Source organism: Salvelinus alpinus, chromosome 14 (assembly GCF_045679555.1).
Source record: "Salvelinus alpinus chromosome 14, SLU_Salpinus.1, whole genome shotgun sequence".
NCBI classification, from domain to species: Eukaryota; Metazoa; Chordata; class Actinopteri; order Salmoniformes; family Salmonidae; genus Salvelinus; species Salvelinus alpinus.
In genome coordinates this window covers 20,449,523-20,593,701 of record NC_092099.1, presented here as the reverse complement: position 1 = coordinate 20,593,701, position 144,179 = coordinate 20,449,523, and the positions used below count along the sequence as shown (strand labels likewise).

Below are 144,179 nucleotides of genomic sequence, written 5' to 3'. Positions count from 1 at the left end.
GACGAGAGTGGGTATGCTTGTTTTGTATTGTCTAGGGTTTTTTGTATGTCTAGGGGTTTTGGTAAATCTAGGTATATGTAAGTCTATGTTGACCTGAATTGGTTCCCAATCAGAGGCAGCTGTTTATCGTTGTCTCTGATTGGGGATCATATTTAAGTTGCCATTTTCCCTTTTGGTTTTGTGGGTTCTTATTCTATGTTTAGTTGCCTGTCTGCACTAGCCATATTAGCTTCATGGTACGTTTTGTTATTTTGTTTGTTTTGTTCAGTGTTCATTCTTTAAATAAAGAAGAATGTACGCTTATCACGCTGCGCCTCGGTCTGCTCCCTACGACGGCCGTGACAACATCGGCAAATACTGGGGAGTTTTTCAGGAAAAAATATTTTAAAAAAAGAAGAAGGTTGAGCTAAGCACAGGCAAAATTCTAGAGGAAAACCTGTTTCAGTCTGCTTTACACCAGAGACTGGGAGAGAAATTAACCTTTAAGCAGGACAATAACCTACAACACATTCCAATTCTACACTGGAGTTGCTTACCAAGAAGACAGTGAATGTTTCTGAGTGGCCAAGTTACAGTTTTGACTTAAATCTGCTTGAAAATCTATGGCAAGACTGGTAAATTGCTGTCTAAGCATCTAACATCTTGACACAGCTTGAAGAATTTTGAAAGGAATAATGGGAAAATATTGCACAATCCAGGTGTGCAAAGCTCTCATAGACTTATCTAAGAAGACTCATAGCTGTAATCAATACCAAAGGTGTTTCTAACATGTATTGACTCAGAGAGCTGAATATTTATGCAACAAACAATATTTTAGTTATTACATATTTATTAATATTTGTTTTATTTTTATGAATTATTCTTCCACTTTGACATTACAGAGTATTTTGTGTAGATTTTTGACAAAAAATTACAATTAACAACATTTTAATCCCACTTTGTAACACAATAAAATGTGAAGAAATCCAAGGGGTCTGAATAGGATTGCAAGGCACTGTAGTGTTACACAGATATCTAGTAAAGATACACCTGTCTGTTTGTCTTCCTAAAGTCTTATCAGTCTATCACTTTCTAATCAGGGAGTAATGGTGGACTCTATATGTCCAAATTGCATGAACCTTCTGTCCTCTGACACATACAGTGGCTTGCGAAAGCATTCACCCCCCTTGGCATTTTTCCTATTTTTTTGCCTTACAACCTGGAATTAAAATGGATCTTTTGGGGTTTTGTATCATTTGATTTACACAACATGTCTAACACTTTGGAGATGCAAAATATGTTTTATTATGAAACAAACAAGAAATAAGACAAAAAACCTGAAAACTTGAGCGTGCATAACTATTCACCCCTCAAAGTCAATACTTTGTAGAGCCACCTTTTGCAGCAATTACAGCTGCAAGTCTCTTGGGGTATGTCTCTAAAAACTGATCCAGCGCCTTCAAGTTGGATGGCTTCTGCTGATGTACAGCAATCTTTAAGTCATACCACAGATTCTCAATTGGATTGAGGTCTGGGCTTTGACTAGGCCATTCCAAGACATTTAAATGTTTCCCCTTAAACCACTCAAGTGTTGCTTTAGCAGTATGCGTAGGGTTATTGTCCTGCTGGAAGGTGAACCTCCGTCCCAGTCTCAAATGGAAGACTGAAACAGGTTTCCCTCAAGAATTTCCCTGTATTTAGCGCCATCCATCATTCCTTCAATTCTGTCCAGTTTCCCAGTCCCTGCCGATGGAAAAACATCCCCACGGCATGATGCTGCCACCACCATGCTTCACTGTGGGGATGGTGTTCTCGGGGTGATGAGAGGTGCTGTGTTTGCGCCAGACATAGCGTTTTCCTTGATGGCCAAAAAGCTCAGTTTTAGTCTCATCTGACCAGAGTTCCTTCTTCCATATGTTTGGTGAGTCTCCCACATGCCTTTTGGTTAACACCAAACGTGTTTGCTTATTTTTTTCTGGCCACTCTTCCGTAAAGCCCAGCTCTGTGGAGTGTACGGCTTAAAGTGGTCTTATGGACAGATACTCCATTCTCTGCTGTGGAGCTTTGCAGCTCCTTCAGGGTTCTCTTTGGTCTCTTTGTTGCCTCTCTGATTAATGCCCTCCTTGCCTGGTCCGTGAGTTTTGGTGAACGGCCCTCTCTTGGCAGGTTTGTTGTGGTGCCATATTCTTTCCATTTTTTAATAACGGATTTAATGGTGCTCCGTGGGATGTTGAAAGTTTCTGATATTTTTTAATAACCATCCCTGATCTGTACTTCTCCACAACTTTGTCCCTGTCCTGTTTGGAGAGCTACTTGGTCTTCATGGTGCTGCTTGCTTGGTGGCACCCCTTGCTTAGTGGTGTTGTAGACTCTGGGGCCTTTCAGAACAGGTGTATATATACTGAGATCATGTGACACTTAGATTGCACACAGGTTGACTTTCTTTAACTAATTCTGTAACTTCTGAAGGTAATTGGTTGCGCCAGATCTTATTTAGGGCCTTCATAGCAAAGGGGGTGAATACATATGCACGCACCATTTTCAATTAAAAAAAATAAAATAAAAAATTCCCGTCACCAATTTGGACTATTTTGTGTATATCCATTACATGAAATCCAAATAAAAATCCATTTAAATTACAGGTTGTAATGCAACAAAATAGGAAAAACACCAAGTGGGTGAATACTTTTGCAAGGCACTGTACATTTTACCAAGTCTTCTTAATGCTTCTTAATGTACAACAGCCTCTGTTATTGATAAGGCTATATGGAACGACATTCACATAAAGGGGTCACTGGGCAAAAGCTTGAGTCTTTGTTGTCCTTTGACATGTCACATCATATCAACACATTATGAAACTTCAAAATGACTCATCTCTGACGCACTGCCTGTCTCCCTACGCTTCACATGCGCTTGGACTGATAATAGAATAGTCCCCTCCGCCCACTGCAACCCACAGCCCTGTGTCTACATACACACACACACACAAGCCACCATGGCGTGACTCGGGGACACACCGTCGAGACTAGCAGGACTGAAAAAAAGCAGGCACGTTGTCATGCTCATTTAGAAGGCGTTAAACTGACATTCGAGAAAGTATGGGCGGTGGTATATTATCCTGTCCTCTTTAGAGGACTTTTTTTTAACCTAATCTGTTACAGATAAACCTGAGCAGTGCAGTTGATGATTGCTCACTATAAACCTCCACAACCTTTTAATCTTACGAATGTGCAGGCAGGCATCTGCAATGTAGTCAGCCTGAAACACAGCCATTGTGTTTGCCATGTGTTATTTTCCACAAGAGAGCTATTTTTGGTCAAATTTTTTATTATTTTAGTGCATAATTTCCCCTCTCTTTTCTCACAATAGGCTATGTTGGCAGCTGTGTTTTAATTTCTGTAGGGCTGTGGTAGCGAGAATGGAGTCAGAATGAAGCTTGTCTGTGCACATTCAAAAGCTCTTTCATTATGGTTGTTGAAATTGATATGAATGCATTTCAAGTGTCAGAGTTTACAATTTCACAAGCAATGTTATAACTTGGTGTAATAGCCATCTAGTGGAAAGACTGCTGTCGTTACACTAATGGATGCACCCTATATGATGTTGTTTTCCCCCCAAATGCTTCCATAAATGTTATTTTCTCTGAAAGAATCTGAGCTCCAGTCTTACGGTCTTGTTCACAATTATGGTGATAACTTGAATTACTATTGAGGACCAATCAGATACAACCCCGGAAACTATTTTCTTTATTCTTTTAGAAAGTTTCATATTAGGTGATCTAATTCCGACATGTACACATTATTGAGATGTTTTTATTATTTAAAAAGGTATACAAATGTACTGTAGTAATGTCCCCATTGTCCTGGATTATTATCACTTTGTTTTGTGCTGTCATTCAAATGTGTAGTTATCATCAATCATCAATACCGCGTCTATAATTTGCTGTTGTAGGAAAAGATGAATAGCAAGGTTAAAGTAATGGGTTTGGATGTAATTCAATATATTTGATACTTGAATATTAATCCCCTTGTCCTAAAACGGACATATGTTTTCAAACTCTCTTCTGTACATCACATGTATTTGTTCATGAGTCACAGCAGAGGTTCAGCATCATTACAATGAATGACTAAGCTGACTGACAAAAAATATAGAACATAATTAGCAGTATGGAATCAACCACCAGATGGCAGTATAGACTTGTGGACCAAAAATACATTTTGCCCTCTGAAATGGCTAATAACTTTTGTCCAGTTAAAAACAGTTTTTTCATGACCTTTTTTTCCCAGTTAGAATATTGTAATGCCTAACGCTTCTCTTAACTCTTTGCAGAAAGGAAAGACATTGTCGAAAATAGAAAAGCCTAAAACATATTTAACATATTCCCACATGAATTAAGTTCGGGACCAAGGATTTAGGCAGCTTTGACAATGTTATTCCAGTTCAAAATAAAACTACTGTATGTACACAGGAGAAGTATTCCCACATTGTATCACATAGCATCATAGCATAGCTCACTCATAAAGGATATTGGGGTGAATCCTCAGTTGAAATACATATCCAGTTTAGGATTTCTCACACATTGACTAAGAGAAATAACCTGAATGCCACAGTCCTGGAAATTTGCTTGGGGCGAAACTTTAGTCTAAAAGAAATGTGGTGAACAACAGCTGCCATCTGCGGTATCAACATCTGATACATGTGTTTGTGACATACTTGAGGTGGGCCATGATGACTAATGTGTGAGACTCTAGTCAGCATGTGGCATGTGGAACCTCTTATCTCTGGACAAAGGAAGGGATTGATTAGTTCTGATTATGAGGAACTGTGTAGGAAAGATCATCAGTCTGTAAGTCTGGGGTCTGTCACGTCTCAGATGATAAATGACAGACTCCAGGTCTGTTACCGTGTGGATCACCAGGTTAGAATGCAATAAAATGCTGGTTAGATTACAAATGATTTACCTTTAAGGGAGATTGGGGTAAATTGAGCAAAAGGGGTAAGTTGAGCCACCCTTGTTTCTAGGAAATCATACACTAAATTCATAATTTGACCAAATATTTAGGAAGAGGTCATCATTTCATGTAGTCTGTGAAGGAAGAAACCACATGGAAAAAGTGGTAAGAAAGTTACGTCCAAAAAACTGATTTTCACCAAATCAATATGAATTTATTGTGTTAGAGGCTTCATATTGCTTTAATCTAAACCAAAGTATATATTTGTAAGATTATTCTATACATCAGTCGGGGTCTTTATAAGCTTCAATATGAGGTCCTAAACTTTGCATGAAAGTGCATTCTTGTAGCTGTGTGGGTTAATATAGTCCCAATGTTTGCCTTGGTGTAAGTTGAGCCAATGGCCGTAGGGTAATTTGAGCAAATGGTTGAGCCAATGGAAAGTTAAGCAAATTGAAGTGTTTTTTCCCAGGCATAATGCAAGGCAGGTAACAACAGGGCCTGGCCCTGGCCTATGTTAAAAGTGTAAAAAAAAAAGAGCAAAGTATTTGTAAGGTGTTAAGCATGGGTCAAAAGATGCTTAAAACTATTAAAATACAAAAAATCTAGTGTGATTGTGTTTGTTAGGTATTAAGCATGGGTTAAAATATGCTTAAAACTATTAAAAGACCACAAATCTAGTGCGATTGTGTTTGTTGGGTATTAAGCATGGGTTAAAATATGCTTAAAACTATTAAAAGACCACAAATCTAGTGTGATTGTGTTTGTTAGGTATTAAGCATGGGTTAAAATATGCTTAAAACTATTAAAAGACCACAAATCTAGTGTGATTGTGTTTGTTAGGTATTAAGCATGGGTTAAAATATGCTTAAAACTATTAAAAGACCACAAATCTAGTATGATTGTGTTTGTTAGGTATTAAGCATGGGTTAAAATATGCTTAAAACTATTAAAAGACCACAAATCTAGTGTGATTGTGTTTGTTAGGTATTAAGCATGGGTTAAAAGATGCTTAAAACTATTACAAGACCACAAATCTAGTGTGATTGTGTTTGTTAGGTATTAAGCATGGGTTAAAATATGCTTAAAACTATTAAAAGACAACAAATCTAGTGTGATGGTGTTGAATTGTGTTTGGAAAATAAAGTTAGACGTGGTTTTAAAAAGGTAGTGGTAATATTTCATTCAGTACAGGCTTCTTAACTGATTCCCCTTCTCACCCACACAACACCCCAAAACGACAAAGTGAAAACAAGTTTCTAGTATTTTTTTGAAAATGTAGTGAAAATTAAATACCAAAAGATCAACTTACTTTGCCCCATACTATGTGCCAAGAGCACTTTTTTGGGACAAGCTATGTTATCAAAACTGTAATGTTAACATGAATTCTGAATATTTCCAGAGATACACCACATCCTGAAATATACTGTATGTGGATATCTTTGTTAGAGAGAATACAATATTTCCCTTGAAGGATTGATGCTGAATGTAAAGAATGGCTCAACATACCCCACTCTCCCCTACAGTAGTTATTGCACGACTTTACAATGTCATAGACTTGTTGCTGTAATGGCAGTTTGCATTGTGTTATTTAGATCAAGTGATTTTAGACAGGAGTTGTGCAACCCTTTAACTTTATCATCTTGAGTGTTTTCAGTTTTTCTAGCAGGTTGCCATACATAGGCCTTAATCAAAATAATACAGACATAACACAGATGGATGCAGTGATATTTTTGTGAAAATTGATTATTCGTTTAAAAATGCGCATTTTCCTTGATCTGGGTTCTTAGACTAGGCTGTAGATACACTGCAACCAACAAGCTCCCACAGACTCCAAAACATTCACTACTCAATGTTCACACTATTTAATTGTGCAGTTGCTAACAGATAACTAGTGTAGCTGCCTGCCCCGGTGAAACACTGTCACATAACATATCATTGATCTGTTAGAAAGGACTACTTTGTCAGGTTGCCTCTGCCCATGGCCATCTTTGCCAAGTTAAAGGGTACAACAGTAATGTATTCAGTGTGTGTTTGTTTAAAAACTAGGCCAATCTTTGGGCTTGCCCGAGCAAGCTACCCTCACTACCCTTGATTGTCTTTCTGCTTCTGATCCATACTCATTTGGCCTGCATATTTTCTTCCAGGGAATGTCTAAGTTGTGTATCAGTACCTCGGCATACCTCCTATGTCAGAGTTGATTGATTGATTTTATTTGGGGTAAAACAATTTGTACAGTTTAAAAACAGTTTTACAATAAATCCAGAGGATGACACATGAACGCGTAAAACCACTTATTTCCAATGTGATCCTCTGTGTAGGACAAAAACAGGACATCACACACAGCCTGGTGAGGACATCCAACCAGAAGGACAGACGTCCTCTATGAGGACTCTACTACACTAGATAAATGCCTCCTTTATTCTGCGTCTCCTCCAATGTCAGCTAGTGAGGTTGGGAGAGTTGCAGTGACCCAATTATCTTTGGAAGCAGAGTCACAAGGGTCCGCTTAGATGCTCTTTGTTTTCCACTTCTCAGAACAAGGCTGTCTGATTCCGTAGAATCTGGCCGCGCCGAGGCTCTTTCCCCCTAGAACTCTGCCACAAATCAGGGGCAGCAGATGCGACAGGACTTACCGCTCGGCTCTTCTCTATTTGAATATGTCTGTCTTTCTCTTTAAATTTGTCAAAATGTACAGATAGCAACCAATAACTGTAAAGAACAGATACATTGTATTTGTTGTTGGCCTCTATAGGTCTAACAGATACCCAAGCAGCCAAAGAAACAATGATTTCCATCATATTCTCACAGTTTGCAAGCCTACTTTTTCTCTTCACAGCATATTGCTCCTTTTCATCCATGGGGTTCATAACAAAGGTATTCTTTGCTTCCCCCCTCTGTTCCATGTGCCCTCGAAGAGATAGTTGTAGATATGACTTCCACCTCCCTTCCCTAGCCTCCAACAGTTGAGCTGTTTTCTGAGTGCCCTCTCCCTGGGGCCATAGGGGTGATAAATTACATGAGCTCAGTTCAACACACTCCCCCTCACAAACTGTCTGTTTTGATGTTAATGGAAAGTCCGTCTGTTGCATAGCGATCCGCAATGTAGTGTCCCTCTGTACCCTGTTAAATAAATTACAGAAAACATTCAAATATTCATGGTATTTTATTTTTCTTCTCACATCCCTGACTTTTACATCTGTATGGCAACTTTGCATAGTGAATCTTTTTTCCTCCGTGTTACAGTGCGTGATGTGTAGTGTCTCGTGATTGAGATGAATCACTCTAGTCATTTGTAAGAACATGAAAATGAACATCAGAGGAATCCTTGTTTGGCTGAGGTTAACTACCCTTGGCTGCCTCTCCTGGTTCCTAAACTGGAACTGTGATCGCATTACCCCAGTGAACCAATGTGGTCTGCTGTTCTATGTGTTCCTGTGGTCTGGTGGACCTCTCCTGGGTGTCTGATTGTCCTCTGGTTGATCCTCAACCAATCTCCATGTAAGCTACATGGTCCCTACGAAGGTCCAGTGAGGTCCAGTACAGACCATAATCATGTATCTTACACTCTTGTTCCACGCAAAGCAGACAGAGACAGTTGACAGACGGATTCTAAAGCTTGAGGTTCAATGAAGCATAAAGACATTTAAATGGAATTTTTTAAAACTATTTTGTCATGTAAGTACTGTAGGATTAACTGATGCTTGAGTACAGCAGAGAACAGCTAGTCAAATTCCACAATGCCTGAAGTAGACACACAGCCATGCAGGCAACAGATGTTTTCCTTTGTTTTCATGTCTCATCCTAGTGCAAAATGTAGTTGTGCAGGCAATCTTTAAAGGGATAACCAACATGGCAAACTCTTTTGATAGGCGTCTTGTGGTCCGTGGCAAACAGTATGGTTCCTATATATCTGGTTTCAGATGGGAATGAAACCTCCAATTCTATAATGTTAAAACAGACGTCAGTGTTCCATGACTATACCTCATGTTGTTGACTTCAAAATCTAGGTCAAAGGTTTTTGCAGTGACATTTCTGTTGGAATGCAAAATGAACCAACTAATAGTTGTATCTCTATATTTCACCATAATTATTCCAACCCTTCTTCATTTTCTATTCAATTATTATTTTTATCCAGATAAGCATTCATTGCCCTTATTGAATTTCAGATTACAATTAATTTCATTTTTCATAAAATATTGGATTGAAGTGATGTAGCATACATTGGAATGAGCTACCCAGCTTCAATTTGCTGAGGTGATTTAACCCCAAATTGAAACTTGTTCCAGAGAGAAAAATCTGGCTGCAATAGAATGCTGTACATGTACTGAGACGATAACATGGTGTACAACCATTCTAGAGAAGAATGGAAATCATTCCGGTGAAGGTCACCTAAGTCACATGTTGGGATTTCTGCCGGATTCACGACATGACAGTCCAGTTTAGTACTAGTTTTCTCTTTGTTCTCACTTGGTCAGCCAGCCTTCTTTCCAGATGATCCAACTCAGGGAAAAACAGCGAGAGAAGAAATGTGCATATAGAATTAGCAGCTGAATATGTCAGACTTTGAAGCAATTTTGTACTTACTTCATGATAAACCCTGACTCATTGCAGCACTAAGGGTGTGCAAATGAGAACTAATTGGATCTCTCATATGGTTCATGTTGCAACATCAGCGCCTGTTGGCACAGCCAAGAAATTCACAACAAGATCGGAAACATTTAAAAAGAATGAAATTGAAATCCATTGCATTTGAGTCATAGATTAGCACACATATTTTCAGCCTTTGATAATGGGAAGGGAGGACATCTGTTGTCTCTTTGGGGCTGTAATGAAACTAAATCCTGTTCCTTGACCAAGATGTTTGCGTTTACAGTTTTTCTGTAGTGTCATGTTATTATCATACCCTTGTCAGAGTCCATAAGCAAATTCATTTTCTTTTTCTTCAATCACTTTTTCACATTTGATGTCCAAACTATCAAGTTATGCACTGTCAAGTCTGACTCCAAGGCAAGTAAAATGTGCATCATTAACCCCACCCGTAATACTTTAATTAGTTTGTTTTATAGGAATAATACGGGACGATACAGTGAAAAGGGTTGAAAATGTTTCATTAACCAGGTTTTCATACAACCTTTTTATGTGAGTAAAGTGACGTTGGGATAAAAAAAAATGTCATGACAGGTCCGATAGAAACAGAACATTTCGACAAAACACTAGATACTAGATGTTCTGTTATAATCTCCACCCGGCACAGCCAGAGGAGGACTGGCCAACCCTCATAGCCTGGTTCCTCTCTAGGTTTCTTCCTAGGTTCTGGCCTTTCTAAGGAGTTTTTCCTAGCCAACGTGCTTCTACACCTTCATTGCTTGCTGTTTGGGGTTTTAGGCTGGGTTTCTATACAACACTTTGAGATATCAGCTGATGTAAAAAGGGCTTTATAAATATATTTGATTTGATTTGAAGGTGGGATGTCTTTGTGTTGGTAAAATGTAATTAATGATAACTTGTATTCATTATATGGTACATGGGAATTTAACCGCAAAAGGTATTTTTATGTGCACTACGTCATCACGCACAGCTTTTTATATTCAACAAGTCAATTTGATGGAAACACATCTCTGTTGGGACAATGCACATATTGTTTTTATGTGGATTTTTGAATATTCGCATGAAAATCTGTCGCCAATTGGATGAAAAACGTGCTATTGACAGACATTGGTAGCAGCATTATGTTTCATAGTTCCTCATAGGAAGGGAGTTAGGATGGTTATGAGTCTCTATTGACGTCTCAACAAATTGTATTATTATTTTGGTCTACTTGTGAATATAAATGGATGTCATTTTTTAAATGATATCTACTGTAGCAACAAAGAGACTTCTGTACAGATGATTTGCATGGATCAGCAACTTGGTGAATGAGAAAAGTGTTTAAATGGCAACTTGGTCCTTGGCCCCTTCCTTTCAGAAGGTGTGCTGGCCGGCATACTAAGTAGCCTGGATTTATTTATTGTTCATGGAGACGTTTGACAAATGTCTTATTGATGTTGTCCAGGAGCCGTCTCTCTATTTTTGAATGGGAAATCAATTAGAGGTGGCAGAGTCTGTGTCCTGAAAACCTCTAGATAACTTGGAGCTTTCAGACCTACCATCTCTCCTTTATATCACCCAAATCCAGAGATTTAGACCTTACACTGTAAACCCCAAGGCATTGTTTTGTGCGGGCGATTGGTACTTTTGGAGGCCGGTTCAGTTTTCGATATCGGTTTTTCGAATATTTTTAATTTTATTACTTTATTATTTCATTCCAAGTCATCATCTCATCTCCATTGAGCTGCTGCCTACGCTGTCTGACAATATCACTGTTTTAATAGTTCTTCAAGGTAAATAAGGCATACTTTTATGACTGCTGAACACCAACTATCAATCACTTAGATCAGGTATTTTCACGTAGAGAGGTAGTACCTCGCGAAGAAACAGCTTTCTAGAATTCAAGTAATTGAACCTATGTCCATCAATTAGTTGTTTAATTTCGGTTAATCATTTTAGTAAGTTGAAGTCAAAGTAATTGAAAAGTAATTATTACTTAAAATGTTTATGTGGTACTGACTACAAAACGAAATGAGAAGTAGCTACATTTTTGGGATTTATGTTAACAAATAAAAAATTTACCCAGCATGCTCTAATGCGGGTTCGTTTTTTGGAATTGTTTTTAATATCTGTGTTTTTGTATGTACATTTCTTTGTTTATGTAACATGGTAAGTCAGTTAAGAACAAATTCTTATTTACAATGACTGCCTTGTTCAGGGGCAGAACTACACATTTTTTACCTTGTCAGCTCGGGGATTCGATCCAGCAACCTTTTGGTTGTTTTGTTAATCTGTCGGCCCCAGCCTCGAACTCAGGCCCTGTGTGTAGTTAACCGACCCTCTCTGCCATTCATCGCCATTTTATCTGTTGTTGTTGTCTTAGCTGATTAGCTGTTGTTGTCTTACCCGTTGTTGTCTTAGCTAGCTCTCCCAATCAACACCTGTGATTGCATTATGCCTATGTCTCTCTCTAATGTCAATATGCCTTGTATACTGTTGTTTAGGATAGTTATCATTGTTTTAGTTTACTGCGGAGCCCCTAGTCCCACTCTACATGCCTCAGATACCTTTTTGTCCCACCTCCCACACATGCGGTGACCTCACCCAGCATAACTAGTGCATCCAGAGATGCAACCTCTCTTATCGTCACTCAATGCCTAGGTTTACCTCCACTGTACCCACACCCTACCATACCCCTGTCTGTACATTATGCCCTGAAACTATCCTACCACGCCCAGAAATCTGTTCCTTTTATTCTCTGTCCCCAACGCACGACACAACCAGTTTTGATAGCCTTTAGCTGTACCCTCATCCTACCCTCCTCTGTTCCTCGGGTGATGTAGAGGTTAACCCAGGCCCTGTGCGTCCCAAGACGCTCTCATTTGTTGACTTCTGTAACCGTAAAAGCCTTGGTTTCATGCATGTTAACATCAGAAGCCTCCTCCCTAAGTTTGTTTTACTCACTGCTTTAGCACACTCCGCCAACCCTGATGTTCTTGCCATGTCTGAATCCTGGATTAGGAAGTCCACCAAAAATTCTGAGATTTCCATCCCCAACTACAACATTTTCCATCAAGATAGAACTGCCAAAGGGGGAGGAGTTGCAATCTACTGCAAAGATAGCCTGCAAAGTTTTGTCATACTTTCCAGGTCTATGCCCAAACAGTTCGAGCTCCTAATTAAAAAAATGTATCTCTCCAGAAATAAGTCTCTCACTGTTGCCGCCTGTTATAGAACCCCTTCAGCTCCCAGCTGTGACCTGGACACCATATGTGAATTGATTGCCCCCAATCTATCTTCAGAGTTCATTCTGTTAGGTGACCTAAACTGGGATATGCTTAACAACCCAGCAGTCCTACAATCTAAGCTAGATGCCCTCAATCTCACACAAATAATCAAGGAACCCACCAGGTACAACCCTAAATCCGTAAACATGGGCACCCTCATAGATATTATCCTGACCAACTTGCCCTCCAAATACACCTCTGCTGTTTTCAATCAGGATCACAGCGATCACTGCCTCATTGCCTGCTGTAAGAAGAGGGGCGGGGGGGTATGCCTTATGATTAACGAGAAGTGGTGTGATCATCATAACAACACACAGGAACTCAAGTCATTCTGTTCACCTGATCTAGAACTCCTCACAATCAAGTGTCGACCGCATTATCTACCAAGGGAATTCTCTTCAATCATAATCACAGCCGTATATATTCCCCCCCAAGCAGACACATCGATGGCCCTGAACGAACTTTATCTGACTCTTTGTAAACTGGAAACCACACACCCTGAGGCTGCATTCATCGTAGCTGGGGATTTTAACAAGGCTAATCTAAAAACAAAACTCCCTAAATTCTATCAGCATATCGATTGTGCTACCAGGGCTGGAAAAACCCTAGATCATTGTTATACTAATTTCCGCGACGCATATAAGGCCCTCCCCCGCCCCCCTTTCGGAAAAGCTGACCACGACTCCATTTTGTTGATTCCAGCCTACAAACAGAAACTCAAACAACAAGCTCCCGCGCTCAGGTCTGTTCAACGCTGGTCCGACCAATCTGAATCCACGCTTCAAGACTGCTTCGATCACGCGGATTGGAATATGTTCCGCATCGCGTCCAACAACAATATTGACGAATATGCTGATTCGGTGAGCGAGTTCATTAGGAAGTGCATTGACGATGTCGTACCCACAGCAACGATAAAAACATTCCCAAACCAGAAACCGTGGATTGACGGCAGCATTCGCGTGAAACTGAAAGCGCGAACCACTGCTTTTAACCAGGGCAAGGTGACCGGAAGCATGACCGAATACAAACAGTGTAGCTATTCTCTCCGCAAGGCAATCAAACAGGCTAAGTCCCAGTACAGAGACAAAATCGAGTCGCAATTCAACAGCTCAGACACAAGAGGTATGTGGCAGGGTCTACAGTCAATCACGGATTACAAAAAGAAAACCAGCCCCGTCGCGGACCAGGATGTCTTGCTCCCAGACAGGCTAAACAACTTTTTCGCCCGCTTTGAGGACAATACAGTGCCACTGACACGGCCCCCTACCAAAACCTGCGGGCTCTCCTTCACTGCAGCCGAGGTGAGTAAAACATTTAAACGTGTTAACCCTCGCAAGGCTGCAGGCCCAGACGGCATTCCCAGCCGCGTCCTCAGAGCATGCGCAGACCAGCTGGCTGGTGTGTTTACGGACATATTCAATCAATCCTTATCCCAGTCTGCTGTTCCCACATGCTTCAAGAGGGCCACCATTGTTCCTGTTCCCAAGAAAGCTAAGGTAACTGAGCTAAACGACTACCGCCCCGTAGCACTCACTTCCGTCATCATGAAGTGCTTTGAGAGACTAGTCAAGGACCATATCACCTCCACCCTACCGGACACCCTAGACCCACTCCAATTTGCTTACCGACCCAATAGGTCCACAGACGACGCAATCGCAACCACACTGCACACTGCCCTAACCCATCTGGACAAGAGGAATACCCATGTGAGAATGCTGTTCATCGATTACAGCTCAGCATTTAACACCATAGTACCCTCCAAACTCGTCATCAAGCTCGAGACCCTGGGTCTCGACCCCGCCCTGTGCAACTGGGTCCTGGACTTCCTGACGGGCCGCCCCCAGGTGGTGAGGGTAGGTAACAACATCTCCACCCCGCTGATCCTCAACACTGGGGCCCCACAAGGGTGCGTTCTGAGCCCTCTCCTGTACTCCCTGTTCACCCACGACTGCGTGGCCATGCACGCCTCCAACTCAATCATCAAGTTTGCGGATGACACTACAGTGGTAGGCTTGATTACCAACAACGACGAGACGGCCTACAGGGAGGAGGTGAGGGCCCTCGGAGTGTGGTGTCAGGAAAATAACCTCACACTCAACGTCAACAAAACAAAGGAGATGATTGTGGACTTCAGGAAACAGCAGAGGGAGCACCCCCCTATCCACATCGACGGGTCAGTAGTGGAGAAGGTGGAAAGTTTTAAGTTCCTCGGTGTACACATCACGGACAAACTGAATTGGTCCACCCACACAGACAGCGTTGTGAAGAAGGCGCAGCAGCGCCTCTTCAACCTCAGGAGGCTGAAGAAATTCGGCTTGTCACCAAAAGCACTCACAAACTTCTACAGATGCACAATCGAGAGCATCCTGTCGGGCTGTATCACCGCCTGGTACGGCAACTGCTCCGCCCACAACCGTAAGGCTCTCCAGAGGGTAGTGAGGTCTGCAGAACGCATCACCAGGGGCAAACTACCTGCCCTCCAGGACACCTACACCACCCGATGTCACAGGAAGGCCATAAAGATCATCAAGGACAACAACCACCCAAGCCACTGCCTGTTCATTTTACATTTACATTTAAGTCATTTAGCAGACGCTCTTATCCAGAGCGACTTACAAATTGGTGCATTCACCTTATGACATCCAGTGGAACGGCCACTTTACAATAGTGCATCTAAATCTTTTAAGGGGGGGGGGAGTGAGAAGGATTACTTTATCCTATCCTAGGTATTCCTTAAAGAGGTGGGGTTTCAGGTGTCTCCGGAAGGTGGTGATTGACTCCGCTGTCCTGGCGTCGTGAGGGAGTTTGTTCCACCATTGGGGGGCCAGAGCAGCGAACAGTTTTGACTGGGCTGAGCGGGAACTGTACTTCCTCAGTGGTAGGGAGGCGAGCAGGCCAGAGGTGGATGAACGCAGTGCCCTTGTTTGGGTGTAGGGCCTGATCAGAGCCTGGAGGTACTGAGGTGCCGTTCCCCTCACAGCTCCGTAGGCAAGCACCATGGTCTTGTAGCGGATGCGAGCTTCAACTGGAAGCCAGTGGAGAGAGCGGAGGAGCGGGGTGACGTGAGAGAACTTGGGAAGGTTGAACACCAGACGGGCTGCGGCGTTCTGGATGAGTTGTAGGGGTTTAATGGCACAGGCAGGGAGCCCAGCCAACAGCGAGTTGCAGTAATCCAGACGGGAGATGACAAGTGCCTGGATTAGGACCTGCGCCGCTTCCTGTGTGAGGCAGGGTCGTACTCTGCGGATGTTGTAGAGCATGAACCTACAGGAACGGGCCACCGCCTTGATGTTGGTTGAGAACGACAGGGTGTTGTCCAGGATCACGCCAAGGTTCTTAGCGCTCTGGGAGGAGGACACAATGGAGTTGTCAACCGTGATGGCGAGATCATGGAACGGGCAGTCCTTCCCCGGGAGGAAGAGCAGCTCCGTCTTGCCGAGGTTCAGCTTGAGGTGGTGATCCGTCATCCACACTGATATGTCTGCCAGACATGCAGAGATGCGATTCGCCACCTGGTCATCAGAAGGGGGAAAGGAGAAGATTAGTTGTGTGTCGTCTGCATAGCAATGATAGGAGAGACCATGTGAGGTTATGACAGAGCCAAGTGACTTGGTGTATAGCGAGAATAGGAGAGGGCCTAGAACAGAGCCCTGGGGGACACCAGTGGTGAGAGCACGTGGTGAGGAGACAGATTCTCGCCACGCCACCTGGTAGGAGCGACCTGTCAGGTAGGACGCAATCCAAGCGTGGGCCGCGCCGGAGATGCCCAACTCGGAGAGGGTGGAGAGGAGGATCTGATGGTTCACAGTATCGAAGGCAGCCGATAGGTCTAGAAGGATGAGAGCAGAGGAGAGAGAGTTAGCTTTAGCAGTGCGGAGCGCCTCCGTGATACAGAGAAGAGCAGTCTCAGTTGAATGACTAGTCTTGAAACCTGACTGATTTGGATCAAGAAGGTCATTCTGAGAGAGATAGCGGGAGAGCTGGCCAAGGACGGCACGTTCAAGAGTTTTGGAGAGAAAAGAAAGAAGGGATACTGGTCTGTAGTTGTTGACATCGGAGGGATCGAGTGTAGGTTTTTCAGAAGGGGTGCAACTCTCGCTCTCTTGAAGACGGAAGGGACGTAGCCAGCGGTCAGGGATGAGTTGATGAGCGAGGTGAGGTAAGGGAGAAGGTCTCCGGAAATGGTCTGGAGAAGAGAGGAGGGGATAGGGTCAAGCGGGCAGGTTGTTGGGCGGCCGGCCGTCACAAGACGCGAGATTTCATCTGGAGAGAGAGGGGAGAAAGAGGTCAGAGCACAGGGTGGGGCAGTGTGAGCAGAACCAGCGGTGTCGTTTGACTTAGCAAACGAGGATCGGATGTCGTCGACCTTCTTTTCAAAATGGTTGACGAAGTCATCTGCAGAGAGGGAGGAGGGGGGGGAGGGGGAGGAGGATTCAGGAGGGAGGAGAAGGTGGCAAAGAGCTTCCTGGGGTTAGAGGCAGATGCTTGGAATTTAGAGTGGTAGAAAGTGGCTTTAGCAGCAGAGACAGAAGAGGAAAATGTAGAGAGGAGGGAGTGAAAGGATGCCAGGTCCGCAGGGAGGCGAGTTTTCCTCCATTTCCGCTCGGCTGCCCGGAGCCCTGTTCTGTGAGCTCGCAATGAGTCGTCGAGCCACGGAGCGGGAGGGGAGGACCGAGCCGGCCTGGAGGATAGGGGACATAGAGAGTCAAAGGATGCAGAAAGGGAGGAGAGGAGGGTTGAGGAGGCAGAATCAGGAGATAGGTTGGAGAAGGTTTGAGCAGAGGGAAGAGATGATAGGATGGAAGAGGAGAGGGTAGCGGGGGAGAGAGAGCGAAGGTTGGGACGGCGCGATACCATCCGAGTAGGGGCAGTGTGGGAAGTGTTGGATGAGAGCGAGAGGGAAAAGGATACAAGGTAGTGGTCGGAGACTTGGAGGGGAGTTGCAATGAGGTTAGTGGAAGAACAGCATCTAGTAAAGATGAGGTCGAGCGTATTGCCTGCCTTGTGAGTAGGGGGGGAAGGTGAGAGGGTGAGGTCAAAAGAGGAGAGGAGTGGAAAGAAGGAGGCAGAGAGGAATGAGTCAAAGGTAGACGTGGGGAGGTTAAAGTCGCCCAGAACTGTGAGAGGTGAGCCGTCCTCAGGAAAGGAGCTAATCAAGGCATCGAGCTCATTGATGAACTCTCCGAGGGAACCTGGAGGGCGATAAATGATAAGGATGTTAAGCTTGAAAGGGCTGGTAACTGTGACAGCATGGAATTCAAAGGAGGCGATAGACAGATGGGTAAGGGGAGAAAGAGAGAATGACCACTTGGGAGAGATGAGGATCCCGGTGCCACCACCCCGCTGACCAGAAGCTCTCGGGGTGTGCGAGAACACGTGGGCGGACGAAGAGAGAGCAGTAGGAGTAGCAGTGTTATCTGTGGTGATCCATGTTTCCGTCAGTGCCAGGAAGTCGAGGGACTGGAGGGAGGCATAGGCTGAGATGAACTCTGCCTTGTTGGCCGCAGATCGGCAGTTCCAGAGGCTACCGGAGACCTGGAACTCCACGTGGGTCGTGCGCGCTGGGACCACCAGATTAGGGTGGCCGATGCCACGCGGTGTGGAGCGTTTGTATGGTCTGTGCAGAGAGGAGAGAACAGGGATAGACAGACACATAGTTGACAGGCTACAGAAGAGACTACGCTAATGCAAAGGAGATTGGAGTGGCAAGTGGACTACGCGTCTCGAATGTTCAGAAAGTTAAGCTTACGTAGCAAGAATCTTATTGACTAAAATGATTAAGATGATACAGTACTGCTGAAGTAGGCTAGCTGGCAGTGGCTGCGTTGTTGACTTTGTAGGCTAGCTGGCAGTTGTTGACTTTGTAGGCTAGCTGGCAGTGGCTGCGTTGTTGACACTACACTAATCAAGTCGTTCCGTTGAGTGTAATAGTATCTACAGTGCTGCTATTGGGGGGCTAGCTGGCTAGCTAGCAGTGTTGATTACGTTACGTTGCGTTAAAAGAACGACAATAGCTGGCTAGCTAACCTAGAAAATCGCTCTAGACTACACAATTATCTTTGATACAAAGACGGCTATGTAGCTAGCTATGTAGCTAGCTACGATCAAACAAATCAAACCGTTGTACTGTAATGAAATGAAATGAAAATGTGATACTACCTGTGGAGCGAAGCGGAATGCGACCGGGTTGTTCACCCCGCTATCATCCAGAAGGCGAGGTCAGTACAGGTGCATCAAAGCAGGGACCGAGAGACTGAAAAACAGCTTCTATCTCAAGGCCATCAGACTGTTAAACAGCCACCACTAACATTTAGCGGCCGCTGCCAACATACTGACTCAACTCCAGCCACTTTAAAAATGGGAATTGATGGAAATTATGTAAAAATGTACCACTAGCCACTTTAAACAATGCCACTTAATATAATGTTTACATACCCTACATTACCCATCTCATATGTATATACTGTACTCTATATCATCTACTGCATCTTGCCATCTTTATGTAATACATGTACCACTAGCCACTTTAAACTATGCCACTTTATGTTTACATACCCTACAGTACTCATCTCATATGTATATACCGTACTCTATACCATCTACTGCATCTGCCATGCCGTTCTGTACCACCACTCATTCATATATCTTTATGTACATATTCTTTATCCCTTTACACTTGTGTGTGTGTGTAAGGTAGTAGTTGTGGAATTGTTAGGTTAGATTACTTGTTGGTTATTACTGCATTGTCGGAACTAGAAGCACAAGCATTTCGCTACACTCGCATTAACATCTGCTAACCATGTGTATGTGACTAATAAAATTTGATTTGATTTGATTTGCATCCGCTATGGGTCCACGGTCAAACGACCACCCCTCATCACTGTCAAACACTCCCTTAAACACTTCTGCACACAGGCCTTTCTAATCGACCTGGCCTGGATATCCTGGAAGGATATTGACCTCATCCCGTCAGTCGAGGATGCCTGGTCATTCTTTGAAAGTAATTTCTTCGCCATCTTAAATAAGCATGGCCCTTTCAAAAAATGTAGAACTAAGAACAGATATAGCCCTTGGTTCACTCCAGACCTGACTGCCCTTGACCAGCACAAAAACATCCTGTGGCGGACTGCACTAGCATCGAATAACCAATACACGCAGTCAGTTAGGAAAGCAAAGGCAGGCTTTTTCAAACAGATATTTGCATCCTGTAGCTCGAACGCCAAAATGTTTTGGGACACTATAAAGTCCATGGAGAATAAGAGCACCTCCTCCCAGCTGCCCACTGCACTGAGGCTAGGAAACACTGGCACCACCGATAAATCCACGATAATTGAGAATTTCAATAAGCATTTCTCTACAGCTGGCCATGATTTCCTCCAGCCTACTCCAACCACACCCAACAGCTCCGCACCCCCTGCATCTACTTGCCCAAGCCTCCCCAGCTTCTCCTTCACCCATATCCAGATAGCAGATGTTCTGAAAAAGCTGCAAAACCTGGACCCGTACAAATCAGCTGGGCTAGACAATCTGGACCCTCTCTTTCTAAAATTATCCGCCGCCATTGTTGCAACCCCTATTACCAGTCTGTTCAACTTATCTTTCGTATCGTCCGAGATTCCTAAAGATTGGAAGGCTGCCGCGGTTATCCCCATCTTCAAAGGGGGTGACACTCTAGACCCAAACTGTTACAGACCTACTGTATATCCATCCTGCCCTGCCTTTCTAAAGTCTTCGAAAGCCAAGTTAACAAGTAGATACTTCTCAGATAGAGTTCAGTGTGTCAAATCGGAGGGCCTGTTGTCCGGACCTCTGGCAGTCTCTATGGGGGTATCACAGGGTTCAATTCTCGGGCCGACTCTTTTCTCTGTATATATCAACGATTTCGTTCTTGCCTTGATCCCACTCTACGCAGACGACATAATTCTGTATACATATGGCCCTAATTTGGACACTGTGTTAACAAACCTCCAAATGAGCTTCACGCTAGTAAAACTAAATGCATGCTCTTCAACCGATCGCTGCCCGCACCTGCCCGCCCGACTAGCATCACTACTCTGGACGGTTCTGACTTAGAATATGTGGACAACTACAAATACCTAGGTGTCTGGCTAGACTGTAAACACTCCTTCCAGACTCATATTAAACATCTCCAATCCAAAATGAAATCTAGAATCGGCTTCCTAATTCGCAATAAAGCCTCCTTCACTCACGCTGCCAAACATACCCTCGTAAAACTGACTATCCTACCGGTCCTCGACTTTGGCGATGTCATTTACAAAATAGCCTCCAAAACTCTACTCAGCAAACTGGATGCAGTCTATCACAGTGCCATCCGTTTTGTCACCAAAGCCCCATATACCACCCACCACTGCGACCTGTGGCCCTCGCTACATATTCGTCGCCAGACCCACTGGCTCCAGGTCATCTATAAGTCTTTGCTAGGTAAAGCTCCGCCTTATCTCAGCTCACTGGTCACCATAACAACACCCACCCGTAGCACGCGCTCCAGCAGGTATATCTCACTGGTCATCCCCAAAGCCAACACCTCATTTGGCTGCCTTTCCTTCCAGTTCTCTGCTGCCAATGACTGGAACAAATTGCAAAAATCACTGAAGTTGGAGACTTATATCTCCCTCACTAACTTTAAGCATCAGCTAGATGAGCAGCTTACCGTTCGCTGCAGATGTACACAGCCCATCTGTAAATAGCCCATCCAACTACCTACCTCATCCCCATATTGTTTTTATTTACTTTTTTTGCTCTTTTGCACACCACTATTTATACTTGCACATCATCTGCACATCTATCACTCCAGTGTTAATTTGCTAAATTGTAATTACTTCGCTACTATGGCCTATTTATTGCCATACCCTTACGCCATTTGCACACACTGTATATAGACTTTTCTATTGTGTTATTGACTGTATGTTTGTTTATTCCCCGTGTTTAACTCTGTGTTGATGTTTGTGTCGCACTCGCAGTTGTAAATGAGAACTTGTTCTCAACTGGCCTACCTGGTTAAATAAAGGTGACTGGCCCCTCTGAACACTAGGCTACCTGCCACATTGAGTGATTTATTGATTAATCTTACGCAACAAAAATATAAATAACATACATTTTTCTAAACTAGATTTTTTTTAACCTCTTACTGAATTTCCAGTTTAAATGGTTTAAATGGGTTAGGTAGTCTCCTCACACTATTCCAAACCCTGGCAGTTATTATGAATGCAGGTTGTGGGTAAATGAAAAGTCTAACTGTTGGATATCCTAATTCCAATAGGAATTACACATTGCTTTGCAAGCCAGCATAATGTGACTTGCAGGTAGGGTTGTAAAATTCTGGTAAATTTCCCAGGTTTTCCAGAACTCCTGGCTGGAAGATCCCTGGAACCTCCTAACAGGATTTTTTTTACTGGAAAGTTATAGAATTGTGCCACCCTATTTGTAGGCCTGATGTGGCCTGTAAACCATGTGTTTCAGGGTAAAGGGTAAGGGTAAAACGTGGCCTCAAAATAAGGACTAAAAGATAAGTAGTGTTGTATAGAGTTTAAATATAATGATAATATTCACCTAGGAACTCACTTGGTGAAGATCCCAGTCCTGAACAAATTCAACAACCATGTCTCTGTCACTAACTAATACAATCATGGGTAGTAACTGCAGTTCACTTGAAAAGGCATAGCACACTGGGAAATTATATTTGAGGCGTAGCTTTGTGGCGGCGTTAGTCAAAAATGTCAAGCTGATACAACTTAAAACTGGACTCCATACAGGGTCACAGTGACTCTATCGGTTTGAGTAGTGATTACAAAATCACTTTAAGTAACTGTACTCAGATATATTAAGTGCAACAGGTTTTCTCAAAAGTTTTCAATAATGACAGCACATTGAGGTTTACAGTGATCAAGTGCTCATTTGGCAAATGCCTAGATTCTTGAGATCTGTGCAGTTGTGAAAGGAATGTTTGGCAGAGTTGACTCCTTCCTCGTTACTCCAGGTTAGGGGAACCACGGCCAACAACAATAGTTCCATTGGGTAAATCTACGATTATGTTGGGAGAAATTTGGAGCATGGTGTTGAACTATTATTTATGAATGTTCTATGATCTAAATATAGATTTTTGATATTAATAGATTTTTACCAAAGTGTATTTTTTCCATGGTAACATATGCATTTAAAATGGAACATCAGATTTGTAACATACCTTAACAGAAGACCTTCAGCTAAGGGAAGCTAATTGAAAAAGACTCTTCTCATCCCCATAGTGACATTGAAGAGCTAGTCAACTATCCTGCCATGCAAACTGGCTCCCTTAGCTCCCTCGCTCTCTCCTTATTCTCAACAAGCGGCTGATTGTAGTCTTACAAGTCACACAGATTCCCCAATAACACCACAGTCAACAAATGGGTTTTAACAAACAATTCCACAGGAAGTGAAGGTCTAAGCTGCCACTGTTGAGCAAAGGAAATAATTCTGAACAATTAAATGTGTCTGTACCTGTGAAATGGGGCACCCTGCTACCTCTACTCAGTGGTGAACCTCTTATGCTGGCCAAAAATGGACATCTGTAAAAGGAAATATTACCTCAAAGGTCTGGGATTGATTTAACATAAGTGTTGCCTAGCTGTCTATAGACATCACCAGATGAATTTGATGTGTGTGTGTGTCCACTGCTTTAAAAGCTGTCTATCTGTCTGCTGTCTGTCAGCTGCTGTTCTACTGTACCAGCAGGCACAGTGCTGGAATGCTCTCCTTATTGACTTAGACACATGTAGTAATGTATACAGACATACAGAATCAGGGTGTTACTCACATACTAGTGTGTTCTAGAAGGTTGGCTCACGATTCATGAACTCTGTAGATATTCTTGTTGATATTGATGGCAAATATATGACTGAGGCTGATGACAATCCTTTACTCAACTACTCCAAAACACAATATCAATTCCTGTTTTCATTAAATAAAGTAAACAGTAGATATCCCCTCGCTCTCAGTGATACCAAGAAATTCCCTTTTCTATTGGTTGTCCTTGACCTGTTGGGCGGAAGCCCTGCTTGACCATTAAGCGGTGCATTGAGAGTTGGCCATTTGGCCGACTGTTACGATTGTCGTCCTCCTCTTCCTCGGAAGAGGTGAGGAGAGAAGGATCGGTGGACCAATATGCAGCGAGGTAATTAGACATAAATGATATTTATTGAAACACGAAGACGAAATACGAAAACACTTGGAAATACAAAATAACAAACACGACGTAGACAGACCTAAACTACGAACTTACATGAAACGAAGAACACATGAACAGGAACGACCGAGACGAGACAGGTCAGGAACGTGACAGAACCCCCCCCTCAAGGTGCGAACGCCGGGCGCACCAGCACAAAGTCCAGGGGAGGGTCTGGGTGGGCATCTGACCACGGTGGTGGCTCAGGCTCCGGACGCTGTCCCCACACCACCATAGTCACTCCCCGCTTCTGTATCCCCCTCCCAATGACCACCCTCCAACTAAAACCACCTAAATGAAGGGGCAGCACCGGGATAAGGGCCAGCACCGGGATAAGGGGCAGCACCGGGATAAGGGGCAGCGCTGAGGGACGGCAGCTCCGGGCTGAGGGACTCTGGCAGGTCCTGGCTGAGGGACTCTGGCAGGTCCTGGCTGAGGGACTCTGGCAGGTCCTGGCTGAGGGACTCTGGCAGGTCCTGGCTGAGGGACTCTGGCAGGTCCTGGCTGAGGGACTCTGGCAGGTCCTGGCTGAGGGACTCTGGCAGGTCCTGGCTGAGGGACTCTGGCAGGTCCTGGCTGAGGGACTCTGGCAGGTCCTGGCTGAGGGACTCTGGCAGGTCCTGGCTGAGGGACTCTGGCAGGTCCTGGCTGGACGGCTCTGGCAGGTCCTGGCTGGACGGCTCTGGCAGGTCCTGGCTGGACGGCTCTGGCTGATCCGGTCTGGCGGAAGGTTCTGGCTGATCCGGTCTGGCGGAAGGCTCTGGCTGATCCGGTCTGGCGGAAGGCTCTGGCTGATCCGGTCTGGCGGAAGGCTCTGGCTGATCCGGTCTGGCGGAAGGCTCTGGCTGATCCGGTCTGGCGGAAGGCTCTGGCTGATCCGGTCTGGCGGAAGGCTCTGGCTGATCCGGTCTGGCGGAAGGCTCTGTAGGCTCTTGGCAGACGGGCGGCTTTGCAGGCTCATGGCAGACGGGCAGTTCAGGCGCCGTTGGGCAGACGGGCAGTTCAGGCGCCGCTGGGCAGACGGGCAGTTCAGGTGCCGCTGGGCAGACGGGCAGTTCAGGCGCCGCTGGGCAGACGGGCAGTTCAGGCGCCGCTGGGCAGACGGGCAGTTCTGTAGGGAGGAGACGGAGAGACAGCCTGGTGCGTGGTATAGGCACTGGCTGCGCTGGAGAGGAGGAAAGCTCTGACAGCGCTGGACAGGTGGGAGCAGCTGGAGAGAGAACCCGGAGAGACAGCCTGGTGCGGGGGGCTGCCACCGGTGGACTGGTACTTGGAGGTGGCACCGGGTATACCGGACCGTGAAGGAGGACACGTGCTCTTGAGCACCAAGCCTCCCCAACCTTACCAGGTTGAATGGTCCCCGTAGCCCTGCCAGTGCGGCGAGGTGGAATAACCCGCACTGGGCTATGCAGGCGAACCGGGGACACCACCTGTAAGGCTGGTGCCATGTACGCCGGCCCGAGGAGACGTACTGGAGGCCAGATACGTTGGGCCGGCTTCATGACATCCGGCTCGATGCCCAACCTAGCCCTCCCAGTGCGGCAAGGTGGAATAGCCCGCACTGGGCTAAGCACGCGTACTGGGGACACCGTGCGCTCCACCGCATAACACGGTGTCTGACCAGTACGACGCCCTCTCACTCCACGGTAAGCACGGGGAGTTGGCTCAGGTATCCTACCCGGCTTTGCCACTCCCCTCGTGTGCCTCCCCCCAAGAAATTTTTGGGTCTGACTCTCGGGCTCCCAACCGCGTCGCCGCGCTGCCTCCTCATACCAGCGCCTCTCTGCCTTCGCTGCCTCCAGCTCCGCCTTGGGACGGCGATATTCCCCTGGCTGAGTCCAGGGTCCTTTGCCGTCCAGGATCTCCTCCCAAGTCCAGGGATTTCTGCTGCAGCTGTCGCTGTGCTCCTCCCCGCTGCTTGATCCTTTGTTGGTGGGTGATTCTGTTACGATTGTCGTCCTCCTCTTCCTCGGAAGAGGAGAGGAGAGAAGGATCGGTGGACCAATATGCAGCGAGGTAATTAGACATAAATGATATTTATTGAAACACGAAGACGAAATACGAAAACACTTGGAAATACAAAATAACAAACACGACGTAGACAGACCTAAACTACGAACTTACATGAAACGAAGAACACATGAACAGGAACGACCGAGACGAGACAGTACCGTGTGGTGCAACAAACACAGACACAGCGACAATCACCCACAAACAACCAGTGAGAACAACCTACCTTAATATGACTCTCAATTAGAGGAAAACGCAAAACACCTGCCTCTAATTAAGAGCCATACCAGGCAACCCAAAACCAACATAGAAACAGCAAACATAGACTGCCCACCCAAAACTCACGCCCTGACCATCACACACATACAAAACAACAGAAAACAGGTCAGGAACGTGACACCGACAATGAATAGACTGGGCCTGGAGAGCACTGTGGCCTCCTTGGATACCAGATAGCAATGCACTGGATCGATGGTGAATGGCATTGTGTGTTTCCCCACAGCGGCCCCTCTTTATTTTTTATATTTTTTTATTTCACCTTTATTTAACCAGGTAAACTAGTTGAGAACAAGTTCTCATTTACAACTGCGACCTGGCCAAGATAAAGCAAAGCAGTGCGACACAAACAACAACACAGAGTTACACATAGAATAAACAAGCATACAGTCAATAACACAATATAATTTTTTTGTCTATATACAGTGTGTGCAAATGGCGTGAGGGGGTAGGCAATAAATAGGCCATAGTAGCGAAGTAAATACAATTTAGCAGATTAACACTGGAGTGATAAATGAGCAGATGATGATGTGCAAGTAGAGATACTGGTGTGCAAAAGAGCAGAAAAGCAAATAAAAACAATATGGGGATGAGGTAGGTAGATTGGGTGGGCTATTTTCAGATGGACTATGTACAGCTGCAGCAATTGGTTAGCTGCTCAGATAGCTGAGGTTTAAAGTTTGTGAGGGAAATATGTCTCCAGCTTCAGCGATTTTTGCAATTTGTTCCAGTCACTGGCAGCAAAGAACTGGAAGGAAAGGCGGCCAAAGGGGGTGTTGGCTTTGGTGATGACCAGTAAGATATACCTGCTGGAGCGCATGCTATGGGTGGGTGTTGTTATTGTCACCAATGAGCTGAGATAAGGCGGAGCTTTACCTAGCATACACTTATAGATGACCTGGAGCCAGTGGGTCTGGCGACGAATATGTAGCGAGGGCCAACCGACTAGAGCATACAGGTCGCAGTGGTGGGTGGTATATGGGGCTTTGGTAACAAAATGGATGGCACTGTGATAGACTGCATCCAGTTTGCTGAATAGAGTATTGGAAGCTATTTTGTAGATGACATCGCCATAGGATAGTCACTTTTACGAGGGTAAGTTTGGCGGCGTGAGTGAAGGAGGATTTGTTGCGAAATAGGAAGCCGATTCTAGATTTGATTTTGGATTGGAGATGTTTAATATGAGTCTGGAAGGCGAGCTTACAGTCTAGCCAGACACCTAGGTATTTGTAGTTGTCCACATATTCTAGGTCAGAACCGTCCAGGGTAGTGATGCTCGTCGGGCGGGCGGATGCGGGCAGCGAACGGTTGAAAAACATGCATTTGGTTTTACTAGCGTTTAAGAGCAGTTGGAGGGAGTGTTGCACGGAAGGAGTGTTGTATGGCATTGAAGCTCGTATGGAGGTTAGTTAACACAGTGTCCAAAGAAGGGCCAGATGTATACAGAATGGTGTCGTCTGCGTAGAGGTGGATCAGGGAATCACCCGCAGCAAGAACGACATCATTGATATATACAGAAAAAAGAGACTGCCAGAGGTCCGTACAACAGGCCCTCTGATTTGACACACTGAACTCTGTCTGCGAAGTAGTTGGTGAACCAGGCGAGGCAGTCATTTGAGAAACCAAGGCTATTGAGTCTGCTGATAAGAATGAGGTGATTGACAGAGTCGAAAGCCTTGGCCAGGTCGATGAAGACGGCTGCACAGTACTGTATTTTATCGATGGTGGTTATGATATCATTTAGTACCTTGAGTGTGGCTGAGGTGCACCCGTGACCAGCTCGGAAACCGGATTGCACAGCGGAGAAGGTATGGTGGGATTCTAAATGGTCAGTGATCTGTTTGTTAACTTGGCTTTCGAAGACTTTAGAGAGGCAGGGCCGGATGGATATACAGTGGGGAGAACAAGTATTTGATACACTGCCGATTTTGCAGGTTTTCCTACTTACAAAGCATGTAGAGGTCTGTAATTTTTATCATAGGTACACTTTAACTGTGAGAGACGGAATCTAAAACAAAAATCCAGAAAATCACATTGTATGATTTTTAAGTAATTAATTTGCATTTTATTGCATGACATAAGTATTTGATCACCTACCAACCAGTAAGAATTCCGGCTCTCACAGACCTGTTAGTTTTTCTTTAAGAAGCCCTCCTGTTCTCCACTCATTACCTGTATTAACTGCAACTGTTTGAACTCGTTACCTGTATAAAAGACACCTGTCCACACACTCAATCAAACAGACTCCAACCTCTCCACAATGGCCAAGACCAGAGAGCTGTGTAAGGACATAAGGGATAAAATTGTAGACCTACACAAGGCTGGGATGGGCTACAGGACAATAGGCAAGCAGCTTGGTGAGAAGGCAACAACTGTTGGTGCAATTATTAGAAAATGGAAGAAGTTCAAGATGACGGTCAATCACCCTCGGTCTGGGGCTCCATGCAAGATCTCACCTCGTGGGGCATCAATGATCATGAGGAAGGTGAGGGATCAGCCCAGAACTACACGGCAGGACCTGGTCAATGACCGGAAGAGAGCTGGGACCACAGTCTCAAAGAAAACCATTAGTAACACACTACGCCGTCATGGATTAAAATCCTGCAGCGCACGCAAGGTCCCCCTGCTCAAGCCAGCGCATGTCCAGGCCCGTCTGAAGTTTGCCAATGACCATCTGGATGATCCAGAGGAGGAATGGGAGAAGGTCATGTGGTCTGATGAGACAAAAATAGAGCTTTTTGGTCTAAACTCCACTCGCCGTGTTTGGAGGAAGAAGAAGGATGAGTACAACCCCAAGAACACCATCCCAACCGTGAAGCATGGAGGTGGAAACATCATTCTTTGGGGATGCTTTTCTGCAAAGGGGACAGGACGACTCTACCGTATTGAGGGGAGGATGGATGGGGCCATGTATCGCGAGATCTTGGCCAACAACCTCCTTCCCTCAGTAAGAGCATTGAAGATGGGTCGTGGCTGGGTCTTCCAGCATGACAACGACTCGAAACAGACAGCCAGGGCAACTAAGGAGTGCCTCCGTAAGAAGCATCTCAAGGTCCTGGAGTGGCCTAGCCAGTCTCCAGACCTGAACCCAATAGAAAATCTTTGGAGGGAGCTGAAAGACCGTATTGCCCAGCGACAGCCCCGAAACCTGAAGGATCTGGAGAAGGTCTGTATGGAGGAGTGGGCCAAAATCCCTGCTGCAGTGTGTGCAAACCTGGTCAAGAACTACAGGAAACGTATGATCTCTGTAATTGCAAACAAAGGTTTCTGTACCAAATATTAAGTTCTGCTTTTCTGATGTATCAAATACTTATGTCATGCAATAAAATGCAAATTAATTACTTAAAAATCATACAATGTGATTTTCTGGATTTTTGTTTTAGATTCCGACTCTCACAGTAGAAGTGTACCTATGATAAAAATGACAGACCTCTACGTGCTTTGTAAGTAGGAAAACCTGCAAAATCGGCAGTGTATCAAATACTTGTTCTCCCCACTGTATGTCTGTAACAGTTTGGGTCTAGAATGTCACCCCCTTTGAAGAGGGGGATGACCGCGGCAGCGTTCCAATCTTTAGGAATCTCGGACGATATGATAGAGAGGTTGAACAGACTGGTAATAGGGGTTGCAACAATGGCGGCGCATCATTTTAGAAAGAGAGGGTCCAGATTGTCTAGCCCAGCTGATTTGTACGGGTCCAGGTTTTGCAGCTCTTTCAGAACATCTGCTATTTCGGTGAAGGAGATGCTGGGGAGGCTTGGGCAAGTAGCTGCAGGGGGGGGGGGGGGGGGCAGAGCTGTTGGCCGGGGTTGGGGTAGCAAGGAAGAAAGCATGGCCAGACGTAAAGAAATGCTTATTGAAATTTTCGATTACCATGGATTTATCGGTGGTGACCGTGTCACCTAGCCTCAGTGCAGTGGGCAGCTGGGAGGAGGTGCTCTTGTTCTCTATGGACTTTACAGTGTCCCAAATTTTGGGGGAGTTAGAGCTCCAGGATGCAAATTTCTGTTTGAAAAAGCTAGCCTTTGCTTTCCTGACTGACTGTGTATTGGTTCCTGAATTCCCTGAACAGTTGCATATCGCGGGGACTATTCGATGCTAGTGCAGTCCACCACAGGATGTTTTTGTGCTGGTCAAGGGCAGTCAGGTCTGGAGTGAACCAAGGGCTATATCTGTTCTTAGTTCTACATTTTTTGAAAGGACCATGCTTATTTAAGATGGCGAGGAAATTACTTTCAAAGAACGACCAGGCATCCTCGACTGACGAGATGAGGTCAATATCCTTCCAGGATACCCAGGCCAGATCAATTAGAAAGGCCTGTGTGCAGAAGTGTTTTAGGGAGTGTTTGACAGTGATGAGGGGTGGTCGTTTGACCGTGGACCCATAGCGGATGCAGGCAATGAGGCAGTGATCGCTGTGATCCTGATTGAAAACAGCAGAGGTGTATTTGGAGGGCAAGTTGGTCAGGATAATATCTATGAGGGTGCCCATGTTTACGGATTTAGGGTTGTACCTGGTGGGTTCCTTGATTATTTGTGTGAAATTGAGGGCATCTAGCTTAGATTGTAGGACTGCTGGGGTTGTTAAGCATATCCCAGTTTAGGTCACCTAACAGAACGAACTCTGAAGATAGATTGGGGGCAATCAATTCACATATGGTGTCCAGGGCACAGCTGGGAGCTGAGGGGGGTCTATAACAGGCGGCAACAGTGAGAGACTTATTTCTGGAGAGATTCATTTTTTAAATTAGAAGCTCGAAATGTTTGGGCATAGACCTGGAAAGTATGACAGAACTCTGCAAGCTATCTCTGCAGTAGATTGCAACTCCTCCCCCTTTGGCAGTTCTATCTTGATGGAAAATGTTGTAGTTGGGGATGGAAATCTCAGAACTTTTGGTGGCCTACCTAAGCCAGGATTCAGACACGGCAAGGACATCAGGGTTGGCGGAGTGTGCTAAAGCAGTGAATAAAACAAACTTAGGGAGGAGGCTTCTAATGTTAACATGCATGAAACCAAGGCTTTTATGATTACAGAAGTCAACAAATGAGACTGCCTGGGGACACGCAGTGCCTGGGTTAATCTCCACATCACCAGAGGAACAGAGGAGGAGTAGGATGAGGGTACGGCTAAATGCTATCAAAACTGGTCGTGTAGTGCGTTGGGGCAGAGAATAAAAGGAGCAGATTTCTGGGCATGGTAGAATAGATTCAGGGCATAATGTGCAGACAGGGGTATGGTGGAGTGCGGGTACAGTGGAGGTAAACCCAGGCGCTGAGTGATGATAAGAGAGGTTGCATCTCTGGACGTGCTGGTTATACTGGGGGAGGTCACCGCATGTGTGGGGGGTGGGACAAAGGAGGAATCTGAGGCATGTAGAGTGGGACTAGGGGCTCCACTGTAAACTTAAACATTGATAACTATCTTAAACAACAGTATACAAGGCATATTGACATTTGAGAGAGACATAAAGCGAGGCATAAACCAATCACAGGTGTTGATTGGGAGAGCTAGCTAAGACAACAATGGGTAAGACAACAACAGCTAATCAGCTAAGACAACAACAACAGGCAAAATGGTGATGAATGGGCAGAGAGGGTCGGTTAACTACACACAGGGCCTGAGTTTGAGGCTAGGGCCGACAGATTAACAAAAAAAATAAACAAAATGGAGAACCGTGATAAATGAACAGTCCAGCAGGCATCAGCTATGTAGCCAAGTGATCATAGGGTCCAGTGAACAGCAATAGATGGAACAGGGAGGCCGCGGGGTAGTCATTACTGCGCTAGCACGCGGGAGACACGGCGTTTAAAGTTAGCAGGCCGGGATAAGTAGAAGCGTCTGCTCCGACGTCCGGCAACGGCCGGTTGAGGGCATAGCGGATGGATTTACGCCTGCGGACCAGTTGTGGGCGTACGTGTCGACAAAGGGTCCGGGCCAGATGGCGAAAGAGGTATTGTAGTTGTAGTAATTTCGTTTGCTAGCCGGGAGATGCGCCTGGCTCACGGCTAACTGGTGCTAGCCTCGGGGCAGGGGCGTTAGCCACTATAGCCACTCGGTAGCAGCTAGCTAGCAGCGATGATCCGCTGCAAAGGTCCAGAGCTTACGGCAAGTATCCGGTGGAGTAGTGGATTCTAGCCGTGTCCGGGAGGCATCGGCTGGGTAGCCGGGTGATCACAGAGTAGGCCGGGAGGTGGGGCTGGCTCAGGCCTAGCTTCGGGGCTGGGTCACTCGGTGGCAGCTAGCTAGCTGTGATGATCAGGAGTAATGGTCCAGGGTTTACGGCAGGAATCCGGCGTTGTAGTGGAGAAAAACTGCCTGAGGCTGGTAGGTATTATCCAGGTAAAAAAAAAACGGTTGGTGCTGTGCAGAAGGTAAAGGCCGCTAGCAGTGGCTAACAATAACTAAATAGCTAGTAGCTAATTAGCTGGTTAGCCTCTGATGGTTAGCTTCTGATGGAGGTTCTGGCTATAAGGTCTAAAAAAAAAAATGCGGATCCGTGTCACATTGAGTGAGGCGGGTTACCGGAAGGTATATTTAATTTAAAAATAGAAAAGAGATTGAAAATAAATGGAAATATATACAAAAAAGACGAAAAATACAAAAAGTAAACGAGAGGACGACAAACCACGTCTGCACTGCTACGCCATCTTGGGGGAAAAAAAGATTGAAGTTAGTGAGGGAGATATAAGACTCCAGCTTCAGTGATTTTTGCTATTCATTCCAGTCATTGGCAGCAGAGAACTGGAAGGAAAGGCAGCCATGGGAGGAGTTGGCTTTGGGGATGACCAGTGAAATATACCTGCTGTAGAGCGTGCTACGGGCTCCAGAAACAGAGGGACTGGAATTTATGCCAGTGGACAGCAGGTTGGATTCACTGACACTGCAAGTCTAGGGCTAACCTAATTTAGCAGGCGTAAAAGAAAAGCATGAGCGGAGTTCCCACGGAAAAGGAAGCTAGGTTGAAGATAGCTGTATCACTGAAAACCGGAACGATCCGGTTGGTGGCAATTCCGCTAAGGGTGGTCTGGGTCTAACCTCTGATCTGTCATTGGTTCCTTGTCCTTGTTGTCTTTCTTGGACAGGACAGCCCAGCTGACCTGACAACTTAACACCTTATCCAAAACATTGGATTACTGGGAGCTTCAGGGGTACATCACAGGACACTGCAGCATTGAGAATAAGCCTTGGCTTACCCTGCAATGCTAAACCTGTCTCACCAGACAAATATAATTTGGGGGGTATAACTTGATGTGTCATTTCACTTGAATTACACGTTTATTACATTCCCTCAAAACATCTCAGCTAAGGCATTATGTGGATAATTTAACCCAGGTATCGCCTTTACCCAAGCAATGGCACATTTTCATTGATCTAAATTTAGACCAGTGGTCTTTTATCTGGACCCCCATAAGAATGTTGTGCATGCTGCATAACTGGGCTGAACAAAGATAAAGTATCTGGTGTTGAATGAGCAACAAACTTGTCACAGTTGTCATCTGAAGAGGGGCGCGTTAAGGGGCCTAAGCACTACGCTGTCCTGTCCTACCCAGACCTACACACTAATCCTCCGGTGGTGACGTCACTCAGCCTGTCTCCAAACGGGACGCGGTGCAGCAACAACTTTGTGGACTAGTTAGGCGTTCGTTGTGCATCTCTTGGACGCAACATCACCCGTTAGCTGAACTTTTAACAGACTCCTCAACTTCGGAAACTCTGGGAAACTAAAAATGGGTAGGTTTAAAATTAAATATAAATACATGTTTATGTTTGACTTAACGTTTAAGATTGACCACTTTTTCCGTGATTGTTGATTCTTTTTGTCCTCCAATGAGATCTCTCCGCGCAAACCACATCTAAAGGTGTCATGTTTACAATACTTTCCACCCAATTTATTTTTATCTGACCCGGTTTAGTAGGCTATCAGCATTAGAGTAGTTGACCAACTCGACACAAGACGATTATAGGGAGATAAGTCTGAAAGGATTTCCCTACTACCAGGCGCAACTCGGCATGGGCTGAGAAGTTCCAACTGGAGTTGATAACCCACATCATTATCAGCTGTCTGAGGAAGTACATTCCTCATATTGCTCTTTGGTTTCTCAACCACTAACTCAATGAGTTATTGATCACAAATACATGTTTATAATGCCATCTTGTATGAGTCATTTTCCAGTATAGATTGGTTTTGATTGAAGAGATCATAATGTTTTGACTATATAATTTGGTTGATGGATTGGAAATGCATTCTCCAATAGCTTTTATAGCGATGTTTCAGATTGTTATTGAATAATTGGTGGTGTAATATCCGTGGAGCTTGTGGAGCTTTAGTTGCAGCTACATCTGGGTATGCAACATGCAACATATTGAGCTGTTACTAACGAGTTTGAGAGTTGTGTGGGCGGACAGTGGATGAGTTTTAGTTTATAAACAAAAACCTATATTATGCTATATCATTTGGGTATCAAAACCAACGTAGAGTCCATAGACTATACACCCTCCATCAAGTTTCGCACTGTCTCAGGCAGGCTAGGCAAGTGATGCAGTGCCGTGCCTGTGAGGGGCTGGGAGTTGTACTGGGGTGTAATTCCTGTGTCCTACTTGACTCTCTGACTCAGTCCCAAGTGTTGACCATCTGTGTTTCGACCCAGGGGATGCCTGCCTGGCAATAGGGAGCTAGGCGCCAATGCTATGGATATTCAGCAACTTCTTAAAGGCTCCCAGCGGACTTATGGGCCCATAAGTCCCAGCGGACTTATGGGCTTTTATACTGTCTGTCCCAGATGGGACAGACAGTATAGATTGAGAAAGAGCACTCTCATTTACCCCCAAAGTGTCTATGAGACTGTTAAGCTATAGTCAGTGTCTTTTATGTTCTTAATATCATATCACACGGTCCTTCATTAATAGGAGCAGAATCATTCTCATTAATGCAGAAATAGATTGTTGATGCTCTCCAAGGCAGGCCTAAATGTTGCTTTTTTTATTGGGGGAACTGAGCCTTCCCTCTTACAGGATAGATGGATTCTAAGAAAACAAATAGAATAGCGCTGTCACATAAGCCTGTTGATTTGCAATGGAGCAGCTGAGGCTATGGGAGGACTGGGAGGAGAGAACACTGTCAGTGTGAGAATGTGTATCAGCATTCATTAATTCCCTATGAAGCTCCCACAGTGGCCTCTTTGTGTTCCTAATTTGGCCCTGCTCCTTTGTGTGCAACTTTAGTGGCTGTTGATGCCGAGGGAAGTTCACTGAATTGCAAGTTGCAGAGTAGACGGACTCCCTGTGAAATAACACATTGAGGCCCCTCATCCTGTATCTCTCTCTCTCTCTCTCTCTCTCTCTCTCTCTCTCTCTCTCTCTCTCTCTCTCTCTCTCTCTCTCTCTCTCTCTCTCTCTCTCTCTCTCTCTCTCTCTCTCTCTCTCTCTCTCTCTCTCTCTCTCTCTCTCTCTCTCTCTCTCTCTCTCTCTCTCTCTCTCTCTCTCTCTCTCTCTCTCTCTCTCTCTCTCTCTCTCTCTCTCTCTCTCTCTCTCTCTCTCTCTCTCTCTCTCTCTCTCTCTCTCTCTCTCTCTCTCTCTCTCTCTCTCTCTCTCTCAGAGGATATTGCCTTGCATTGCAATTGACCATTGTCCACTGCCCCAAGGCTCTGTTCACATTCATATGTCTCTCAGTAGGACATTAAGACAATAGGTCCCCTAGGAGGGATAGGAATGAGAAGTTAGTTGTGTATTCACTTCAACCTATCATTGAGTATAGTAGTGCTGGTGAGCTTCTTATAATGAGGTATTGGCTGGCGGTGTTGTTGAATTTTTCCCTAAGATGTTATCCGTAACGCACGAGAAAGACTAATAAGACGTGATCTAACAGCATGTAATGTGTTGATGACTATATTATCACTGTGGAAAAGTGGAAAACAAGCACAAGGATCTTTCCAGTGGTTCTGATGGTTGACCTGTTTTGCATAATGAAATTAATGTCTTACTGCTGTTTAGGGATATGTTTTGTTCTCCATGCTTCATAGGAATACACAGAGAAGACTCTGCTGTAGATTAAATCAGGAATGCAGGCATGGACTGGTGACTACATCCCAAAAAATACAGGATGCCTTGAAGACATGGAGAACAGATGATGCCCTTCAGACATTAGCCTGTAGGTTACTGGCACTGTCTAAATGGATTCCCTGGTGACTTTCTCATGGAGGTGGTGTCACATTTAAAACATTCCCCACTGTTTCTCCGATGCCTCTATGGTGTTAAAGAGGTTTTATAACAGTGGATATATGGACAATGTGGGAGGATGCTTGGCTCTGACTGGGACCTCCGAAGTCCAAGACTTAATTCAGTGAGTAAGCAGCATGGAGTTAGATGTTCCAGATGTTTTGCCAACTTCTACTCAGCTCTATAGTCATGTGACTCTCACCTGTTTACTCAGCATTGGCCTCTGTTGCTATGCATCTCCTCCATGCCAACAGCCCAGAGTAGAGATTGTGGCCTCATGCAACACTATTATGGGATCTAAACTATCACCCCTTGGGATATTACCATGATATAATTGAGGAAGGATAACTGTTTTATAGTGCTTGTGAGGATCATGCTTGTTTATGCAGTACAGCAGCTAAGAACTTACGTTTTTGTTTGCAATACAGGGGCCTAGGAGTGGCTTCTGGCTGTTTCATTAGTCAAAGTACTTTACAGATGGGATCAATATGTCTCTGCCATTTCTTGATCTACTGCCGGTTTATAGATACTCTGAAAGGAGAGAAGGGGCAGATGCGAAAAGGGGAAACTTACAAGCCTGTCATTTTCCATTTTATAGAGACAATTTAATTATATGCTCGTTCACATTTGGGGCTGTCTTGTGACTGCAGGAGTTAAGGCTAATCAAATACAGCGAATTATGGATTTACTTGACTCTGAACAATTCCTCTCTGAGCCAGACCTTGAGAGCCAAAAAAATATAAATAGTTTTTCCTGCATGGAAACTCTCAAACCCCAAAAACTGTTTTGATCTGTACTTAACATAATTGTTCTCTGGAAAGAGTGATTCACCACTGGCGTCATTGTTTATGACTGTAATAGGAGAAAGAGAGAAAAAATCACTTGATTGCTAACCCAAATCAATAATGTAATTTTGAAAGACTCATTTGATTAAACATCTCATGGGTGCTGTTGTCTGTCATACGATTGGCTTATCTCTATTACTCATGGTTTACGGGTAGAGTTTAGTGGTGACATAAGTCTTGTGCCAAATGTTGTTCATCTCCCTCAATCCCAAAGTCAATGTCTCCATTGACTGTAATTTCAGAACGTCATTGTTGACTACATTGACACACCAATTGAGAAAACAGACATATTGTTTATTTCTGCTTCATGGAAATTATCTATCTCAGATGTTGTCCCTCCTTGGGACTTTTTTGAACTGCCTGTCTGCCTGGTGTTTGTGCAACCATCTGGGATGTCCGGAAGGTGTCAGATTATTTTTGTCACACCAAGCAGGGTTACTGTGACAGGGTTATATACACAGTGCGCACACGACTGTGCAGTGACCCTGCATCCTGAGAGGGACGAGAGGAAAGGAGAGGAAATGTTCCACATCTTTGAATGTCATGCCACTGGGCGAGTGTTTTTTTGCTCTCAGAATCAGCGGCTTGTCAACCGATGCCTGAGCAATAACAGAGGGTGAGATTATTTTTCTCATGCTCTGAGATGATTCAAGGTTATCTCTGTGTGTGGGAGCACAGCTGGTCCAGGCCAGGCCCACTCCAGATAATGGATACTGGAACAGAGGACAGCTCATGAATAACTTTTACATCCATATTTTTGTGAAGTCTGCAGAGACCCAGTTTGGCCTGTTTTCTGTTCAAATACCTGGTATTCTCACATGTGACCGCTGTCATTTTACCACCTGTGTAGGAATGATGAAGTTAGAAAGGATGACATTATAACACATTTACTCAGCCACTGATGCAACCATTTGTTTATTATGTTTCATCAACCACAATTTCACCCCCACCTCTTTCCACATACTCTATGTTTTTGTTGTTATTATGTAGACAATTTCATTTTCAGCATTCACGATTTTTCATTACTCTTTATTATGGGTTTGTGGGCATCAAATATGCTTAATATCCATGTTAATGAGGTATTTGTTGTAATAATTTAATGATTTCTGGGCTTCTTTCCATTTGGCAGAGGATCTTACTGAGCATCTTTGGCAATTAAGCAGCAGATGAGGCCCACATATCCTCTCAGACAATCTGAGCTGCTCTGATGTGAAACCACTTAGTCCAACCAAATAAACTCTGCTATTTAATCCCTTTCTCTTTCTCTCCCCTCCTCTTTCTTCTCCTGTTCCACCTTCCCACCTCTCCTGCTGTCTGTCCTCCTTCTCTTCATTTCCTTCTCCCCTCTTCACTTCTCATTCTCTCCACTTGTCCACACCTCTTATCCTCTCTTCTCTGTCTTCACTGTGGATGGTTGATTGCCCGGCACCAACATTGCGGCTCCGTCCAAGCGCTCATGTTAATTTGTTGAGCTTAATAAGTCCTCCTCCTGTCACAAAGAGGGCCATTGTGTATTGTGATATGAAATGATAGGAATAGAAGTTCCTGAGTGGGAATGCTTGCTCAAGCATGGCCCGTCCCCCTCACTTTTATTAAGGGGCTATTCACTGCTCCACAGTGATGTGTGGGGGCGAGGGGGGGGGGGGGGATTCACTGTGCTAACCTCCAGAGTTCACCCTTGTTAGAGAGTTGTCACATTGGTGCTGGAAACAGGATGGAATCTCAATGCCTAAAAATATCCAGGATATGTAAATTAGTACATCCTGCCTCCTCCAGAACACTTGTTCCGTTTGACATGGTTGGTCATAATATAGACATTGACTGTGCGATTGTTTGTTGAGCTTGTTTTAAAAAAAAATGTAACTGTGAGTTTTTGTTATTGAACATTACCTCCAGAGTAACAAAAACTTTTTCTACAATAGCCTTTTTATTAATAATTTTAAAAATGCATCCTGATAGTATAAAGTACCTTATAACATGAACAAACCCATGATAGACAAAGTGTCTTCAGATACTCTATATGCTGGCAGTGGCCCGAGCCTAGCTGAGGGGATATTTGTCATCCCTGTCTGTGGACAAACAGTCTGTATCAGTGTTTTTTGTACAGCACAGAATGTGTGGTCCACACAAACATTTCCAGAAGGCCTGGGTGAAAGCCGACAGTGGACCACAGACCGACACAAAAGCAGACAGTTGCCACAGACTGACACAAAGCAGACAGTGGGCCACAGACCGACACAAAGCAGACAGTAGCCACAGACCGACACAAAGCAGACAGTGGGCCACAGACCGACAAAAAGCAGACAGTAGCCACAGACCGACACAAAAGCAGACAGTAGCCACAGACCGACACAAAAGCAGACAGTGGGCCACAGACCGACAAAAAGCAGACAGTGGGCCACAGACCGACACAAAGCAGACAGTGGGCCACAGACCGACACAAAAGCAGACAGTAGCCACAGAACGACACAAAAGCAGACAGTAGCCACAGACCGACACAAAAGCAGACAGTAGCCACAGACCGACAAAAAGCAGTTAGTCGGCCACAGACCGACACAAAAGCAGACAGTGGACCACAGACCGACACAAAAGCAGACAGTAGCCACAGACCGACACAAAAGCAGACAGTAGCCACAGACCGACAAAAAGCAGTTAGTCGGCCACAGACCGACACAAAAGCAGACAGTGGGCCACAGACCGACACAAAAGCAGACAGTAGCCACAGACCGACACAAAAGCAGACACTAGCCACAGACCGACACAAAAGCAGACAGTGGGCCACAGACCGACACAAAAGCAGACAGTAGCCACAGACCGACACAAAAGCAGACAGTAGCCACAGACCGACAAAAAGCAGTTAGTCGGCCACAGACCGACACAAAAGCAGACAGTGGGCCACAGACCGACACAAAAGCAGACAGTGGGCCACAGACCGACACAAAAGCAGACAGTAGCCACAGACCGACACAAAAGCAGACAGTAGCCACAGACCGACAAAAAGCAGTTAGTCGGCCACAGACCGACACAAAAGCAGACAGTAGCCACAGAATGACACAAAAGCAGACAGTCGGCCACAGACCGACACAAAAGCAGACAGTGGGCCACAGACCGACACAAAAGCAGTTAGTCGGCCACAGACCGACACAAAAGCAGACAGTGGGGCACAGACCGACACAAAAGCAGACAGTAGCCACAGAACGACACAAAAGCAGACAGTCGGCCACAGACCGACACAAAAGCAGACAGTAGCCACAGACCGACATAAAAGCAGACAGTGGCCACAGACCGACACAAAACCAGACAGTAGCCACATACCGACATAAAAGCAGACAGTGGACCACAGACCGACACAAAACAGACAGTCGGCCACAGACCGACACAAAACAGACAGTCGGCCACAGACTGACACAAAAGCAGACAGTGGGCCACAGACTGACACAAAAGCAGATAGTGGGCCACAGACTGACACAAAAGCAGACAGTGGGCCACAGACTGACACAAAAGCAGACAGTGGGCCACAGAACGACACAAAAGCAGATAGTGGGCCACAGACCGACACAGTGCTGATGTGCATTCACACCCTCATTGAACAGGCCACTGTAGTGCATCATGCACTGCTGCATGCTGCCCAAATCAAATTACACAACACTGGAGAGAGAGAGAGAGATGACACCAACACACCATTTACTTTCTGATACACTATCATCTGTCCAGCCTACGCTTGGGGACTGTATTGATGCGACGGAAATCAATAACCATTTCCAACATGACCCAGAACTATTGCCAAGCTTCGGTTAAACAAATAGCCTACACAGATCATAAAGTATATAGGCTAGGGCATAACAGTCACTTTGTTTCAGGGTCAGGAATAGTGGCTTGACATAATTGGTATATAGTGATAGACAGCATAATGCCTAGCTACTGATACCAGGGGGCAGAGGTATCTGTAGGTTGTGACATCATTTCCTATACTAGTAACCCAGAGGCCCCAACCCTTCAGTACTAGATCAGGATCTGGGCCAGTGAATTAGCTAGTAGGTCAGAGGGCGAGATGGGGGTTAATGATAGTGTCGTCAAAGATGGGGCTGATGCAATTAACAAGACAGACTACTTCCTTTGGATTTGTATCTTAATTTTGTGGGAGCAATAGTATTTAATGATACGAGTACGAAATCTTTCTGTATCTCTGCAGAGAAAGCAAAATAATGAAATAAAATCCAATTGGACCGAAGGAGCCCCAATAATCTTTCACCTTCCATTTTATAATGTGCCTGAAATAGACAACTGGCAGACCCTTTTGCGGTGATTTCGCTGTCAACAGTGATAGCTCAAGTGAAATATTGGAGCCATTCAACACACTTCAACATACTGCGGTCAGTATCTCTCATTGTCTTCTGACCTTGTTCAAAGCCACCGCTTGAACTTCTCATGTTGTAGCCTTGATCTGTTTTGTTTTGTATTTTAGTTCAGTTCAGTCTTTGCTTTTTATGGAACCGTAAAAAAAAAAAAAAAAGAACTGTTTGGCTGTGGATGGCAGTTAGGGTAGCAGCAACAGAGTTAGCTTCCAGCTAATGCCCTCCAGGGTCATCTGCAGAGAGCCAGAGAGAAAATACCCCCAGAATACATTACGCTGTGGGAGACTGGGAATGTATTGTGGTGGTGGAGGACTGTTATATACCTTTCATACCTAGACGTTTTTTCGCTTACTTTATCATGCCACCAACTTTTTGACACCTTTTCTCTATGTCTGAAAGGTATTGCAACAAAACCTGTACTATTATTACTGCCAACCAACCAAGCCATGATTGCGGTAATGTATTTAAAAGTCCCGCCAACCCCTCTCCTTTCATCTTACCGTCTTTGGCACACATTGAATTATGAACATTCTATTGTTGTCCGACATCAAACTTGTCCTTGTCGACCACAGAAATGCTTTTAATGCATTTTTTTCTCTCCATTTAAATGTATGTAGTTCTGTCCTTGAGTTGTTCTTGTCTATTGTCACAGAAATGCTTTGTAATTTAGCCTGGGGGAATGCACACTACCATTTCATCTTTTTTTTCTTGACTTTGATGGGTAAATATTTAAAGGCAAGTTTGTGGTCATACGCACATGCTTAAAAACATAGGTGCTGGTCTAATAAAGAATACTAGTACAGAACAAGAAGGCCCACACACTGTTAAAGCTCCCAATTCACCGCTTTTCGATACGAAACGGATCTTCGTCAGGTATTTAAAGTCTTCATCTCCAGCACCACCCCAACATCAACATACTATTGTGAAAATGGCTCGTTGCTATGTTCTGTAGTAAAAAAACACAGAGAAAGATAAATGTTTCCAATGACATCATCAACCAATTAGTAGGCAATGCCTACTCATAATTGGTTAAAATCATACGATGCACACCAATGATATTATTGGAAACACTTATCTTTCTCAAAAACAAAATACTACAAAACATAGAAGCGCACCATTTTCACATTGATGTTGGGGTGGTACTGGACATGATGAATATGAAATCTCCCTTTAAAGGCCCTTATATTTAGCTAATAAATTCTGGATTAAAGTCGCTCCGCCATTTCCTGGTTGCAAAAATTCTAATAAATCTCCTAATTTCAGTTTATGTGACAAAACAAGCAAGTATAGTGTAGAGTCATTGTGCCATCTAAACTGCTGTGAAATATATTTTCCATAACCAAAAATATAGTATTTTCAAGTTTGAGGCTGATGTACAAAACTGGAAGGTAAAGACGCAAAAACTAAACTTAAGAAAAGGAAGCATAGAAATAGCGCACATAGAACAGATCTACCACTTCTTAGACTTGCTTTCACAGAGAAAGACAGATCTATAGCACACATTTCTATGCAAATTTGATTGGGTCGCCCAAAAAGTTACTTATTGCAGCTTAAATACTTAATATGCATAAGTTTCTAATTTAAACTAGAAATCGCTAGTAGGCTATCTGTCATCAGGCAATATAGCTGTTGGGGAGTTTGAAAGGAAAGAAGGTGTGCGATTTTGTGATTACATCCAATGTGGATAAAAAAAGGTGCTTTCTGAAATCATCCTACAGAGTTTCATCCAGGTCAGAGGTTTTTATTCTGTACATGATCGAACAGAGCAGATTCTAATGCCGTTCCAAATATTATTTCCATTTTATTCTGTTATATTCCTTTAAATGAATTCTTACAATAAAATATAGGCCATATGTGTGTTGGTTGTGATCAGGGCAGTGGAATGTAGGCTAAGTGTGTCTCTTGTCTGTTTAAAAAATAACTATTGATTTCATTTGCATGTTGCAGCAGACCAGTAACATAATAAACTCAAATGCTATGCTATTCTGTTCTTTCGAAAATACATTTGATTAGTCTTATAATGTTTTTTAGGACCTGCATGAACAAATTAATAATGGATTTCTTTGTCTAGCCTGCTCATATAATTACCAGAACATAGAATGTTTTGAGTAGCCAACTTTTTATTCACCATAACAGGAAAATGCAAGGTCATTAATTACTAATTATTTACAAGTAGGCTATGACAAGCTGCTAACCTACCATTGTGAATGTGAAGAAATGAAAGCAGTGGAACGTCAGAATTTAAATAGGGGAATAGAAACTACAGCTGTCAGGTTACCGTGACAACGATCACAACAACAGGGTCAAAGTTGAATGTCTCTTGCTCTTTCCCGGCAAAAGCAATGGCTAGATAAAGAGAGAATGCCCACAAGAAAGAGGTAAAAATAGGGCTGTTTAAAAGAAACATTGACCAATTGTTTTTACAAGCAACATGCTGTGAATCCTATGTGAAAGCAAAATTACAGAAGAAGGCTGTAGGACCAGCCTGTTGGCCAAGTGCCCATGGAGAATATTCAACAACTTCACAGATAGCTCTTTGTGCTCGGCTCCTTTAGCACTGCTGCTAAACAACCGTAAGACAAAGGCATCTGGGGTTCCCCCAGTGCAGCGCTAAGAAGTGTTCACCATATGAAGAGGCATGCTGGCCTGCCCCGGGCCATTCACATGCAGCCAAAAGGGTACGCTGTATCGAGCAGACTTTTAAATGCAAACTAAAGTAACCCTCTCATACTTCCTCTGGGCCTCTTCAGGACAACATGAAAAATAATACTTTTGTGAGATCTGGTTTAACAGCCAAGTATCTGGTGGTGTTTACCTGTTGCATAGCTGTGGATGGATACTGCTTCTGGCATTCTGATGGAATTTGCTAATGGCCCAATACAGTGATTCTTTTGACTCGTTTTATGTGAATAAAGAGAACTCCGTTTAATATTTATCAAATCCAATCAAGCAAATTCCAACCCCCAAATACTGTACAAATGCTCAATGTTTACGAAAAGATGTCAAATGAAAAGACACTAATTAGACCAGCGTCCTTATAAGCAAGTCATAATTGATCACTGCTATTGAAAGATACATTTAAGAGATAAATCAGTTGAACTGTTCCAAAGGTCGACATGTACACACATTGCCTAACTCCTTTTAATTGAAGAATATTCTTAGCACATCTTCGATGTTACAGAATGTACACATGATGATCCCCCCCCCCCCCCCCCAGTCAGCTCACTGTGATTCTAATGCATGTGACTATGGAACCAGTGTCTCAGAGCTTTGACCGTGTTAGCCGAATTGTTCCGCTAGGAATGCTTTTCCTGTGGAATGAATGAAGGCTCTGAGTCAAGCTCACATTGTCCACCTGTTATCCTCCTAGGATTATCTTGATAGACATAGAAGACACCTCTGCCCAGCAGATGAAAATATTGGTAATAGCTGAGCATTCTGTCTGGTTAAAGCGACAGCTGCAGGAAACCCATTAGCGTGTGTATCCAGGGATCACATTTGCCGCTAAGACTGTTTGGGGATTGAAAAATTGGAATAAAGAATGTAGTTTACAGTATCTAGACGCATGACTGAGCCTCATATTCTCTCAACACAAATATGAGAGATGTAGAAAGATATCTGGTGTGTTGGCTGGTAAAGAATTATCAATGTTATTGGTAACATTTATATCTTGACCAAACTATACTGGAAGCATTTTTTCTGGTGTCTAGCTAGCATCACTATGGTTCTTTGGTTAATGGGACAGTATTTAAGCTGAGAGGATTTTGTATCCTTCTAGTTCATTTATGAGGAAATGAGAAGTGAAAACATTGAGAACAGTGTGAGAGCTGCAAAGCCCTGGACTAAGAGAATGTCAATGAGAATGAAGCTTCAGGGCCTGGGAGAGGAAATCCCAGATGTTCCTGTCTGAAAAACAACTTGACCCCCGAAACTGTGTTCAGTGAGCAACACAGACCAAGGGAGACCAGGGGAGAGGAGTTAGCGGTGCTGTGTGATATTTAAACTGCTGCTATGTCTCATAATTCATTTCAATGTTGGACATCTGCTCTATAAGAAACTAATGCTGTAACAATAGAGAGGCCACAGCTGAGATGAAAAAATAATGCAGTGAAGGAGAGAGAACATCTGGAACATAGGGAGCGACCAGCTTCCTGGTTTACTGTTACCCAAACAGGGTTGGGACCAATTAAAGAGCTTTGTAGAACCGTATTGGGGATAGTGGACCTTATTAACCAGATGTACATGAGAAGTAGGATTCAGTGTGTGTGTGTGTGTGTGTGTGTGTGTGTGTGTGTGTGTGTGTGTGTGTGTGTGTGTGTGTGTGTGTGTGTGTGTGTGTGTGTGTGTGTGTGTGTGTGTGTGTGTGTGTGTGTGTGTGTGTGTGTGTGTGTGTGTGTGTGTGTGTCATCTATTTGACTTGACCAAGTTCAAAGCTGCTGGTTTCATTTAGGCTTAACGAAAGCTGTTTAAGTCGCCTGGCTGGCTTTTCAGCTATGGTCAGTTTTTTTATGAACATAAAAAATGGGATGATCATTTGCTATGTTTTTAGATCTGATGTTTGGCTATTGGCACTAGAATTGAGGGATGTCTGTGTTTTTCGTCTGTGGTTCACAATTGGATGGGTGAATCTAATGAGGAATAACATGGCTTCAGGACATATTAAAGTATGCGCTGTCAGATGCATGAGCCAAGCAGTTGGAAATTGGAATTCAGCTTGCAGTCTATAGTGTTTATGAAATTATGTCTGTTATTTTTCACATTCAGATATACCAAACAGTTGGTATAACTGTGTTGTGTCCTTCAGGATGGTTTAATGTACACATTCAGCTACAGCTGAGAGCAGGAGACATTTAGAAGTACAGTACAGAGGCTGATGTTGGCATAAATGGGTCATCCACCGTCTGTGTTTTCATTGCTCCCTCTACTCTACCTCTCCTTAGACATACCAATAGACTGGGAAATTATCCAGTGTGAAAACAAAATAAAATGTGGGAATTTTGGGACCCTACTTGCAGTCCTGTATGAACTGGGGTACAATTATGCACTTATAACTAAAGGTACATAGGATGACCTTACAGGGTACCACTACAGGGACAAGTGAATGGATGAATGCAACAACCATGTCTCTGTCACTAACAAATACAGTCATAGGTGTTAACTCTACAATTTACTCGAAAGGCAGGGCACTCCGGGAAATATTTGAATAAGGCTTTACTCTAAGCAGTGTGTTCACTTAACACTGAGTATATGGGTCCACATACTCAACACTTTCAGTGTTGATTTCTTTGAAAAAATAACACTGGAGAATTTTCTGTGTAGAGTAATGGAATGACCCACTTACTAAAATAGATTAGTTTCCATCTTCATCTTACAACACTTGTGACCCTATATTCACTTTAGTCAGAATTGAATAAAGGATAACTGGTCAACACATCTCCTGGTTGGTGCCTGGGGCCAGCAGCGGGGTGGAAATGCCAAGTTCAGGTTGCAGCAGGTCTTTGTCCTTCCAGGATCCAGCTCCAGGATGCAGATCATAGCTCACATAGCCGGGTTGGGAGGGTTAGGAGTGCTGCGTGGCAGAACAAAGGCATTAAAGTGAGCTGCCCCATCCATTCCTCTGTTGTCATAGCGCTGCTGATGAATCCTGACACTCCTTTAGATGCCTGGCCTGTGGAGATAGAGAGAGAGAGCGAGAGAGAGAGGGGGGAGCTCTGGCTGGGCTGAATGGAGAAGGAGGTCCCCGTGTTAAAGATGTCTGGGAGCCTCGAGCCCCGGAGTTAGAGTAGGGTAAACTGTTGGGTCAGGGGTGAGAGGTTGGCAGCGTGATGCTGGAGACAATAGGTATGCCGATACGGAGACCGCTGGAAGAGAAAGAGCTCCCAGCAGCTGTGAGAGAAGGAGGGAGGAGGAGGGAGTAGGGGGTGGTCATGGGAAACCCCAAAGATTAGCCTGGGAGTTTTGTGTCTGTGTTTCATTATGTCTCCATTGTGTGTGTGTGTGTGTGTGTGTGTGTGTGTGTGTGTGTGTGTGTGTGTGTGTGTGTGTGTGTGTGTGTGTGTGTGTGTGTGTGTGTGTGTGTGTGTGTGTGTGTGTGTGTGTGTGTGTGTGTGTGTGTGTGTGTGTGTGTGTGTGTGTGTGTGTGTGTGTGTGTGTGTGTGTGTGTGTGTGTCCCTACCCCCTGTGTGACAAGTAGCAAAATTAAAGACCTGATCAGAGATAATGTTATGCACAATCATAGCAGCTGCAGCATGGGAACTTCTAGAAAGTGATTATAGGCTCATTAGAAACCGTTGGGACACAAGTAAAGCACTTTTCTTTGAGATACTATCTGAACAATAAGCGTATTTTTGCCCTTAATAGAATACAGGCTTATATGAAATTTAGAGCATGAGCAACCTCATGCTTTCATACATGCAAGGAATATTAAATGCATTATAATTCCTTGGCCACAGGCAATGGCCAAACTGTATGATCCATACTAACCTTCTCATAGATAGCGAGGTAGGCCTACTTATCCATTCAATTCCAGCACTTTTATATTGAATTCTATAGGAGCAGCTGTTGTTACTAATGAATATTCATGTACACAGTTGATTTCTCAAGTCTGAGGTTATTCACATGGCTGGCTAACAATGTCAAGTTTGTGTGCCTCTCGTTGCCTGAAGGACATGTTCAGATGTACTGAGACGTGAGAAAGTAGCATAAAGAGGGCAAGAAAACAGTATTCAAGAGTCAAGTAACACAGTATTCTCACGATGGAGATACAGCAGATGGCTGGTAATATTAGTGTTTACTGCTGAGTAATTACAGCAATGAGTTTTTGAATTATTTATGATACAAGTAGCAGTACCATGAACCTTTTGCTGGGTTAAATATAAAAGGCTTATGATGATGAACATTGTATTTAGGAGATTAAGATCACTGAGGTGAGGTTCTGTTTCATGCTGTATACGGTCCAGCTCCAATGAACAGTACACACTTCAGATCTGAGCTTATTGAGTCTTCTCTGTCTTCTCTGTCTTCTCTGAAATTATAGATCAGCAGAACAAGTGGGTGCAATTTCAGTTCCGTTATCGTTTGTCATCACGGAGACTTAGAGCTTTATTAGCAGGGCTGTGATGTGTCAATGTGCCCCTCTCTTCCCCTGAGAGATAGATAGATAGATAGATAATAGATAGATAGATAGATACAGTGAGGAACGGAGGGGACAGATTGACTCAGATTAGAGGGATTTCATCCACCCGTGCGGCTGCCTGACTAATGCCTTTACCAAATGAGTCTTCAGACACACAGAGAGCATACACTTGGAAACAGTTTCTCTGAAAGGGTAGATCAAGCCTGGTGATCAGCCTGTTTGTACTTTAGTCAAAGACAATGATAGAAGACTTGGCTACTGTACAGCAGAATTGTAGCACCAATTTTTTTTCTGTACTGTTCAATGTCAAATACAGTTTGTTATTGTCACTTGGGAACAAAGAGGGTTGTGCCAATTGCTTTTTAAGAGTTCTGTTCATGACCTTTTCTCTGAGAAGAGCCTCCCTCCCTCTCCAGTTTAAATAACTCCCAGACCTTTCTGGAGAAGATGGAATGGTTGCTGAGCAGAGAAAGGAACCCATGGCTCGCCTGTGGAGTGGAAAATGTCATTCCAAATGCTGCTATTTGTGGCTTCTTTTATTCCAGAATAATTATTGAATGAGCTGCATTTACCCCTGTGAGCCACAGTGATGTGTTTTGTTTTGAATTGCAACCCACATTTTTCTAGTGGCCCATATTTTCTGGGGTAACGGGAGAGTCTTACTGGTACAGTACATATAGGCCAACAGGACCTATCTATAAGTAGTATGGTCCGTCCATGTCATCTGGACCTGATCTTGGAGAGCTACATGTATACCTTGCTACTTGCTAATTGACTTGATAAGCGTCGCTTTTACCACAAAGAGCCTTGTCCAGGCCAGAGGCACAAGTCAAGGATCCCTCGTCTTTTCACTTTGAGTAGAGAACAGTCTTCTATACTCCATTGAAGAATGTCAACAGGCCCATTTACTTAGAAAAGGAGCCAAACGAGATGGTTTCATTCTACCTGGAAACAACTACATTACCAAAGCGCTGTAAACCGCATCTCATAAAGTTTTTTAAAATATATATACAGTTGAAGTCGGAAGTTTACATACACTTAGGTTGGAGTCATTACAACTCGTTTTTCAACCACTTCACACATTTCTTGTTAACGAACTATAGTTTGGGCAAGTCGGTTAGGGCATCTACTTTGTGCATGACACAAGTAATTTTTCCAACAATTGTTTACAGACAGATTATTTCACTTATAATTCACTGTATCACAATTTCAGTGGGTCAGAAGTTTACATACTCTAAATTGACTGTGCCTATAAACAGTTTGGAAAATTCCAGAAAATGATGTGATGGCTTTAGAAGATTCTGATAGGCTAATTGACATCATTTGAGTCAATTGGAGGTGTACCTGTGGATCAAGGCCTACCTTCAAACTCAGTGCCTCTTTGCTTGACATCATGGGAAAATCAAAAGAAATCAGCCAAGACCTCAGAAAAAAAATTGTAGACCTCCACAAGTGTGGTTCATCCTTGGGAGCAATTTCCAAATGCCTGAAGGTACCACATTTATCTGTACAAACAATAGTACGCAAGTATAAACACCATGGGACCACGCAGCCGTCATACCACTCAGGAAGGAGACGCGTTCTGTCTCCTAGAGATGAACGTACTTTGGTGCGAAAAGTGCAAATCGATCCCAGAACAACAGCAAAGGACCTTGTGAAGATGCTGGAGGAAACAGGTACAAAAGTATCTATATCCATAGTAAAACAAGTCCTATATCGACATAACCTGAAAGGCCGCTCAGCAAGGAAGAAGCCACTGCTCCAAAACCGCCATAAAAAAGCCAGACTACGGTTTGCAACTGCACATGGGGACAAAGTTTGTACTTTTTGGAGAAATGTCCTCTGGTCTGATGAAACAAAAATAGACCTGTTTGGCCATAATGACCATCGTTATGTTTGGAAGGAAAAGGGGGAGGCATGCAACCCAAAGAACACCATCCCAATCGTGAAGCACGGGGGTGGTAGCATCATGTTCTGGGGGTGCTTTGCTGCATGAGGGACTGGTGCACTTCACAAAATTGATGGCATCATGAGGAGGAAAATTATGTGGATATATTGAAGCAACATCTCAAGACATCAGTCAGGAAGTTAAAGCTTGGTCGCAAATGGGTCTTCAAAATGGACAATAACCCCTGACCTCAATCCTATAGAAAATTGAAAAAGCGTGTGCGAGCAAGGAGGCCTACAAACCTGACTCAGTTACACCAGCTCTGTAAGGAGGAATGGTCCAAAATTCACCCAACTTATTGTGGGAAGCTTGTGGAAGGCTACCCGAAACGTGACCCAAGTTAAACAATTTAAAGGCAATGCTACCAAATACTAATTGAGTGTATGTAAACTTCTGACCCACTGGGAATGTGATGAAAGAAATAAAAGCTGAAATAAATCATTCTCTCACTATTATTATGACATTTCACATTCTTAAAATAAAGTGGTGATCCTCACTGACCTAAGACAGGACATTTCTACATGGATTAAATGGCAGGATTTGTGAAAAACTGAGTTTAAATGTATTTGGCTAAGGTGTATGTAAACTTCCGACTTCAACTGTATATGTACACAGTTATAATAACCCAGCCTTGTCCTGGTGGCAGCGTTAAAATGACGGCAGGGTCCTGAGGCTTTCATCCTCGTCGCTATCTGCATTCTGCCCAGCCAATGGCTCTTCAAGCCTGATGGCAGTTTCCAAGGTGGAACAGACAGGAAGCACGGGTAATAATAAACATCTGGTGCTGCTCACCACAGCCAATCCCAAAGGCCCGCTGGAGGTGCCAGCTCTGGGAGTGTAAAGTCACATGAGAGGCGAAACATGGCTGCCAGGCATCCCTCAGTGTGGCTTCTCCCCTTCTCTTCTTCCTTCTTCCAGACCTAAAACGACAGCAACACAAACATGCAATTTGAGAAGCACTGAGTCAGAGGTCCGGGGGATTATTTAGTCAAACACTAGCTCGCAATTACACCACAGGCAGAGAATGTCTCCTAGACCAGAGAGAACAACACAATGAGTAGTGTGTCAAACATCAAACTAACTTCAGCAGATATGGGTTTCTAAAGAGAAGCATAGTATCTATGAAGAAGATAGCTAAGGTTAGCTAAGGTGATGAACTTTCAAACACAGCCAACATGTTGACATGGTGTAAACAACGCCTGTCAGGCTACTGGAGTTTTAAAGCACAAATGCCTAATGTGTTGGTATGCATGAAGAGACTTGTGATGCACCACACAATGACCCTGTGGTTTGTTTGCAAGAGGTTAACAATATATCAAACTGTGGCCCCTCAAGCAGTTGAAGGAGTTTGGACATATTCCATGTGTTTTTGATCAGCATTCAAAGGCTACCAGCTTGAGGTGTAAACAACATGGTGTTGTGTGAAGGGAATTTATTTCCCCAGTCCTTTAGTTGTGGATTTGTGTAAATTTGAAAATTTAGAGACCCTCGGTTAAATCTTGTCTGCCCATTTAGCATCACTTGATTCTAAATTCACTCTGTGAGGTTTTCTTTGCAAATCCTTGTATGCAATACTTTTAGTTTACGAAGTTGACTTTATCAAATCAGTTGTTATAGCTAGCATGTCAGTTTTACTGTAAGCTCAAATATTTTCACAAGTGAAGATTGTATTTCTATTATGACCATTCAGTAGCGAGTTCTACATTTGTCCTAGCCCGTTGCCTTACTGAGGCTCATTACTGACAGAAAGCCTGTTGTTGTATCCTCCTCCCTACATGAATCTCTCTGTAATGAATGAGGACAGTTATTCTTAAACAGCAGTTTCTCAGCAATAAAAGAGAGGTATTTCCCAGAGGAGGTAGGTTCAAGGGCCTCAGACGGTACATCAGAGCATTAGAACAATGACTGGGCAACATTAGCTACACTCCTGGGGTTAATTGGAAGCATACACGTTGAATAATGCTTTCTTAAAGACCTTAGCAAGGTCTCCTTTACATGGACATGTGGACTGCATTTTGTTATGGGTTTGGTACATACACTGAGTATACCAAACATTAGGAACACCTTCCTGATATTGAGTGATTTGTTTCCCCCTTTTGTCCTCAGAACAGCCTCAATTTGTCGGGGCATAGACTCTGCAAGGAGTCAAAAGCATTCCACAGGGATGCTGGCCCATGTCGACTCCAATATTTCCCACAGTTGTGTCAAGTTGGGTGGATGTCCTTTGGGTGGTGGACCATTCTTGATACACACAGGAAAATGTTGAGCATGAAAAACCCAGCAGTGTTGCAGTTCTTGACACAAACCTATGCGCCTGGCACCTACTACCAATACCTTGTTCAAAGGAACTTACATATTATGTATTGGCCATTCACTCTCTGAATTGCACATATCCACAATCCATGTCTCAATTGTCTCAAGGCTTAAAAATCCATCTTTAACCTGTCTCCCCTTCATCTACGTTGACTGTAGTGGGCGGCAGGTAGCCTAGTGATTAGAGCTTTGGACTAGTAACCGAAAGGTTGCACGATCGACTCCCTGAGCTGACAAGGTAAAAATCTGTTGTTCTACCCCTGAACAAGGCAGTTAACCCACTGTTCCTAGGCTGTCATTGAAAATAAGAATTTGTTCTTAACTGACTTGCCTAGTTAAATTATTGAATTTAACAAGTGACATCAGTAAGGGATCATAGCTTTCACCTGGTCAGTCTATGTCATGGAAAGAGCATGTGTTTTTAATGTTTTGTAGACTCAATGTAGGTGTGCGCTGCACACTAGGCTAACTATAAGTGGTAGGTTGAGACTTGTTCAGCTAGATAAACTACAGGGCTCAATGTTATATGTGTTGCATTTCAACTGCCTTTGTTCTTGTGGAGCCACTTACATTAAATTGGTCAACAAACAACAGAATGGATATGCATAACAAATCAATGACATAATGGATGGTGCAGCATGCCAACCATGATGTCAGAAATATAGATCATGTTGACTTATGAAGTTCTCCCAAAAAGTGGGTCAACACAGTCTACTCTGGCGTGAAGTTATCTGGGGTTATCGCCAATCGAATCCTGCTTCATGGTTTCCTGGCATAAAAGTCTACCAAAATGTTTGAATATTTCCACCCTGGCCTGCTACACCACATAACTCACAACTCATCAAACTTGATTTTTCTCTGTCCTTTCTGTCATAGACAAGGGACAGGATGTTCACAACTCCCTGTGCCCCACCCCACCCTCCTTGACCCAGTCATCAGTCCCAGTAAAAGGAGATAGTATGTTGAGTCTGAGCCTGTTCTGTTGTTAGTGTGTATGAATGAATGGTGTCGGGGCTGAGGCCATAGGCTTAAGGCTTGGGAACTCCTTGGTCCATGAGAACGCCTTCCTCTGTATGGGCCAAGCAGGGCGCAGGTCTTCACGGGTGAGTGAGCACTCAGGGAGCATTCAGGGCCAGTCTCACGCCATAATGACTGAGCCACAATGACTGAGCCATAATGACTGAGCCATAATGACTGAGCCATAATGCAGCTCCCTGCATTCTACTGTGCTTCATCAGCGTTCAGATTGTGCCCTTGACAAGGGGGCTGGTACACACTCTTAACACTGGTACTGAGTACGCAGTGACGCCCTGCTTTGTCAAGTATGGCCGACTGATCTTCTCACAGTCATTTAGGCAGTCAAAGTAGTGTTTGGGGACCTCAATGGCTATCATGTTTCAGGCAGAGATACACATTTGGTAGTGTTGAGATTGTTCTCATGGAAAGCTATCCATGTAGTCTGAAAGGCCCACTGGTGCTTTATGAAGATAAACACACATTAACATTTCAGGCTGATGTTATATTTATATCATATCAACTTGTGCACCGCAATAGTTTGGACCCTAATTACTACAACTGTTCATTTTCTGCCTCTGAAATGTCCTGAAGTCCACAAACATGTTTGCGGTGTTAGAATACAATAAGGATAGAGACATGTGGTTTGAATGTGGAACGTAAAAGGGAGGGAGTTAATGTTTGGAAGCTGGTACTTACAGGAAAGTGCAATATCCTCACAGGCAGGGTTACACAGGCCATTCTTTAGTTTTTTTCTCTTCCAAGATCTGGCCTCTTTTCCCGCTAATGTTTTCTCTGGTGGAAATAGGAATTGATTTGCTGCAGCATACCCTAGGACAATAAACATCAACTTGAGCAAATTATGTTTCCTTGTTCTGATCTTGTCTTGAGTGAAATTGGCAGTTCTTCGAAAAATAGCATTCTGAAATGTCATTTAGACACTTTAGAATGCGATAGTTTTGAACAGTGGCCAGAGATGTAGCGTTTGTGCAATGCAAAAGTAATAAAACAATGACGACCTTTGCGGCATAACATTACATATTTAGGATGATTTATGTTAAAACAACAGTCAACTGCTGATGACCTGATTAAACAAAGCCCTATTTGGCCAGGGGGAGACACACACAGAGAGAGAGAGAGGGAGAGAGAGAGAGACTGCTTTCACATAGGATTTACGGTGGCTGTGTCCGAAAAACCATACTAGTGTACTACATATTAAACTGCATACTATGTACTCATCATCGCATACTATTTAACATGTACCGTTTAGTAAAAGGTATGCTGTATGCCACAGCTGCAACGCGGTATTTGACTTTATTTATTTATTTAACCTTTATTTAACTAGGCAGTTAAGAACAAATTCTTATTTACCATGACGGCCTACACCAGCCAAATCCGGACGACAAGAGAGACAACACAACACTACATAAAGAGAGACCTAAGACAACAACATAGCAAGGCAGCAACACATGAGAACACAGCATGGTAGCAACACAACTTTGTAGCAGCACAAAATATGGTATTGGGCACAGACAACAGCACAAAGGGCAAGAAGGTAGACACAACAATACATCACGCAAAGCAGCCACAACTGTCAGTAAGAGTGTCCATGATTGAGTCTTTGAATGAAGAGATTGAGATAAATTTGTCCAGTTTGAGTGTGTGTTGCAGCTCGTTCCAGTCGCTAGCTGCAGTGAACTGAAAAGAGGAGCGACCCAGGGATGTGTGTGCTTTGCGGAACTTTAACATAATGTGACTGGCAGAATGGGTCTTGTATGTGGAGGATGAGGGCTGCAGTAGATATCTCAGAAATGGGGGAGTGAGGCCTAAGAGGGTTTTATAAATAAGCATCAACCAGTGGGTCTTGTGACGGGTATAAAGAGATTACCAGTTTACAGAGGAGTATAGAGTGCAGTGATGTGTCCTTTAAGGAGCATTGGTGGCAAATCTGATGTCCGAATGGTAAAGAACATCTAGCTCCTCGAGAGCACCCTTACCTGCTGATCTATAAATTATGCCTCCGTAATCTAGCATGGGTAGGATGGTCATCTGAATCAGGGTTAGTTTGGCACCTGGGGTGAAAGAGGAGCGATTGCGATAGAGGAAACCAAGTCTAGATTTAAATTTAGCCTGCAGCTTTGACATGTGCTGAGGAAGGACAGTGTACCGTCTAGCCATTCTCCCAAGTACTTGTATGAAGTGACTACCTCAAGCTCTAAACCCTCAGAGGTAGTAATCACACCTGTGGGTAGAGGGGCATTCTTCTTACCAAACCACATGACCTTTGTTTTGGAGGTGTTCAGAACAAGGCTAAGGGTAGAGAAAGTGCTGTAACATATATCAATTAAATTAAGTATTCTAGTATACACACCAAAACGTTTCAAAAGTTCAAATCAAAAGGCTATTGCACAGTCGGGGGAATCGCAAATTCAGAACCGCTGGATAGCAACATAATAAACTAAAGAACTGATCATTGGGAACGAGATCAGAATGACTGCTAAGGCTTGATCCATAAATTAAATAATTAAAAAGGTAGCTTAGCCTACAAAACTAAAACAATCCATATGTTCAAATAAAATACTATAAAACTATAATTTTTTCGCATTTTCAAATGGCCTACTATTTAGGACGTAAGTAAGTATGGGTATTTAGACACGGCCGGTATGTTGCCTTTATTTCACACAGACCTATTTTTACCTCATTCTTGTGCCGGGAAGGAGCAAGAGGCATTCAACTTGGACCCTGTGGTTGCAACTGTTGTCACGATAACCTGAAAGCTAGCAGCTTGCCATAGTCTACTTGTAAATATTTGTAAATAATGACCTTGTTTTTTCCTGTTGGCTACTCAAAACGTTGTCGGATAGCCTATGTTATGGTAATTATATGAGCTGGTTAGGCAAATAAATCCATGATTAATTTGTTTATACACTATGCAGGTCTTAAGAAACATTATAAGACTAATCAAATGTATTTTCAAAAGAACAGAATAGCATATTTTGAGTTTATTATGTTACTGGTCTGCTGCAACATGCAAATGAAATCAATAGTTATTTTTTAAACAGACAAGAGACACACTTAGCCTACATTCCACTGCCCTGATCACAACCAACACACATATGGCCTATATTTTATTGTAAGAATTAATATAAAGGAATATAACAGAATAAAATGGAAATAATATTTATTGAACACATTCTAACTTGAACGTCAAGAACATGTGGAACCGTGGTCATGTGACAAAAAAGTATCATTTTGAAAGAGAGCCCATGTCCACATGTTTTGGCCCATGTCCTCATTTGTAGGATTATTTCAGAAAGTTGCTTTTTTGATCCACGTTGGATGTGATCACATCGCACACTGTCTCATCTTTGAAACTCCCCAACAGTTATTTTGGCTGAAGACAGCCTACTGAGCGATTTGTAGTTTAAGTTAGAAATGTATGCATATTAACCTATCATGTATCATGTAATATAAGGGTCTTTAGATATTTACCTGTCAAAGTAAAAAAACGAATGCAATGGCAGTGCATTTCCCCAGGCTAAATGCCAGGCTAAATGCCAGGCTAAATGCCAAAGCATTTCTGTGACAATTGACACGAACATCTCAAGGACAGAACTGAACATGCATTTAAATGGTGCGAAAAAAAATGCATTTAAAGCATTTCTGTGAAGCTTTGTGGTTGACAAGGACAAGTAGAATGTTCATAATTCAATGTGTGCCAAAGACGGTAAGATGAAAGGCGACATTTATGCTGAGGGGTTGGCGGGACTTTTAAATACATTACCTCAATCATGACTGTATCGGTTGGCGGAAATAAAAGTACAGGCTTTGTTGCTGGCAATTCCTTTCAGATATAAAGAAAAGGCATCAAAACGTTGGTGGCATGGTAAAGTTGGCGGAAAAAACGTCTTGGTATGAAAGGTATAAGAGAGAGTGAAGGAGAAGAATTCTCATGGGGAGTTCTACTGTATCTCCAAAAGAGAGAACTGAACTCTATCTCTTGGCCAGAGAAAGGAGAGCTGACTGTGGATAGGGAGGGACATGATTGTCATCATCATTCATTTGTTCGCTCGGCAGTTCTCACAATCTATTTAATTGGATAATTACAAGGTTCGCCATAATGCCAAGCCTCAAATGAACCACTTATATCAATTAGCATCAATCACATCCAAATCACAACAGAGCTAAATCTGTGTCATCCTCACATGTAAAATGCAAACCTGCATTTCTATCTTATGAGATTTTGCTCATGAAGAATTAGCTTTAGATGTAGTTAGCCATACTCATGTTCTGACGGTTTTTTTTCTTCTTCAAACGATGATGTAAACTCTTTAGGTTTTATAGGGGAGATAAATGAAAAAGCTTGCAGATCTGTGCAGCCTAGCGTTTGTTGTTGTGAGACCCCTGCTAAGTTCACTTCCCTGACCCCTGAGGCTCCCCTCTCCTTTTCTCTCCCGCTGCTCCCCCTCCTCTCTGTGGTGTGGAATCCATGAGAAGACCCCACTTTACCAGCACTCCAGCAGCAGGGCTCCACACTCAAAGATGACTCTCTCATTAGCATGCCTCAGGACTCTCCCCAGACCCAGACCGATTCAGATAAACAAACACAGCCTCTCTCCAAGACTCCTCTCTCTGTCTCTCTCTGTCTGTGTCTGGATGTCTCTATATGTCCCTACTCTGTCTCTGGTCATCTCTCTTGTTGTCTCCTTGTCTCTCTATCTCTGTCCCTGTCTGTCTCTGGTCATCTCTCTTGTTGTCTCCTTGTCTCTCTATCTATGTCCCTGTCTGTCTCTGGTCATCTCTCTTGTTGTCTCATTGTTTCTCTATCTCTGTCCCTGTCTGTCTCTGGTCATCTCTCTTGTTGTCTCCTTGTCTCTCTATCTCTGTCCCTGTCTGTCTCTGGTCATCTCTCTTGTTGTCTCCTTGTTTCTCTCTCTGTCCCTGTCTGTCTCTGGCCATCTCTCTTGTTGTCTCCTTGTCTCTCTATCTGTGTGTCTGGCTGCTGTCACTCTGTTATCTCTCTGTCTCTCTGTTCCTATCTCTATCTGTCTCTGTTTCTATCTCTATCTGTCTTTCTGTTTCTATATCTCTGTCTCTCTGTTTCTATCTCTATCTGTCTCTCTGTTTCTATCTCTATGTCTTTCTGTTTCTATCTCTATATGTCTCTCTGTTTCTATCTCTATCTGTCTCTCTGTTTCTATCTATCTATCTGTTTCTCTGTTTCTATCGCTGTCTGTCTCTCTGTTTCTATCTCTATCTGTCTATCTCTCTGTCTCTCTGTTTCTATCTCTATCTGTCTCTCTGTTTCTATCTCTATGTCTTTCTGTTTCTATCTCTATCTGTCTCTCTGTTTCTATCTATCTGTTTCTGTTTCTATCTCTATCTGTCTCTCTGTTTCTATCTCTATCTGTCTCTCTGTTTCTATATCTCTGTCTCTCGGTTTCTATCTCTGTTTCTATCTCTATCTGTCTCTTTTTATATCTCTGTCTCTCGGTTTCTATCTCTCTGTCTCACTGTTTCTATATCTATCTGTCTCACTGTTTCTATCTGTCTCTCTGTTTCTATCTCTGTCTCTGTTTCTATCTCTGTCTCTGTTTCTATCTATATCTGTCTCACTGTTTCTATCTCTATCTGTCGCACTGTTTCTATCTCTATCTGTCTCTCTGTTTCGATCTCTATCTGTTTCTCTGTTTCTATCTATCTGTCTCTCTGTTTCTATCTCTATCTGTTTCTCTGTTTCTATATCTCTGTCTCTCTGTTTCTATCTCTGTTTCTATCTCTATCTGTCTCTCTGTTTCTATCTCTATGTCTTTCTGTTTCTATCTCTATCTGTCTCTCTGTTTCTATCTCTATCTGTCTCTCTGTTTCTATCTCTATCTGTCTTTCTGTTTCTATCTCTATCTGTCTCTCTGTTTCTATCTCTGTCTGTCTCTCTGTTTCTATCTCTATCTGTCTATCTCTCTGTCTCTCTGTTTCTATCTCTATCTGTTTCTCTGTTTCTATCTCTGTTTCTATCTCTATCTGTCTCTCTGTTTCTATCTCTATGTCTTTCTGTTTCTATCTCTATCTGTCTCTCTGTTTCTATCTCTATCTGTTTCTATCTCGATCGGTCTCTCTGTTTCTATCTCCATCTGTCTCTGTTTCTATCTCTAGCTGAGTCTTTTCTTTCCCTCTCTCAATCTCCCTATCATAATTCCAGGCATCCTTTCTCAGCCTCTTCTTCACTTCTCTCTCTCTCCTTCTATTTCCTAATGCCTCTACAGTTCTCATGTTTTTTTCTTTCTCTTTCTCCCTTTTTCTCCCTGGCTTTCCTCTTTCACCCGTACAAACATCGGAGATGCTCCTTTTGCTTGTTCGGAGGAGAGGGATCATCCACCTTTTCTTGTGTGCTTTTATATGGGAGTTAAAAGTTACCAGATGGAGAGGAGACAGCGTTCAGAGGTTGTGAATGTACGCCACGGGAGCAGGGGGCATATGGTGCAAATCAGTGGCCTGCCCCTCTCCCCCAAACTCCCACCCTCCCCCTCCCCCTTTAACTGTGGTCGGATGGGAAAGAGAGGCTGTGTGCTGACATGCATTCTCCCCCATTCTCTCCCAGCAGCACACAAATACAGAGTGGGGCTTTCATCCAGTGGAGCCCCCCAGCAGCCAAGGGAGGGGGTCCCTACTCTCCCACACACATCTACTCCTGTGATGTAACCAGTCCATTCTTACCAGGCAGGCAGGGCAAGCAGCCCCCTAATTGTCATTCATGGTGCGCCTCCCTGAGCCCGAGACGCCTCAGAGGAGGGAGTGTCTATGTGGGTTGAGCAGGGGGGGTCGATGTGTGTGAGGGTGTGTGTGAGGGAGGTGTATGGTTGATGCGACAAGTGGTTCCATAGCTACCCAGACTGATTGCCCAAACAGTCAGTGTAAATAAAGCAGACTTCCTGGGAAAGTGGAATCTCACGAGACGTATGGTGGAGCATTAGGTTAGCTGGCAGCGTTGCTTCTGGACCTCTAAGCTACAACCAAATATCATCCGACAAGACCTCTGCATCTTGGAAAGGAACTGTGATATACTAGGAGCGAGGGAACGTGCAAGAGAGAGAGGGAGGGAGGGAGAAAAAAAGAGAGCGAGAGTGAGTGGAGGAGAGCGAGCGAGGGAGGGAGAGATAGGAGGAGAAAATTCTGCTGAAAGGAAGCATTTTTGGTGGATGGGATAAAACCAACCATGGAAACTACATCAGAAGAGAACCAAGAGCAGAGCCAGGAGAAAAAAGGTACCAGAATGAACAGTAACAAAAGAGATGTTTAACTCTTCTCACCACCTTGTTTACTGGGGCTTTAGCCTACTTGAGGCTGCTTGGGTGGCAGTCTACCCTGCCACACAATAGCAGGGTAGACTGCTCAGCAGGGGGCTCCATTCACACGCTCGATATCTCATCGCTCCGGTTTAAGCAATTGCAATCTCTCCGTTTTCCTTCATTCAGTACAGTCGATGATGTGATGGTTGTGTGTGGCGTTGTATTTCCGTGTGTACATCTGTTGGACAATCCACAGTAGATGACCCATGCTGTATGTAGGGTAGGAAGAATATGTGAGAGGCTGTTGCAAGTGTATTAGTAAGGCGTTGACTGCTTGGTTTTCTGTGTCGGTGTCTCTGTCTCTCAACGTGTGGTGGATGCTGTATCTTATGTTGCTGTTGTCATTGGCATTATTGGTCCCCTTATGAAGGACCTATTTCATGCCTCATCATAAGTGAACATTTATTACTCTACTGTGAGAATTGGATGTTATTGGTGGGTCGATGTTAATGAGAGAGAGAGAGAGAGAGAGAGAGAGAGAGAGAGAGAGAGAGAGAGAGAGAGAGAGAGAGAGAGAGAGAGAGAGAGAGAGAGAGAGAGAGAGAGAGAGAGAGAGAGAGAGAGAGAGAGAGAGAGAGAGAGAGAGAGAGAGAGAGAGAGAGAGAGAGAGAGAGAGAGAGAGAGAGAGAGAGAGAGAGAGAGAGAGAGAGAGAGAGTGTGAGTGAGTGAGTGAGTGAGTGAGTGAGTGAGTGAGTGAGTGAGTGAGTGAGTGAGTGAGTGAGTGAGTGAGTGAGCACACAAATGATGTGTGTTTTTATGTCATTGATGTTAGATGTATCGAACAGTAATCAAATACAACAAAGGCAGATGGGATGGTGATTTATTGGTCATTATAGGAACCTTTATTTATTGAAATGATTATGTTTTGTTAGTACCAGATCACATTTCTCTCTGATCAGGTGGACAGTTCTAGCAGGATTGTTGCTTTGGAACATTGGCTGTTTTCCAGAGTTAAAGCTTTTGACAAGACCAGAGTGGATTTACCAACGCACTCAGTTTGTCACTACCTGTCACTACCTTTGTTTACAATGCCTTTGGAAAGTATTCAGACCCCTTGACTACTCAAGGACATTCAGAGACTTGTCCCCAAAGCCATCCCTGCGTTGTCTTGGCTGTGTGCTTAGGTTCGTTGTCCTGTTGGAAGGTGAACCTTTGCCCCAGTCTGAGGTCCTGAGCGCTCTGGAGCAGGTTTTCATCAAAGATTTCTCTGTACTTTGCTCAGTTCATCTTTCATCTCCCTGTTCCTGCGGCTGAAAAACATGCCTGCAGCATGATGCTGCCACCACCATGCTTCACCGTAGGGATGGTGCCAAGTTTCCTCCAGACGTGACGCTTGGCATTCAGGCCAAAGAGTTCAATCTGGGTTTCATCAGACTAGAGAATCTTGTTTCTCATGGTCGGAGAGTCCTTTAGGTGCCTTTTGGAAAACACCAAGCGGGCTGTAATGTGCATTTTACTGAGGAGTGGCTTCCGTCTGGCCACTCTACCATAATGGCCTGATTGGTGGAGTGCTGCAGAGATGTTTGTCCTTCTGGAAGATTCTCACATCTCCATAGAGGAACTCTGGAGCTCTGTCAGAGTGATCATCTGGTTCCTGGTCACGTCCCTGACCAAGGCCCTTCTCCCCCGATTGCTCATATTGGCCGGGCAGACAGCTCTAGGAAGAGTCTTGGTGGTTCCAAACTTCTTCCATTTAAGAAGGATGGAGGCCACTGTGTTCTTGGGGACCTTCAATGCTGCAAATATTTGTTGGTACTCTTCCCCAGATCTGTGCCTCGACACAATTCTGTCTTTACAGACAAGCTCTACAGACAATTCCTTCAACCTCATGGCTTGGTTTTTGCTCTGCCATGCACTGTCAACTGTGGGACCTTATATAGGCAGGTGTGTGCCTTTCCAAATCATGTCCAATCTATTGAATTTACCACAGGTGAACTCCAATCAAGAAATAGGATGCACCTGAGCATAATTTCGAAGTCTCATAGCAAAGGGTCTGAATACCTATATAAATAAGTTATTTTTGTTTTTTATTTCGAATAAATTAGCAAACATTTCTGAAAACCTGTTTTTGCTTTGTCATTATGCGTTATTGTGTGTAGATTGTTGAGAAATTTGTTATATTTCATCCATTTTAGAATAAGGCTGTAACGTAACAAAATCTGGAAAAATGGAAGGGGTCTGAATACTTTCCGAATGCACTGTATACCTGAAGATGTCATATCACACACACACACACACACACACACACACACACACACACACACACACACACACACACACACACACACACACACACACACACACACAAATCTCAATCTAACATTATGTCATTATGAATTACAGTCAACAGCAGTCTGAATAGGCAACCCCAGTCATGGGCGAGCGTTAGCCAGCGTAACATTTCTTTGCTCTGCAACACAAGTAAACAATATGATCCTTTGATGTGTGAGCGAGGTTAGACCTCTTCATCCCTAGAGAATGATCACTGTTGTCTTTCTAACTGCTGATCTACCTCGTGTCTAGGAGTGTGGAAAATCCTTATGTCTCATAAATGGTGTTTTGGCCGCGCCTCAGTGAGTGGAACAACAAGCAACAACACTTAGTCCTAGCAGCAACCAAGGCACATCTGTTAATAATGAAGATAGATGGCAGATAAGGCCGGAGAGTTGTTATTAGCTTCTCAGTGCTGCTCTGTGCTGCCACGCTGACTGGGTTTAGTAACTAAAGTGAGGAGGAGGCTCCATGGAAGAATCACACTGGAACTTTGTGTCCCCTTTACGTATTTAGCTAGAGGGCTGTGGTGTGTGCGCTCATATAGAACAGAAGTTAATTTAAGAGGAGTAATGGGAGGACGTCCAACATGCTGTGTTTCTGTTTTTAATTTTGTCGTTTGTTTTCTGTTGGCAGCTTCTACCTTGATACTGCAGTAGGAAAAACAACCCAACACATGTCAAATGGCATAACTGTCCTGACTGTAAATCACATATCTATAGTATTAATAGGGAGCCAGGAAGCTACAAAGCATTTCATATATACAGTGGGGAGAACAAGTATTTGATACACTGCAGATTTTGCAGGTTTTCCTACTTACAAAGCATGTAGAGGTCTGTAATTTTTATCATAGGTACACTTCAACTGTGAGAGACGGAATCTAAAACAAAAATCCAGAAAATCACATTGTATGATTTTTAAATAATTAATTTGCATTTTATTGCATGACATAAGTATTTGATCACCTACCAACCAGTAAGAATTCCGGCTCTCACAGACCTGTTAGTTTTTCTTTTAGAAGCCCTCCTGTTCTCCACTCATTACCTGTATTAACTGCACCTGTTTGAACTCGTTACCTGTATAAAAGACACCTGTCCACACACTCAATCAAACAGATTCCAACCTCTCCACAATGGCCAAGACCAGAGAGCTGTGTAAGGACATCAGGGATAAAATTGTAGACCTGCACAAGGCTGGGATGGGCTACAGGACAATAGGCAAGCAGCTTGGTGAGAAGGAAACAACTGTTGGCGCAATTATTAGAAAATGGAAGAAGTTCAAGATGACGGTCAATCACCCTCGGTCTGGGGCTCCATGCAAGATTTCACCTCGTGGGGCATCAATGATCATGAGGAAGGTGAGGGATCAGCCCAGAACTACACGGCAGGACCTGGTCAATGACCTGAAGAGAGCTGGGACCACAGTCTCAAAGAAAACCATTAGTAACACACTACGCCGTCATGGATTAAAATCCTGCAGCGCACGCAAGGTCCCCCTGCTTAAGCCAGTGCATGTCCAGGCCTGTCTGAAGTTTGCCAATGACCATCTGGATGATCCAGAGGAGGAATGGGAGAAGGTCATGTGGTCTGATGAGACAAAAATAGAGCTTTTTGGTCTAACTCCACTCGCCGTGTTTGGAGGAAGAAGAAGTATGAGTACAACCCCAAGAACACCATCCCAACCGTGAAGCATGGAGGTGGAAACATCATTCTTTGGGGATGCTTTTCTGCAAAGGGGACAGGACGACTGCACCGTATTGAGGGGAGGATGGATGGGGCCATGTATCGCGAGATCTTGGCCAACAACCTCCTTCCCTCAGTAAGAGCATTGAAGATGGATCGTGGCTGGGTCTTCCAGCATGACAACGACACGAAACACACAGCCATGGCAACTAAGGAGTGGCTCCGTAAGAAGCATCTCAAGGTCCTGGAGTGGCCTAGCCAGTCTCCAGACCTGAACCCAATAGAAAATCTTTGGAGGGAGCTGAAAGTCCGTATTGCCCAGCGACAGCCCCGAAACCTGAAGGATCTGGAGAAGATCTGTAGGGAGGAGTGGGCCAAAATCCCTGCTGCAGTGTGTGCAAACCTAGTCAAGAACTACAGGAAACGTATGATCTCTGTAATTGCAAACAAAGGTTTCTGTACCAAATATTAAGTTCTGCTTTTCTGATGTATCAAATACTTATGTCATGCAATAAAATGCAAATTAATTACTTAAAAATCATACAATGTGATTTTCTGGATTTTTGTTTTAGATTCCGTCTCTCATAGTTGAAGTGTACCTATGATAAAAATTACAGACCTCTACATGCTTTGTAAGTAGGAAAACCTGCAAAATCGGCAGTGTATCAAATACTTGTTCTCCCCACTGTACGTAACAAAAATATAAATGCAACATGCAACAATTTCAAATATTTTACTGAGTTACAGTTCATATAAGGAAATCAGTCAATTTAAATAAATTCATCGGGCCCTAATCTATGGATTTCACATGACTGGGAATACAGATATGCATCTGTTGGTCACAGATACCTTAAAAAAAGGTAGGTGCGTGGATCAGAAAACCAGTCAGTATCTGGTGTGACCACCATTTGCCTCATGCAGCACGACACCGTCTCATTTAGAGTTGATCAGGCTGTTGATTGCGGTCTATGGAATGTTGTCCAACTCCTCTTCAATGGCTGTGCAAAGTTGCTGGACATTAGTGGGAACTGGAACACTCTGTCGTACATGTCGATCAAGAGGATCCCAAACATGCTCAATTGGTGACATGTCTGCGGGCCTTGGAATAACTGGGACATTTTCAGCTTCCGTGAATTGTTTACAGATCCTTGCGACATAGGGGCGTGCATTGCTGAAATATGAGGTGAGGAACGACAACGGGCCTGAGGATCTCGTCACGGTATCTTTTTGCATTCAAATTGCCATTGATAAAATGCAATTGTGTTTGTTGTCCATAGCTTATGCCTGCCCATACCATAACCCCACCACCACCATGGGGCACTCTGTTCATAACGTTGACATCAGCAAACCGCTCGCCCACACAACGCCATACACATGGTCTGCGGTTGTGAGGCCAGTTTGATGTACTGCCAAATTCTCTAAAACAACATTGGAGGCGGCTTATGGTAGAGAAATTAACATTTCATTTTCTGGCAACAGTTCTGGTGGACATTCATGCAGTCAGCATGCAAATTGCACACTCCCTTAAAACTACACATTTTAGGGTGGCCTTTTCTTGTCCTTATCACAAGGTGCACCTGTGTAATGATCATGCTGTTTAATCAGCTTCTTGATATGCCACATCTGTCAGGTGGATGGATTATCTTGGCAAAGCACAAATTTGTTCACAACATTTCTGAGAAATAAGCTTGTAAAACATTTCTGGGATCTTTTATTTAAGCTCATAAAACATGGAACCAACACTTTACATGTTGCATTCATATTTTTGTTCAGTTTACAATGGAAGTGTTTTTTCTCATGCAATAGCTACCTGTCTGCAGTTATAGAATCCCCATACAATAATGAGAACAGCTTTTATGATCTGCATTGCTCAGCCTAAAGATTCAAGATTTTTCTGGTGGGCTTTATTCGGACAGCCTCGGTTCCACGGTTCCCACAGAGGGTCCCAGGCAGCTGTTGGGGATTGAGAGGGTCTGAGTGGGGGCTTTGTGGGGGTGTTGACATGCTGTGGTGGGTCACGTGACAGCTGGTGTTGAGGGATGGACGGGCATGAGGAAGCAGCCCCAGCTGTGGATGTGGAAGGAAGTGGAGTCCATGGAGGGGTCTGGAGCTAGAAACATGGGGATGAGCTACAGCAGCAGGGTTAGAGGTCAACACCCTCTCCCACCCCCACCTTCCATATCACTTTCTCTCTCTTTCGCGCTCTCTTTTACACACAAACGCACATAATGTCTCTCTCCTTCTATTTCTCTCTCTATCTCTAATCCTAGTCTCTTTTTCTCATATTCTCTCTCTCTCTCTCTCTCTCTCTGTCTCTCTCTCTGTCTCTCTCTCTCTCTGGACAGTCTGCTCTCTCCATGTCTCTCCTAATGAGCCATCTGACACAGGGGATGAGTCCTGTTTGTCTTGTCAGATGCCCAGATCAACAGGATGCTTCTGGAGTGTGAAGTGGGCTGCCACCCATCTCCTCCGCCGCGCTTTGTAGCCGGCGCAATGCATGCTGGGTGGACAGGATGGAGCTCTGTGGTTGGCCTGCCCTGTGCTCCAGTCCAAACTAAGAGGCTGGAAGAGCAGGGCCCTGGACCAGAGCTGCTCTGAATGAGCCTTCTCCATTGAGACTGCAGCTTGACGAATAGTCTGGGGCTACACACACTGGCTCTTTGTGTCAGGGCTCTTTTGACTGCCGTCCATACGGCAGTCTCTCTCTCTGTCTCTCTGGCTCAATCTCTCTTTGTGTTTCTGACTCAGTCTCTATAGCATGACCAGAGTAATGAGAGACTCAACAGTTTGGCATGGTGTGACTGCAGATGGTCACAGTTGTTCTGTACTCACTTTTCACGTCCCTCCTGGTCTCCCTATTTGTCTGTCTCTCAGAATACTTCTTTCCATCTCTGTCTCTCGCTCTCTTGCCTACTTAACCTCAGCCTCTGTCCCTCTTTCTGTCTCTCTCTCTCCCTTGCTCATTCTGTATTTCTCTCTCTCTCCCTTCCCTCTCTCTCTCCCTCTCTCTCTCTGTCTGTTTCTGCCTCTTTCTCACTCTCTTTCTCAGTCTCTCTCACTCTTGCTTAGTCTTTCTGTCTCTGTCTCTCCCTCCCTCACCCTCTCTGTGTCTTTTCAATCAGGAGGGAGGGGATGAGTGGAGGGAGAGTCACGGGAGTGGTTTAACCGGGATATCAATCAGGCTCTATGAGCATATGAAAGTCATCAAAGAGAAGAGGGCCAATTAGATTTTCCTTTGGAACAGTTTTCTATTCGGAGTATGCCAGGAGGCTCCATCTTGTGTGTCACCCAGAGAGAGAGAGTCAACAAATCCCCTTCTCTCTCCCTGAGGAGGACTTTACTACAGAAATCAAGACCTGTAATATCCTGTAATATTTGGTGTATCATAAAGTGCTGGATTTATAGTCTCCCGGGTGGCGCAGTGGTCTAGGGCACTGCATCGCAGTGCTAGCTGCGCCACCAGAGTCTCTGGGTTCGCGCCCAGGCTGGGCTGGGTTCGCGCCCAGGCTCTGTCGCAGCCGGCCGCAACCGGGAGATCCGTGGGGCGACGCACAGCGTCGTCCGGGTTAGGGAGGGTTTGGCCGGTAGGGATATCCTTGTAAAAAAAAAAAATAATTATAAAATGTATGCACTCTACTGTAAGTCGCTCTGGATAAGAGCGTCTGCTCTTGGCCGGTAGGGATATCCTTGTCTCAGTATGTAAAAAAAAAAAAAAAGGTAATAAAATGTATGCACTCTACTGTAAGTCGCTCTGGATAAGAGCGTCTGCTCTTGGCCGGTAGGGATATCCTTGTCTCAGTATGTAAAAAAAAAAAAAATGTAATAAAATGTATGCACTCTACTGTAAGTCGCTCTGGATAAGAGCGTCTGCTAAATGTCTAAAATGTAATGTAAATGTAAGAGGTTTATAGAGAATCCTCTGATCTGACTTGTATGTCAGGTTTAGCCAGCATGAAGGGTTTGTGTGTTGTTATTGATCTAGTCCCTGGTGCCAGGCCACTACCTGTTGATGGCCAACATGTTCTTACACTGTACATCACTCCTCTCACAACCGTATGCCCATTTACTCTCACTCCTGTACAGAAGCTCTCTGGTGAAAACGTTGTTTCAATATCATCTTTGATAAAGTTGTAATTTGTAAGTGGTGAATGGGAGAGCAAATAAGCCTAAGGGCTCCGTTCAATCCGTATCGCGGAAATTCTGTGTTACAGCGCACTTGAAATTTAAAGGCAATGTTCCCGCGGTAGTGGAGGCTTAACTTCCGCTAGACGCTGCCAATGTCAGCTCAATATGACCTTATACCTTATACCTATATGACCTCGAAATGACCTTATACATTTTACCGCGCTTTCCGTAACGCTCCAGTAATACAGATTGAATAGAGCCCTGATTGAATACAGCCCTAGACTGCGATGGCAAAAACAGACTGAATATTGTCTAGTGGCCCTGGAGACTTCAGTTATTGTTCTGACTCTACAGTGTTTCTCACAGTCTGATATTTGGACAAAAATAGCTACAGGGCTAACACTGCTCTCGTCCTATAGTGTACTATCTACACTGACATGGAAAGACTACCACACTATGTATGTGTGTGAGAGAGACTGTACTTACTGTTCATCACTGTGCTAAACGACTTACCCATAGGGGACCTCCTATCTCACATCCATAATCAGTACTGGATATTATTACTCCTCTGTACTGAATGAGTCTCTGCAGAGATGAGAAGAGATAAGAAGAGATTAATACCACATAATGCAAACATGATGCATGATGGTCAAGCCAGACAGCCCTCTCTATGGTTCTTTGTGAAGGACCCATTGAGGATCTGCGTAGGCGATAGATTATGTTTTTTCAATTTCCTCCGACTCATGCACCAAAGAATAAGTCCTTTATAGTGGTTCTATGTAAATAGAGTGGTATTATTGTGGTGGTTAAACGCTAAACCATGTCAGTGGGCCTGTCTTGGTGCCAGTGTTGTTTCAGGGTTAGGGTTAGACGTAACACACAATCCAGCCAACAGCATGGCAAATGTTACTCCAGCTGAGAAAACACCACCTCCGATTTATAGAGTAATTAAACACAACACCTTAGGAGAGAGGCCTAAAGCTTCTCCATGGAGAGAAAAGGAGCGTTGTGTGTGTGAGGAGTGGTGTTTAACAGCACTCCAAGGTGTAATAGCATCACAGTCAGTGTTGAGGGGACAGAGAGGTCACATGACAGCATACTGTAGTACAGTAGAGGACAGTACAATAGCTTTCCAGTTTAACTAATGTGTTCTGGGAATTGAAAGCAGGCCAGGTCAGGCCATTGTTGAAGGACCTCTTATCAAATGGATGGTAAATTGATTGGATTTGTGGCCTTTAATCACCGATGCCCCCTCCCTCTTTCTCTCTCTCTCTGTCTCTCTCAATTAAATTTCAATTCAAGGGGCTTTATTGGCATGGGAAACATACGTTTACATTTTTCCTATTTTGTTGCCATACAGCCTGGAATTGAAATGGATTTTTGGGGGGTTTGTATCATTTGATTTACACAACATGCCTACCACTTTGAAGATGCAAAATATTTTTTATTGTGAAATTAAACAAGAAATAAGACAAAAAAACTGAAAACTTGAGAGTGCATGACTATTCACCCCCAAACTCAATACTTTGTAGAGCCACCTTTTGCAGTAATTACAGCTGCAAGTCTCTTGGGGTATGTCTCTATAAGCTTGGCACATCTAGCCACTGGGATTTTTTCCCATTCTTCAGAGCAAAACTGCTCCAGCTTCTTCAGCTTGGATGGGTTCCGCTGGTGTACAGCAATATTTAAGTCATACCTCAGATTCTCAATTGGATTGAGGTCTGGGCTTTGACTAGGCCATTCCAAGACATTTCAATGTTTCCCCTTAAACCACTCGAGTGTTGCTTTAGCAGTATGCTTAGGGTCATTATCCTGCTGGAAGGTGAATCCCCCTTCCCAGTCTCAAATCTCTGGAAGACTGAAACAGGTTTCCCTCAAGAATTTACCTGTATTTAGCGCCATCCATCATTCCTTCAATTCTGACCAGTTTCTCAGCCCCTGCTGATGAAAAACATACCCACAGCATGATGCTGCCACCACCATGCTTCATTGTGGGGATGGTGTTCTCGTGGTGATGAGAGATGTTGGGTTTGCGCCAGACATAGCGTTTTCCTTGATGGCCAAAAAGCAAAATTTTTGTCTCATCTGACCAGAGTACCTTCTTCCCTATGTTTGGGGAGTCTCCCACATGCCCTTTGGTGAACACCAAACGTGTTTGCTTATTTTTATCTTTAAGCAATGGCTTTTTTTCTGGCCACTCTTCCGTAAAGCCCAGCTCTGTGGAGTGTACGGCTTAAAGTGGTCCTATGGACAGATACTCCAATCTCAGCTGTGGAGCTTTGCAGGGTTATCGTTGGTCTCTTTGTTGCCTCTCTGATTAATGCCCTCCTTGCCTGGTCCATGAGTTTTGGTAGGTGGCCCTCTCTTGGCAGGTTTGTTGTGGTTCTTTCAATTTTTGAATAATGGATTTAATGTTGCTATGTGGGATGTTGAAACTTTCAGATATTATTTTATAACACAACCCTGATCTGTACTTCTCCTGAACTTTGTCCCTGACTTGCTTGGTGGTGCCCCTTGCTTAGTGGTGTTGCATAATCAGGTGGACTTGATTTAACTAATTATGTGACTTCTGAAGGTAATTGGTTGCACCAGATCTTATTTAGGGACTTCATAGCAAAAGGGGCGAATACATATGCACGCACCACTTTTCAGTTATTTTTTTTTGTTGCATTTTTTGAAATAAGTTATTTTTGTCATTTCACTTCACCAATTTGGACTATTTTGTGTATATCCATTACATGAAATCCAAATAAAAATCAATTTAAATTACAGGTTGTAATGCAACAACTGGTTGATTGTGTTAATTGGTTGGTTGGTTGGTTGGTTTTCATGACACATGGTCTCCATGACTTGGAGTGAAAGCCAACTTATTTCCCCCAAGATCAGACATATGCCTACCTGACAGTAATGGATGATAGAGGACCAACACTGTGGTTGAGCTCTATATCCTGCTGGTCCTGCCTGCCATGTGTGTCTATGTGGGAAATGTGCTCCGCCTCTCCTCGAGCACGCTCACTTGGTTGTGGTTAATGCGCTGCCATGGAAACTGTTATTCACCAACCCTGGGACAAAAATGTTTTTATCCCTCTGTGTGACACAAAAGGCTACAGGATGAACTTTCTGTTAACACACAATTATTGAGTGGCTCTGTTCTGGCTCTAATATATTAATGTTTCATTTCCTTTGTCGCCAGAGAAAGAGGACAAACACAAACACACTTTCAGGATTCCCACCTCATGGAAGAGGTTTGGATTTCGATAGGCATATTCTGCCTTGTCTCTCTTATCTCAGACTTTTGCATTGGAGTAGTCTCTAGAACATGCACCAATGGGCTTTTTATGTTCTGCTGAAATCCTGGCTGGGCATTTATTGAATGCCATGTCCACTGACAGTTAGTAAGCCTCCATTCAGGCCATATCCAATGGAGGAAACAGTTGTCTCTAACACAATCTAACACACAAATCAATGTGAATCTCTGAATCTATCCATACAGTTTTATGGAACACACATTAGTAAGGCCTTCACATATGCAGCTCACTCTCCAACCAGGATCAGGCTATGCTATAAATCTACAGCCTGCTGTTTGAAATACAACATCCTTCTAGACAAACATGTGGATTTTATTGGCAACACATTGTGGTCTGTTTACATACTGTCTGTCTAAGAGGCACTGCTCTGCTGGTGCGTCTGTACCAAATAGGCTACAGTGCCTTCGGAAACTATTCAGAACCCATTACTTTTCCCACATCTTGTTATGTTACAGCCTTATTCTAAAATGGGTATATAAAAAAAGAGAACTCAGCAATCTACACACAATACCCCATAATGACAAAGCGCAAACAGGTTTTTAGATATTTTAGCAAATTTATTAACAATAAAAACATAAATACCTTATTTATATAGGTATTCAGACCCTTTGCTATGATACTCGAAATTGAGCTCAGGTGCATCCTGCGGGGATGTTTTTCAGCGGCAGTACCTGGGAGACTAGTCAGGATCGAGGGAAAGATGAACAGAGCAAAGTACAGAGAGATCCTTGATGAAAACCTGCTCCAGAGCGCTCAGGACCTCAGACTGGGACGAAGGTTCACCTTCCAACAGGACAACGACCCTAAGCACACAGCCAAGACAACGCAGGAGTGGCTTTGGGACAAGTCTCTGAATGTTCTTGAGTGGCCCAGCGAGATCCCGGACTTGAACGCGATCTAACATCTCTGGAGAGACCTGAAAATAGCTGTGCTGCGATGCTCCCCATCCAACCTGACAGAGCTTGAGAGTATCTGCAGAGAAGAATAGGAGAAACTGGCCAAATGCAGGTGTGCCAAGCTTGTAGTGTCATACCCAAGAAGACTTGATCCTGTAATCGCTGCCAAAGGTGCTTCAACAAAGTACTGAGTAAATGTGCTATTTCTGTTTTTTATTTGTAATAAATACGCAAAAAAATCTAAAAACGTGTTTTTGCTTTGTCATTATGGGGTAGATTGATGAGGGGGAAAAATTATTCATTGCATTTTATAATAAGGCTGTAACTTAACAAAATTTGGGAAAAGTCATGGTGTCTGAATACTTTCCAAAGGCACTGTGTACCATAATGCAGTAGTGGAAATGGATTCTACAGTACAACTCATCTGGTCACTTAATTCTGCCATTATGAATTGCCATTGATTTCCATTAGGGTTTGGCTGGCTTCCACAGCCCAGTAGTGACCTGTCTGCCTCCCATTAGTGCACTTTAATTCTAGCGATGAATAGTCAGGACAGGCTGCTCTCGCTGGCTGCACATGCAGACACAGCTAGATGACCCTACTGAGTGGCAACGGTAACGGTCAGTCTCATTCTAGCATGATAATCAATGTATGATCAACCGTCACTCATAAATTGTCATCAAAATACCACTCCACTCTCCACTCTATGTCTGATGAGGAGTGTGTGTTGGCAGTGTGTGTACATTGTTTTGTAGTGTATTGGTAGATGAGGATTCCGTGATGATGGGTCATTTGGAGGAGGTTGAGGAAGTCAGTACATGTTCTTATTGAGTTCTGATGAATAATGAATAATTAATTGACCTCTACTGTACTGTCGTTGGTTATGCAACAGCTCATTTAAATGTTTCAGTGAGTTGAACTTGAAACGTCTCCCTAAACTCATTACTGCAAAGATGGCTATGTATATGATTTAAATGCATTGTGCACCAATACTTCAGCTCGTCTGTGTATTATAGAGTGAAACACAACCTCCTTATATGGACGTGTCACTGTTACACTGCAGCCTACAGTAAAAAGTTCACCAAAGAATTTAAAGAGAATGTCAGAAAGAAAACAACTTCACTTTAACTAGTCTGTGATGAATGATGATTTCAATAAATTGACTGATCTCACACTCTGTTTCTCTCCATCTGTGTTTCCATGTAGGTTGCTTTGAGTGCTGCATCAAGTGTTTAGGTGGGGTGCCGTATGCGTCACTGGTGGCTACGATCCTGTGTTTCTCTGGCGTGGCCCTGTTCTGTGGCTGTGGCCATGTGGCCCTCACCGGCACCATCAGCATCCTGGAGAACCACTTCTCCAAGATCACCTCTGACCACGCCATGCTGACCGACGTGTGAGTGACCGCACCTCTTTATACTGACCCCATGAGTATGGTTAGGATTTGTAGACCATAACCTGACCATGAAACACGATCTAGAAGTAGGGTCTGGCTAACCATAAGTAGTCTACTGTATGGTCAGAGTAGAGCAGCAATTAGATACTATTGGATCCCACCTCATCCCAAAACCTATACATCCTGATGCTATCTGCAGTAGCACAGTGACTATATGTCTACAGCGATATCTCAAAACACATTTTTTTCCACTTACAGTACCAGTCCAAAGTTTTGACACACCTACTCATTGAAGGGTTTTTCTTTATTTTTTACTATTTTCTACATTGTAGAATAATAGTGAAGACATCAAAACTATGAAATAACACATATGGAATCATGTAGTAACCAAAAATGTGTTATATTCAAGATTCTTCAAAGTATCCACCCTCCGCCTTTTTTTATTTTACTAGGCAAGTCAGTTAAGAACAAATTCTTATTTTCAATGACGGCCTAGGAACAATGGGTTAATTGCCTTGTCCAGGAGCAGAACGACTGTTTTTTACCTTGTCAGCTTGGGGATTCAATCTTGCCACCTTTAGGTTACTAGTCCAACGCTCTAACCACCAGGCTACCCTGCTGCCTTGATGACAGCTTTGCACACTCTTGGCATTCTCTCAACCATCTTCATGACGTAGTCACCTGGAACGCTTTTCAATTAACAGGTGTGCCTTGTTAAAAGCTAATTTGTGGAATTTCTTTCCTTCTTAATGCATTTGAGTCAATCAGTTGTGTTGTGACGAGGTAGGGAGGGTATACAGAAGATAGCCCTATTTGGTAAAAGACCAAGTCCTTATTATGGCAAGGACAGCTCAAATAAGCAAAGTGAAACGACAGTCCATTATTTCTTTAAGACATGAAGGTCAGTCAATCCGGAAAATTTCAAGAACTTTGAAAGTTTCTTTAAGTGCAGTTGCGAAAACCATCAAGCTCTATGATGAAACTGGCTCTCATGAGGACCGCCACAGGAAAGGAAGACTCAGAGTTACCTCTGCTGCAGAGGATAAGTTAAATTCTTCACAGAGTTCAAGTCAACATCAGCTGTTCAGAGGAGACTGCGTGAATCAGGCCTTGATGGTCAAATTGCTGCAAAGAAACCACTACTAAAGGACACCAATAAGAAGAACAAGAGCCAAGAAACACGAGCAATGGACATTAGACCGGTGGAAATTTGTCCTTTGGTCTGATGAGTCCAAATTTGAGATTTTTGGTTCCAACCGCCATGTCTTTGTGACACGCAGAGTAGGTGAATGGATGATCTCAGCATGTGTGGTTCCCACCGTGAATTATGGAGGAGGATGTGTGATGGTGTGGGGGTGCTTTGCTGGTGACACTGTCAGTGATTTATTTAGAATTTAAGGCACACTTAACCAGCATGGCTACCAAAGCATTCTGCAGGGATACGCCATCCCATCTGGTGTGCGCTTAGTGGGACTATCATTTGTTTTTCAACAGAACAATGACCCAACACACCTCCAGGCTGTGTAAGGGCTATTTGGCCAAGAAGGAGAGTGATGGATTGCTGCATCAGATGACCTGGCCTCCACAATCACCCGACCTAAACCCAATTGAGATGGTTTGGGATGACTTGGACCGCAGAGTGAAGGAAAAGCAGCCAACAAGTGCTCAACATATGTTGGAACTCTTTCAAGACTGTTGTAAAAGCATTCCAGGTGAAGCTGGTTGAGAGAATGCCAAGAGTGTGCAAAGCTGTCATCAGGGCAAAGGCTGGCTACTTTGAAGAATCTAAAATATATTTTGATTTGTTTAACACTTTTTTGGTTACCACATGATACCATATGTGTTATTTCATAGTTTTGATGTCTTCCCTATTATTCTATAATGTAGAAAATATTAAAAATAAAGAAAAACTCTTGAATGAGTAGGTGTGTCCACACTTTTGACTTGTACATCAACCCCTTTTATCTAAATAAGCTGAGCCTCCTAGTGTAAGCATAGATAAGCCCAATCCATAAATTACAAGTACTTTTATATAGATATGTTCTTTCTTCAATGAGCTCATCACTGCGACTATTTTTAACTGATAATATCCCCTGTCTGAACCTCATCCTGTAGACAAGGCCTAATATGGAGCTCTTCTTTTCTGGATCCATTAGTCTAAGGAGAAAAACAGAGGAGAGAGAGGACAGGACAGAGCATGTGTTTTGTGTTGAGGTTGAAAGGGGAGTCTCTGTCAGTGCACTGTTTAATTAAAGATGTCTAGCAGGCCGATCGGTCTTTTAGCAGATTATTTCCCCAGGCATGTATCCCCTGTTATCTGTCCAGGCTGTGTTAAGGGTTTGGGACTGTTTCTCCTTTTTTTGGGAAACTGAGACAGTCATCCTCCACTCGAAGACATCTGTTTACAGTTCATCAGCCAAAGTTGTTAATGATTTCAAGATTTTCACAGAATGAATGGTATAGGTTGCAGTTTTCCAACCCAAGACTAATGTAAACTAATTCAGCTCTGTGCCTTTGATCACACACAGGACACTGAGATGGTTTATGTGTGATTTGCTCCTATACAGAATACAACTGATGCAGTACGTCATCTATGGCATCGCCTCCTTCTTCTTCCTCTATGGGATCATCCTGCTGGCCGAGGGCTTCTACACCACCAGCGCTGTCAAGGAGCTGCACAGCGAGTTCAAGACCACCATTTGCGGGCGCTGTATTAGTGGGATGGTACGTCACTATCAACACCACTGGACTGTGATTGCCATGAACTGAACTTACACAAAACACAAATAACCAACTCACTGCAGTCTCGACTGGCTATCAAACCCTTTTGTCAACAAGATCGAAAAGTATTTCCACCAAACCACATGATATTTTAATCCTGGGTAGATGCAATCAATCAAACAAGTTGATGAAAACCATAATGAGAAAATATTGTTGCAATTGGACACAATTGGACACATAAACAGTCTCTCCCACATGACCTACTCGTCAAATAGGCTGCGAAAATGTTTATGTTTATGATTCCGTTCTGCCTAATGCTAATAGGATGATGTGTAATTTTGTCTGTCTGTGTGTGTGTGTGTCTGTGTCCTCTCAGTTTGTGTTCCTGACCTACATCCTGGGTATTGCCTGGCTGGGAGTGTTTGGTTTCTCCGCCGTGCCCGTCTTCCTCTTCTACAACATGTGGTCCACCTGTGCCGCCATGAGGTCACCAGTCGCCAACTTCACCAACGTGGACTCTATCTGCGTGGACGTCCGTCAGTACGGTAAGAGAATGCCTCAGTCACAGTCAGGGTCATCTTCATTAGGCACCATGTGAAAGAAAACAGACTGAAATTAAGGAGGGACTACCTAAACTTGTCCAATAAGAAACGTACATTTTCGTTTTCTTTTAAACGTTTTGTTACGGTGTGCTTTACTGAATATGACCCTTATTTCACCATAGTGGCTGAGAGCCAAGATGGTAGTGGGATAAATAACGAATAGGATAACAAACCACGTGTGGCATCTTTTCTACAGCTCGATTGCCTCCCTGTCTCCTCTCAGGCAGAGTTTTATAGCAGCAATAATCATCATAATGTTCAGTGTGTCGCGTTTAGCAGCTTTAATACACTCAACTCTCCAATTATGACATTTTAATGGTGATTTGAAGTTGCAACCATTCTGTAAATTGTAATGTGATATGTGACATTAACGAGTTTACTCTGATTCGTTTACTGCATGACTATCTGATTTATATGAACACGTTTTATGAAGACATGATGTGAAGAATTTGCTCAGTGTAAATATTAACCTTTAACGACTGTCTGCAGGTATCATCCCCTGGAACGCTACACCAGGCAAGGCTTGTGGGTCCACACTAGGAGACATCTGTAATACTAGTGAGGTAAGGCTTCTCTCCTCTAATTTGGAGACATTCATTCACATCTGTAATACTAGTGAGGTAAGGCTTCTCTCCTCTAATTTAGAGACATTCATTCACATCTGTAATACTAGTGAGGTAGGGCTTCTCTCCTCTAATTTGGAGACATTCATTCACATCTGTAATACTAGTGAGGTAGGGCTTCTCTCCTCTAATTTGGAGACATTCATTCACATCTGTAATACTAGTGAGGTAGGGCTTCTCTCCTCTAATTTGGAGACATTCATTCACATCTGTAATACTAGTGAGGTAGGGCTTCTCTCCTCCAATTTGGAGACATTCATTCACATCTGTAATACTAGTGAGGTAGGGCTTCTCTCCTCTAATTTGGAGACATTCATTCACATCTGTAATACTAGTGAGGTAGGGCTTCTCTCCTCTAATTTGGAGACATTCATTCACATCTGTAATACTAGTGAGGTAGGGCTTCTCTCCTCTAATTTGGAGACATTCATTCACAGGTGACATACTGTCTATTATTTGGTGTCATTACTTTGAGATGCATGCGCTCACAACTATATTAAGTGTTTGGGGGCCACAAAGGCTCAACAAATCGTATTCACAATGTGTTAAAAAAAAAGAAACAAAAAAACACCCCTTCCTTTCTTGAACACACTCGTACTTGTCTTTTTTTACTTGCTGACAGGTACTTTATTGAGGACAAATGTACTTACTATGACTGTGATATGGGGTTGTCTCACCTAGCTATCTTAAGATAAATGCACTAACTGTAAATCGTTCTGGATAAGAGCTTCTGCTAAATTACTCAAATGTAAATGTAAGTTACTGTACTGTGGTACTATGTTCATTCACATAAATCATTGTTTTTTCTTGTCGTTTTTAGTTCTACCTGTCCTACCACCTGTACATTGTAGCATGCGCTGGAGCCGGGGCTACCGTCATTGCTCTGGTAAGCTCACCTCTCTCGCTATCTCTCTCTCATCCTCCCACTCAGTCTATCCTTGCACGGTTTGTATCTGACTGTAGATCATGAATCCAGTGCTACTCTCCTCATTTCCCATATGGTTTATGTAACCTCTGTAAAGCAGATTACACATAGGCTTTTCCACATCTCCAATCCCATTCGCTGTAAACCATCTCCGTAGATGCCCCTGGCCCCAGTCTTATTATAGGAAAAAGGAAACAGGGTGGAGACTTGCCTTGACAATGTTTATACAGTATCAAGGAGAATCTCTGTAAGGATATAAACATTTGTAGACTAAATCAGAGTGCTTTGAACTAAGGGCACCCCATTTCCAAAGAGTCCCATCTTGGGTGTTTTGAAAACAATGAGTTTGATAGTGGAGGAAAATTCTCTGTCTAGGCCATGGGGACCATTTTGTTCTCTGATTGCTTCCAAAGATAGTTTCATAGGTTTCTACTTCACTCACATCTGAAAGTGATAAACAATAATATTTGACTAATACTTTTTTTCTTTTTTACAAGTAAAAATGTGAACGTTGAAAGATCAGTTGTTGCCAATATGGCAGCCATGCACATTCCTGGAGTGTTCTCTTACCGCCTGTATTCTGTTCTCTTCCACCAGCTGATCTACATGATGGCTACCACTTATAACTTTGCCGTTTTGAAGTTTAAGAGTCGAGAAGACTGCTGCACTAAGTTTTAACTGGTGTTCAGAGACACAGCACAGCACAGTCTATGACACTACACTGAGTAGAGACAGCAGCCACTTACTACATTAACTAAAAACCAACAGAACATAGACAAAAACATCTTCCCCATTAGTATTCACCTAAAACGTAAATAGCTGAGTGTATGCGTCCTTTAGCATTTGATATCCAGGGACAGGCCTGTCGGAAGGTTCAACGGTACCCGAGGAGAGTTGTCTTCAGAATGGGGTGGTGTATAGTTAGCAGGGTTATGCTTTTCTCCAGGTCATGTTAAGGTCTTATAAGGACATTAAATCAGTAAGAACTCCCTTAAATGAATAGCACTCAAGCTATTGTAGAGTAGGCTTGGAGGAGGAAGACAAAACACACTTAATCTGAGGACAATACAGTATTCAGTGCTATGACTATCGCTCTTACATTCGGGGTGAAAAAAATTATTTGTTTTTTATTAATGGTCAATTTGTCCGAGGACCAGCCAGCCTTGGCATAGTGCCCTTTCCCCATTCATGTTTTCGGTTTGATCATGTGTACTTTTGTATTTTCTTGGTGCAAGACACAAAGTGTTACATAGAGAATTGTCAGTATTACAAGCTTCTGTCACAAACTAGCTCCTAAATCGTATCATGATATAGACACTTCATCTGTAAGATGACATAGACAAGATGAACAATGTTGTACAGTAGTACTTCAAAAATAACTGCGCATATAACTAGTATTTTGATGGGTTAGGGCAGTACCAGGGGTATATTTTTGCTCAAGGTATATAGCCTCAGTTTATGACTTCATACATTTTATAAAGGAGGTTTTCCTATTTTAGAGGAGTAATGTGATTTTTTTATGCAATCTGATGCCTTCCTAGCTTCAGCTGATAGTTTCATGTTTTGTTTAATTATTTTTTCTTTGACTCATCCAGAAACTGCCAATCAGTTGTTTAAAGAGCCGCTGTTGTTGTTTTTTAACACTGAGCCTGCATGCGTACTTGTAGTTTTTTTGTATTACTTAATCTGTTTATGATTACTTATATTCCATATTTCATAAATATTTAATTATTTCCTAAGATTTTTGAAGACTGTAGTTATTATTTTTCTCTTTCTATACAAAATAAACAATCTTTGTGTACAAAATATCCCTATTGGTCTATGTTATTGTCAAATGAAAGACAGACACTAACTAAGAACAGTACCAGTGACAGAACACAGGAAGATAAGGTTGACTCCATCTCATGTCTCAATCTAATTTCCCACTAACCTCTAACCTTCACTAACCACCATCCTCATCAAGCTTGCACGCAAAACCTCAAACCCCACTCCCCTTCCTCTCCCCTTTAAAATGTCTCTTCTGTAGTATGGTTTGTTCATGGTGTAATAGTAATGTTAGTTGCGTTGATAATGATATAACGTTACTGTGCAGGTTTGTCTGTTGTCAGCTTAACGTTGTGTTATATGTGTGTGTGACGTAGCTCTGACTCTTGTAGCCTGCTTTGCATCTTGACATGCTCACCGGCCATCCACCCTCACCCTTCTCTTCCAGATCCACTTCCTCATGATTCTCTCAGCAAACTGGGCCTACCTAAAGGACGCCAGTCACATGCATGCCTACCAAGACATCAAAATGAAGGAAGAGCAGGAGCTGCACGACATCACGTCTCGCTCAAAGGAATGTCTCAATTCCTACACATAAGGATTACGCCCTCGTCCACCTCTATGACAACACACACACACACACACACACACACACACACACACACACACACACACACACACACACACACACACACACACACACACACACACACACACACACACACACACACACACACACACACACACACACACACACACACACACACACACACACACACACACACACACACACACCTCCTGTAACCTGCCCTCACGCAGCGCAGTAATACAGCTCCTAACAAACTAAAGCATCAATGTCGCTTTCTGCAACTAACTAACCAAGACGTGTCGGAACCTCTGTTTTGTATGTGAATATATTTTTGTTTTATTTTTCTAATTGTCGAATAAGAAAAATATGCAGTTTTGAAAAATGATTTTGATCTGTTCTTTTTTTGCTTTCTTCCTAATCAGTCTTTGCTGGTGAAGCTTGAAACATTGCACTATTCTAACACAAGAACGTAAAGAAATAGTGAAACTTGTTTTAGAGTGTTCTGTTATGATTCTGGCCTGACTGTTGGCCATTTATGAATAAGGGAGAGCAGGAAGTTCGTGTCAGCGAGAAGAGGATCAGATTTTTTTTAAATCAAAGATGCAGTTTTGATAACACTTCATAGCACAACATGAAACGCCTTACAAAATCAGTTATATTAAAGTAGTGCAATGTGTTGTTTTTAATTGCACACAAGTTTGGTCCTCCTGGCTTTGAATGGAGAGAATATAAGGAAGAGAAATATGAAGGCACAACAACATTCCATTGTAGAACAGAACATGCATTTGTTGGCTTCATTGACAATTTATGTTACCCCTCTGCCCATTGAAACTATGTTAGGTTTAGATACATTTTCTCTTGATAGTAGTTTTCCTATTTTAGGGCTGACATTTAGTTTAAATAGGTATGCTAATTCTAGTTACATTCGTCACGTACATAAATAATGATGCAAAATACTAATTCCCTCAGGTGTACAATAGTGGGCCACTTTATCTACATACATAGGTATTTTACTTAACCACGTGCCCATGTGACTGTAAGCGAAACCGTGGTGGTTTCAGATTTTAGTTTTAGTGCTTTTGGAAGGGAGGAATCCCTTACACTAAAATACATGCAAAGGTTTTTTTTCTTCTCTTAGACTTAAAAAAAAAAAAACTCTGGCAAGTGAATGGTGCCAATAACAATTCTACTGTTAGACTGACCAAAATATATTTCATCTTAATACATCACCAAAGTGTGATGCCATGGGTAATAATTAGTATCATTTTTTATTTTTTTTAAATGCAACAATTTAAAATGTCATGGTTAATGTCTTTGTGAGATGAAAAATAAATGTCAAATTTGACAATAGAGCATGAGGATGGTATGCTACCCTGTTGGACAGAGGGGCTTGTATATCCAAAGTATTGTTGGGATGAATAAATGCTTCCCATTGTATAGTGTATGATCTCCCACAGTTCATTCCAAATTCCCATGTGACTTGAAATTCCCATTTGCGATTGTTAAATGTTCATCCCTATAACTACAAGATACAGGATGCTTCCATTATACTTGTTTGAGAAAAAAACTGTCTGTAACGAAACATTTGATATAATGTGATGTGCTTTGTTACCATGGCAGACCTTACAACTTAGACAGTGCAAGTAAAATGTGTGAATGTTATCCCTTCTACATCCAGGCTAACTCAGTCTTAGGATGTGGATCTACAAACAAAATCTGTGCTTGTATGTGTACAATGTAAAGATGTTACAAGTCAGGAATCTTTTGGTGATGTTTCAATCTTGTTTTTTTATTGAATATATAACCACTTAAAAAAGAAAAAAAGTTTCAAAACCTCTTGAATTTGCATCTCAGCATTGTTTTTGACCTGCAATTGTTAAAATACTGACAAGTACTGATGTAATCTTTTTCTTTACGTAGAGAAGACACAGGGATATTGATGTTAATTCATTATTGCATGAAGGAGAAAGCTGTTTCTGCAGTGATACAGGTGATGTGTAGTCATATGTACTGACAACTATCGTAGGCAGTGTTTGCCTGTTTCCTTTTTTTTTTTCTAACAAGAGAACCAATTAATCCATTGTATGTCCATTGTATGGCATAGTAGTCCTAGGTGTTTCCAAGTCTGACGTATGTGAATCCTCTATAGTATTTTGTAACCTAATAGTGTACCCCATTTTTTTCTATGAGTGTCAAGGGCTTCCTTGTGAATTTATTTCAGATGATACTTAATGCATCACAGTATTATGAATATTAATCATCACTCATCACCATATAATTAAAAATGGCAATCTGACCATGAATGGAATACGGTTCAGCCAAAGTTTATGCCACTGTAACTCTTGATTGACAACATCTTGTTTTGTGAATAAAGCGGTCTCAGAAATATTGTAGAAGAGATGCAAAAGCGGCCTGCAGGAAGATGACTGATGTGAAGTGAATGTCTTTGATCATGCAGTCTCATTATACAGTGTTTCCTGTGTATAACGTACCAAAAAATTATAGAAATCAAAATGGCTACTGATCAATCACCAGGAGGACACCAATCCAACATCCTGTCTGACTGGGATCCCCTCTGACATCTCTCTCTCAACAAGCCTGTTAACTGTTTTTATGAAAATAAAGAAATACAAAAATGAACTCCACTCAATTATGTACTGCATTTATTTTCCATGTCAAATGGGCATAGAACCTAATGTCAAGGTACACACACATACAAAAAGTTGTAAGCAAGTGTCGATAAGTCATTTTGAGGCACTGTGTGATTTATAAATCAAAGGTTTATTCGTGTTAATGAACCAAGACTGACATTTATACAACTTAAACATCTAAAAACAACAAAGTAAAACGTACAGTAGTATTGTACCTTTCACACTCACACTCTGTGCAACCTCACCAGAACTCATCTGCATCTTCATGTGAGAAAGCAACGCTAAAGAGGAATAGAATAATGATCTATTAACAGTAGTCTATGGATAGGATTGAAAAACACTTGTTCTTGATAAATTGGTCTAAAAATCAAAAGACTGGCATATCAGAGGAGAGGAGGTCCTTTCTTGTGAAGTGAGTCAGGAAACCTCACTGGCAGTCTCTCTGCCATATCTAAAATCTGCCCCGCTCTTCTCTTCTCTCACAAGCACTGTGAAATGTTTAGACTTACCTATCATCTTTCTCATCAGACAAACTCTTTGCCTCGGGGCTTCTGTGTTCTGGCTCCTCTCTCCCAGCAGGGCTCTAAAAAAAACAACACAAATTCAAACACTCCGCTGTATACACTCGACTGCCGCTTCCGTTCCGCAAGAAAACCGGGTCTTCACACTTCAGAGGACAGAAAAGTGTGTGAGAGTGTGTTGCACCTGTACATGCGGACTCCGTCTTTGCTCCATGATCATCTTCAAGTACTTCTCGAGTGGATCTTTGTTTAAGGACGGGGCTTTCTCCTCCTCAGGCTCTTCTGCCTCCTTCAGTTCTTCCTGCCCTCCTCTCTCCTCCTTCTCTTCATCTCCCCCCACCTCCTCTCCATACTGCTGCACTTCTTCCAAAAGCTAAGAAACAGATAGGTCAATCCATCAATGCTAAGGTCAATCCATCAATGTTAAGGTCATTATAGAAGGAGGTGAATGTGTCAATGCAACAGCCTAGAAGTTAATCCCCACCCTTTCTTTCTCCAATCTCTCCAGTTCTCTCAGCTCCCTCTCCTGGGCTTCTTCCTTTTCCCGCTGTCGTTTTTCTTCTCTCTCTCTCCTCTCTCGCTCCCACCTCAGCTCCTCTTCTTCCTCCTGTCTGGCATGTTCATCCAGCGTTTGTTGAACTTCTACAAATCAAAGTGGGTTCACTTGGGTTAAAAGAATGAGCGGAATCGGTGCTCCCTGCACAGCGGTTTTAAAAACGGGACTACCGTATTGCAGTATAGTGGTAAGCTATCAAACATCAGCTTGGATAAAACATGGGCAGAGTATAGCCAGTGCATTGTGGGTGGGGTGACAGATCAGTTAGTCTAAAAGTTGGGTGTGCTCTTCTAGGGAGAGGGGATGTGCTCCCTTACTCACCCCCCTGCAGCTGAGCCTCTGTGAGGTCCCAAGGGGCCCGAGACGGGGGGACAGACAGGGGCCCATCAAGGGCCTCCTCCTCAGTGCCCGCCGTGTCCAGGAGCAGCTCTGGAATGTGGCTGGGCTCTAGAGGGGGGGGGGGGGGGGGGATAGAGAGAAAGAAAAAGTCACAATGAGGCCCTTTCTGCTCAGGCCAGGAGGACCAACACAGAATACATAATCAGCTGCCCTTCATCCTTACCATTGTGCCGGGCCAGTGAGAGGCCACTCTGGAGGCCAGTCACACATTAAAAAGCAGCCATAACTGATTTAGCAGTAGGTGTTGTCGTTACAGTGATTTATAGATTACCTGTGTAAATATATGGAAAGAGTCATTCCTGATTAAGGCCACCTTAACCTGATATGTATTACTAGATGTCTAGCAGTCATTCTAAATGGGATTCCCCAGTAAAAGTATGGGACTTAATGCGACACATTGGGTTAGGAGGGGCATTTGGTATGGGCAGACATATGGCATACTGTATGGCCCATACCCTCTGTTACCTGGTACTGATTCAGCACTGAGAGTCATAGGTGAAAACATGCCTGGATTTGCAAACACTCCCAAATCTAATATGGATCAGTCAATCGGCTACATCAGATGCAGAAAACCTTGGATGCATCATTGATAACGAAATAGGTGAATATTTCAATGCCACTGGTCAACAACACAAACCAATATCCCAACACCATTCCTGCAGTGCTGCAGGTGTTTGCTCCCCCCCTTGCCCCTCCCAAGGTATGATTCCGGTATTACAGCAGTACAGTGGGGAAACGCACAGGTGCTGTTTGTTTAGGAAGGAAAGCATGCTGGGAGCACAGAGGGCTGTGTCATCTCTGCCTGGCGTCCTATAGAGAAGGCGTCTGCCATCTCAGATATCTCCAAGCCACAGCAGTTATTAATAGACCGACTACAGCATGGCGAACTGCCGACCACGGATTAAGGTGACATTTTAACCATACCGCAGTTCGATGGTTACGGTCAAGAGAGATTATATAGTGGAATGTAATAACACGACTGGAAACAGACACATCAATCACAATCCTGCTTGGTGTTCTAGTGCTTTGTATTTTTCACGGCAGAATGGAAAGGCTGACTGGTTATGAAGTAAATCCCACTAGTTAAGGGCGACGATGTAGAATAAAATGCACGTAGCAGCACATAGTCAACATAATGTGAATTGAAGTACACTAGAGTCGTCAGTAGTGGAAATCATCATGGAAACTAAACACCATGTTGAAGAAAGAGAGACGGAGGAGTCATTTTGGTCCAATTTCAAGTACATTAAAACAGTACAGAACACACCCCCCCATCACAGTATCCCAGGAATATACCCTGAACCCGTTGTTTTTTAAGAAGCAGCAGATGACACAAGACGGACACCAACACAACATAACGAAACTGATCTGGGATTAAGAGTACCTGGCAAAGGCTCCGTGAGATCTTCAATGGTTATCTTCTCAGGCTGAGGAGAAGACTCTGACTCGGAACTGGAGAAGATGATTTGCTGTACCTGTGGTGGACTACAGACGAACAAACAACTGTACAACTGAACTGATCGTAATATATTGTTATAATGCCAATCATGTGGTGAACCCCGGTGCTACCTGCATTGGCCTCGTGCAGTGCTCCTGAGCTGAGGGCTGCGAGGTGGGGAGAGATCGGAGGTAAAGTCCCCTGAGCATGCCACCACTCCGTGGGGTAGGGGGAGGGGGGAGAGCTGCCTCTCAGGAGACAGCACAGGAAACGCCACAGACGATACCTCAGCCTCTGAGAATGAGAGGGGGAGCAACTGTTAGTTACAAAATGCAGCAAACGACAGAAGATACAGCTTCAGCACTGTCACATGGGGTTTCAAAATGCTTGAAGTGGAAGGGCTCAAAGGGGGGAAATATGGAGATGACAAGATGTCGACTAAAACTCAGAACACAATGGTATGGACTGACTCAATGACTCACAAGTTATGAATGGGATATAAAATACTAACTATACACCAAGACAAGCATTGTTTCGAGCAATGACAGTAAATTATTTCCAAAACACATTTACAGTCTTAGCAGTAAAGCGCTTGGGACATTAAATCCATTTGAAGTGAAACAACCCACTAAAACAGATTGCACGCTCCTACCTTCCACAGGCTCTGTGTGAAGCTGCCTCCTGGAGAGGGAGAGGGGTGTGGAAGACAGGCGTCTGGGGGGAGAGGAGCTGCCTTCCTGGGGGCGTCTGTCTCCTGAAAACCGGGCCTCACTGAAGTCCAGAGACTGGAAGTCCCTTCCGCTCCCTGGACCAGGGTACTGATCCTGCGACTGGTCTTCAGCGAAGGTCACTCTGGGTTGGGGAGAGGTTGGGGCTCTGGTACGCTGGGGAGGGGTTTGTCGTGGAGGGGAGAGAGGTCTGTGGGAGACCTGTGGATGCTGGGGTGAGTGGGGGCAAGGATGGGGGGGGACTTGTTGTCTTTGGGGCGAGCGAGGGCGTTGGTGAGAGATATGTTGCCTCTGAGTTGAGTGAGAGCGGGGTGATACCGGTGCTCGTTGGGGTGAGAGGCATCGCGGGGGCAGCATGTGAGACACAGTGGCGTGCACCGCCCTCTGCTGGTAGTTCCTGTAAGCTTCCTCCAGTGTCTCCGCCTCCTTCTCCAGCTCTCTGATCCTGGCCTTGGCCCCGGCCACCAGCTCAGTGTCAGAGTCTGGGGAGCTGTTCCGCCCCCAACGAGGCCTGCGCCCTCGAGAGGGCATCACACCTGCTTCACACACGTCATCATAACCCGCCACCCAGGCTCTCAGGACACCTCTGTCCACATAGATATCAGGGGGCACTAGTTTATCAGGACTGAGCTCCAGCACTGAGCGGTCCACTAGGGAGGGCTTAGGGTTACGCAGGACCTCGTTCTCTAGAGCTGCCCACCGCAATCACACAGAACACACAGAACCAAGAGATCGAAGAGGGGATTGAAAGAGGAGAAGATGAGGGCAAAGACAAAATACCAACCACTATAAGGAGATAAGATGGAGAAAGTGATTTGTAGACTGATCTCAGAGAAGTCTAAGGGTGCATGTCAATATCATGAAGTGGATTCCTCTCCTTGCCTCCATTCCTTCATCTGCACTGATCTGAGAACAGAGATTAAGCGAAAGTAGTGTATCGAAAGCCTACTGTAGGACTTGCTTTCACCTGTTCAACTTTTGAAGATCAGAGCAGGTGAAGGAACAGGAATGAAGAGAGTCAGGAAAGGCCACCATTGAGATGCAGACTACTATACAAGCTAAGCTACAGAAGCTAGGCTTCATGCAAAATACAGAGATGTGAAGCAGAGCTAGATAAAGGAACTACAATATGCACACATGATTCAGGGTGACTAGCCATGTCTAAAAAAATATAATACGCCACAGGGACCATGCACACTCAGTGTACCTAGTTGTGTTTGTCGGAGCTGCATCTTGATGTCCTCTGCATGGGTGGTCATCCACTCAGTCCTCTCCTCACAATCTATGAGCTGGGCCTTCAACTGGGCACAGCGCTCCACCTGGTATACACAGGCACAGTCAACAAGGGGTTAATACAGAGAGAGAACACCTCCAACAGGTGGACAGAGCCAACAAGGGGTTACAGACAGAGAAGAAGACCCTGCAACAGGTGCAAGATGACATGCAGGCTCCCAATTGGACCAGAACTCAGATGTAAGGCCTAACCATAAGCACAAAGAACTAAACGTCAAGCCAGATGTGTGTTAAAGAGAAGAAGTCTCTCTACTTTCCACATTGTTTCCCACACCATCAGAGAAGCATTGTGTCACTGACCTCATTGTGGAGCTGGGCCTGCAGCACCTGTCTGTGGCTGTCAAACTCCTCCTCTGACAGCCTCCTGGCACTCTCCAGCCTCCTCAGCTCCGTCTGCAGCGCCAGCTGTTCCACCGACGGCCTGCCCAGATCTATGGGGAGACAATCGGCTAAGAGAGTCACAACATCCCGGCAAACAGCTTACACATTAGAGCACTCATTGTACAGTATATCCAAATACCAATCTTTAACTTTTCAATTAAGGACAAGTTGTAATGGGCTTAGGTTAGGTAGTTTTCTTAAAATCATTGTGACAATGCCCCATAAATGTCAAGAGAGGTTTTGTGGCAAAAACGTTAACTTGTGATTTTCACCTGACATTATGTGATACGTTCCAGTGAATCTCCTCAGCTAGCTACAGTATATTGGTTTGGCTGAGATGGTGCTGGGAGGTTGACATTATCGAGCACATGGTACTAGCCTAACTTGGTGGTTAATGAAGCCTACTGTTAGGGAGGAAGAGAGCGGCCCATTGGTCCCCCATCCACCCTTCTCCTCTGACAGGAAGAACATTGTGTCCCTCAGAGAGAGATGAAGCATTGGCCCTCTGCCCTCTGTAGAGAGCCCTATGTCCCTCCTCCTCCGCAGTCGCCTGGACTCTCCACCCCCACATCCCCCCTGCTTTCACTTCACAGAGATGTCTGTAAAGCCACAAACACTGCAGAGAGGGTCCCGCATTGACAGTCATCTAGAGCACATCCAAAAAGACTCTGCCACAGTGCCAAGACCAGCTGGGCAGAGTAGACTGAATATTTCCCAGTAGAGTCTATACAGACTCCACAGTCAAACCACAAAGCCTTTGAATGCCTCAAAAATGACATACTGTATCCTCTCTGGGTTGGAAAAGAATTTCATGCATTATTTGTATGTTTCTCAACACATTCCGTTTGACCAGAAAATGGAGAGCATCTCTAAACAAGGTAACCTCTGAACCAGCGACAGTGAAAAAACAAACGTTTCCCCCTTAGAGAAAAGGACTAGTCAAAGAGAGAGAGATGCTAGAGGCTAAAATGGAAGCAAAAAGTGAAGGGAAATTTCACTGGTTCCCCACACGCCCAGAATAAGCCCACCAATGCAAAACTGAAAGAAGGTAGTAGCATATCTCATATGGTAAGGCCACCATTCCTCACCTGCCCGTAGGCGCTGGTTCTCCTCCTGAGCTTCCTCCAGCTGTTTCTTCAGCAGCCTGAGCTGGGCCTGCTGCTCCACCCTCTCTCGTCTCAGGGTGGGGTAGTCATTCATGGTCTCCAGCCTCTCTCTCAGCAGCTCATTCTGCTGCGTTAGCAGAGAGTACTGAGACTGGGACGTGTCCAGCTCCATCTAAATTACAGAGTAGCATGCGTACAGTAAGGGCCGAATCAGTATGTGAAAATGTTATGTCTGTGTATCTCATGGTACAGTGCCATGCAAAAGTACTCATCCCCCTTGGAGTTTTTCCTATTTTATTACATTACAACCTGTAATTTAAATTGTTTTTTTATTTGGATTTCATGTAATGGACAAAATAGTCGAAATTGGTGAAGTAAAATGGAAAAAAATGACTTCTTTAAGCCGTACACTCCACAGAGCTGGGCTTTACGGAAGAGTGGCCAGAAAAAAGCCATTGCTTAAAAGAAAAAAACAAGCAAACACGTGTGGTGTTCGCCAAAAGGCATGTGGGAGACTCCCCAAACATATGGAAGGTACTCTGGTCAGATGAGACTAAAATTTTGCTTTTTGGCAAGGAAAACACTATGTCTGGGGCAAACCCAACACCTCTCATCACCCCGAGAACATCATCCCCACAGTGAAGCATGGTGGTGGCAGAATCATGCCGTGGGTATGTTTTTCATCAGCAGGGGCTGAGAAACTGGTCAGAATTGAAGGAATGATGGATGGCGCTAAATACATGGAAATTCTTGAGGGAAACCTGTTTCAGTCTTCCAGAGATTTGAGACTGGGAAGGAGGTTCACCTTCCAGCAGGACAATGACCCTACGCATACTGCTAAAGCAACACTCGAGTGGTTTAAGGGGAAACATTGAAATGTCTTGGAATGGCCTAGTCAAAGCCCAGACCTCAATCCAATTGAGAATCCGTGGTATGACTTAAAGATTGCGGTACACCAGCGGAACCCATCCAACTTGAAGGAGCTGGAGTAGTTTTGCCTTGAAGAATGTGCAAAATTCCCAGTGGCTAGATGTGCCAAGCTTATAGAGACATACCCCAAGAGACTTGCAGCTGTAATTGCTGCAAAAGGTGGCTCTACAAAGTATTGACTTTGGGGGGGTGAATAGTTATGCACGCTCAAGTTTTCATGTTTTTTGTCTTATTTCTTGTTTGTTCCACAATAAAAAAAAATTGCATCTTCAAAGTGGTAGGCACTGTATGTCTCAGTTGTACACATTAACTTACTCAGCTTAAAACTGCATACTATTTGATGACAATCTGTCTCAGGACAATCCTACAAAACAGGGCCAGTCTCTGCATTACAGTGTCATTGGTTGCCAAGTTTACCTGCAATCGTCTCAACTCAGCACAAGCTCTGCTGTGTTCCTCTAGCTTGGCATCGATTGCAGCAGACTCCTTCTGCATACGAATAGTCTCCACTGAGAGAAAATGAATGTGTGATAAGACATTTGTATAAAATGATACAAAGCACAACAGTTAATACATTGTTTATAACAACAGCCTACAGGAAAAATACAGACCTTTGTTTCTTTTTTCATTCTCTGTGAGATTTTCAGTCCTTTTGGTGTACTCTTCATTCAACTCAAGCTGATATCTGATAGCCAGAGAGAAATATCAAATAATCACTCAAATTATTTATACAAGGAAAGCATTGACATAAACAGCATGGAATAATGACTGACAGTAACATAAATGTTAGTAATACAGTATAAGACAGTAATGTAATAAACTGGGTGGTTCGAGCCCTGAATCCTGATTGGCTGACAGCCATGGTATATTTCAGTATTAAGGCCCGAGGAGGTGTGGTATATGGCCAACATACCACGGCTAAGGGCTGTTCTTATGCACAATGCAACGCGGAGTGCCTTGACACAGCCCTTAGCCGTGGTATATTGGCCATATACCAAACCCCCGAGGTGCCTTATTGCTATTATAAACTGGTTACCAACGTAATTAGAGCAGTAAAAATAAATGTTTCATCATACCCGTGGTATATGTATTACATCAAACTTCTTATACTTAGACTGTAACTATCCCAAAACCATGACATGAACAAAATATGCATTGTGGATATGAAAGTGAATGTCAGAATATACATATTTTTTCTCTACACAAGAGTGCCACCTTCTGGATGCAGAGAGAAGAGATGTAATGGAATGATGACCTCTGTGTGGGAGGTGAAGGGAAATCAAACAGATAGAGCAAGTAACTATCATCTTTAAAAAGTACAGAACAGTCCAAGTAGGCTACATTTAGCAAAATGCCATCATAACACCTTGAAAGCTCATTCTTCAGCTTTTGGTCATGGGTGTCCTCCGTTGTCTTCACTGCAAGCTCTCTTCTTCTCAGCAGCTCCTCCATTGTCTTGGTCTTGTCTTCCTGTATTTTGCAAGTCCTGTGGTGAAAAAGCATTCTGTGAGTAACATGAGAAACCAACCCTGAGAAACATGGTGCCCAGTATGACAAAGATTCAGCATGAGTATGGCAATATGACTTCATCTTACTTTTCAAAAGCCTCCATCCTTAACCTCAGCTCAGCTTCTCTATTCCGCACGGTTTCTATTTCTTTCAACACAGCTTGTCTTTGCATATAGACATCTTTTTCCTCAATCTGAAAAACACAAATGAAATACAAAGTAATTCATAACATCACATAACCACACAACACCCGAATGCAAAAAGTTTAAGAAAATAGAACGACCCAAGTAAAACATGAATTGGCCACTGACTCGATGATTGGAGAGCTGAGAATCAACTACCTCTTGTTGTTTCTGTAAACGATCAATGGCATTCTTCTCCCTATTGATCAATGCCCCTGACTTCATCTCATAAGTCCTCTCCATGTCCTGCCTCAGCTGCAAAATCTCTTTGCGAGATTTGTCTTTTTCCTCCATCTTCACTTTGGATATTTCCACATCTTTATAATGTTGCAGCTGAAGAAGCAAAAAGCACCATGTTTCTCAATACAAACATTTCCAACACTAGAACATCAGAATGCATAAAGAGGCGTTGAGAAATAGAGTCATACCTTTGCATTCATTTCTGCTTGAACCTGTGCTTCAACTTCTTTTCGATATGCAGCAAGCTTAGATTCATAGGACACCCACTTGTCCCCTTTGTAGCGGAGAGCTTCATACTCATCATCGATCATTTTCATCTTGTCAACTGCACACAAAAGGTCCATTATTTTGTTATTAAATGTACGTTACTATAATACTGGGTCAACTTGAGAGTGCTTCATGCTTACCAAGAGATTCTCTATAAGCTGGCGTAGTGGTGGTCTGAGTATCAGCATCACGTTGTTCTCCATGCAGATGATGGTCTGTTAATTCTATCAAGAGACTCATCAGGAAACCTGGAAGAAACATCAATAAGGGACATGCCAGGATGCTTGAGCTAACAAGATGGGGCTTGGCATATGAAAGTAAACATCACGCAACATACCCTTATTCTCTTTCTGTGTGCTTGATGCCTGTTGAAAAATATACAAATAACCATCATTCACATCATTAGGTACAAATTATATAATTTTGTATAATTTTACCAAGATGATGTGATTACCAGAGATTTGTAAAGTAGTGACTGCGGGCTGATTTTCATAAGTTGAAGAAGGTCCCTTGAAGTGAAAATCTGGCAGGGTGTAGATGAGAGCATAGTCAACAAAAGAGTATAACGTAAAGGAAGAAGCTGAGAGTTCAGCACAAGCAAAGCTGACCACACATTACTGGAGTGGGGTCATTCAGAGCTTCAACATAATACAATGCATTGTACAGGACAAAACATAAGGTAGTGTGTAGTGATGGGGGGTAGGGAAGAAATCCATAGTTACATGTCAGGATCTTATCATTTTGACAATATCATATTTGCGCTAGTTGGCTGTACCTGCACCAAAACATCATAGGTTGTTCTTCTTTTTAAATACGGAGCCAATTTGATTTCAGCACTTTTATTTCCATGACTGATCAAAACCTTTTTTTCATGGCTCTCTCTTGTCCCTCTGCAGCAGACATAAAGTTAGCAGTATGTTTGGAACATCGAATCGCAATAAAATCACAGTATTGAATCACAATACATAAAGAATTGTGAGAATTGCAATACATATCGTATCAGCACCTAAGTACCGTGATAATATCGTATCGTTGATGTCCCTGGAAATTCCCAGCCCTAGTACTGTGTTACTGCCCCAAAGCATAAGTGCAAGTGCTCACCTTATCTTTGCCCATGCTACATTCAGGGTAGAACACAGACAGGGTGTACTCATACCCAGAGTTCCTCAGATGATCTGCCACCAGACTATTAGAAGCGGTGACCAGGACAGAGTCTGACTTCATAGGGACTGGCCTAGGAACAGTTTCTCCACTCAAGATGGGGTGCTTCAATTCATGGATCAATTGATTACGAAGCTGCGTCTGGAACAAGGAAATAACGTTTGACAAAGGGAGAAACAATGGTCTTTGGTAGTAAAATACTAAATACCAATGTAAATACTTACTTTAAGTGTGTCAAGCACTCCTCGATTCTTAAAAGTTTGGTAAAGCCTCTTCCTCAGCTCATCTGGGGATAAAGCCTCCTCCTTGGCAACAGACATGTTGACTTCAATTGGGGAACAGAGGATCAATCAATGAATACTTGCTAGCTGTTTTTTCTTGCTGAAGACAAGTACCAAATTCTCTGTAACGCGACTAACATGTATATAGCTCGTGTTTATGGCACGTATTTCAACGTATTCTGGTTTAAATGACCTGCTTAGTAACCAACGGCGTCCTCTCCAAGTGCCCAAAGCCTTGAATTCAACGAACTGGCCTGTTATCGTTTTAGTTCCGGTCGCACAGTTATGATGCAACAATTATGTCTTTGAAATCAGAAATAAAAACAAATACATTAGTCAACTAACAGATATATTACTACATATGTATACATAAAATGTAATATAAGATATACAAAATTACTAAATCCCTTTTCATTGCAAATGTATTTTATATTCAACTTTTCAAGTCGTTATCAAACAGCGACGTTATTACGGAAAGGAGAGGCTCGTTTTTAACAGGTAAATACACATTTGATTTATCAAATTAAAACCATTGCTTTAGAGGTAAATGCACATACCTATAGGATCTTTATGACAATTAAGACTTTTGTAGTTCGCTTCAATGTGTTTAGCTTGACGATAATCACGTATTTGCAGCACGCTAGCTACGTTAACGTTAGTTACAAGCTAACTTAGCTAGCTAGTTAAGGATTTAAGTACAGTGTCCATATTACTACTATCCAATAATGTGTATATATTTCTGTTCACACAGAAAATTGCAGATTGCTGGAAAGAAACATGTCTGGGAGTTTCTATTTTGTCATGGTTGGGCATCATGATAATCCTGTCTTTGAAATGGAATTCTTGCCTGCTGGTAAAGCTGAGTCAAAGGAATGTATCGTTATGATATACTCAACATAATATATAGATTTATATATGTGTGTAATACATACATACATACATACATACATACATACATACCTACATACACGTGTATATGTGTGTTCCTGATAACTGTCTAAAGGGGCAGCTAGCCTATAAAACGATGTATTGAGATATTGGTCTACATCCAGTAAAAAGAAGAGGATACTGTAATGCCCACTCAATTACCATTTTTGTCTCTTATATGTAAACAGGATGACCACCGGCATCTGAACCAGTTCATTGCTCATGCAGCCCTCGATTTGGTGGATGAAAACATGTGGCTGTCTAACAACATGTACCTGAAAACTGTGGACAAGTTCAACGAGTGGTTCGTCTCTGCCTTTGTCACTGCAGGACATATCTTTTTCTAGCTTTTACCCAATACCTACAGATACAGTTGAAGTCGGAAGTTTACATACACTTAGGTTGGAGTCATTAACACTCGTTTTTCAACCATTCCACAAATTTCTTGTTAACAAACTATAGTTTCGGCAAGTCGGTTAGGACATCTACTTTGTGCATGACACAAGTCATTTTTCCAACAATTGTTTACAGACAGATTATTTCACTTCCAGAGGGTCAGAAGTTTACATACACTAAGCTGACTGTGCCTTTAAACAGCTTGGAACATTCCAGAAAATTATGTGATGGCTTTAGAAGCTTCTGATATGCTAATTGACATCATTTGAGTCAATTGGAGGTGTACCTGTGGATGTATTTCAAGGTTTACCTTCAAACTCAGTGCCTCTTTGCTTGACATCATGGGAAAATTTTAAAAATCAGCCAAGACCTCAGAAAAAGATTGTAGACCTCCACAAGTCTGGTTCATCCTTGGGAGCAATTTCCAAACGCCTGAAGGTACCACGTTCATCTGTACAAACAATAGTACGCAAGTATAAACACCATGGGACCACGCATCCGTCATACCACTCAGGAAGGAGACGCGTTCTGTCTCCTAGAGATGAACATACTTTGGTGCGAAAAGTGCAAATCATTCCCAGAACAATAGCAAAGGACCTTGTGAAGTTGCTGGAGGAAACAGGTACAAAAGTATCTATATCCACAGTAAAACGAATCCTATATCGACATAACCTGAAAGGCAGCTCCACAATGAAGAAGCCACTGCTCCAAAACCTCCATTAAAAAAGCCAGACTACGGTTTGCAAATGCACATGGGGACAAAGATCGTATTTTTTGGAGAAATGTCCTCTGTTCTGATAAAAGAAAAATATAACTGTTTGGCCATAATGACCATCGTTATGTTTGGAGGAAAAAGGGTGATGCTTGAACACCATCCTAACCGTGAAGCACGGGGGTGGCAGCATCATGTTTTGGGGTGCTTTGCTGCAGGAGGGACTGGTGCACTTCACAAAATAGATGGCATCATGAGGCAGGAAAATTATGTGGATACATTGAAGCAACATCTCAAGACATCAGTCAGGAAGTTAAAGCTTGGTCGCAAATGGGTCTTCCAAATGGACAATGACCCCAAGCATACTTCCAAATTTGTGGCAAAATGGCTTAATGACAACAAAGTCAAGGTATTGGAGTGGCCATCACAAAGCCCTGACCTCAATCCTATAGAAAATGTGGGCAGAACTGAAAAAGTGTGTGCGAGTAAGGAGGCCTACAAACCTGACTCAGTTACACCAGCTCTGTCAGGAGGAATGGGCCAAAATTTACCCAATTTATTGTGGGAAGCTTGTGGAAGGCTACCCAAAATGTTTGACCCAAGTTAAACAATTTAAAGGCAATGCTACCAAATACTAATTGAGTGTATGTAAACTTCTGACCCACTGGGAATGTGATGAAAGAAATGAAAGCTGAAATAAATCATTCTCTCTGCTACTATTATTCTGACATTTCACATTCTTAAAATAATGTGGTGATCCTAACTGACCTAAGACAGGGAATTTTTACTATGATTAAATGTCAGGAATTGTGAAACTGAGTTCAAATTTATTTGGCTAAGGTGTGTGTAAACTTCCGACTTCAACTGTAAGTAAGTAGCCTTGTCTGAGCCAGAACAGTCCATAGTGCAGGAGCATATCTCCTGTTTCTGCAGCTTGATTCAACAGCTACAATTCAACTCTACATAGGATGCTAGTCTATCACAGGGACATACTCCCAATATTGAGTGCCAGGCAGAGAACCACTGGGTCCTGTTTTTTTTGTATTTGGGATTTAGTAATGAATGGTGTGGCTGTTGAGCAAGTTGAGGAGACTTAATTAGGAGACTTGTTACCTTTGATTGTAAACTGTCATGGTCAAAACATATTGATTCAATGGTTGTAAAGATGGGGAGAGGTCTGTCTGTGATAAAGAGATGTTCTGCTTTTTTGACACCACACTCCGCAAAGCAGGTCCTGTATCCTCTAGTTTAATCTTTATTTAATCTTATTGTTCAGTCATATGGTCAAGTGCTGCAAAGAAAGACTTAGTTAAGCTGCAGTTGGCCCAGAACAGTGGCATGTTTTGCTCTTCATTGTAATCTGAGGGCGAATATCAATAGTATGCATGCCAGTTTCTCTTGACTAAGAGTTGAGGAAAAACTGACTGCATCGTTTCTTGTTTTTATAAGAAATATTAATGTGTTGGAAGTTCCAAATAGTTTGCATAGTCAACTTACACACTGCACTGACACACACACTTACCCCATCAGACATGCCACCTGGTGTCTTTTCATAGTCCCCAGGTCCAGAACAATTTCAAGCAAACATACAGTATTATACAGAGCCATTATTGCATGGAACTCCCTTCCATCTCATATAGAGAAAGTGAACAGCAAACCTGGTTTAAAAAAATAAAGCAACACCTCACGTCACAACGCCTCTCCCTCATGTGACCTACTTTTTGTGTGTATGTACTGACATGTATATGTAACTGAGAGCTGCACACACACACTACATGTTAAAATACTTTACATACATTTAAAAATATTGTCTGTAATGTATTTTTTGCTATGTGTCGGACCCCAGTAAGACTAGCTGTCGCCATTGGCATCAGCTAATGGGGATCGTAATAAAATCAAGACTTGACTGGGGATTGAACCCACAACCTACAAATTTCAGGGCGGACACCAACCACAAATCCACAGAGACCTATATAGCCCTCTGGAAACATTGCAACAAAACATAAATATTATGTCTACAGTGTTGATTTCAACAAATCGTCATTGTTACAAAGGGCTCAGACAAATAATTAGTGTGTTCGTGTGTGTGTGTGTGTGTTCCATTTTTCCCTTAACCATCTCCATCACATATGAGATTCATCATGCTTCATGATGTACGACAAGAAGATGGAATCAAAAACTTCTTCAATGACGTGTATGATTTATACATTAAGGTGAGTTATCCTTTCTATAAACAGTATATTCATGTATAATTCATATTCTGATTTATTCTTGTTCATTATTCTGTGCTCTTTTCCAGTTTGCAATGAATCCTTTCTATGAAACCAATGCTCCAATCCGGTCGACGGCATTTGACAGGAAAGTACAGTTCCTTGGAAAGAAGCACCTCTTGAGCTGATGAACTAACCTGGACAACATGGTTGTGTAGCTTTTTTAATGTCTTCATTGTGTGCAGTTTCCAGTTGAAATATGTTTTAAGACATACATAATATAAAAATAATTTGTCTATGATCACCTGTTGTATGTCTTATAAATTCAGTATGTATTACTGATACTTCCCAACCACTGTATAAAAGCTATTGTAAGCATGGAACATTGTTGCATAATGAATGGATGGTACACTATATATATAGTTACAAAAGTATGTGGACACCCCTTCAAATTTGTCGATTCGGCAATTTCAGCCACACCCATTTTTTGACAGGTGTATAAAATCGAGCACACAGCCATGCAATCTCCATAGCTAACATTTGCAGTAGAATGGCCTTACTGAAGAGCTCAGTGACTTTCAATGTGGCACCATCATAGGATGCCACCTTTCTAACAAGCCAGTTTGTCAAATTTCTGCCCTGCTAGAGCTGCGCAGGTCAACTGTTCAAGTGCTGTTATTGTGAAGTGGGAAAGTCTAGGAGCAACAATGGCTCAGCCGTGAAGTGGTAGGCCACACAAGCTCACTGAAAGGGACCGCCGAGTGCTGAAGCGTGTAAAAATTGTCTCCTAGGTTGCAACACTCACTACCGAGTTCCTAACTGTTTGTCGGGAGCTTAATGAAAGGGGTTTTCATGGCTGAGCAGCTGCACACAAGCCTAAGATCACCATGTGCAATGCCAAGCATCGGCTGGAGTGGTGTAAAGCTCGCCTCCATTGGATTCTGGAGCAGTGGAAAAGCGTTCTCTGGAGTGATGAATCGCGCTTCAAAATCAGACGGACTAATCTGGGTTTCGCGGATGCCAGGAAAATGCTACCTGCCCAAAATGCATAGTGCCAACTGTAAAGTTTGGTGGATAAGGAATAATGGTTTGGGCCAGGTCCCTTAGTTCCAGAGAAGATAAATCTTAATTAGACAGCATACAATGACATTCTAGACGATTCTGTGCTTCCAACTTTGTGGCAACAGTTTGGGATAGACCATTGCCTGTTTCATCATGACAATGCCCCTGTGCACAAAGCGAGGTCCATAGAGAAATGGATTTTTGAGATCAGTGTGGAAGAACTTGACTGGCCTGCACAGAGCCCTGACCTCAGCCCCATGAAATCCCTTTGGGATGAATTGGAACACCGACTGCGAGCCAGACCTAATCCCCAACATCAGTGCCCGACCTCACTAATGCTCTTGTGGCTGCTGCGTTCAATGTTCCAACATATAGTGGAAAGCCTTCCCAGAAGATTGGAGGCTGTTACAGCAGCTAGAATGTAGCCTATCTTCTTGAGTCCAGCAAAGGGGGGACCAACTCCATATTAATGACCATGATTTTGGAACGAGATGTTCGACGATCAGGTGTCCACCTACTTTTGGTAATGTAGTGTATGTGTGAGTGCCACCAGAATGTTGTTTGCAAGTTTGATAATAATGACAAGGTTTGTATGAGGCTTTTCTCTGAACTTGAATGAGCTTGTTAAACACTAGCCCATGCAAAAGACGGTAATGTTAAACATTCACAAAGCATGCCGCCTTAGGGGAATTCTCTGGCGCTGCCCAAATGCTCTGTGCAAATGCAACTATGCCCTGCACACAATAGTTTTGGAAACATTTGCAACCTTTCATATAAGCGAGAAATAATTTTTCAAATACAAAAAACACAACGTACGCAGTTCAGGAAAGTTGCACCCGGCTGTATTTTGTGGAACACTCAAAATCTGGAGTGGCATGTGTCGTAGCCGGCTGCAACTTTGCTAAACTGCGCAAAGTAAGTGTACCTTTTTGTATTTGAAAGATTCTTTCTTGCTTGTATGAAAGTTAAGTTCCAAAGGTTTCCAAAAATGCATTACAATTGAGGCGTATTTGCTTTGAAACAGAGCGTCTGGATTGTAGTTCACATGGAGGCAGCTGTGGTCCGTACCATTGGCTGAGAAGCCAAAAGGGTGGCCGACTGTAAGCTGGTTATACCCCCCCTTGGGTTCTTGAGAGCTAGTTAAATCGATGTAGGGTGAGTTTACACAGGTAGCCCAATTCTGATGAGATCTGCTCTGATTGGTCAAAAGACCCATTGTTGGCAGAATATCAGAATTAGGCTGCCCATGTAAACTAAGCCATTCATTCATGAGGTTTGTGAAATGTTCTGACTCACTGTCCAGTTTCTCTGATTAAATACTATCATTAACATAATTTGGGGATTTCCTCTGGTGATCTTGTTCCAAATAATTCACTGGTTCACATGTTTGTGCCGTACAAAGTAATGTTGATTCACCAATCAATTTCTGCTAAACTGAAATCGCATGACAATTGACTGAGGGAATGGTCTGCCTGTAATGGGCTCTTTATGAATGCAACAATCACACCAAACATTTCTCAATGACTTCCTGCTGAAGTCTTACTCTGATATCAAGTGTTTATTTTCATAATTTGTAGGGTTTTTTTCATAGTGGGGAATAAATACAAACATGTTTTCAGGGGAAATTATTCATTCATGGACAGTTTATTCAAATAACATTTTCCATTTAACTTGCATTCCAATCATTCTGGACAACACTGCTGTAGCTAAATAATATGAAAGTGTTCTCAGCACTCTACCTGAATTAGATGAAATATGAATGAGGAATTTGTGATAATGTACAACACTGTAAAATCAATAACTGTTGAAATCCAAAGTCTTAGTATCAAAACTAAACTAGCAAGTAAGAAAATGAAATTGATCTCCATAAATGTAAATAAAATGCATGTAAGATTAGATGTCCATAGAAAAACTGGCAGTGGGTTTTGCTGATGACATGACGGTGGTAGGCCTGATTACTGACGATGATGAGACTGCCTATAAAGAGGTCAGTGACCTGGTAGTATGGTGCCAGCACAAAAACCTCTCCAATGTCAGAAAGACAAAGGATCTGATCGTGGACTACAGGAAACAGAGGGCTGAGCACACCCCCATCCACGGGGCTGTAGTGGAGCGGGTCGAGAGCTTCAAGTTCTTTGGTGTCCACATCACTAAGGAATGAACATGGTCCACACACACCAACACCGGTTGTGAAAGCACGACAGTGCCTCATTCCCCTCAAGAAGCTGAAAAGATTTGGCATGGGCCTTCAGTTCTACAGCAGCACTAACTCTTGACTCATTACATACAGTGCTGCTAATGTTTATTATCTATCCTGTTGCCTAGTCACTTTACCCCTACCTGTATGTACATATCTACCTCGTACCCCTGCAAATCGACTCAGTACTGGTACCCCGTGTATATAGCAAAGTTATCGCTACTCAGATTTATTCAGCATTGTTAGGAAGGGCCCGTAAGTAAGCATTTCACTGTTTACAAAGCATGTGACAAATACAATTTGATTTGAGGTACATGCAGCATATTACTTTGTTCAGTCATATCCACCTAATTAATCACCCATCTAAATTACAATTATCCAAGATATTGGATCACTGAAATTCTGGTATGATGAAAAAAACAATTCTTTACAAACTATTAGTGGTAGTGAGCATAAAATGTCATGCAGTACATACACATAGGATACCAACTCAACTATTTATTGAACATTCCTCATCTCTTATCCTTCTGTGCAGGTGTTAAAACATGGAGTCCATTACATAATGATAACTCATTAATTACGGTATGTTGAGAACAAATATTGCAAGGCCAGCAAGTTGTACAGAATTCTCAGCACCTATGATAAACAGTAATAAATCATAAGCCTTCATTTCTGCTTACATTTCTCCCTCTACAATAAAGTAGTGACAGTAAACCTTGAACTTAATCAAATAAAAATACTGCATAAATTACTCTATCAACATTTGTTGTTATAAATATATTATGTATATTCTTAACCCATTCAGGTCAGTTGATTAAAGTGACTTGCTTTTAAAGTATCACATATCTGGATAAGGTCTACAATACAATTTGAATGCTATCAAATATGTTCACTGGTAAGGCAGCACATCTCAACCTTGGTTTCAGTCACAGTGTAAGAAACCCTTTCTACAAAAAAATAGAAAATGAACTTAGTGTGACATGAATTGGAAATTAAACTTTGGAAATATATTTCTGGCAACCACATTGTTGTAATACGTTTTAAGACTATATAATTCAAATACGGCAGATTGAAATTATAATGCATTTCTTGGAATCTGACAAATAATACCATTCTTCAGTACCCTCTTCACATCAATGAGTCCAGAGACCAACAAGCCCAGTGGATTATCATCCACAGACACTAGCCAGTGCTTGCACATGTTATTTGAGAGAGCATGAGTGTTGGTAAGCCTGTGTGTCTTCCTAGCTCCAGTTCTTTGTAGGTTGTAGGCCCTACATTATATCAACAGCAGGAAGCACTGGAGCGGGGCTTTCTGTGGAGGTTAACTGTGTCTGTGGGGATGAGGTGGTCTGCCCTCTCCTCCATGGCTAGCACATTCCGCACCGCCTCCTCAAAGGCTATAGCTACGTTGGTGGAATCCTTGGCACTGGTCTCATAGTAAGGGTGATTGCCATTATCTCGACACCACTGTTGAGCATCCTCAGCAGACACCTGTCTCTCCGTCACATCCACCTTGTTCCCCAGCACCACGAAGGGGAACTTCTCAGGCTCCTTGACGTCGGCGTAGTAGATGAACTCCTTTTTCCAGTTGGCCAGGTTGTGGAAGCTCTGGTTGTCATCCACGCTGAAGGTGAGCAGGCAGCAGTCGGAACCGCGGTAGAAGGGAGTCCTGAGGCTGCGGAAACGCTCCTGTCCAGCAGTGTCCCAGATCTGCATGGTGACCAGACGGCTGTCCACTTCCAGGTCCTTGTTGAGGAATTCCACGCCGATGGTGTGGAAGAGGTGCGTGTCAAACTTGTTGGTGACGTAGCGGTTCATGAGGGAGCTCTTCCCCACTCCTCCGTCTCCCAGCAGGATGACTTTCAGCAGGGATGACTTGGCGGTCATGGCTCTTAAACGACACGTGGACTCTTCGTCTGGAGAATAGGACCTTGAGGACAGTAATGTGTAACTAACAACTGTAGCACAATAGCCTTCAAGTTTCTCAAACCTGTTTTTCCACCTAAAAAGTATATGTCTAGGAGCTAGACTTACCTTTACTGCTCAGTGTAGATATTCTGAAACCTATGGAAAACACTTGAATGTTATCACTATATCTTACAACAACTAAACACTAGTCAAATTACACAAATAGGGAGAGGTGAAATGTGGTTGACCTTCACCAAAGAGACTTGACTTACCCGTGAATTATTGAATCCTCCCTCGGTCTCAGCTGGCCCGGATCATGTGCTACAGACAATGGCCGGGTTCTTAGTCACGTGTGTCTGTTTCGTGTCGGTCATTATAATGTGAAGCATAGTCAACATTCAAACAGCTGGAATGAAATATTAGCAAGCAATGTGTTGACTGAACCTTCAAGTATAGCTACATAACATAAACATTCAGTACAGTGACTGCACAGCTGTCTATATTACCAGCCTTTTTTACAAAACATACCGATACATAGTTAAACTGACAAGTCATAGCTACTGTTTGCTAACAGTAGTTAACAAGTTAAATTGCTAACTAGTTAGCTAGCTAATGTTAGTTAGTATTGTATAACTAACGTTAGTTAAATAGCTAGGTAATTATGACACGGAAGAAAAAAAATCGCGGTGAAATATTGTTTGTAACGAACTTATAATAAAATAGGGCGCAACGCCCTCACAACAGGCTGAGGTTGGATGACAATCAATATTTAGCTAGCTTTGTTATGCTAGCTAGCCAAGCTACTATAGCTATTAAGCATGCTGAAAACGATTTAGCAAACGTTAGCTAGCTGAACCTTCAGACACTTAGTTACCTTACCGTTGGCAGGTTTTGAAGAACACATCCAATGACTGTGATAGTTAAAAGCTTTTTTTCAAGCTGTCAATTGTTTGGCTTCGATAGGAGTTAGCTAACGTTAACTAGCTGGCTCTCGCTCGCTCAACACTGATGGCTGCGTTGGCGGGCAAGCCTCTGTTTCCACTCATGTGACCCAAGAAGTCTCGAGCTTTTTACAGTACTGTCAAATATTTTCGAGTCTCATCACTCAGTTCACAATAGTATATTATTTATAATAAAAAGCAAATTTAAACGAATGCAACTATACTGGTGACTGTTTTAGCCATAGAGATTGATAGAGGACTCATCTTTGTATCTGTGCTATATAGCATCTGTGCCAGTATTGAGGCTATCTCCACGTTAAAGTAGTACATTTTCTTTATGATTGGCTGATCTTTCCTGATGACCCAGTTGGACATGACTCCAACAGGGTCACCAGGTGGGATCAGCCAATAAAGTTGGAAGTCCCACCCAGTTGGCTACATTAAATGGTGGAAGCCCTCAATGCAAGGAGCCAGGGTTCCTGTTTAGAAGCACAGTTTCAGGGGCTACAGTTTTGCTTAGGTACTGCAGTTTAACTGATGCCCGGCCCAGAAATACCATTTCTATACACTCCCATATAGTGAAATCAGATTAGAATATTCCTAATAAGACACTTTAGTCATCACCTTTTTTCACAATACATCCATTGAATTATTCAAATAATTGTTGCGAAGGCCGACAATGTTAAATGTTTTTTCATCCAATGTTTGCCATGTTTTTAGGTGACGTGTGACATTGTCACTGTTCGCACTGCTCCCTGTGCGCACTGAGTGCTACCCGGATATAGACTGTCCATGAATCAGTGTTTGCAAACGTGAGTAGATTACCTTGAAAACAACGGTCAGACATCTTGAACGCAGCCTCTAGTTCTTATTATACCAATGGCGTTGCCCATGCTAAAATTGCCTTTTGGCCACTAGAGGTCTCTATCATTTTCTATGGTTTTAGCCAGTAAATAGCTAGCTAGCTGCAGTACTCAATCAACACCACTTCTGATAATTACAGAAACAGAGCCACCAGAGGGCGATAAACACACGGTAGACAGGACTAGATCAGTACCAAAATCAAGCTACTTTTTGCATAACTTTTGACCAGAGGACAGACAAAGTTAAAGATAAAGCATTAGCCTGGTAAATTGGTTACGATTATTTATGATTTCTAACATTGTAGGCCCATATTTTACACAGTCTGACAGCTGATTTGATGTCTGTAGTAGGCCTAATATTTTCATGGTGTTGTCTATTAAAGAGTAAAAACTGGCCAATTAAAGATAATTTTTATTTTGCAATGTCTATGGAACACATTCCACTACGTCAGTGGTTGCCGACCAGAGGACCCCTGGGGGAACTTGAGAAGACTCATGAGACAGACCATAGGTCTACTGAATATAGGCCTATTGGTAAAATGTACACAAGGTATTTCAGGGGTACTCCAGGCAGAGCAAAATCCAGTTGGTGGTACAGTAACTGAAAAAGGTTTGGAATTACTGCCCCTAAGGCTTTTCCACTACCCCACTAATTTGTTTTAAGTGAACATGTGTTGCTTTCTGTGAGAATGAGTTTGGAAAACAGCATTTCAATAGCAGTAGTGCTGAGCGATTAAAGTCCCATGATGGTAGTGACTGCCCTTACTGCTTATTAACTATTATTTATTCACATTACTTTACATTAATAAAATATTTCAGTTGTTGTATATGTTACATTTATTTTATTTGACGACTTCATTATTTAATTCCAAGTCATCTCTGTAACGTCATGGGGCTCCCGAGTGGCGCAGCGGTCTAAGGCACTGCATCTCAGTGTTAGAGGCGTCACTACAGACCCTGGTTTGATTCCAGGCAGTATCACAACCGGCTATGATTGGGAGTCCCGTAGGGGGGCGCACAATTGGCCCAGTGTCGTCCGGGTTATGGTTTGGCCGGGGTAGGCCGTCATTGTAAATAAGAAGTTGTTCTTAACTGACTTGCCTAGTTAACGTTCTCAAGGCGCCCTCTACCGGCGGCGTCATTGTGATGCCCTAAAGTGGTGATAGACTCCGTCCAGAATGACTAGGTTTAACTACTGTTTTGTCTAAATTACACTATAGTGCCTGGAAATACGATGACATTGCTAAAGTAGTCATATTTAGTATGAAACAACTTTTCCAGCATTATCATGTTGTCAAATTTACTTTAGACAGCAAAGTTTGTCAAAAATAGCTAGCAATGCTAATGTTAGCTAGCTAAAACCCTCCAGTTTAGCTAACAATCTAATGTTATACTGCATCTAAAGTCAATCTGGCATCATGAAAATAATGACAAAAGGGTTTCCTACTAGTTATTGGCCTCCTTTTGAATGCCATTGTATTTCAAAGCCACAGTTTTTTAAAATTCAGTTAAGAACAAATTCTTATGTACAATGATGGTCAACTCCGGCCAAAACCGGACGACGCTGGGCTAATTGTGTGCCGCCCTATGTGACTCCCAATCACGGCAGGATGTGATACACCCTGGATTCAAACCAGGGACTGTAGTGATGCCTCCTGTACCAGATGCAGTGCCGTAGACCGCTGCGCCACTCGGGAGCACTGTAATGCACTTTTGATGAAATCTTCATCAGCGCTCATTGACAATGCATTGAATAGAATACTCAACAATAACGTTCAAAACAATATTGTGAAAAAACATGCAACCCATGAATAGAGCTGCTGCCTATACTGTCTGACAAAATCACTATTTTAGTAGTTCATAGTATATAAGGCATACTTTTATGACTGCTGAATACCAACTATTAATCACTTAATAGTTGGTAGAAATACCTTGTGAAGCAACTGCTTTCTGTCCCTCTCAATCACGTATTCTCTCTTCTCTCCATCTCTGTGTCTGCTCCACACAGAAGAGACAAGTAGGCGGGCTCAATGGATTATGGTCATTGTAGTTAAATACCATGTTTTCTGCGCTAAACTATATTGAATATTGGCCAGTTGGAAACTACAACTCCCTACTACATCGCACAGTTCTAGTTTAATCTGATTTATCTGTCGAGAAACTGTGCATCTAGCTCACAGATTTTTTTTTTTTAAGTAATGGAATTCAAATAATTGAACCGACATCAATAATTAGTAGTTTAAAAACCTACAAATAACAGAAATTTTGGTTAATCGCTCACTAATATCTAGCAGTTATGACAGATCAAGCTTGGTGTGTGAGAGGTTGTGACCGTTTTAGTATACATGGCCTCAGACAATCAGCTGGTGACCACAAGCAAAGACCATTAGAATGAAATATGGGCAGAGTCCTTATAAAAACATTTATGTATTACGATATGAAAGCACAATTTACAGCAGTTTATTCATTGTTACATACACATATGATCTTAAGAACCGAGTAACCTTCAAGTGAAGACTTCTTGATTAATCTAATATTCATATTTTGATTTCACATAACTACAAGTTGCATATCTTAGTATATCTTATTTCTTTCTTGCAGCTACCTGCAGTATTTCACTATCACTTAAAAATGAAAAAGCAACACAATTTTGTTTTTTGTAGACATGCCATATTCGCACATATAAAAATCTGATATTTAATGTGAAAATAATTGAATAAATGAAAAGTATTTGTGAACATTGAAATCCGCACTGTATATATGTGTCGGATCATTTATTTCTGGACATTACTCTTTGTCTTGGTGGCTCAAATTAACAGAAAAGTTCAAAAGCAGAGTCTCGTAAACGTGCAGAAATCCCTCCACATACCATTGCTCAAACTCTTATGCAACACTTTCCAATGTGGACGGCTGAACAATACTTGTTGCACATACAGTACAGCAAAAATACACCTTTAGTTTGGGATTATGAAGATGTGTGCGTGTTCTCTGAAAAGAGCAGACTAAAGGTAGAGACTTCTGCTCTGCCTCTGAGCTGTGAGTTAAACACAGTGGACTGATTCTATGGTGTCACTGAGTTGAGCAGTTTAAAAGATGGCAGTGCCTTCCTCTTGACAGGTGCCTGAGGTCAGCACCACGTTGTCCAGCCCAATCTCTCCCCTAACTCGATTCCCACGCTCAGCTTCAAAGATGATCTGCAGAATGAGAGCAAAGATGTTGATGAGATGTTTTGGAAATTGGGACTTGTGTAGTGTATCTTGTTTGCTTCGGCAGTGGTCATATTGGCAAGTGTGGTGATTAAATTAAAAACCTCTCTAAACCTTGTGCTAGTAAATACGGCAATCATAGAACATACAGTGTATTGGTAAAGTACTCAGACCCCTTGACTTTTCCACATTTTGTTACGTCACAGCCTTATTCTAAAATTGATTGAATTGTTTTTCCCTCATCAATCTCACACAATACCCCATAATGACAAAGCAGAAATATACAAACCAAAATATTAAATTTTCAGTTGAAGTCAGAAGTTTACATACACTTAGGATGGAGTCATTAAAACCTGTTTTTCAACCACTCCATAAATGTCTTGTTAACGAACTATAGTTTCGGCAAGTCGGTTAGGACATGTACTTTGTGCATGACACAAGTACATGTTTTCCAACAATTGTTTACAGACAGATTATTTCACTTATAACTCACTGTATCACAATTCCAGTGGGTCAGAAGTTTACATACACTAAGTTGACTGTGCCTTTAAACAGCTTGGAAAATTCCAGAAAATGATGTCATGACTTTAGAAGCTTCTGATAGGCTAATTGACATCATTTGAGTCAATTGGAGGTGTATCTGTGGATGTATTTCAAGGCCTACCTTCAAACTCAGTGCCTCTTTGCTTGACATCATGGGAAAATCAAAAGAAGTCAGCCAAGACCTCAGAAACAAAATTGTAGATCTCCACAAGTCTAGTTCATCCTTGGGAGCAATTTCCAAATGCCTGAAAGGTACCACGTTCATCTGTACAAACAATAGTACGCAAGCATAAACACCATGGGACCACACAGCCATCATACCGCTCAGGAAGGAGACGCGTTCTGTCTTCTAGAGATGAACGTACTTTGGTGCGAAAAGTGCAAATCAATCCCGGATTAACAGCAAAGGACCTTGTGAAGTTGCTGGAGGAAACGGGTACAAAAGTATCTATATCCACAGTAAAACGAGTCCTATATCGACATAACCTGAAAGGCAGCTCAGCAAGGAAGAAGCCACTGATCCAAAACCGCCATAAAAAGCCAGACTACGGTTTGCAACTGCACATGGGGACAAAGATCGTACTTTTTGGAGAAATGTCCTCTGGTCTGATGAAACAAAAATAGAACTGTTTGGCCATAATGACCATCGTTATGTTTGGAGGAAAAAGGGGGATGCTCTTAAGCCGAAGAACACCATCCCAACCGTGAAGCATGTTGTGGGGGGTGCTTTGCTGCAGGAGGGACTGGTGCACTTCACAAAATAGATGGCATCATGAGGGATGAAAATTGTGTGGATATATTGAAGCAACATATCAAGACATCAGTCAGGAAGTTAAAGCTTGGTCGCAAATGGGTCTTCCAAATGGACAATGACCCCAAGCATACTTCCAAATTTGTGGTATAATGGCTTAAGGACAACAAAGTCAAGGTATTGGAGTGGCCATCACAAAGCCCTGACCTCAATCCTCTAGAAAATCTGTGGGCAGAACTGAAAAAGCGTGTGCGAGCAAGGAGGCCTACAAACCTGACTCAGTTACACCAGCTCTGTCAGGAGGAATGGGCCAAAATTCACCCAACTTCTTGTGGAAGCTTGTGGAAGGCTACCCGAAATGATAGACCCAAATTAAATAATTAAAAGGCAGCGCTACCAAATACTAATTGAGTGTATGTAAACCTCTGACCCACTGGAAATGTGATGAAAGAAATAAAAGCTGAAATAAATAATTCTCTCTACTATTATTCTGACATTTCACATTCTTAAAATAAAGTGATGATCCTAACTGACCTAAGACAGGGACTTTTGACTAGGATTAAATGTCAGAAATTGTGAAAAACTGAGTTTAAATGTATTTGGATAAGGTGTATGTAAACTTACGACTTCCACTGTACATAAGTATTCAGACCCTCTACTCAGTACTTTGTTGAAGCACCTTTTGGCAGTGATTACAGCCTCAAATCTTCTTGGGTATGAGGCTACAAGCTTGGCACACCTGTATTTAGGGAGTTTATCCCGTTCTTCTCTGCAGATCCGCTCAAGCTCTGTCAGGTTGGATGGGGAGCGTCTCAGCACAGCTATTTTCAGTTCTCTCCAGAGATGTTCAATCGGGTTCAAGTTGTCTTGGCTGTGTACTAAGGGTCGTTGTCCTGTTGGAAGGTGAACCGTCACTCCAGTCGGAGGTCCTGAGCGCTCTGGAGCAGGTTTTCATCAAAGATCTCTCGGTACTTTGCTCCATTCATCTTTCCCTCGATACTGTCTAGTCTCCCAGTCCCTGCTGCTGAAAAACATCCCCACAGCATGATGCTGCACCCACCATTCTTCACTGTAGGGATGGTGCTAGGTTTCCTCCCGACGTGACGCTTGGCATTCAGGACAAAGAGTTCTTGGTTTCATCAGACCAGAGAATCTTGTTTCTCATGGTCTGAGAGTCTTTTAGGTGCCTTTTGGCAAACTCCAAGCTGGCTGTCATGTGTCTTTTACTGAGGAGTGGCTGCCGTCTGGCCACTGTACCATAAAGGCCTGATTGGTGCAGAGATGGTTGTCCTTCTGGAAGGTTCTCCCATCTCCACAGAGGAACTCTGGAGCTCTGTCAGAGTGACCATCGGGTTCTTGGTTGCCTCCCTGACCAAGGACCTTCTCCCCCGATTGCTCAGTTTGGCTGGGGGAAGGGGGGCAGCTCTAGGAAGAGTCTTGGTGGTTCCAAACTTCTTCCATTTAAGAATGATGGGGGGCACTGTGTTCTTGGGGACCTTCAATGCTGCAGAAATGTTTTGTTACCCTTCCCCAGATCTGTGCCTTGACACAATCCTGTCTCGGAGCTCTACAGACAATTACTGCGACCTCATGGCTTGGTTTTTGCTCTGACATGCACTGTCAACTGTGGGTTCTTTTATAGACAGGTGTGGGCAGAACTTTCCAAATCATGTCCAATCAATTGAATTTACCACAGGAGGTCTCCAATCAAGAAACATCTCAAGGTCAATGGAAACAAGCTTGATCAAGGGAAACAAGCTGAAACTGAGCTCAATTTCGAGTCTCATAGCAAAGGGTCTGAATCCTTACAGTACCAGTCAAAAGTTTGGACACACCTACTCATTCAAGGGTTTTTCTTTATTTTTACTATTTTCTACATTGTAGAATAATAGTGAAGACATCAAACCCATGAAATAACACATATGGAATCATGTATTAACCAAAAAAGTATATATATATACAGTGGGGAGAACAAGTATTTGATACACTGCCGATTTTGCAGGTTTTCCTACTTACAAAGCATGTAGAGGTCTGTAATTTCTATCATGGGTACACTTCAACTATGAGAGACGGAATCTAAAACAAAAATCCAGAAAATCACATTGTATGATTTTTAAGTAATTAATTTGCATTTTATTGCATGACATAAGTATTTGATACATCAGAAAAGCAGACCTTAATATTTGGTACAGAAACCTTTGTTTGCAATTACAGAGATCATACGTTTCCTGTAGTTCTTGACCAGGTTTGCACACACTGCAGCAGGGATTTTGGCCCACTCCTCCATACAGACCTTCTCCAGATCCTTCAGGTTTCGGGGCTGTCGCTGGGCAATACGGACTTTCAGCTCCCTCCAAAGATTTTCTATTGGGTTCAGGTCTGGAGACTGGCTAGGCCACTCCAGGACCTTGAGATGCTTCTTACGGAGCCACTCCTTAGTTGCCCTGGCTGTGTGTTTCGGGTTGTTGTCATGCTGGAAGACCCAGCCACGACCCATCTTCAATGCTCTTACTGAGGGAAGGAGGTTGTTGGCCAAGATCTCGCGATACATGGCCCCATCCATCCTCCCCTCAATACGGTGAAGTCGCCCTGTCCCCTTTGCAGAAAAGCATCCCCAAAGAATGATGTTTCCACCTCCATGCTTCACGGTTGGGATGGTGTTCTTGGTTGTCCTCATCCTTCTTCTTCCTCCAAACACGGCGAGTGGAGTTTAGACCAAAAAGCTCTATTTTTGTCTCATCAGACCACATGACCTTCTCCCATTCCTCCTCTGGATCATCCAGATGGTCATTGGCAAACTTCAGACGGGCCTGGACATGCGCTGGCTTGAGCAGGGGGACCTTGCGTGCGCTGCAGGATTTTAATCCATGACGGCGTAGTGTGTTACTAATGGTTTTCTTTGAGACTGTGGTCCCAGCTCTCTTCAGGTCATTGACCAGGTCCTGCCGTGTAGTTCTGGGCTGATCCCTCACCTTCCTCATGATCATTGATGCCCCACGAGGTGAGATCTTGCATGGAGCCCCAGACCGAGGGTGATTGACTGTCATCTTGAACTTCTTCCATTTTCTAATAATTGCGCCAACAGTTGTTGCCTTCTCACCAAGCTGCTTGCCTATTGTCCTGTAGCCCATCCCAGCCTTTTGCATGTCTACAATTTTATCCCTGATGTCCTTATACAGCTCTCTGGTCTTGGCCATTGTGGAGAGGTTGGAGTCTGTTTGATTGAGTGTGTGGACAGGTGTCTTTTATACAGGTAACGAGTTCAAACAGGTGCAGTTAATACAGGTAATGAGTGGAGAACAGGAGGGCTTCTTAAAGAAAAACTAACAGGTCTGTGAGAGCCGGAATTCTTACTGGTTGGTAGGTGATCAAATACTTATGTCATGCAATAAAATGCAAATTAATTACTTAAAAATCATACAATGTGATTTTCTGGATTTTTGTTTTAGATTCCGTCTCTCACAGTTGAAGTGTACCTATGATAAAAATTACAGACCTCTACATGCTTTGTAAGTAGGAAAACCTGCAAAATCGGCAGTGTATCAAATACTTGTTCTCCCCACTGTATATTTGAGATTCTTCAAAGTAACCACCCTTTGCCTTGATGACAGCTTTGCATACTCTTGGCATTCTCTCAACCGACTTAATGAGGAATGCTTTTCCAACAGTCTTGAAGGAGTTCCCACATATTTCTTTGCAGCAATTCGACCATGAAGGCCTGATTCACGCAGTCTCCTCTGAACAGTTGATGTTGAGATGTGTCTGTTACTTGAACTCTGTGAAGCATTTATTTGGGCTGCAATCTGAGGTGCAGTTAACTCTAATGAACTTATCCTCTGCAGCAGAGGTAACTCTGAGTCTTCCTTTCCTGTGGCGGTCCTCATGAGAGCCAGTTTCATCATAGAGCTTGATGGTTTTTACGACTGCACTTGAAGAAAATTCTTGAAATTTTCCAGATTGACTGACCTTCATGTCTTAAAGTAACGATGGACTGTCGTTTCTCTTTGCTTATTTGAGCTGTTCTTGCCATAATATGGACTTGGTCTTTTACCAAATAGGGCTATCTTCTATATACCACCCTACCTTGTCATAACACAACTGATTGGCTCAAATGCATTAAGAAGGAAAGAAATTCCACAAATGAACTTAAGGCACACCTGTTAATTGAAATGCATTCCAGGTGACTACCTCATGAAGCAGTTTTTATTTATTTATTTTTATTTAACTAGGCAAGTCAGTTAAGAACAAATTCTTATTTACAAAGACGGCCTAGGAATTCTCTGGTTGAGAGAATGCCAAGAGTGTGCAAAGCTGTCATCAAGGCAAAGGGTGGCTACTTTGAAGAATCTCAAATATATATATATATACTTTTTTGGTTAGTACATGATTCCATGTGTTATTTCATAGTTTTGATGTCTTCCCTATTATTCTACAATCTTCAAAATAGTAAAAATAAAGAAAAAACATTGAATAAGTAGGTGTCCAAACTTTTGACTGGTACTGTATGTAAAAAAGGTATTGCTGTTAAAAAATATATATAAATTAGCAAAAATCCTAAACACCTGTTTTCAATTTATCGTTTTGGGGTATTGGGTGTAGATGAGGAAAACAATTAATTCAAGAATAGCGCTGTAATGTAAGAAGGGGTCTGAATACTTTCTGAATGCACTGTACCATTATCTGCTGACATTGTCAGCATTCTATGTGTTCTTTATCATTCTAGGCGTTTGAATGGAATGGTAACTTACAGATTCTGGGGCCTGGTTCTTCCAGGCCACAGTGAGCAGTTCTGTCTGCCACTCCTGGTCTTGGCTGCGGCTCTGCTCCCACACCGGGTAGGCATTGTTGTTCAGCAGCACCCGCAGCGAGCCCACCTGGTTTCCAGTGACGCGGTAGTTGAAGGTGAGGCAGAAGCTTCCCTGTTTGGCCCGGTCACTGAGGAGCAGTTTTAGCCTAGCCTGGTCCTTCTTCTCCCCCAGAAGACCACTCATAGCCATGTAGTACTCCATACCTGGGGGTTAGGGATCAGGGAGTGGACACAGGCTGATCAGTGATAGTCGTTAACGTATTACTAACAGCTATTTGGGAATACATAGATTAAGCACAGCAAAGAGCAACTTCTGGAAGATAGATTCAGATGATCATGTGGATAATAAAATATTTACCTTATCGGTCATTGTATAAACATATATGCATCTACAAGGCAAATATAGGAGGTAGAAATACTATTAATGCCCCATTAGCATTATGCTATGTACCGTTTTCATGGTAGGACACGCTCCAGTCGACGTTATCGTCCTTGTCCTGCACCCACTCACAAGCACCCTGATCAAAGTTGCAGTCCATGAAGAACTCTGGAAGGCACAGTCAGATGTCAACGATTCACAGTAATTAGAAAGGTATTCTTTATTACCCACCTTATGTCAACAACTTAACCAAGGATTACCTTCCTGGGCTGAAGTTATTTCAATCTCTTTGACTTCTGTTGGAGGACCAAATACCGACTCAAAGTCCTCTGGAACTGCTTTGGGAGAGAGAGAACTCCGTTATGATATGGTCCATCAAATGTCAAGATAATGTAGTTCACTTCTGCTGAAAGCACAAAAAGACCAGACATAAGACAAGACATATTGAAACAGGATATTAACCACCTTGATTAGTGTGTATGTATAACCTTGTCTAAACAGTTATGAATGCTTAATATTGCTCTATCAAAACAAGCCATTTCAGATCCAAGCATTCTTCTGAAGATATGTGGTCCATGGAGATCATCCAGATGATTATGCAGTGGAAAGATTTCCCATCATAAAACAAAAGCCAGTCAGGGTAGTGGAAGCCTACAAGTGGAAGCCTGCCCTGTTGACATTTAGGATATTATAACTGAAGCATCTTAAAGCTCTCCCAAGAAACTTCCCCCTTCACTGAGTTGCTCTAGACAACCAGATGTACAGCGGCTTTGCTAATTGAACCTGCCCAGCCAGAGTGGGTTGGTGTTTGAGGGGATTTGAGGAGCTGATGACAGACTCTCTCTGTCAGGGAGTCAGGTCTGTTTGCTCAACAGCTGTTCTGGGGGATGATAATAAAAGGCTTGGAGTCTCTGCACCCCCCCCCCCCCCCCCCCCCCTAGTGGATGGGGAGTAGAGGCGCAGGGAGGGCTGTGTGTATCCCAAGGCGCTCACATGGCGGCAGAGTGGAATTCCTCCATGGAGCTGATGAATGTCTTGGGGCCTGTCTCCTCTTGCTATTTGAGTCATCCTGACGAAGGCTCAGGCTGCTGTCTCACTTGTTTCCTTAAAGAGATCAACATTAGCGGCGAAAGGCAGCCTTGTTACTGTCTCACTGAGAGGCATACCATCACGTGTGATCCTTTGCCCACACTCATCTTAAGATGAAGAGCCAATAATAATAATCCTAGCTATCTAAACCAAATAGCTACAGAGGCAACTTAAAGGCATGTGTGTTTTATCCCAAGAGCTATGAACTCCACTGTCTGTTGTATCTATGTTGTATCTGCACAAAAGGATCGATTTGGCATGAAAGGCATATTTCATTGCTTTTATGCATCCTGGCCTCATTATACTCATCTCTATGCTACGGTATCTCCTCAGCAGTGGATGGCTCATAATAATGGCTGGAACAGAGCGAATAGAATGGCATCAATACCTGTGTTTGATGTATTTGAAACCATTCCAGCCATTCCGCTCCAGCAATTACCACCAGCTCATCCTCCAATTAAGATGCCCCCAACGTCCTGTGTTCCTCATGATATGCCGGGGCGGCAGTGGTTAGAGCGTTGGACTAGAAACCAAAAGGTTGCAAGTTAGAATCCCCAAGCTGACAAGGTACAAATCTGTCATTCTGCCCCTGAACAATGTAACCCACTGTTCCTTGGCCGTCATTGAAAATAGTTTGTTCTGAACTGACTTGCCTAGTTAAAACTTCTTTGGGATAGGTGGGACGGTAGCGTCCCACCTCGACAACAGCCAGTGAAATTGCAGAGTGCCAAATTCAAAAACAGAAATACTCCTAATAAAAATTCCTAAAACATACAAGTGTTATACATCAGCTGAAAGATAAACGTCTTGTTAATCCAACCGCTGTGTCAGATTTCAAAAAGGCTTTACGGTGAAAGCAAACCATGCAATTATCTGAGAACAGCGCCCAGCAGACAAATCATTACAAACAGTAACCAGCCAAGCAGAGGAGTAACACAAATCAGAAATAGCGATAGAATTTATCACTTACCTTTGATGATCTTCGTATGCTTGCACTCACAAGACTCCATGTTACACAATAAATGTTTGTTTTGTTCGATAAAGTCCCTGTTTATGTCCAAAAACCTCAGTTTTGTTCGAGCGTTTTGTTCAGTAGTCCATTGGCACAAAGCGCGGTCACAGCAGGCAGACAAAAAATCTAAAAAATACCATAAAAGTTTGTAGAAACATGTCAAACGATGTTTATAATCAATCCTCAGGTTGTTTGTCATAAATAATCGATCATATTTCAACCGGACAATAGCTTCGTCAATAGAAAAGGAAAAACAAGAAAGGAGCGCTCTCGGGATCGCGCAGGACACATCTCTGGAAATTTCCACTGGCCTCTCATTGAAAGTGGTGTTTCTCCCTCATTTTTCAGAGTAAAAGCCTGAAACAATGCCTAAAGACTGGCCACATATAGTGGAAGCCATAGGGATCACGAACTGTGTCATAAGTCTTTGAATGGTGGATAAGCTTTCAATGGAAAAACAGGCATTTCAAAACACTAGCACTTCCTGGATGGATTTCAGGTTTTCACCTGTCATATCAGTTCTGTTATACTCACAGACATTATTTTAACGGTTTTGGAGACTTGGGTGTTTTCTATCCAAATCTAGCAATTATATGCATATCCTAGCTTCTAGGCCTGAGTAGCAGGCAGTTTACTTTGGGCACCTCAGTCATCCAAATCTCCGAATACTGCCCCCTATCCCCAAAAAGTTAAATAGAGAAAAATATATATTTATTTCCCACAAGTCAAATGAAATGATCCTCTCTCAAGGGTTTCTACTTGCTTTTCAACTTTCAGTTTCAGCCCATGGCCAGAGAAGGTTAGAGAAGTTATTCTGTTTGACAGTTTGACTGATGGCCTCAGTGCGTCCACCTCTTTCCCAGGCTTGGCTGTGTGGGATTGTCACACTGCTATTCAGCACAGCTGTTTTTCTGGCCTTAGTCTCCTTTCAATGGTCAATGGCAAATGACAGGGGTGAAACAGAATACTCTTTCAAACACTAGGACCAGATCTAGTTTATTACATCAACCAACATGCGTAGAGCATGTACTGAACTATACACAGCATTTAACCAGTGGTGGAAAAAGTACCACGTTGTCATTCTTGAGTAAAGGTATAGATACCTTTATAGAAAGTTACTCAAGTAAAAGTGAATGTCAGCCAGTAAAATACTACTTGAGTAAAAGTCTAAAAGTATTTGGTTTTAAATATACTTAAGTATCAAAAGTAAATGTAATTGCTAAAATATACTTAAGTATCAAAAGTAAAAATGTAAATCACTTACAATTCCTTATATTAAGCAAAGCAGATTGCTTAATACCATTTTCTTGGTTTTAGAATTTATGGATAGTCAGGGGAACTCAGAGATTATTTACAAAATATTAATTTGTGTTTAGTGAGTCCGCCAGGCCAGAGGCAGTAGGGATGACCATGTGTTCTCTTGATAAGTGCGTGAATTTGACCATTTGTCCTGCTAAGCATTCAAAATAGATATAAATACCACCCAAAAACGACTTAAGGAGTACTTTAAAGTATTTTTACTTAAGTACTTTACACTAATGCATTTAACAGTAACTTAGTTCAACTTCATGGTTGAATATATTCACTCTCTTGCTACATCTTATTTAGGGTTGGAGGTAACACATAACACTGGAAGATCTCTTCTAGCGTAAGCTAATGTGTTGTTGTCTTGTCCTCCAACCACATTAGCTATTTATACCTCACAGGATGTGTTGTATTTACAACATGTGAATCTAATATGTGAAAGAGGCCATTCTCTGCTTACCAGGGTTGGGCTCAATTAAACATTTTGGATTTGACTCCCATTCAACTCATGAGTTGAAATTCGAATTTAATTGGACATACCCCACAGGATGTAGAATTGGAGTTTGAGTGACAGGAAGTAGAATTTAATTCAGTGCATTTCAAAGAAATTCCACTCAGTCATAGAACATGACCGTTTAATTGAATCTGACTGGTCACACTGCCAGATACCAAAGAATATATCAAATTTCTCTGAAAACAATGTTCATATACTCCTTCAACTTTAGTGCTTAGAATAGCCAATTTTATTTCCACCAACCATTGCATTTATTTGGCTTCTTTTTAAAGGCATCTTGAGGGTTAAACTAATGCATTCTGGGAAATGTAGTATTTCCCTCATATTTAACAGAATTTAAGTGATTAATGAAATATAATTACTTAGAATATTTGCATACAGGTTTTGTTATGTTTTCCTTGAACATTCATTTCAACAGTTTCCCCAAAAATGATATGCACGTATATAACGACATGTTTGATGATTTACAGTATGTAGAATATTTATATTTGTATAGACTACACCTATATAATGAATAGAAAAGGGATTGGAATTTTATTGAATTTCACTGAATTAAATTAGATTTATTTTAATTCAAAATGTACTACTTCAAATCAAATTCAAGATTTGAACTAGAATTTGAGGCATTCTCAATTTAATTTGAGCCCAACCCTGCTGCTTACTGCAAATTAGCTTTCATTCTAAGCCATATATCTACTCAGTGCCCAGAACATGAAGCAACAGGCTGAATCCTGACACACACTTAGGTCCAGGGCTTAGAACTGACCTTTTATTGTGGAATGGTAATCCTCAAGCTTACACTGCCTGACATCACATTGCAGCTTTGAGATGTCTTAAACAAGGTTAGAGTCAGAAGGGACTCAATCCATACGTTTAGTCCAGCTAACCGTGGATCTTTAAAGGAATCCAAAGCACTCCCCAGTCCTTGTGTCTCTGAATAAAACTGTCAAGTGACAGTGGATCATCTGACTCCTATAGATAAAAATAAAAGCTCAGATGTTGTTTATACATAGTTTCCAAGACATGTGTGCATGCATATGTTTGTATATCAAGTAGAACTGTGTTTGATAAGCGATATAGGTTTTATTGTATACCTCAGGTTTATGTCAAAGACACCTAATAAATAGTACCCTTCATTTTAACAACGACGATGAGTTTAACTCCCTGGCAGTTGACAAGAGATACATAGGACAGATAGATAAGACTAGACTTCCTTCAAGCAAGGCCAAGAAACCTGAGGCCAGCCGGCCAGAGAAATGTGAAGTCAGGTTTGGAGGGGGGGGGGGGGGGGGCGCTGTAATTAGGCCAGACCTTAGACTCCATAAATTCCCCCTGTCTTGAGGCATCTGTAAAATATGTCCAGAGAGGATATACTGTGGGTCTCTGAAGGCATGGGGGTAGCTAATAGAAAGAGTAGACAGATGTGCAGCAGGGTCATAGGGTCGTTGTAGGCTACACTAACCCTCACAGAACAGGGCATAGAGCAAAAACCCTGTGATCTAACCTAACTTTGACTGAGTGTTGAGTGTTTGAGAGCATCCTGTTTAGTGTTCTATGAGGCCATAGAACATGTGTAACCCTAAATATAACTGAGTGAAAAGAAGAGTATACATCACAAAGTTCTTGCCATTCCTATTTAGCTGATGCAAATGGGGGATAGTATTTCTGAATAACTATGAGTGCTACACACTACCACAGCAGTAATGGTGTGTGAAAATCCATATGATCAGTGTTGGTGTAATCAGATTTGGGACCACCCACGATGGAAATAAATAGGGGGATTAGTGGGGAGGAGTTAGGGAAAGGAGGCTTACTGAAAACATCTCCTCTTGGATTGAGTTGGTTGTCCACATCTGCCTCCTCCTCGTCCTCTTCTTCCTCCCCTACATTAGTGAAGTCCACCTGGCCCACCTTCTCTGAGCCACCGATGTAGGTCTCGCCATCGTAGTCGAAGGGCTGCATGCGTATCTGAGGGGGGACGGTCACCTGGGGCTCGGGGATGACGTTCTTGATCTGCTCGTTGTCCAGCTTTCCTGGCAGTCTTGGTCTCACTGGGGAGTCTGGGATAGCTGCAGGAAGAAGAACCAGCTCAGACCTCTGGAACTACAATCACAGGTGGAATCTGATGCAGTTATAGAGTTTTAAAGAGTTTAGGCATAAATCCTGTGTTTATACAGCCATTATAGTTTATAAAGCCATTATAGTTTTTTAAAGCCAAAACATGTCAGAGAGTATGTCATGGGAATTTTTCTAAATGACTTACCTTGTTTTTTTTATGTATTATTATTATTTATTTTTTATTGGCCCACCCACCAATGGATGGACAAAAATAATGTTGTTTTTACATCTTTTAATTAATAATTAATCTATTGATGCTAAATCTGCAGAGCTGAGATGGTTGTATTCCCCTTACACATAACATTCTGTTGGTTGCAATATGGAAACGGCACATCGAAATTCTCTTCCCCAACTTTTTTGCAACCTCTATGGCACTGATTTCAACATTTTTGGTCCTTAAAAACTGGTTTATTTTTCTATTCATGACAATTTTTTTGTGTGCCAATTTTTGTCTTTAATAAAGGGCAGACAAACAAGTTCCCCCTCCACTAACCTTCTCCATTTTTTGCTGTAATCAGTTGGTTGTAAGTTTGGATAGAACATTTACATATATTTTTGTTAGCTGCACATGTGACATAACTCCACCTTTCCTATTCATAATATAATTAACAAAGATCATTTAAAAAAGGCGATATTTTGAAAAAGGTTCAATTTTCAGGCCATGTTTTAACAAGGGGTGAGCCATTCTTACTAATCTACTGGAGAACGAGTTCAGGTTTATGTATAACTTTTGTCTGACATGCTTTAAGTGAGGTTTAATGCTGTAATTTTGAATAATTTTTATCCCTCCAAACTCATATTCATTATATAAATAAGCATGTTTAAGTATTGTTTTTGATCGCATAATTTAAAAAAGAAATTGTTCGGCATAACCATAAGTAAATTGGTAAGCTGGGATATGACTAAAGACTTAATTAGACTTACCTTGTTCATTGAAATACATGTATTTCTTTTGTGTAAACATGTTGTCATAGACATGAAAGATGAGCACATAGAGTAGGACGACAGACAGGAATATCATACTCCATGCATGGGAAGCATGACAGCCAGCTTCAGCCATATATACTGTATGTGCTTGCAAAGTCTAAAATGGTTTCATGCTGACTTCTACATGGCAGATCAAGCTGTGTGTGGTGCGGATAGGACGTAGCCAGCCTTGAGCCATGAGAGGGAAGGAAGGGGGAGTTCACAAAGCAACAGTGGTAGGTAGGAGGGGGGTGGGGGACGCTGCAGGGCGAGGTGCGAACAGAGGAAGTGGAAAGCCTTGTTGCATTCCATACACATCTCACCATTGAGGAAATTATCATCTGCACTGCCTTTGTCTCCCTGGTCCCAGGAGCTTTGATAAAAGGGTTTGACTACAAAAACATAAAGGCATCTTTGTTTACATAAAGCCACGGCGCACCTATCATGTCACCTAGGCTACATCAGCTAGTGCCAACTGCCTGGTTCAGAGAGTGCACTGTGGCCCCTCTGCTACTCACAGACAGACAGACAGACAGACAGAGACATGCCTCTCCTTTCCTCTGTCCTTCAGATGGCTGGGTTCAGTAGAACAGCAGATATTTACACAGGTGTAATTTGAATCAGGGGCTCTCCCTGAGTAACATCTGTAGAGTGCAGGGGTTGTCTGAAAACAGGAAACTGGCTTTGGCAGTGCTGATGTTTTAAGAGCACAGTTAAAATATGCTATAGTGAAATAACTGTCTGAGAGACTTTTCACTCTTGTATCGGATATAAAAGGTGAATATACAGTTGAAGTCGGAAGTTTACATACAGTTAGGTTGAAGTCATTAAAACACATTTTTCAACCACTCCACAAATTTCTTGTTAACAAACTATAGTTTTCGCAAGTCAGTTAGGACATCTACTTTGTGCATGACACAAGTAATTTTTCCAACAACTGTTTACAGACAGATTATTTCACTGTATCACAATTTCAGTGGGTCAGAAGTTTACATACACTAAGTTGACTGTGCATTTAAACAGCTTGGAAAATTCCAGAAAATTATGTCATGGCTTTAGAAGCTTCTGATAGGCTAATTGGCATCATTTGAGTCAATTGGAGGTGTACCTGTGGATGTATTTCAAGGGCTACCTTCAAACTCAGTGCTCAACTGTAGACCTCCACAAGTCTGGTTCATCCTTGGGAGTAATTTCAAAATGCCTGAAAGGTACCACGTTCATCTGTACAAACAATAGTACGCAAGTATAAACACCATGGGACCACGCAGCCGTCATACGGCTCAGGAAGGAGACATGTTCTGTCTCCTAGAGATGAACGTACTTTGGTGCGAAAAGTTCTGGGATTGATTTGCACAACAGCAAAGGACCTTGTGAAGTTGCTGGAGGAAACAGGTACAAAAGTATCTATATCCACAGTAAAACGAGTCCTATATCGACATAACCTGGAAGGCCGCTCAGCAAGGGAGAAGCCACTGCTCCAAAACCGCCATAAAAAAAGGCAGACTACGGTTTGCAACTGCACACGGAGAAATGTCCTCTGGTCTGATGAAACAAAAATAGAACTGTTCGGCCCTAATGACCATAATTTTGTTTGAAGGAAAAAGGGGATGCTTGCAAGCCGAAGAACACCATCCCAACTGTGAAGCACGGGGGTGGCAGCATCTTGTTGTGGGGGTGCTTTGCTGCTGGAGGGACTGGTGCACTTCACAAAATAGATGGCATCATGAGGCAGGAAAATTATGTGGATATGTTGAAGCAACATCTCAAGACATCAGTCAGGAAGTTAAAGCTTGGTCGCAAATGGGTCTTCCAAATGGACAATGACCCCAATAATACTTCCAAAGTTGTGGCAAAATGGCTTAATGACAACAAAGTCAAGGTATTGGAGTGGCCATCAAAAAGCCCTGACCTCAATCCCATTGAAAATTTGTGGGCAGAACTGAAAAAGCGTGTGCAAGCAAGGAGGCCTACAAACCTGACTCAGTTACACCAGCTCTGTCAGGAGGAATGAGCCAAATTCACCCAACTTATTGTGGGAAGCTTGTGGAAGGCTACCCGAAACGTTTGACCCAAGTTAAACTATTTAAAGGCAATGCTACCAAATAGTAATTGAGTGTATGTAAACTTCTGACCCACTGGGAATGTGATGAAAGAAATAAAAGCTGAAATAAATCATTCTCTGCTATTATTCTGACATTTCACATTCTTAAAATAAAGTGGGGATCCTAACTGACCTAAGACAGGGAATTTTTACACAGATTAAATGTCAGGAGTTTTGAAAAACTGAGTTTAAATGTATTTGGCTAAGGTGTATGTAAACTTCCGACGTCAACTGTAGTATATGCAATATGGGGAAAAACACTGTCCGATTGTGGCCCCCTTGCACATCAACAACATTTCTATCAAATGGTTTTTACTCTAAGAATGTTTTGATGATTGATGAATAGTAAATCTGTTCAGGTCTCACCAGAGCATTCGAAGCCACTGCCACGGAAGCCTTGCTTGCACTTGCACTTGTAGGATCCCTGAGTGTTCAGACAGACTGCATGGTGGCTGCACTTGTGTGTGTTGGCCGCACACTCGTCATTGTCTGAAAAATACATTTACTGATTTGATATCTCCTCACAGATTGTTTTAAAGTAAATTGTTGTGTATGTGAAATGATTGTATACCTTACCTACACAGTCATATTTCCCACTAACATACGTCAGATCGTAGCCATTCTGGCACTTGCAGTAGTAGCTACCAAATGTGTTGACACACTGTCTGTTGTATGGACACAGGTTCATCCCAGTTACACATTCATCAATATCTAAAGGCACAAGGAAGGAAGGGAGGAAGACGGACAGATTTGAATAAACATGGAATGACCGAGTTCTGTTTTCTACATTGAAGCATAGGGTTAAATATTTGGATCAATGTCAACCATCCCTGACTGACACTTTAGTTTAGCACCACAATGGGACAATGGCTCCCAATCCACTCAAGTAGTTTTGTGGGAAGAAACACTACCCCATTTTGTCCAACCGGCTGCTACAGATGATTAAGTTCTTATGTGAGAAGCCTTGAGATGGAGCAGGAATGTGAAACCACATAATGGAGGCTTCACAGAGCTTTACAAAGCTCCAACATGTTGACCCCTTCTGTTGTGTTCAGTAGCTGCTAATCCATGAGGTGGAGTGGTCCAGTGAGAACCAGCATAAACTCCTCATGAAGTGATATACTGCAGTGTCAGGGTTGGTGGTCCAAGGTGGTGGTACTCACCCACGCAGGACCTCTCGTCCGGCCCCAGCTGCAGACCTGCAGACGGGCAGAGACAACGGATCTCCCCCTGTACCTCCTCACAGCCATACTGACAGTGGGCCAGGGAGCACGTCCTGGAGTCTATACACACACTCACACAGGAAAGAGAACTTCTTAAACAGTACTGGTACAGTATAAAACTAACACCATTTCTTGAGTGAATAGCAGCAGGTAAAGTAGGGGTTACAGTGCCCACTCACTGGTACAGGAGCCATCAGGCATGAGGGTGTATCCGTTGAGGCAGTAGCACATGTAGCTGCCATGGGTGTTCATGCAGCGATGCTCACAGGGACGGGGCTTCAGGCCACACTCATTCAGATCTGGACAGAGAGACAGACAGTCGTCCTCAGTTATGTACTTCAGGGATATTTATGGCTATACTATATTAGTTTGTAATCAGAAATAATGCACCTGTGGCTTCTATAAGTCTGTTGGCTTCACCAGAGACATCAAACTTGAAAATTGTCCCATGGACATCATATCTTACATGGTCCCAGGGGTAACATATTGAATACATTTTAGGTTTCTCCAGATTAAGTATTCTATATAGTTTGGTATTGAAATATTGAGGTATCTGTAAAGGTGTCAACATGATGATCAAGTGATTTACAGTGCGTTGCGAAAGTATTCACCCCCTTGGCATTTCCCTATTTTGTTGCCTTACAACCTGGAATTAAAATAGTTTTTTGGGGGGGGTTGTATCATTTTATTTACACAACATTCCTACCACTTTGAAGACGCAAAATATTTTTCTTGTGAAACAAACAAGAAATAAGACAAAAAAACTGAAAACTTGAGCGTGCATAACTATTCACCCCCCCCCAAAGTCAATACTTTGTAGAGCCACCTTTTGCAGCAATTACAGATGCAAGTCTCCTGGGATATGTCTCTATAAGCTTGGCACATCTAGCCACTGGGATTTTTGCCCATTCTTCAAGGCAAAACTACTCCAGCTCCTTCAAGTTGGATGGGTTCCGCTGGTGTACAGCAATCTTTATTCATACCACATATTCTCAAATGGATTGAGGTCTGGGCTTTGACTAGGCCATTCCAAGACATTTAAATGTTTCCCCTTAAACCACTCAAGTGTTGCTTTAACAGTATGCTTAGGGTCATTGTCCTGCTGGAAGGTGAACCTCCGTCCCAGTCTCAAAACCTCTGGAAGACTGAAACAGGTTTCCCTCAATAATTTCCCTGTATTTAGCGCCATCCATCATTCCTTCAATTCGGACCAGTTTCCCAGTCCATGCTCCGTGGGATGTTCAAAGTTTCTGATATTTTTTTATAACCCAACCCTGATCTGTATTTTTCCACAACTTCTTGCTCGTTTGTGCTGTTTGCTTAGTGGTGTTGCAGACTCTGGGGCCTTTCAGAACAGGTTGTATATATACTGAGATCACGTGACAGATCATGTGACACTTAGATTGCACACAGGTGGACTTTATTTAATTAATCATGTGACTTCAAGGTAATTGGTTGCACCAGATCTTATTTAGGGGCTTCATAGCAAAGGGGGTGAATACATATGCACGCACCACTTTTCCGTATTTATTATTATTATTATTATTATTTTTTAACAAGTTATATTTTTCATTTCACTTCCCCAATTTGGACTAGTTTGTCTATGTCCATTACGTTACATAAAAAATAAAAATTACAGGTTGTAATGCAACAAAATAGGAAAAATGCCAAGGGGGTGAATACTTTTGCAAGGCACTGCATCAGGGGCTTGTGAAGTAGAGAGGGATAACTACAGAGACAGGCTACAAATCTGAGCTGCAAGTTGATCTCCATAAAGAGACCACTTTGGCTCACATTTCTCTGACCTTTGACCCTCATTCCATTGACTCTAGTTACCCCACTGACCTTGATTGCACGTCTTTCCGGTGTATCCTTGGTAACACTTGCATTTGTTGGGGCCAACACACTCTCCGTGCTTGCAGCCATGTTCACACTGAGCTGGTAAAGCATTCAAGGAGAGAAATACCACCAGCGGCAATAAGAGGGGTTATGCAGGTTCACTGAGGTTCAAACATGCCAGGTTTACTATCCCAGAGGTAATTTAGTCCACATTTCTTCTGGTGCAGGAAAATACCCAGCCACAAAGAATAACAAATGTGAAAACCCATTATTGTGGAGAACAATTTGAGTTCTTAAACTTGAGGTTTTCATTCATTGAATATCCATTTACAGTATACAATATTTTCATTCAACGAAACAAAGAAAAAGTTAAATTGATGAGCAGAGCTATACAAATAGATTTCTATTCACCATTCAAACAAGCAACATGACAAGGTCAAATACAGTACATTTTGACTAAACGTAACCACAGTTTGTTTTGTTGAGATGCTTACCTTCACATTGTCCTTTGCTGTTCTTTTTCCAGCCATAGCAACACTCTAACCTCCTGCCAAAGCGACATACACCTGGTTGGCCACCGGCGGGGACTTGTCTGCGGACCCTGTGCACATAAAGGGCAGGGGAAATAGGTGATACACAGCTCTACCCTGTTAGATCTTTGGTTCCATTCCTTGAGGGGCAGTTGAATCATGATCATAACTTGATAATGGATTGCAGAATAAAAACAAATACCCAAATAAGCACAACTTGCAGTAAATATGCATCAAATAGAGAAGATAATTGGATCACTAAATTAGTGTACCCCTCCCCCAAAGACAAACAACCCTAAACAGGTACTCCAAAGCACCCCAAACAACCCCAGGTGCCCCAAAATATACCAAGCAACCTCAAACAACCCCAAACAGGTACCCAAGAGTACCTGAAAGTACCTCCAACTTTTATAGATCTGACCCAGGAGAATGCAGCCAAGTAGTGAAAATATAGGTGGGAATCAGATAGTTGCGAGAATTTAAGCGTAAATGCATATTTTTATATTATTTACAGTATACATATTATCTTTGACAGATTCCCTGAGGCTCAAATGTTGATCAATAAGGCTTTTTTTCATTTCAAGTGCATTGTTCAATAAAATATAATGCACAGGCTTCATCCAGACAATGCATGCCTTGTTTATTTTTAAAAGCTTAGATATGGTGCCACACGGGGCCCCCCCAGGGGTGTGTGCTTAGTCCCCTTCTGTACTCCCTGTTCACACACGACTGTGTGACCACGTATGTATAGGGTACTTTGGGTTACATGTTACATGTTTGGGCTTGTTTGGCATACTTTGGGGTACCTGTTTGGAGTTTTTGGGTTACTTTGGGCAGTGTTTTAGTCACTTAACCTCGAATCCGAGTTGAGTCCCAAGTCCATTGTGCTCGAGTCCGAATCGAGTCACGAGTCACTATGGCTAAGTCCGAGTCGAGTCCAAGTCAGAGTCACCAATGGTCGAGTCACGAGTTGGGGTACTTTGGGGTACCTGTTTGGGGTTGTTTGGGGTGATTAGTACAGTTCCTTGTAAAAGTAGTCATCCCCCTTCGCGTTTTTCCAATTTTGTTGCATTACAACCTGTAATTTTAATGGATTTCTATTTGGATTTCATGTACTGGACATACACAAAATAGTCCAAATTGGTGAAGTGAAATGAAAAAAATAACTTGTTTCAAAAAATTCAAAACTATAAAAACGGAAAAGTGGTGCGTGATTATGTATTCACCCCCTTTGCTATGAAGCCCCTAAATAAGATCTGGTGCAACCATTTACCTTCAGAAGTCACATAATTAATTAAATAAATATAAAGTCAACCTGTGTGCAATCTAAGTGTCACATGATCTCAGTATATATACACCTGTTCTGAAAGGCCCCAGAGTCTGCAACACCACTAAGCAAGGGGCACCACCCAGCAAGCGGCACCACCAAGCAAGCGGCACCATGAATACCAAGGAGCTCTCCAAACAGGTCAGGGACAAAGTTGTGGAGAAGTACAGATCAGGGTTGGGTTATAAAAAAATATCAGAAACTTTCAACATCCCACGAAGCATCATTAAATCCGTTATTAAAAAATGGAAATAATATGGCATCATAACAAACCTGCCAAGAGAGGGGCGCCCACCAAACTCACGGACCAGGCAAGGAGGGCATTAATCAGAGGCAACAAAGAGACCAAAGGTAACCCTGAAAGAGCTGCAAAGCTCCACAGCGGAGTATCTGTCCGTAGGACCAATTTAAGCCGTACACTCCACAGAGCTGGGCTTTATGGAAGAGTGGCCAGAAAAAAGCCATTGCTTAAAGAAAGAAATAAGCAAACACATTTGGTGTTTGCCAAAAGGCATATGGGAGACTCCCCAAACATATGGAAGAAGGTAATCTGGTCAGATGAGACTAAAATTGAGCTTTTTTGCTAAAAAAATCTATAAAAAAAAAAAGCTATGTTTGGTGCAAACCCAACACCTCTCATCACCTCGAGAACACCATGGTGGCAGTATCATGCTGTGGGGATGTTTTTTCATCGGCAGGGACTAGGAACCTGGTCAGAATTGAAGGAATGATGGATGGCACTAAATACAGGAAATTCTTGAGGGAAACCAGAGATTTGAGACTGGGACGGAGGTTCACCTTCCAGCAGGACAATGAAGCTAAGAATACTGCTAAAGCAACACTTGAGTGGTTTAAGGGGAAACATTTAGATGTCTTGGAATGGCCTAGTCAAAGCCCAGACCTCAATCCAATTGAGAATCTGTGGTATGACTTAAGTATTGCTGTACGCCAGCGGAACCCATCCAACTTGTAGGAGCTGGAGCAGTTTTGCCTTGAAGAATGGGCAAAAATCCTAGTGGCTAGATGTGCCAAGCTTATAGAGACATATAGAGACTTGCATCTGTAATTGCTGCAAAAGGTGTCTCTACAAAGTATTGACTTTGGGGGGGATGAATAGTTTTGCACGCTCAAGTTTTCATTTTTTTTGTCTTATTTCTTTCACAAGAAAAAATATTTGCATCTTCAAAGTGGTAGGATTGTTGTGTAAATAAAATGATACAAACCCCTCAAAAAATCTATTTTAATTCCAGGTTGTAAGGCAACAAAATAGGGAAATGCCAAGGGGGGTGAATACTTTCGCTAGACACTGTAGGACTCATCCCCGGCTACTTTTTGGTGACATTTGACTTCAACACGTAGTCTAATATAGGCATCTCAAATGCATCCTTGCAGACACCCCAGCTAATTGTCACCCTAATAGCACTGTGGCAGTGGTTTGGAAAACTAACAGGCCAAATAAAATTCCCCCGACTCCCTCCGATAGGAAGAAAAAGTGGGCTCTCTATGGAAAGCAGACATCCTGACAGGATGTAGGTTACAGATTGGGAAAAGAGCATGTTATACTCTCTACTTACACTTAATCAGTCACTCCTTAAAGTCCTTACAGAGTTACATGAATAACTCAAGCAGGAACCTATTCCCTCCATTTTCATGACCCTCATCCGATTACACTTAAAGTGACCGTCATCAAGTCAGCACTTTGGAAATTATATGCATAGTGATTGAATTGCACGTATATTTTTACTGTAAATTAAATTGGGATGGGATGTCAATCTGCTGCTTCCCCTTTCATTGCTTGAAGTGTACCCTCAAGGATCATAAAATAACTTTAGCTTTTGAAGCACACATCTGGATGGGGAAACCTTCTGATCTGAGGAGCCCTCTAACCTCTAGCCCAGTGCCAAACTCAAATGGCCCAGATATTTGGCATTCTGGCGTTCCCCTCATGGCTTCCTAAAAGCAGCCCTGGCTCAAGGGGACGGGAAGAATCTGAGACCTGGTAGAAATCAACCAGAATAGCCTACAGGAGGAAAGGGCTAGGGGCCCCTATGTGTGACAGGTGTCCTTCGGTGATTAACAGTGCCATGAGCAACATTTAGCTGACACAGCCCCCATACCTCACATAGTCCCTGGCCAAGGCGCAGACAGCCTGAGAGTGAGGACATGCATTGCACCAAAACACCACTTTTCCCATTATTACATATTGAAACCAACTGACATGCCTGTGATTGTCATTAGCTAAACTGAGTCACCCTGGATAAAAGTGTCTGCTAAATTACTAAAATGAGCTTGTCACATGTCTCATTAGTTAAAGTTAGGATCAGGCTACTGGTAATGGCAGTTCAATAAGAGGAGACTTCTACTTGAGCAATAAGGCACGAGGGGGTGTGGTATATGGCCAATATACCATGGCTAAGGGCTGTTCTTATGCACGACACAACGCGAAGTGCCTGGATACCTCCCTCAGCCCAGGTATATTGGCCATATACCACAAACCCCAGAGGTACCTTTTGGCTATTATTAACTGGTTACCAATGTAATTAGAGCAGTAAATATACATGTTTTGTCATACCCGTAGTGTACGGTCTGATATACCACAGCTGTCAACCAATCAGCATTCAGGGCTCGAACCACCCAGTTTATAATACTGTATAAGTAATGGAATATAATGCATTTACAACACTTACAACACACAGCTGTGTCTGCTAGTAGCTGCTAGCAGTGTTAGCTAGGGATGTGACAATTGCTTTTGCAGTGCTGTTCCCTTGACCCTGCAATGGAATGTCCATACTGAATGCTCTACTATCCAGATGAATCATACCAATAAACACTGAGCTTTACACCTGCTGCAGGCATCAGAGTGAACAGATACAATGACAGCAGCATGAACTACATTATACTGTATGAACATGTATATCTCTCTGACAATCGTTTCCTACAGCAGTACATAGGATTGATTGATTGATTGCTTACTTACCTGTTGGCGTCTGCACTTCCAGAGGAAACATAGAACAGGAAGAAGAGTGCACTGATCCAGCTGAGGGGCTGCATGTTTTTCACTGGGTACAGCTCACGTTCTCTCACTATCTCTCTCTGTGTTTCTCACAGAAGCTCTCACTCACTCTGTTTCTTGCTCGGTTGTGCTCTGCTCCTCCCAGGGGCTTGCTATTGCTCCATGCACTAACACAGGGGTCCCAGCCCAGGAACAAGTCCCAATTGAGTCTAGTGTTTCCCCACCACACACACTCCCCTCTAGTAAGTAGACTTTTCTCTCTCTCTTTTTCTCTCACTCTTTTTCACTCTCCTGATAGAAGCCTCTGTGATCTGTATCCTCCTCTTCCTTCTCTCTTCTCACTCTCTCTCCCTCTCTCTGATTCCCCTTCTGCCACTCTCTCTCTCCTACTCTTTCTTTCTTTCTCTCTTTCTTTCTCTCTCTCTGCTGAAATTCCAGAGGTAGGTTTTCATTACAATGAGTGACAGTGGGGTGTGAGCATGGTAAGGAGTCTGGAGTGGTAGAGGGGATGGGAAAAGGAGTGGAAGGGGGTCAGCCTGTATGTTGGAGGGTGCACCAGACATCTATACTGGTAAACCCAATCCAGAGACATATGATTGATTATAGTTTTCCTGCAATATTTCACCAGCAGGGACAGATATGTGATCACCTTTGCGACTATACTTGTACATAAGGAAGTGTAGTATTAAATACCAGATACAGGTACAGGAGGTCTGTGAACTTCACCTATATGCCCTGACCTGGTGTTAAAAACAGTGTTTATCTTTTGCTTCATGATGATAAAATTCCTATCTTGCATGTTCCATCGATCTTGGCTCTTGATGCCATGCCTTGCTCTGACATTGTCCTGGTTGGTAATTAGCTGGATCTCCTGTGTTAATTGTAGGGCCCAATCGTGACCAGGCCTGTTATTAGGAGCTGCACGGTTCTTTGATGTCCTGCTCATGACCAGCACCCATAAAGCCCTACTCTCACACATGCTAATACCAAGTTCAAGCGAAGCTAATCTCAAGTCATGAAAGCCCTTAATGAGTTAGCATACTTTCAAAGTGAACTCTAACATCTGGTCTAGATCTGGCTATGCCCCCAGTATACACAACAGACAATAGTGTTGTGGGAATGTTTGGGTGTCAGGTTTTGCTTTAAATTCAGTGAAACATGGCAATGTGGTATTACCCTTTCCTATTGGATGTCTATGATCCAATTGCTTAAGTTTACAATGACTTTTGCAACATATTTGGGGTTTAGATTAAATACTGTATGTCTGAACTTGTTAATAAGTTGCCTTTGATACTTCTCAGTGTTCTTTCAATAATTCAATAAAAACTACACACTCTTAGAAAAAAATGTGTTTTCTAGAACCTAAAAGGTTTATTCAGTTGTCCCTCTAGGAGAACCCTTTTGGGTTCCAGGTAGCACCCTTTTCACAGAGGGTTCTACATGGAACCCAAAAGGGTTCTACCTGGGGAACCCTTTTTTCTTAAAGTGCATTATCACTATTACATCTGCATCCCCCTCCTGTTCTTTCCCCCTCAACTTATGATTTATGGAGAGTGACATTTTATGTTTGAAAGCTTTGTGCGGTATTGCCCATATTACGGAACCACACCTTCAAAAGAGTCAGTCTACCTCCAAGCTTTCAAACAATGATTTTGGAGGCACAACAGAAATTGCTTTCACATGAGGAGAAGAAAGCCTTTTCACAGTCAGGTAGTGTAGTTAAACTGTAAAATACGACCCTGTGATTTATCTGCCATGGCAGGATATATTGTACTGTACCTAACCACAACCAAAGCTGAGGGGGGGAGGTCCTTTTAACTGCGGAAATCTGAGAAAGTGAAGGCTGGAAAAGTGGTTAAAGTTTCCCGACTCATTCAGGAGAAAGGGGTAACAGTAATAACATAGAATCAGATTCTATGTTAAATTGACCTGATCATAACTGGGTCATTCCACCATTTGGGTGCCTTTAGAGCAGTGTAAATTGGTAAAAAAAAAAAAAAACATTCTGTCATAAAGAGCACCTGTTCAACTTCATAAAAAACATGTTTTCCCATCTCAAGAGGTTATTAAATACCAAATGTACTATATTAAGTGCCTAGTAGTTGCTAACCAGGGTTGACTGTAACAGGATTGAGGATTACATCTTAAATCAGCTTGTGACAGGGGCAATGGAAATGTGTTGTGGGCAACAGGGAGGGGCAGTTGAATGCAAGCTTCACCAACAACAAAAATAATTAAAACATTTCTAGCCTGTCTATGGCTAACAGAGTTGATGTGTTATGCCTGATCCGCTCAGTTTTCTACCAGAAAATGCCCGTAAAAGAGTAGAACCAGTTCAGTGATTGTTTTCAACTTGAAATTATTAAAAAAAGGCTTCTTAGCAAAGATACATTTCTCAAGCAAGAATTTTGTGGGGAGGGGAAAACATGGAAAATCATGTGGTTTTGGAACACTTCAAATGTCATGATATTTCACAGGAAGTGAAATTATTCCTGGCGAAAGCCAAACACTGCATTCCACAGTAAGAACCTTATACCAACGGTCAAGCATGGTCAAATCATATCAAATTTTATTTGTCACATGCTCTGAACACAACAAGTGTAGACCTTACAGTGAAATGCTTACTTACAAGCCCTTAACCAACAATGCAGTTTTAAGAAAAATAAGTGTTCATGAAAAAATAAGTAAGTAAAAAATAAAAGTAACAAATAATTAAAGAGCAGCAGTAAAATAACAATAGTGAGGCTATTTACAGGGGCTACCGTACAAAGTCAATGTGCGGGGGCACCGGTTAGTCGAGGTAATGTGTACATGTAGGTAGAGTTAAAGTGACTATGCATAGATAATAAACAGAGAGTAGCAGCAGCGTAAAAGAGGGGGGGGGGTCAATGCAAATAGTCTGGGTAGCCATTTGATTAGCTGTTCAGGAGTCTTATGGCTTGGGGGTAGAAGCTGTTAAGAAGTCTTTTGGACCTAGACTTGGAGCTCCGGTACCGATTGCCGTGCGGTAGCAGAGAGAACAGTCTATGACTAGGGTGGCTGGAGACAATTTTTAGGGCCTTCATCTGACACCGCCTGGTACAGAGGTCCTGGATGGCAGGAAGTTTGACCCCATTGATGTACTGGGCCATACGCACTACCCTCTGTAGTGTCTTGCGGTCGGAGGCCAAACAGTTGCCATACCAGGCAGTGATGCAACCCGTCAGGGTGCTCTCAATGGTGCAGCTGCAGAACCTTTTGAGGATCTGAGGGCCCATGCCAAATCTTTTCAGTCTCCTGAAGGGGAATAGGCTTTGTCGTGCCCTCTCCACGACTGTCATGGTGTGCTTGGACCATGATAGTTTGTTGGGGATGTGGACACCAAGGACCTTAAAGTTTTCAACCTGCTCCACTACAGCTCCATTGATGAGAATGGGGGCGTGCTCTGTCCTCCTTTTCCTGTCAGTCCACAATCGTCTCTTTTGTCTTGATCACATTGAGGGAGAGGTTGTTGCCCTGGCACCACACGGCCAGATGTCTGACCTACTCCCTATAGGCTGTCTCGCCGTTGCCGGTGATCACGTCTACCACTGTTGTGTCAACTGCAAACTTGATGATGGTGTTGGAGTCATGCCTGGCCATGCAGTCATGAGTGAACAGGGAGTACAGGAGGGGACTGAGCATGCACCCCTGAGGGGCCCCCGTATTGAGGATCAGCGTGTCGGATGTGTTGTTACCTACCCTTACTACCTGGGGGTGGCCGGTCAGGAAGTCCAGGATCCAGTTGCAGAAGGAAGTGTTTAGTCCCAAGGTCCTTAGCTTAGTGATGAGCTTTGAGGGCACTATGGTGTTGAACGCTGAGCTGTGCTTCCCTTTGTAATTTGTGCTTCCCTTTGTAGCCTTTAATAGTTTGCAAGCCCTGAAATATCTGACGAGCGTCTGAGCCAGTGTAGTACGATTCAATCTTAGACCTGTATTGACGCTTTGCCTACTTGATGGTTCGTTGGAGGCAGTGGTGGAAAAAGTACCCAATTGTCATTCTTCAGTAAAAGTATAGATACCTTAATGGAAATTTACTCAAGTAAAAGTAAAAGTCACCCAGTAAAATATTACTTGAGTAAAAGTCTAAAAGTATTTGGTTCTAAATATACAAAAGTATCAAAAGTAAATGTAATTGCTAAAATATACTTAAGTATCAAAAGTAAAAGTATAAATCATTTCAAATTCCTTCTATTAAGCAAAGTAGGAGGCACCATTTTCTTGTTTTTAAAATGTATGGATAGCCAGGGCCACACTCCAACAAAATGTACAAAATATACATTTGTGTTTAGTGAGTTTGACAGATCAGAGGCAAAAGGGATGACCATGTGTTGGGATGACCATGTGTTGGGATGACCAAAAGGGATGACCATGACATCATTGATATATACAGAGAAAATATTTGGCCCGAGAATTGAACCCTGTGGCACCCCCTTAGAGACTGCCAGAGGTCCAGACAACAGGCCCTCCGAATTTGACACACTGAACTATCTGAGAGGTAGTTGGTGAACCAGACGAGGCAGTCATTTGAGAAGCCAAGGCTATTGAGTCTGCCGATAAGAACACGGTGATTGACAGAGTCGAAAGCCTTGGCCAGGTTGATGAAGACGGCTGCACAGTACTGTCTTTTATCGATGACGGTTATGATATTGTTTAGGACCTTGAGTGTGGCTGAGGTGCACCCATGACCAGCTCGGAAACCAGATTGCATAGTGGAGAAGGTACGGTGGGATTCGAAATGGTCGGTGATCTGTTTGTTAACTTGGCGTTCGAAGATTTTAGAAAGGCAGGGCAGGATGGGCTTAGGCAAGTTGGTGCAGGGGGTGCTGAGATGTTGGACGGGGTAGGGGTAGCCAGGTGCAAAGCATGGCCAGCTGTAGAAAAATGCTTACTGACATTTTCGATTATCGTAGATCTTTCGGTGGTGATAGTCTTTCCTAGCCTCAGTGCAGTGGGTAGCTGGGAGGGGGTGCTCTTATTCTCCATGGACTTTACAGTGTCCCAAAACTCTTTGGAATTAGTGCTACAGGAAGTAAATTTCTGTTTGAAAACCTAGCCTTAGCTAGCTGACCTCCTAGCTAGGGGCTATTCTTTTTAGCTTTCTAGACATTTTCATGTAGTCTTGATTGTGTATTAGCTAGCTAGCCTCCTAGCTGACTTAGTATATTGTTTCCTGACTTCACTGAAAAGTTGCATATCGTGGGGGCTATTCAATGCTAATGCAGAACGCCACAGGATGTTTTGTGCTGGTCAAGGACAATAAAACCTGGGGTGAACCAAGGTTTATTTCTGTTCTTAGTTCTACATTTTTCTAACGGGGCATGCTTATTTAAGATGGTGAGGAAAACACTTTTGAAGAGCAACCAGGCATCCTCTACGGACGGGATGAGGTCAAGATCCTTCCAGGTTACCCGGGCCAGGTCGATTAGAAAGGCCTGCTCACTGAAGTGTTTTAGGGAGCGTTTGACAGTGATGAGGGGTGGTCGTTTGACCGTGGACCCATTACGCACACAGGCAATGAGGCAGTGATCGCTGAGATCCTGGTTGAAGACAGCAGAGGTGTATTTAGAGGGCAGGTTGGTCAGGATGATATCTAAGAGGGTGCGCATGGTTACGGATTTAGGGTTGTACCTGGTAGGTTCCTTGATCATTTGTGTGAGATTGAGGGCATCTAGCTTAGATTGTAGGACGGTCAGGGTGTTAAGCATGTCCCAGGTTAGGTCACCTAACAGTACGAACTCTGAAGATAGATGGGGGGCGATCAAATCACATATGGTGTCCAGGGCACAGCCGGGGGCTGAAGGGGGTCTATAACAAGTGGCAACGGTGAGAGATTTGTTTCTGGAAAGGTGGATTTTTAAAAGTAGAAGCTCGAATTGTTTGGACACAGACCTGTTTAGTTTAACATAATTCTGCATGCTTTCTCTGCAGTAGATTGCAACTCTGCCCTCTTTGGCAGTTCTATCTTGTCAGAAAATGTTATAGTTAGAGATGGAAATTTCAGGTTTTTTAGTGGCCTTCCTAAGCCTGGATTCAGACACGGCTAGAACATTCGGGTTGGTGGAGTGTGCTAAAGCAGTGAATAAAACAAACTCAGGGAGGAGGCTTCTGATGTTAACATGCATGAAACCAAGGCTTTTACAGTTACTGAAGTTAACATATGAGAGCGCCTGGTGAATGGGAGTGATGCTGGGGGCTACAGGACCTCGGTTAACCTCTACATCACCAGAGGAACAGAGGAGGAGTAGGATAAGGGTATGGCTAAAGGCTATAAGAACTGGTCGTCTCGTGCAATCGGAACAGAGAGTAAAAGGAGCAGAATTCTGGGAGCGGAAGAATAGATTCAAGGCATAATATACAGACAAGGGTATGGTAGGATGTGAATACAGTTGAGGTAAACCTAGGCATTGAGTGACAATGAGAGAGGTTTTGTCTCTAGAGGCACCATTTAAGCCAGGTGAGGTCACCGCATGTGTGGGGGGTAGAACAAAAGGGCTAGCTAAGGCATATTGAGCAGGGCTGGAGGCTCTACAGTGAAATAAGACAATAATCACTAACCAAAACAGCAATAGACAAGGCATATTGACAATAGGGAGAGGCATGTGTAGACGAGTGATCATAGGGTCCAGTGAGTAGCTAGGCGAGCTGGAGACACGGCAACTCAGACAGCTAGCAGGCTGGGGCTAGCAGGCTAGCAGATGGGCCTCAGGGGGACGCCGCAATGGAAGAGCCTGTTAAAACCCCCTCGGACGGTTACGTCGGCAGACCGGTCGTGATGGATCGGCGGGGCTCCGTGTCGGCAGCAAAGGGTCCAGGCCAATTGGCAAAAGAGGTATATAAACCCAGGAATTGTCTGATGGATCTCTTCGGCTAGCTGGGAGATGGGCCTAGCTCCAGGCTAACTGGTACTTGCTTCGGGTCAGAGACATTAGCCAGGAGTAGCCACTCGGATAGCAGCTAGCTAGCTGCGGTGGTCCGTTGTAAAGGTTCAGAGCTTGCGGTAGAAATCCGGAGACGTGGAAGAGAAAAAGCAGTCCGATATGCTCTGGGTTGATATCATACTGTGCAGACTGGCAGGAATTTACCGGGCTGAGGCTGGCTGATGTCCGAGTTAACGGTGATGACCGCTAGCAGTGTCTAACTGACTACTAGCTAATAGCTAGTTAGCTGGCTCGCTTCTGATGGGGGTTCTGGTTCTAAAGTATAAAAAATAGCAGATCCGTACCACATTGGGTGAGGTTGCAAGAGAGGATGTTCAGTCTGTAGATGGAAATTGAGATTTAAAAATATGAAAAATATATAAGAAATATATACGAAGAAAACGATATCTACACGGGACAAGACAAAACAGACGTCCGACTGCTACGCCATCTTAATGTCCCGTTGGTAGGATATACAGTACGTGCTCGTAGTTTGTCTATTTTATCATACAATGATTGTACGTTGGTTAATAGGGCCGATGGTAAAGGCAGATTACCCACTCGCCGTCGGATCCTTACAAGGCACCCAGACCTACGTCCCCGATATCTCCGTCTCTTTCTCCTGAGAATGACGGGGATGAGGGCCTTGTCGGGTGTTTGGAGTAAATCCTTTGCGTCCGACTTGTTAAAGGAAAGAATCTTCTTCCAGTACGGGGTGAGTAATCGCTGTCCTGATATCTAGAAGCTCTATTCAGTCATAAGAGACGGTGGCAGAAATATTATGTACAAAATAAGTTACAAAGAAAGCGAAAAAACACACAATAGCAGAATTGGTTAGGGGACCGTAAAACGGCAGCCATCTTCTCCGGCGCCATTATCTCCGCCATTATCTGGTGGTAGTGGGATGGTTTGGTAATGCCTTGCTGCCTCAGGACGTGGACGATTTGCCTTAATAGAAGGAACCATGAATTCTGCTCTGCATCCGAGAATTCTACAGGAGAATGTCTGGCCATCCGTCTGTCAGCTGAAGCTGAAGCACAGCTGGGTCATGCAGCAAGACCGTGATCCAAAACACACAATCAAGACTACATGAAAATGTCTAGAAAGCTAAAAAAAAATAGTTTTGGAATGGCCTAGTCAAAGGCTAGACCTAATTCCAATTGTGATGTTGTGGCAGGACTTGAAACGAGCAGTTCATGCTTGAAAACCCACAAATGTCGTTGAGTTAAAACAGTTCTGCATGGAAGAGTGGGCCAAAATTCCTCCACAGCTACGTGAGACTGATCAACAACTACAGGAAGCGTTTGGTTGGAGTCATTGCAGCTAAATGTGGCACAACCAGTTATTGAGTGTAAGGGGGAAATTACTTTTTCACACGGGGCATTGGGTGTTGCATATCTTTGTTTATGAAATAAGTATGTAATTGTTGTGTTATTTGCTCACTCGGGTTCCCTTTATCTAATATTAGGTTTTGGTTGAACATCTGATAGCATTCAATATCAAAAATATGCACAAGTAGAAAACCTTTTTCACAGGACTGTGTAAAACACAGGAAAATCACATGCCTTTAAAGAGTCGCTCGAGTCTCCTTTTCACTTCATTTAACACCTGATTTACTTCACAAACGGCACATCTCAATAGGTGGTCCAGGTGAGTCATGACATCGCACAATTTGGGGGTGGGCCTTTCCTCTATTGCTCCTCTATTGTTCCTCAAGCAAGGGGGAGGCTGATGACATCACGGGTTCCCATCAGACCAACTGCTTGAAGTTTTCAGTTGTGTCTAAAAACACTATTTTACCCAAAAAATGTTTTTTTATACTTTAGTGTGTGTACGTCTTTTAAAAGGAAACTCTCAGTGAATACACACTTTATTCTGTGACATAGGCAAACAGTAACATGAATCAACATGACACAGTTCTTCATGTAGCCCATAACCTTGACTTGACTTGAGCATGAATCTCAGTCTGAGTTAAAAGCAAATGAGGTTTATTCTGTCTCAGAGATATTCTGCAAAAGCAATCCTGGGGCAGTCTACACTGCTAAATGGAGAGACATTGCTTAGAAGTCTGCAAATGGAAAACGAGATGAGACCAGATCTTTACTAGGAATAATAATCGAATCAGACCTCTCAGTATGACTGCCTGTCCTCTGACTGTGGAGTCTTAAACATGTATGTAACCTAAGAAGACATGGTTGTAATACAGTAAGTAAAGAAACGGAAGTCAAATATAGCCCAAGAAAAAATATTTCCCTCAAGTAGACCTATGGCAGACAGACAATACAGTGCATTTGGAAAGTATTCAGACCCCTTCCCTTTTTTTCACATGTTGTTAAGTTACAGACTTATTCTAAAATTGATTAAATGAAATGTTTTCCTCATCAATCTACACACAATATCCCATAATGACAAAGCAAAAATAGGTTTTTAGAAATATTTGCAAATTTATGAACAATAAAAAATAGAAACACCTTATTTACATAAGTATTCAGACCATTTGCTATGAAACTTGAAATTGAGCTCAGGTGCATCCTGTTTCCATTTATTGTCCTTGAGATGTTTCTATAACTTGATTGGACATGATTTGGAAAGGCACACACCTGTCTATATAAGGTCCCACAGTTGACAGTGCATGTCAGAGCAAAAACCAACCATGAGGTCAAAAGGAATTGTCCATAGAGCTCTGAGACAGGATTGTGTCGAGGCACAGGTCTGGAGAAGGGTACCAAAACGTTTATGCAGCGTTGAATGTCCCCAAGAACAAAGTGGCCTCCATCATTCTTAAATGGAAGACGTTTGGAACCACAGTCTCTTTCTAGAGCTGGCTTCCTGGCCAAACTGAACAATCAGGGGAGAAGGGTCCTGGTCAGGGTGGTGACCAAGAACCCGATGGTCACTCTGAGAGAGCTCCAGAGTTCCTCTGTGGAGATGGGAAAACCTTCCAGAAGGACAACCATCTTTGCAGCACTCCACCAATCAGGCGTTATGGTAGAGTGGCCAGACGGAAGCCACTCCTCAGTAAAAGACACATGACAGCCCGCTTGGAGTTTGCCAAAAGGCACCTAAAGGATTCTCAGTCAAACCAAGATTGAAGTTTTTGGCCTTAATGCCAAGTGTCATGTCTGGAGGAAACAGTGAAGCATGGTGGTGGCAGCATCAGCAGCATGTGGGGATGTTTTTCAGTGGCAGGGATTGGGAGACTAATCAGGATCGAGGGAAATATGAATGGAGCAAAGTACAGAGAGATCCTTGTTGAAAACCTGCTCAAGA

At 42.9% G+C, this 144,179-nt stretch overlaps 5 protein-coding genes across 13 annotated transcripts; 2 read left to right on the top strand and 3 right to left on the bottom strand.

Annotated features, from left to right (window-relative positions):
* Positions 1-33,897: 33,897 nt before the first annotated feature.
* Positions 33,898-82,972, top strand: LOC139538581 (neuronal membrane glycoprotein M6-b). Of its 4 annotated transcripts, none has more exons than XM_071340768.1 (7): positions 33,898-34,047; positions 74,976-75,162; positions 77,730-77,886; positions 78,260-78,428; positions 78,975-79,048; positions 79,929-79,994; positions 80,631-81,841. In XM_071340768.1, the coding sequence occupies exons 1-7, from the start codon at positions 34,044-34,046 to the stop codon at positions 80,709-80,711; spliced, it is 738 nt and encodes a 245-aa protein (XP_071196869.1). In that variant the 5' UTR covers positions 33,898-34,043; the 3' UTR covers positions 80,712-81,841. The 4 variants fall into 4 exon arrangements, with proteins under 4 accessions (XP_071196869.1, XP_071196867.1, XP_071196866.1 ...); XM_071340766.1 differs by lacking the exon at positions 80,631-81,841 and adding an exon at positions 82,246-82,972 and having other exon boundaries at positions 33,916-34,047; XM_071340765.1 differs by lacking the exons at positions 33,898-34,047; positions 80,631-81,841 and adding exons at positions 61,053-61,403; positions 82,246-82,972.
* A 2,060-nt stretch (positions 82,973-85,032) lies between these two features.
* On the bottom strand, positions 85,033-96,302 carry ofd1 (OFD1 centriole and centriolar satellite protein). Of its 2 annotated transcripts, XM_071340764.1 has the most exons (23): positions 96,223-96,302; positions 95,973-96,073; positions 95,689-95,889; positions 95,042-95,110; positions 94,925-94,952; positions 94,728-94,835; positions 94,509-94,645; positions 94,240-94,413; positions 93,985-94,091; positions 93,756-93,875; positions 93,001-93,074; positions 92,807-92,898; positions 91,442-91,631; positions 90,273-90,403; positions 89,887-89,998; positions 88,604-89,371; positions 88,083-88,245; positions 87,898-87,998; positions 86,436-86,561; positions 86,043-86,200; positions 85,743-85,931; positions 85,547-85,620; positions 85,033-85,318 (listed from the first exon to the last, which is right to left on the bottom strand). In XM_071340764.1, exons 2-23 carry the CDS (start codon positions 96,066-96,068, stop codon positions 85,279-85,281), a joined length of 3,258 nt encoding a protein of 1,085 aa, XP_071196865.1. In that variant the 5' UTR covers positions 96,069-96,073; positions 96,223-96,302; the 3' UTR covers positions 85,033-85,278. The 2 variants fall into 2 exon arrangements, with proteins under 2 accessions (XP_071196865.1, XP_071196864.1); XM_071340763.1 differs by having other exon boundaries at positions 95,973-96,299.
* LOC139538583 (trafficking protein particle complex subunit 2) lies at positions 96,286-100,575 on the top strand. The gene is made up of 5 exons (XM_071340773.1): positions 96,286-96,527; positions 96,781-96,901; positions 97,147-97,293; positions 100,196-100,277; positions 100,364-100,575. The coding sequence occupies exons 2-5, from the start codon at positions 96,807-96,809 to the stop codon at positions 100,460-100,462; spliced, it is 423 nt and encodes a 140-aa protein (XP_071196874.1). The 5' UTR covers positions 96,286-96,527; positions 96,781-96,806; the 3' UTR covers positions 100,463-100,575.
* Positions 100,576-103,734: 3,159 nt separating this feature from the next.
* Positions 103,735-106,698, bottom strand: LOC139538582 (ras-related protein Rab-9A-like). 3 transcript variants are annotated; one of them, XM_071340770.1, is made up of 4 exons: positions 106,324-106,698; positions 105,717-105,850; positions 105,571-105,600; positions 103,735-105,466 (listed from the first exon to the last, which is right to left on the bottom strand). In XM_071340770.1, exon 4 carries the CDS (start codon positions 105,421-105,423, stop codon positions 104,818-104,820), a length of 606 nt encoding a protein of 201 aa, XP_071196871.1. In that variant the 5' UTR covers positions 105,424-105,466; positions 105,571-105,600; positions 105,717-105,850; positions 106,324-106,698; the 3' UTR covers positions 103,735-104,817. The 3 variants fall into 3 exon arrangements, with proteins under 3 accessions (XP_071196871.1, XP_071196872.1, XP_071196873.1); XM_071340771.1 differs by having other exon boundaries at positions 105,717-105,800; positions 106,324-106,673; XM_071340772.1 differs by having other exon boundaries at positions 105,717-105,765; positions 106,324-106,659.
* Positions 106,699-109,656: 2,958 nt separating this feature from the next.
* Positions 109,657-134,390, bottom strand: LOC139538576 (epidermal growth factor-like protein 6). 3 transcript variants are annotated; one of them, XM_071340758.1, is made up of 13 exons: positions 133,936-134,390; positions 129,596-129,702; positions 129,108-129,200; positions 127,442-127,561; positions 127,203-127,322; positions 126,616-126,750; positions 126,406-126,528; positions 124,262-124,330; positions 122,669-122,923; positions 117,195-117,272; positions 117,007-117,102; positions 116,497-116,759; positions 109,657-110,442 (listed from the first exon to the last, which is right to left on the bottom strand). In XM_071340758.1, exons 1-13 carry the CDS (start codon positions 134,007-134,009, stop codon positions 110,335-110,337), a joined length of 1,641 nt encoding a protein of 546 aa, XP_071196859.1. In that variant the 5' UTR covers positions 134,010-134,390; the 3' UTR covers positions 109,657-110,334. The 3 variants fall into 3 exon arrangements, with proteins under 3 accessions (XP_071196859.1, XP_071196860.1, XP_071196861.1); XM_071340759.1 differs by having other exon boundaries at positions 117,195-117,269; XM_071340760.1 differs by lacking the exon at positions 124,262-124,330.
* Between the last annotated feature and the right edge of the window lie 9,789 nt (positions 134,391-144,179).

Bases quoted from the DNA above. Each gene is read 5' to 3' on its own strand.
- LOC139538583 (XM_071340773.1), top strand. From the start codon at position 96,807: ATGTCTGGGAGTTTCTATTTTGTCATGGTTGGGCATCATGATAATCCT. The intron at 96,902-97,146 runs ATGTATCGTTAT...ATGTAAACAGGA, and splicing joins GGTAAAGCTGAGTCAAAGGA to TGACCACCGGCATCTGAACC. The intron at 97,294-100,195 runs CTTTTTCTAGCT...TCCATCACATAT, and splicing joins TTTGTCACTGCAGGACATAT to GAGATTCATCATGCTTCATG.
- LOC139538581 (XM_071340765.1), top strand. From the start codon at position 61,355: ATGGAAACTACATCAGAAGAGAACCAAGAGCAGAGCCAGGAGAAAAAA. The intron at 61,404-74,975 runs GTACCAGAATGA...GTTTCCATGTAG, and splicing joins GCAGAGCCAGGAGAAAAAAG to GTTGCTTTGAGTGCTGCATC. The intron at 77,887-78,259 runs GTACGTCACTAT...GTGTCCTCTCAG, and splicing joins GGCGCTGTATTAGTGGGATG to TTTGTGTTCCTGACCTACAT.
- ofd1 (XM_071340764.1), bottom strand. From the start codon at position 96,068: ATGTCTGTTGCCAAGGAGGAGGCTTTATCCCCAGATGAGCTGAGGAAG. The intron at 95,111-95,688 runs GTGAGCACTTGC...ACACCCTGCCAG, and splicing joins GTAGCATGGGCAAAGATAAG to ATTTTCACTTCAAGGGACCT. The intron at 86,562-87,897 runs GTACTCTTAATC...CCCCCCCTCTAG, and splicing joins TCTCACGGAGCCTTTGCCAG to AGCCCAGCCACATTCCAGAG.
- LOC139538582 (XM_071340770.1), bottom strand. From the start codon at position 105,423: ATGACCGCCAAGTCATCCCTGCTGAAAGTCATCCTGCTGGGAGACGGA.
- LOC139538576 (XM_071340758.1), bottom strand. From the start codon at position 134,009: ATGCAGCCCCTCAGCTGGATCAGTGCACTCTTCTTCCTGTTCTATGTT. The intron at 117,273-122,668 runs GTAAGCCTCCTT...TCTCTCCCAAAG, and splicing joins TCCAAGAGGAGATGTTTTCA to CAGTTCCAGAGGACTTTGAG. The intron at 110,443-116,496 runs GTAAGTTACCAT...CTCATTCTGCAG, and splicing joins AGAACCAGGCCCCAGAATCT to ATCATCTTTGAAGCTGAGCG.